Genomic DNA, 144,179 nt, shown 5'->3' with positions numbered 1-144,179 from the left:
TGGTGGTCCGTCTCTTTCTTTCTGTGCCTCATCCACGCACCCTTCCCGAGTTCCGAAACCCAGGCTGGAGCTGGACTCCGGCAAACTGCCTTTTGAAATCCAGGTCTCAATCCAAGTTTCCCACAATGGTGGCAGGGACCAATGTACTTGAGCTGTTGTTTACTGCCTCCTGGGGTGTACATTAGCAGGAAGCTGTATTAAACCTAGAGGAACCAGGAGCTGAATGAGGAACTACATATTTTGTTGTAGGATGTAGGCATCCCAAGTAGTGTCTTAACTGCTCCAACAAGCATTCTCCCTTCATTAATTTTTTTGTTTTCTTTTTATTATTATTTTTAATTCATTAATTACATTGTATTATGTAACACAGTTTCATAGGTACTTGGATTCTCCCCACCCCTCCCCAAACCGTCCCACCATGGTGGATTCCTCCACCTTGTTGCATAACCACAGTTCAAGTTCAGTTGTGATTCCCCCATTGCAAGCATATACCAAACAGAGTCCATCATCTTGTTGTCCAGTCAAGTTCAATGGCTTCTTAGGTATACCCTCTCTGGTCTGAAGACAGAGCCAGCAGAGTATCATCCAGATCAAATAAAAGCTCCAACATACCATCAGCAAAAATTTACATCATTATGGAATTAATTGACATAGTAATGAGTAACCAATATGGTAAAAGTAAATGCGAGAAACCAACATGCACTCTTATGCTCATAGCAGCACAATCAGTAATTGCAAAAACATGGAAGCAACCAAAATGCCCATCAACAGAGGATTGGCTAAGAAAGCTATGGTTCATCTACTCCATGGAATACTACTCAGCTATTAAAAAAAAACAAAATGCAGTTCTTTGTGGCCAAATGGGCCAAACTGGAAACCATAATGCTAAGGGAAATGAGCCAATCCCAAAAGGTTAAATACCACATGTTTGCCTTAATTTAAGATGACACGATGTTATGTATAACATGTTATGTTAGGTTTGTTATATGTTGTGTATAAACTAAAATTGAAGTATAGGTGAGGTGGTCACAGAAGGTGGCTGGGAACTCGCATTTATCTTTAACATATTGGTTACTCATTACTATGTCAATTAATTCCATAATGATGTAAATTTTTGCTGATGGTATGTTGGAGCTTTCAATTGACTGGGATGATACTCTGCTGGCTCTGTCTTCAGACCAGAGAGGGTATACCTAAGAAGCCATTGAACTTGACTGGACAATAAGATGTTGGACTCTATATTTGGTATACGCTTGCAATGGGGGAATCTCAACTGAACTTGAGCTGTGGTTATGCAACAAGGTGGAGGAATCCACCATGGTGGGAGGGTTTGGGGAGGGGTGGGGAGAACCCAAGTATCTATGTAACTGTGTCACATAATACAATGTAATTAATGAAGTTAAATAATAAATAATTAAAAAACAAAAAAGAGTGCACCAAAAAAAAAAAAAGTAAATGCGAGTTCCCAGCCACCTTCTGTGACCACCTCACTTACATTTCAATTTTAGTTTATACACAACATATAACAAACCTAACATAACATGTTATACATAACATCGTGTCATCTTAAATTAAGACAAACATGTGGTATTTAACCTTTTGGGATTGACTCATTTCCCTTAGCATTATGGTTTCCAGTTTGGCCCATTTGGCCACAAAGAACTGCATTTTGTTTTTTTTTAATAGCTGAGTAGTATTCCATGGAGTAGATGAACCATAGCTTTCTTATCCAATCATCTGCTGATGGGCATTTTGGCTGCTTCCATGGTTTTGCAATTACTGATTGTGCTGCTATGAACATAGGAGTGCATGTTGGTTTCTCATAAGACAAGTGTTCTGGATATATTCCTAGGAGTGCTATTGCCGGATCATACGGTATGTTGAATTTGAGTTGTTTGAATGTTCTCCATACTGATTTTCATAGAGGCTGTACCAGCCTGCAGCCCCACCAGCAGTGGAGTAGGGTTCCGTTTTCCCCGCAACCTCGCCAACAAGTGTTGTTGGTGCTTTTATTCATGTGGGCCAGTCTTATTGGAGTTAGGTGGTACCTGATAGATGTTTTAATTTGGATTTCCCTTATTGCCTGGGAACTTGAGCATTTTTCATATGTTTATTTGCCATTTGAGTTTGTTCTTTTGTAAAGTGTTTGCCCATTTCCCGTGCTCATTTCTTGAGTGGCTTGTTTGTTTTGACATTTTGGTTGTTTTGTAGCTCTTTGTATATATTGGAGATTAGCCCTCTATCACCTATGTCATGCGCGAAGATCTTCTCCCATTCTGTGGGTTGCCTTTTTACTTTGTTGATTGTTTCTCTCGCTGTACAGAAGCTTCTTAGTTTGATGAGGTCCCAATTGTTTATTTTGGTCTCAATTTCTACTGCTTTTGGAGTCTTTTTTAGGAAGTGAGGGCCTACCCCTAAGTGTTGCAGTGTGTTTCCAACATTTTCTTCCAAAAGTTTGAAGGTTTCTGGATGTAGGTTTAGATCTGTTATCCATTTAGATATGATCTTAGTGTATGGTGAGAGATGTGGGTCTTTTTGTTTCTACAGGCTATCAACCAGTTGTCCCAACAGCATTTATTGAACAGACCTTCCCATTTGCCTGGATTGTCGTTTGTCTTTTTGTCAAAGATTATTTGGCTGTATTTGTGTGGGTACCCATCTGGTGTTTCTATTCTGCTCCATTGATCTTCTCTATTTTTTTACCAGTACCAGGCTGTTTTGATAACCACTGCCCTATAGTATGTCCAGAGGTCATGGACTGTGATTCCCCCTGCTAACTTCCTGTTCTTGAGAATGGTTCTAGCTATTCGTGGTTTTTTGTGTTTCCAGATGAGCCTTTGAATCATTGTTTCCAGATCTGTGAAGAATGTTTTGGGCGATTTGATTGGGATTGCGTTGAATGTATATATTGCTTTTGGCAGTATAGACATTTTAATGATATTGATTTTACCTATCCAGGAGCATGGGATGTTACTCCATCTTTCGAGGTCTTGTTCAATTTCCTTTGTAAGCAGTTTGTAGTTTTCTTCAAATAGGTCTGCTACATTTTTGGTTAGGTTTATTCCCAGATACTTCATACTTTTCTCAGTTATTTTGAATGGTATCTTGTTGGTTAGGTCTTTTTCCATCTTGGGGCTATTTGCATACACTATGGCTGTTGATTTTTGTTCATTAATTTTGTACCCTGCCACTCTTCCAAACTCTCTTATAAGATCTAGCAGTCTCTGTATTGAGTCTCTTGGGTCTTCTATGTAGAGAATCATGTCATCTGCGTATAGTGAAAGCTTGACTTCTTCGATTTCCATTTGGATTCCTTTGATTTCTTTTTCTTGTCTTATGGCCTCAGCGAGTACCTCGAGGACTATGTTGAAGAGCAGCAGAGAAAGCGGACATCCTTGTCTTGTTCCAGATTTCAGTGGGAAGGGTTCCAGTTTTTCTCCATTCAGTATGATGCTGGTGTTGGGCTTTTCATATATTGCTTTGATTATGTTGTGGATTTTTCCATCTATTCCTACCTTGGTTAGAGTTTTTAGCAGGAAATTGTGTTGGATTTTGTCGAAAGCTTTTTCTGCATCTATTGATACTATCATGTGGTTCTTGTTTTGCAATGGTTGGATGTGGTGTATCACATTTATGGATTTCCGGATGTTGAACCATCCCTGGATTCCTTGATCTGGATGAATGATCTGTCGGATGATTTTTTTGAATTCTATTGGCTAGGATTTTGTTAAGAATCTTACCGTCGATGTTCATCAGAGAAATAGGTCTGTAGTTTTCCTTCTCAGTTGGGTCTCTGTCTGGTTTTGGGATTTAGGTGATATTGGCTTCATAGAATGAGTTTGGAACAGTTGCCTCTTTTTCTATTGTATTGAAGAGTTTGTAGAGGATTGGGGTCAGTTCTGTTCGGAATGTTTTGTAGAATTCTGGAGTGAAGCCATCTGGGCCTGGGCTTTTCTTTGTTGGGAGGTCTTTAATCACTGATTCAATATCTGCTTCAGTTATGGGTTTGTTTAGGTCGTTTGTTGCCTCTGGGCTAAGTTTGGGCAAGTTGTATAAGTCTAAGAACTTTTCCATTTCTTGGTGGTCTTCTAATTTGTTGGAGTGTAGTGCTTTGTAGTAATTTCTAATTGTGTTCTTAATGGTTGCAGTGTCTGTTGTTATGTTGCCTTTTTCATCTTTGATGCTGTTAATTCTTGCTTTCTCTTGTTTTTTCTTTGTCAGTCGGGCCAGTGGGGTGTCTATTTTGTTTATCTTTTCAAAAAACCAGCTTTTTGATTCATTGATTTTGTGTATGGTTTTTTTTTCTATCTGATTAATTTCCTCCCTTGTTTTGATTATTTCTTGTTTCCTGTTGTATGTGGGGCTCTTCTGCTGCTGTTTTTCCAATTCCTGGAGGTGTGTGCTTAGTTCCTGTATTTACGCCTCTCTTGGGCCTTGACATGGGCTCCCATTGCGATGAGTTTACCCCATAGCACTGCTTTGGCAGTGTCCCACAAGTTTTGGAATGTTGTGTCAGAGTTTTCATTGGTTTCCATAAATTTTTTGATCTCATCTTTAATTTCTTCTCTGATCCATTGTTCGTTTAATAACATATTGTTTAACCTCCAAGAGTTTCTGTATTTCCTGGGGCATTTTGAATTGATGATTTCCAATTTCATTCCATGGTGGTCTGAGAGGGTACATGGTATGATTCCTATCTTTTTGAAGTTATTTAGGTTTGCTTTGTGTCCTATCAAGTGGTCAATCCTGGAGAAGGTGCCATGTACTGCTGAAAAAAATGTATAATCTGTGGCCTTGGGGTAAAAAGTTCTATAAATGTCTACCACGTCCAGTTGTTCTATTGTTTGTACGAGCTCTGTTGTTTCTTTGTTGAGTTTTTGTTTTGTTGATCTGTCTGTTGTTAGTGGGGTGTTAAGGTCACCCACTATTATTGTGTGCATATCAATGTCTCCTCTTAAGTCTGTAAGTAATTGCTTCACGTAGCTAGGCGAGTTGGAATTTGGTGCATAGATATTCACAATGGTGTTTACTTCCTGATGTATCAGTCCCCTCACCAATATATAGCGACCTTCCCTGTCTTTTTTGATGTCTGTCAGCTTGAAGTCTTTATCATCTGAAATTAGAATAGCTACCCCAGCCTTTTTTTCTCGTCCATTGGCATGAAATGTCTTTTTCCATCCCTTTACTTTCAGTTTCTTAGAGGCTTTTCTGGTTAGATGTGTCTCTTGTAGGCAACAGATTGATGGGTTCTGTTTCAGAATCCAGTCTGTTAATCTGTGTCTTTTGATTGGTGAATTTAGGCCATTTGTGTTTAGAGATAATATTGAGAGAAATCGATTTTGAGCTGCCATGAGTGTGTGTAAGTGTGCAAGTGTATATTTGCGACTATTAGAATCTCTGCCTGGTTGACTGTCCTCTTATGGATATTAGTGGGGAGGTCTTCCCATTTGCCATCTTTGGTTTTGGTTTTCATTTTTTCTCTCAGGGCTTAGCACCTTCCTGAGGAGGTTGTCTAGGGCCGGTTTCGTGCTAGTGTATTCTTCTAGTTTCTCTTTGCTGTTGAAATATTTAATTTCATTCTCAAATACAAATTAGAGTTTTGCTGGGTACATTATTCTCGGTTGGCAGTTGTTTTGTTTCAGGATTTGAAAGGTTTTACCCCACTCTCTTCTTTCCTGGAGTGTTTCCTCTGAGAGATCTGCTGTGATTCTGATTTGCCTTCCTCTGAAAGTAATCTTGTCCTTTTTTCTTATTTGTCTTAGAATTGTTTCTTTGTATTCACTTGAAGGCAGTTTGAGGACCACATGTCTGGGTGAGGATCGCTTTGGGTCGACTCTGTTGGGGGTTCTCTGACCTTCCTGGATTTGTGCTGGATTTATATTTCCGGTGTTCTGGAAGTTCTCCTCTATTATTTCATTGAACACCCGTTGCAAGCCTATCTCCTTTTCCACTCCCTCTGGAAGGCCTATTATTCTAATATTTGATTTTTTGAGGTTGTCTTTCATTTCCTGTATGGACCTATTGGCTTTCTCCAGATTTGTCTCCAACTGTTTGATGAACTGCTGCCTTTCATTCTGAATGTCTTCCAATTCTGATATTCTGTCCTCTGCTGTGTTCATTCTGTTGGTTAGGCTTTCAATTTTGTGTTCTATATCGAGGATTCCCTTTTTGACTTGATTTATTTCTGCAATGACATGGTTTTCGAATTCCTTGGACTCTTCCCAGCGCTTCTCGCTGTCTCTGATGAATCTCATCACTAGTTTCTTAAATTCCTTCTCTGGTAACTCCTCTATGTCATCATCTTGCATCTCAGGTATTGAGATTAGTTTTTGGTTGTTTTGGGGGGAAATGTTTGATCTTTCTTCTGAGTCATTACCTTTTCTGATACTTCTCCTCATTGTGTTGTTGTTTCTTGCCATTTTGGGATTTTAGCCTCTGACTTGCTTGTCCGGAGCCATTGCCCCGGTGCTGTAGCTTATAGGAAGTGTGACCCAGCTACTGCTGTATGGAGTGTTAGCCTAAGTATAGCTAAGCACAGCAGGGGGTTCCAGCTGCTTGGTGTTTGGAGTTTGCGGACCACAGCCCCGAGCTGGGTCAGGAAACTCTTTGTCCCAGCCCTAGTGCCAGGCCTTCCCCCTGCAGCTCCCACTCAAAGTCGTTGCCTCACTGGAAGCCACACTGCTCCACGCCTCCATCTGGGTTCATTGCCTCTGCTGAGCTGTGTTTTGCCTCTTGGGCTCAGAGCCTCTGGGCCACCTCAGGACACAGGTCTACAGAGTCAGTCCCGCCTCTTGGGCTCGGGGTGGGAGCCGTGTGTAGCTGGGGCCTCTGCGCCACCTCAGGACACAGGTCTACAGAGCCGGTCCCGCCTCTTGGGCTCGGGGCGGGAGCCATGTGTAGCTGGGGCCTCTGCGCCACCTCAGGCCACAGGTCCACAGAGTCTCGTCTTGCCTCTTGGGCTCGAAGCAGGAGCTGGGGCAGTGGCCGCGTGTAGTAGGGGCCTCTGCGCCACCTCAGGCCACAGGTCTAGAGAGCTGGTCCCGCCTCTTGGGCTCGGGGCGGGAGCCATGTGTAGCTGGGTCCTCTGCACCACCTCAGGCCACAGGTCCACTGGGAGAACTTGCCCCGCGGTCCTGCAGAACCGGCTTTGCTTCGGGGTCTCCTGTTGAGCTGAGCACAGCAGGGGATCTGTTCAAGTTCACAATCCTGCCCTGCCCCCTTTACAAGGCTTCCCTTTCTCTTTTTTTTTTTTTTTTTTTTTTGCACTTTCTCAAAGGTGTTCTGCCGTTGGGAGCCAAGCCGTGGGAGTCATGCAGCTGTGCTCCCACCAGCCTGCATCTCTGTCCAGGGAGGCTATGCCGAGTGTTGCCACGCTCCTAATGCTCAGGCTGAGCTCAGCAGCAGTTTCCACTGGAGACTTTTGCAGTTAGTCAACCTTTCGGAGCCGAGTTGGGGATTACTGTAACCCGAACCCAGAGCGCAGCTCCAGTCTCCTCTGCACTCTCTCAAAGTTGCTGACCTACTGGGAGGCAAGTTTCTGGGCAACCCCCTCTGCTTATCTTCGTGGGATGATGCCCCCTTTGTTCAATCCAGTAGCCTCCTTTAGGGTCTCCTGCACTCCAGTGGTCTGTGCCCCTGTGGGTGTGGACGCCTGTCCTTCCAATCGCCTTTGTCCTCCCAGGAACGGCTGAGATTCCGCCGCCTTCCCCCTGGCTGGGATCGCGACTCACCAAAATTCTCACGGCGTGCTGTCTCCTCTTTTTTCCTTTTTATGGTTGTCTCTCCACGCTGTGTAGATCTTCTTACTTCAGCGAACTCCAATGACCTTCCTACACCTATCCCCTCAATTCTGTGTCTCCTGGTTTGTTTCTCTGCTGGATCAGTTCCCCTCTGTCCCCACACTGCCCTACACCAGCTCTCTATGGTCGGCCATCTTCCCATTTATTTTCATTAAATAAACCTTTAATCCCAGTTTCTCTTTCTGCACCTCCAGGGATCACCATAGTTCTTACATTGGGTTTTTTAATCATATCTTTTAATTCTTGGATAGTTTTTTACTTAATCTTAGCTCAGCTTGTAGCTTTGTGTTTGTTCCCCTGTGGTGACAGGAAACATCTTCCAATTCTGATATTCTTTGTTCTGCTTCATTCAGTCTGTTTTTTAGACTCTCCACTGTACTTTTAATTTGCTCCACTCTATTCTTAACTTCTGAAATGTCAGTTTTCATTTGATTCATATCTAGTGTGACAAATTCTTTTAAGTGTTTGCTCTTGTATTATGTACTTCTCATTGTTGGTCAGAAGCTTTGTAATATATTTTCTGAATTCTGTGTCCCCCATTTTGTCAACGTCTTTCTCAGTTGACTCTGACGGTGGTAGAGGTTTTTTCTCCTTTTCCAGGGTGTCTTCATTAACATTCATTGTGCCTCTGCCACTTCTTTTAACTTTTGCCATTGTAATCCTGTTTGGTGGCTTTTTCTCCTTAGTGCAGATTCCCAAGATGTATTAGCTATAGGTCAACAAGTCAGTTTTTATGTACAATCGGTGTGCTGGGTTAGGACGATGCCAACTGTTCCAGATAACTGGTTTATCATTGGTGCTGGTCTTGTCTAAACCCACAAGATGGCACCCAGTCGGGCCCTGCCAGAAAGTCAGTGTTGTTGGCCTTCAGATCCGGGGAACACACAGTTCCTGCAGGGTGTGAAGCTGGTGCTGTCCTCCCCATAGGATCAGCTGGATGTGACCAACTTCAAATGCACCCACTCTGGCATTTGATCCCTGTGGTGTTATCTCCGACCCACTGCCAGTCTGCCCTGTGGAGTCTGCAGCTCCTTTCCATTCATTGCTGGGCCAAAGTATTCATCAGGATTGGCCAGTCCCAGCCTGCCATCACCTCCTGAGCTCCCCATGCCAACCCAGGCTCCCACCTGACTGCTGCAAGGGCTGATCTGTGGCCACCACTGGATCCCTGGTTGTTGCTGGAATTTGGATCACAGCTTACAGGTGGCTGGTAGGTTTTCTGTTCCCTGTAACACCGCTCTGCCATTCTTGCCTCTTCCCTGTGTCCAGGGTGGTCTCCAGGTACCTCCTTGTTGACTGTCTGACCCCTATCTTTTTCTGTATTCTACTCTCTGTTCTTTACCCTAATGATTCTCTGTCATCTTGAACATGTCTGCAGCCGTTGCCTTCAACTTGATTCTCCCCCTACTTGCTTGTAAGCAGATAAAGGTCTCTGAGTATGATATGTCCACTCAAAGTGAATTTACATGGAGAAATAATCAGGAAGTGATTTGAACAAAGACAGTAGATAAATCTTTGGTCAGTTTCTGTGGAAAACAAAGCAGTTATTGATTAAAGTAAAAAAGCAGCGATTAGCTGAAATAAGCTTAATTAATTCAGGAGTTCCTTACTTAACATCAACAATGGTCAAGGGAGTGTTTCAGAACAGAATTGAGGAGAGAATAACTGCAACAATAAGTTGTTGCTGGAGAGCTCACCCATGAAGACAAACAAGTATAACAATGGTTTGATTCTGCATTGATAAGTTCAGTTATATTTCTGCACCATTCAACTATTTAGCTCATCATAAACAACTTTCCTGGAGAAAATGAGGCATGTGTATTGTGTATTCATGTCAATTACTGTCCCAACCTGCAGGACACGATGCTCAAAACCTGAGGGTGGAATGAGAATGCTGGGCTGCTGGCCCAATAAGCACACAGACACACATACTTGGTTAAAGAGAGTGCCAATACCCTTTATTTTATTCCTCATATATACCTTCTTATACCTCATTATGCCTTGTTCTCTAGGGGAGGAGGAGAAGGGAGGGGTTTCCTGGAACTAATTATCTTCATCGAAACAGGGAAGGAACTAATCATCTATATTGAAGCAGGGGAGGAACTAATTATTTGAACAGGAACAAGGGCGGAGGTTCTGTTCTGCTTGCTTTGCTCAGGGTGTTCTTGCCACAATATCCTGCTTGCTGTGGCCCTGCTTGCCCAAGGTAGGTTTTGAAAGGAAGCAGGCTTTCAGGCATGCCAAGTCTAAGGCCCGTAAGTCTGTGGCTCCTAACAAGTTACAGAAAGGAGTCCTCCTTTGTCTAAGTTGTCACTTGCTGCATGAATGGTCCATTAAGAAACTACAGTAGAAGTGCATCGCTTGGAATATAGCAGCTACTTTAATATAAAACAGTTCATTTAAGCAATTGTTCAGTAAATAGGTCTATTATGTTAAAATGTGGTTGTTATTTTTAGCACTCTAAATTCCAGACAAAAATGTAAGTAATGGAGTATAAGTGTTGCTATTTGTACAAGTTCTTCAGATAGTTAAGCATGATATGAGCTTGGGCTTCTTTTTTAAAAATAAGTTGTTAAAGGATACAGAGATGAAAACATTTGCTCCTAGATGAAGTTAACACAGTGATATGATCTACATAACCCCTCTATAAACTACTATGGTATGATAAGTTTCTATTTTTTATGTTTCTAGGTACTTCTATAATCAAATGGAGTGTATTCTTGATTGCCATTTTTGTTTTGCTTTGGATCAGGAATTAAAATGCAAAAATTCAATGTGTAGCTTCTAAGAAATATCTAGCTGATAATCATATAACAAGCACTATTTTTGTTTTTGAAGTAGAATTTTAAAACATTCATTGCTGTTTCATTAGTTCCATTATTTGTAAGTTTTGTTTAATTCTTCAAATAATTTTAGTAAAGACATGGCATGTGAAGAAATAAAGAGTTAATCTGTGCTTCAAACATAAACGTGGCCAGAAAAAGCTCATGAATCCTAAAAAGATCTCAACATCAAGAATTTTGGAGGAAGGGACAATCTTTACATGACAGTGAAAAAAGTGACTACTACCAGGGTTGTGATGAAAAACCGCTGCAGCCATCCATAAGCAGGGACTGGCTCAGAGCTGAATGGTCTGCACACCACACATAGGAACTTACATTGATTACTTATTTTTTTGTATTCATGTATTTAAAAGGCAGAGTGGTATTAGCAAACAAAGAGATGGCATCTTGTTATTTATTTAAGAGGGAAAAAACAGGGTATGCTGCATTCTATAAAACCTAAACATAAAAATATGAGGATGGAGTGGCAGAGGAAAGCAAAGCAGGAAAGAAATCAGAGCAGGAAGAGGCAGAAGGAGAGAATAGACTACGAAAATGGGATTGAAAAGGTCCAGCTGGATTCCCTGGAAGGGATGCAGAATTTTTGCACTATAAGAGACACCTACTAGAGTCAGACATGTTCCATGTAAGGTCTAACCAAAGTCATAAATATCCACAGATTGTTGTGCCCAGATTTTGAGATCCCCAGAAATCACCAGGAGTCTGAAGTTGATGCAAGTACACAAGGATGGTTTATTCAATATTCAAGCTTGGCATGTCCAAGCTTGGGTTCTTGGTTGAGCGTGAGAACCGACCAACTAAGGGCCAACACCCCTTACTGGAATACATCCCCGAATAGCACAATCACAGGGCAGTCCACAATAGATTGAAAAGCAGCAATTCACAATAACCTGCAAGGTGAGGAGGAAATACCACAATATCCTTCCTGTTTCAGCTGGACAGACCATGCCTCCAGCAATTAAGATTAACCACCCACATGTGAGCCACATGTAAGATAACCAGATTTAGGTGGGCCTTGATTCATGAGAATTGGAGCCCATTGGTGCTACAGGTCACATAGGCCATTTGGCCTGCAAATTCACACAGTTTCATAGTAGCAATGAGCCATTGACAAATGGTTGGGACTTTGATCCTGAGGTTCCTCAGACGAGAAGGGAAATCCTGCAAATGAGGAAGCAACTTTAATTATCTCATTTCCTTTTTTAATATTTATTTCATTTCTTCAAAAAGCAGAGTTACAGTGGAGACATTGAGGGACACACCCCCAACACATATTTCCATTCACTGATTCACTCTCCCAATGAGAAACAACTGCCAGCACAGAGCCAATCTGAAGGCAAGGGGCCAGGAGCTTCATCCAACTCTACCATATGGGTGCAAGCATGCAAGATCATTGGCCATCTTCCATTGCTTCTCCAGATATATCAGCAGGGAGTTGACCCATGTTCCTTTCCCTCTAAATGTATTCTAACTGAACTGCTCATCAGTCTCCTTACATTCCCTCCTTTTTGTCTAAGAGAACTCTCTTTGGCAAATGTATTTATCTAGGAAGTCAGAGTTACAGACAGAAAACAACTTTGAAAATGCACCCCATTTGCCTATTCGCTGTCCAGCAACGATGGACTTGGTGCAAGGAGCCTAGAAATAATACGCTAATAATACATGTGACCTACCGACTAGTAATCAATAGCCAAACTTTATTAGTGGCATCAGACTTTATAGACCAAGGGTCATATAGGATAAGGGAGGAGGTATTGCACTTATCTGCAGAACCCATCGATTTTATTAAAGGGCATTCAGGTTCTCTTTATTATTTTTAAATTTTTTTTTTACCTTACATAGTTGATAAGGGTACAAAAGGTCAAGGGCTACAGGAAAGTGGGTAAGACTATTGTTTCCATGCTAATATCATCTCTTTTTTTCTGTAACTGGGGTAAGGGGAGGAAAAAAGGAAGCAGCCCCACCCAGCCTCCTATTCATCCCAGGTCCCTGAGCATCCCAGGACGCTCCAAGGGTCCTGCTTAAGCAGTTTTGATAGTTCAAAAGTTCTGAACTGCTGCCAATTTTGCCATTCCAATCACGATGAAATCTATTCAGAATCTGCTGGCTGACATAGTTTCTTCATGGTTGGGGTTCTGAGATCAGCAGTTCAGTTGAAGGGATCTCCAAAGAAACTTTGTTTGAGGTGATTCCAGACCTGATTCTTGTGTGTTCTTGTCAGTACAGGGTCCGGCACAGTACGTCACCCCAATCAGTTTATGCATATGCTGATCATTGCGATTGCTGAGTCAGTTCTGTTTCCAGCCCTGTCTTCCACATGAACTGATGGTTACTGCAGTCCAGCCCAATCCTGCCCACTTCATACTCGGCTCTCACGCAAACCAATGGGAGCTGCAGCCTATTTGGATCGACTCCCTCTAACCCCTTCCAGGCATGCCCACTACCCTGATTCCCATACTTGTCAGTATGTACAGCAGACTGGTCCGGTCTGTCCCACATCCCATTTAGCTCTCATATATGTCAACGGGCATTGAAGCCTAGTTCAACCAAACCAACCCTACTATGGACGAGCCTCATCTGGGCTGAAATATGTAACGGTAAGAACCGAAATGGATTGAAAGCGAGTGAGGGAGGCTGGCCCATGGATCCACCAATATGCACAAGACCTGACATAGGAAGAAGTTCTGATGAGGAGCTTGGGAAACTCCTCTTTTGGAACACAGTCCCTACAGGTGAGTGCAGGAACCATGATACGGAGCAACCCAGACCAGGCCAGAGAAAGATATCCACTGGCATACATTTGGCATAGGTGGGGAGCAGACCAGGCTGAACAAATTCACATCATCCACTGGCGAATCTGAACACCAGAATGGAGTGTGGGTCAGGCCAGGTTTGGTAGCAATAAAAACCAGTGCACATAATGGAATGCCAAGAAGAGGTGAGCCTTACCAGATGTGGTTATAGCACAAGTGAGAACTAGGGAGGGAGAGGGCAGAGCCAGCAGGGGCAAAGTGGGCTCCACTGCTGGACAACCACTTTCACTAGAGAGCGTGAGTTGGGATGGGGACAGACCAGACGAGGCAGGGCCTGCAACACTTGTGGGCCTCATGTGAGCTAGATCAGGGAAAAACTAGGTTGGGTTGATTGTTCCTACTGGTACAAGCAAAAAATTAGAGTGGGTGAGGGTTGGTTGGTTGGGCTTAGCTGCAGCATCAGCTGGCAGAGGCTGGCACTGGAGACTGGATCTGTCAAATTCAACTCTAGAACCACCTGGAGAGTGCATAATCCAGGCGTGGGAGTGGCCTGGTAGGGAAATAGTTGGCTCCTCCCTCTTGAAATACTACTCCCACTGGAGAGCACAAAAACCAGGATAGGGACGTGGGTGGCTAGACAGAAAGGCACCCGCCAGCATGTATGAAACTCTTTTGTATATCCCACCAAGTGCTCTTATTTATATGCTATCCACTCAGTTCTCATACAAACGATATCTATTTAGTTATACAAAAGATATCAATTCATTTGATCTCATGCAAATGTTACCCAATTACAATCCTGTGCACCTGACCTTCTAGGGTAACAAATTCCTTCTACAAATCCCCCTTCTGTGTTTTGTAAATTAGGCCTGAAAGATGTAGCTAGGGAGAACATGCTCTTGGAAGAGCAGAAAATTGGGAGAAGCAATATTATATATTGTACAAGGATGACTTCACCAGGTACCACTTACCCTAACTGCCTATTATCTCATCTAACTCTTTAACATCCTTTTTCCCAGGAGGATTAACCCCAGTTGCTGTCAGGAATAGGGACCAACAACCACTTGGGCTGCTTCATGCTAAAAAGCGGTGGAGAGAGGGGGCCACAGTAGCCAAGTATTCTCTAGGGAATAGATCTAGAGGTCTCTGGTAGAAGGTATGAAATAACATAATTTCTCCCAAATTAGCATGCTTTTTATTTTAAAAATAAAAGATGCCATGTTTAAATCTTTGTCAGAGCAAACATGGACCCTGAACACCTTAATTTAAGATGTATAAACAACTCAATAAAGGCAACAAAATACATGAAACTTTCCTGATCTGCGTGGATAGTAGCCTAAATCTGAGTGGCGCAGGAACAGTGAAAGGATCAACATTAACATCTATCATATATAACAGGTGAATGCAAATTTAACATCAAAGTTTCTTTGCAGTTACATCTTGTTTAGCATTAACAGTTTTTAATTGGTGAAAGTTTTTTGGGGAGAATCTTAACACATAATATTTTAAACCTTGCAGCTTGTAGTATTCAAGCATGATTTTATAGAACTTCGTGCATTTTAGGATAATCAAAACAGTTTTATAATTCTAACAAGCTATATATTAGCAATTAAAGAATAGAAAAGTCTTAGACAGGTGAGCAGAGAAATCCCCAATAATTTAGCAAGTGAGGGATAACTAAACTCTACATTCTACATGGTAAAGACTAGGAAAGGCCAAATAGGAAGCCTGATCAGTAAGGTACAGGCTGAGTGATTATTGGCTAGCTTACCTTTTATTAGTCTCTCTCCGTCTGAACTAATTTTGGGGTTCCTGAGCAACCCTAATGGTCAGTGTAAGAGAAAGCTTGAAACCAAGGCTGGAACTAGGTAAGGACCAGAGAAAGCTCCTCTTCTGAGTCCAGAAGAAAATTTATAATCCTTTTCTCTCTGAGTTCCACCTGGGGCTCCTGGCTGTAGTTCCAATGTCATCAGGCCCTATGAGGAGGGTACTGGGCTGCTTCCATCCCTTGTGGGAAGTCTAGTAGGCAATGACTGACCTCGGAGTTCTTGGCCTACGAAGGCACTCAAATTCCCTGTGATCTCCTTGGCAACTGGGATACGATTCTCAGTGTCCATCCCACTGCTTCTGCAGGAAAAGCACTTGGGAGGTCTCTGGGACTAGGATACAGATCTCTTATCCTCCTACTCTGCTCTGGGATCCTCTCCTGCTCTGTACACACAACCTCTTTTAAGGGAGAGTCAGAGTTGCTCTTGGATCCCACAGCAAGTTTCTATGCTTTTTTAACGTCTAAGGCAGTTAAGAATCTGTTATCTATAAACCATCTGTTACAATCTTAATAAATTATACTTAAAATCTTCCTCAAACGTTCTAAGAAAGTGGAAGAATCTGGCAGATTATCTAGGATGACAGACCCCATCTTTTGCATTTCCAGTGCTGCCCAAGTCCACAAAACGACTGGTGTAAATGTTACCTCTCTAATTCTGCTTTTCTGAAAGTCCATTGGCTTCAGCATTGAAACTGGAGAAGCTGAAGCTCTCTGTCATGGCAACTCCCAGTTCCACGGTCCTCATGGAAACACCACAGCTCTTTCTCAACAATTACCCATTGCACAATCCCCACATCTTTGTTAAGAGAAGGCATGAAGAGATCCTTAGAACGCCTTTCATGCCTTGCTCTTTTCTTCTGAAACTGAAGGGCACTTGGAAAAGCTCATGTGGATAAATGGAGTGAGAAGACCAGTGTATTTTGGTGCAGGACAACTTTTAAGTCAAGGCACACTTCCCTCACCCACAATATGCTTTTGTCACCATCATTTTGAAGCATGTTATACTTGTGATTGCTTTAGTTTACCTGCCAAGGCAAATCCCTGCCATGGCAGATCCCTGCCAAAGTTCATCCCAAAAGCCACAGAGACTCCAGAACCAAAGAATTTGGGGGTTGGGTTTTCTCCAAGATCTCTCAAACCCTGGAATTTGGACCTGTGGAGTGCTCTGTAGTCAAAACAATCTTTCCATCATTTTTCTGCTCTGGAAGAATCCATATCACATCTTGTCATCTTTACCTAAGAATTTGACCCATTCTTATTCTGATAATTTCAGAAGGGTCTGGCACAATGGCTCAATTGCCTAATTCCCCACCTCCAAGTGCCAGGATCTCATATAAGTGCTGCTTCATGTCCTGGGTACTCCACTTCCCGTCCAGTTCCCTGCTTGTAGTGTGGTGCTCTGGCCAGCAGAGCAAGAAGCGTGGACAGAGGGTGTCCCGTCCAGCAGGACAGTCAATGGGGTCACAGCCACCTAGGAGAGAATGAAGGGACAAGAGACACGAAGAATGGACAGCAAGACAGTAGGTCTGATCAAGCTGTCAGTTTATTGATTTCAACTGAGGGTTTTTATATTCTTCAGTAACTAAGGCTAAGGGAAAGAGAAGCTGGGACGCAAGCCATGGTCTCAAGACCGATTGTTCTTGAGCAGCCACCATATCAACAATAATAACCAACATATCGACAATAGCGTAGGTAATCAGTAACAAGATGTTGGTAAGTACAGCATCAATCACATTCTGAAACAGTTGCTAGGAACAATTGAAGCTAAGCGTGTGATTAGTTTCATAACTTCTTTCCCAAGCATCTAGCCAACCGGGGGTTTTCCACTGTCCCATAGGTCTATATTCAAAATGGCTTCAGTGTGGCTATAGCACATGGTTCCTGACATCTCCACTTTTTTCTATATATCAATGAAAGTGGCGAAAAGAGAAAGGTTCGTAAAGCAAGATAAGCGCTGCCTGTCTTAGGTTCATTCTGAGGGACCCTCAACTCTTACCCGTCTCTGGGCAGCCCTGCCAGTCATCCAGGACTCCCTGTCTTAGGTTGGCAGGGTATCAGAAAGGTGCCCGTCATTGGCTACACGCTTACTAGAAAAGGGGCCATGCAACAGAGGATTGGATAAGAAAGCTATGTTTCATCTACTCCATGGAATACTACTCAGCTATTAAAAAAAACAAAATGCAGTTCTTTGTGGCCAAATGGGCCAAACTGGAAACCATAATGCTAAGGGAAATGAGCCAATCACAAAAGGTTAAATACCACATGTTTGCCTTAATTTAAGATGATATGATGTTATGTATAACATGTTATGTTTTGAATGTTATATGTTGTGTATAAACTAAAACTGAAGTGTAGGTGAGGTGGTCACAGAAGGTGGCTGGGAACTCGCATTTACTTTTAACATATTGGTTACTCATTACTATGTCAATTAATTCCATAATGATGTAAATTTTTGCTGATGGTATGTTGGAGCTTTCAATTGACTGGGATGATACTCTGCTGGCTCTGTCTTCAGACCAGAGAGGGTATGCCTAAGAAGCCATTGAACTTGACTGGACAATAAGATGCTGGACTCTATGTTTGGTATACGCTTGCAATGGGGGAATCTCAACTGAACTTGAGCTGTTGTTATGCAACAAGGTGGAGGAATCCACCATGGTGGGAGGGTTTGGGGAGGGGTGGGAGAACCCAAGTATCTATGTAACTGTGTCACATAATACAATGTAATTAATGAAGTTAAATAATAAATAATTAAAAAAAAAAAAAAAGAAAAGAAAAGGGGCCATGTATTCCCCGGCAACGCTGCCGTAAATGACAGCCCTGTTGGGAAACACTGCTCCAACCGCAAACAGCCACATTACCTTAGACGAACCGGTTAGAAGACTGGAGCCACGCATTACAATGTGGGGATTCACTTCTTGAGGAGTCAGGTTTCTCCGAACACAATCTATCTTCTAGAACTAAGCGGTGATAATATGCTTGAATAGGTTTAGAAGCTAAATTGTCAATTTGCTGCTTTATCAAATTAGTGAGTTTAGTAAATGCCCAGGGACCAAAGGAAACTAAAAGTGATAATCCAACTAGGGGCCCCAATATAGTGGGTAATAAGGTAGTGAGCCAGGGGTATGAAGATAACCAATTTTTATACCAGCTTTCCTCTTTTTCCCTTTCTTGTTTTCATTTTTTAAGGCCTTCACGAATCTTTTACAACACCTGTTTTATCTACATAAAAGCAGCATTCTTCTTTAAGGGTGGTGCATAGGCCTCCTTGCTGCAAGAACAATAGATCTAAGCCTCGGCGATTTTGTAACACTACTTCAGCTAGGGAGGAGAGGGAGTCAGATAAATCATCAATGCCTTGTTGTAAACATTGTATATCCTTATCAATGGTGGAATGTAGCTCGGCATACCGGTTCTGGGAAAGAATGAGAGAGGAAATGCCGGTGCCAGCGCCAACAGCCCCAAGTCCTAACAGAACAGAAATTGTAAGGGCAGTGATAGGCTCACACTTTGAACGGGAGAGGGAAGTGGGATTGGATTCCCACAGTTGTAAAAATTCCTCAGAGGCATAATAGGACAAGCGAGGAACTAACTGGACTAATATACAAAATTCCTTATGAAATGAAAAAACCTGATAGGAAAGGCAAGGGGTGAGACTGCGGGTGCAGGCCCACCAAGCATCACTGGGGGGAAGAAGGTATTGAGAATGGGCTGCTGGAATAATGGTGGAATTACACAAATAAGAGAAGGAATCTAAATGGTGGGATCTATGGGAAGTAGTCAAGCAGAGACCTAAATCAACAACCTGGGTTAAAGACATACCAGACCAATCGCTGCTGCTCCACCTGCAAGAGGAGGAAGAGTAGGAATAATAAAAAACATCAATTAAGGCAATACCTCCATAAAATGGGGGATGGGCATTTGTGCAAAGCCAACAGTCATTCATAAATTCAGGTGAAGACTCATTAACTGTTTAGGCGGTTTGGTTAACCAAGGTCAAAATGAGATTGTTAGGGAGGAGGGCAGGGAGATTAAGATGTAAAGGAGGAGATGGTGAGGGAGGCAGGGAGTGAGAAATGACAGAAGATGGGAGAGGTTGAGGGGTTGGGGAAGAAATGGGGGTCGGATAGGAGGTTGAGGTAAAGGAGGCTTATATGCAATAACATTATTCAGTCCAATATTGGCAGGAGAGTTAGCATTAACAGGTTCTTTTAACAATTTGATAGAAAGTAATACGCCCGTATCTATTCCTGACTTGTACAATCTAAGTCCCCAATCACAGCCTCTCATCCAAGTCTCTTCTTGGTCGGTGTACGCTCTAGGGGTGAACCGGATTTTTAAAGGGGTACACCAGCCTTGTGTGTCGGGATGATTGGGATGGCATGTAGCGATGTCATTATAATAGGAGGAAAGGAAGGTGAGGCCATAGACTGCTGCTGTAGTTGGGTAGCTGAAATTGCATCTGACTGTAATCAGGTCCTTGTTTTCTGAGTCTTTAATCCAGTAAGCAATACCTGTAGTTTAACATCCCCAAGAGGCACAGAAATAATCAGCAGAGCCACCACATTTATGAAGGAGATGACAACCACGATGGCTTCCAGGGCACACATAAAAATCAGTGGCTTGGAGGAGAACTCGTTGTCGAGTATCGGCACATCCAGGGTCAGGCAGTTGGTTAGACAGTTCAGGTGCTACAGAAAGTCCGAGGAAAGTATTAAGTCCCCAAGAGTTGGCAGCCCCAAGAGCAAGCTTACATAAGTCTGGAGTGAGGACTTCTGGCCACCATACATGAGGGGTGATCTGAGATGTTGACCAAACAATATCACGTCGCTCAGATAGCATGACCCAGGTGTAATTCATGGCTGGTGTGGATTATGGAGTTGTGATCTAAGGCTGTTAGCAGTTGTCTGTGCCCATTGGGTCAGAATCCACAGGACCCAGAGGTTGTAAAGGGTCACCATCAACCGCATTTGTAGTAGCAGCAGCATCTGGAAAAGAAGGAGAGAAAGATGTCTCAGAGAGGGGGTTGGCCTCCTTTCTGGACAGCGATGAGTTAACGGCTCTAAGAAGCCGCTCTGGTAGCCAGCGTGGTTCTGCATTTTCCCTGTCATACATGCAGGCAGAGCCTCGTCCCCAGATAAGCACTGGGTCTGGTCCTTTCCATGCTCCTGTGAGGGGATCTTTCCACATAGCTAAGGCATGTGAATCCTGGGTTGTGGAATGCCAATGTCGATCAGCAGCAGATCGATTATTATTATCTAGGGTTAAGAAATTTATAATAAAAAGGGCATGATTCAATCAATTCCTGTGAGTAGGTGTAATAGATAAATCTGTGGAGAGTTCTAACTTCTTAAGCATATTTTCTAAGGTCTGATGTGTCCTTTCAATAATTCCTTGTCCTTGTGGGTTATGAGGAATGCCAGTAATATGTTTAATTTTCAGTTGAGAGCAGAATTGTCGGAATTTAGCTCCTGTATATCCTGGGCCATTATCAGTTTTAATGCTGTTAGGTTTGCCCATAACTGACAGGCTTTGTAGCATGTGGTTAATAACATCCTTGGAAGCTTCTCCAGTTAGTGCTGCAGCATAAATAAAACCACTATAGGTATCCATTGTTACATGGACATTTTTGAGTCTGCCAAAGGATGGGAAATGTGTGATATCCATTTGCCATCTATCATTTGGGATTAAGCCTTGGGGGTTAACTCCAAATGAGGTACTGGAGAAAACTGAGCACAGGAGTTACAACTTTTAACAATTTCTCTAGCCTGTTCTCTAGTGATCTTGAACATCTGACGAAGTGTGAGCGCATTTAAGTGATGTAAGGCATGTGCTCAGTGGGCTTCAGACACGGAGGGATCTATGGTTAGGAAAACTAGCCGTATGGCAGCATCGGCTTGGGCGTTTCCTTCAGCCAAGGGTCCCTTGAGTCCTGTATGAGCTCTCAAATGTCCTATAAAAAAGGAATCTCTTCCTTTTCTAATTAAGGATTGTATCTGAACAAAAAGCTGAAGAGCTGCAGAGGTGGTCTTAATATATGGAACTGTATCTAACAAAGGAACGGAGTGGGCTATATAAGCACTATCTGTATATAAATTAAAAGCAACTGTTGGAAAATCATTTAAAGACCTGAAGCACAGCAAACAATTCAACTAACTGAGCAGACACATAAGGGGATTTTATTGGGAAAGATTGGCCTTGAACGACGTAAGCAGCCGTTCCGCTTGATGAGCCATCTGTAAAAACTGTAATTCCTTTTTTCAGGGGGCTATGACAAGTAACTTTGGGGAAAACAAAGGAATGATTTCTCATAAATTGTATTAAGGAGTCATTTGGATAATGATTATCTATTACACCGGCAAAGGACGCACAGCTAACACCCCAATCATTATTAACTTGGAGTAGCCAGTCTACTTGTTCTGAGGTGTAAGGCACAATTATAATATCTGGGTCTTTTCCAAAATATTGTATGGCTAATTTTCTTGCTTTTAAAATTAAGGCGGCTACGAGGGAAAAATAGGTGGCAAGGACTTTGGCTGGTTTTGACTGTAGGGGCACCCACATTAGGGGGTGTCCTGAAGGGGACTTGTTCATTTCTTTTTGCCAGAAAACTCCTAAAGGGGCATGTGTCGTGGCACACACAATAAAACTTAAGGGAAGAAGGGGATCATATTGGAAAATAACTTGGGAAGAAATGGCATCACTTATTGTCTTAATAGACTCTCTTGCTGCTGATGTAAGGGTGCGAGATGAAAAGGGATGAGGGTCTCCAGTCAGTAAATCATGAAGGGGCAAAAAAATTTCAGGTGCAATTTTTAAGTATGGCCTTAAAAATTGCAAATTGCCTAAAAGGGATTGAAAATCATGGAGGGTTTTTAGGGCAGACAAATCAAGACTAATTTTGGGTGTATAAATTTTTCCTTGATTTAATTGATATCCCAAAAAGTTATAAGGATCTTTGACTTGAACTTTCTCAGGGGCTATCGATAACCCATTGTTCTGAAGAACACACAGCATCTGTTTAAAGCAAGAAAAGGCGGCTGCCTCAGAGGGTGCTGCAATCAAGATATCATCCATATAATGCAGAATATAAATTTCAGGCCACTTTTTTCTTACAGGTTTGAGAGTTTGAGCAACATATTTTTGGGCTAGGGTAGGGCTATTTGCCATACCTTGTGGAAGGACTCGCCACTGATAGCGGTCCATGGGTCCCTGAAAATTTATCTGAGGGAGGCTAAAAGCAAAATGTAGGCAATCATCCGGATGTAAGGGGATGCTAAAGAAACAATCCTTAAGATCAATAACTATCTTAAATAAATTACTGGGTATTGCTATGGGGGCCGGGAGGCCAGGTTGTAAGGCTCCCATAGGCACCATGGCTTTATTAACCATTCTTAAATCTTGTAATAATCTCCACTTTCCAGATTTTTTCTTAATAACGAATATGGGAGTATTCCAGGGGGATGAGGAGGGCTCAATGTGTCCTGCAGTGAGCTGTTCCTGCACCAGCTTCCTAGCTGCAATAAGTTTTTCTTGGTTCAGCGGCCACTGATCAACCCAGACAGGCACACTAGTATTCCATGAGATCTTATCAGCATGTCTGGATGGGGCAGGATGAACAGTGGTCGCTAGGAAAAATTTTGTACGCTCTCATTAGGTGAAACTGAAAAGCCTAAACCTGTTTTATCAGATTTTTGTGTAACCTGTATTGGCTGTTTAATACCTTGAGACTGTTTTCCTAAACCTTGGCCAGGGAGAAAACCTTGTTTAAGCATCTGTTTTGTAATAGCTTCATTAGGGCTACACATGATGACATTCATTTGAGAGAGAATATCTCTCCCCCAAAGATTAACAGGCAATTCTGAAACAACATATGGTGTAACAATACCTGAGTTCCCTTCTGGGTCAGTCCAGGTCAAGGCTTGAGAGCTTACTTGTGGGCAATTAGCCTGCCCTATTCCTTGAATATGAGTGATTGAATTCTTTAAGGGCCAGGCCTTTGGCCAGAACCTTGAAGAAATAACTGTAGCATCAGCGCCAGAATCAAGGAGGCCTGTAAAAACTTTGCCATTTAACCTGAGAGTCAGGGTTGGCCGAGTATGAGGGGAAATTTTATGTGCCCAAAAAACCTCAGCTACACCTGTTTCATTACTCTTTCGGGAAGATTGATAGTAAGGATTGAAAAGTTTCGGGAAAACGGGCAAAATAATTAACTGTGCCAATGGGAAACAGGGGGTGATAACTAAAACGCCTTCAAAGATTCTGGCAAGAACTTTTAATTCTCCAGTAAATGTTGGTTCAATTGGGGTGGGAATAATGTGAAGACCCTTATTAGCCAATGTAAATCGGCCCACTATTAAGCCAAATGTATTAGGGGGAAGAGGGCCAAAAACACCTGTGGGTATAGCTTGTACGCCATCTTCTGGCTTTAATATTGTACTGGAGGAGGAACAGAGGTCCAATCCTGGGCTTTCTTTTGTGGCTTTCCATAATTGGGAAATGCATTTTTTGTCTGAGTTGTCGGCTGTGGTGGGAAGGCAGTTTGGGATGGGATGAACCTCACACCCCCGGGGTTCATCCGAGACCAGGGGGCCGGGAGCTGCCCCCGTCGGGAGTTTCCCGAATAGAAGGGAAAGAGGGGTCGTCCATTCCTATCGGCGCGGGAGCGGCACTCATTAGCCCAATGGCGGCCTTTATGGCAGCGTGGGCATAACATATACGGCCGTTCTTGAGAGCCTCCTTTTTGAGGACAGTCTTTTTGAAGATGGCCAGGCTGCTTGCAGTAATAGCAAATGTTATTGGCGCCTGTTCTTTGCAGGGCTGTGCCTATAGCAAGGCGAGGAGTAGCAGCTCCAGAACAGAGACGGACGTATTCTGCCAGAGTCTTACTACGGTGGTGCTTTAATATATCTTGGCAAATGGTATTAGCGTTTTCAAAAGCAAGTTGTTTAAGAAATGGGCTGTCTAATTCTTGAGGGCCAAATAAGCGCTCTGCTGTCTCTGTCAGGCGGTTAATAAAGGAGCTGTAGGGTTCTTCTGGGTCTTGTATAATTATGGTGAGTTTAGATGATGAACCCGCTTTATCTGGCAATCGCTTCCAAGCTGTAAGACAAACCTGACGGACCTGGGAGAACAACCCAGTAGGGAACTGCATTTGTGCTTCTAAGGTGTTAAAGGGCTCTTTTCCTAAGATTCGTCTAGCTGTCCAATCTCGGGATTCAGGATGTTGACGATTTTTTGCCTCTACTTCTTGGGCTGCATCAGCTGCCTCGGACTTCCATAACACAAAATCTCCTCCAGAAAGGGAGGCTTTAGCTAAGTGCATAAATTCTCTTGGTGTTAGCCAGCCTTCAGTATAGGATTCTAACAGTGCTAGGGTAAAGGGAGCGACTGGACCATAGGTAATAACTGCTGCCTTTAACCTTTCTAAAATTTTTGCATCTAAGGGTTGGTAAACATAAGGCGAATGGGGTAAACGCCCCTGTGCTGGAACTTGAGGTCGTTGATTTCCAGTCTCAATGTCTCTATGGGTATCCGGCTCATGGCCTTCTGACTGATTTTCATCCTCAATGCCGCCCTCACTTCTTTCCTCTATACTTTTAGGTGGGCTTTGTTCTCTTGGAGGAGGGGAAGAATCCCTAGGGACTCTAGCACCGCTACGGAGGGACAAGGGAAAGGCTAAAACTTTTGGATTGGCCTTGACCTCTGGTTTAAGTTTAAGTTCAGTTAATTTATTTTCTAAGACTTGCAACTGTTTTGTGAGCTCAACCTGGTTTTGTTTAGCCTTCACCATTTGGCGCAGAAAAGTGAGTTCATCTGCCATTTCTTGTGGCTCAGAAGCAGCTGGGGGTTGATTATAGGATGGTGGGAGAGAGAACGAAGGCATCTCCCTCTCCCCTGGGGCACTTGGTAGGGAGGTGTGAAATAATCTTGGTGAGTCATGGCACTGATCAATCTCATACTTGGCTGCTTCATTTTCTAAGGCAGCCTCCTCAGGAGAGAGATTATCATGGGGAGAACCGCCAACTGTGGGGAGAGTTGGATAGAGGCGTCGTGATTGGCTATCAATCTGAGAGCGTATAATTTCTGGGGCAGAGTGATCAAGGGGTTTTGCATCTGATTCTGCCTCCATATCTATAATGACAGAGGATGGGTGAGAACCAGGGGAAGGTGAGGGAACGGGTGTAGACAGTTGAGAACGACTCTCTTTAAGAGATCGTTCTCCCTCAAAAGCCAGATCCTGTAAATCTGGATGTTGAGACTTAATCCTTAAAATATCATAAATCAAAGTCCAATAATTAAAAGCCGTAACAGGAATTTTCTCAGGTCCAAAAACTTCATAATAATCTTTAAAACAATCACCTACTCTACACCAAGTTTTCTCATCAATAGAACCGTCCTGGGGATACCAAGGACAAATTTGACCTACAAAATCCAAAAAGGTTTTGAGGTCTTTCTTTTTCACCCTAATTCCTCTTGTCTTGAATGAATCTATGAGACCTTGCAAAAATAGGTCTTGTTGTGATAATGCTTGTCCCATCTTACCTCGGCTCCGTAAGATTTGCGCCGTGAATATTTTCCCACGAGCTCGACTTCCGGCGGGTCAACCGTGAAACTGCTCAACCGGTGTTCCTTTTCGACACCACGAGAGGCCTCTCCATGAATGATGTCACGGCGTTCTCTCTGTCGGTGGTCTGCACACATCCACGTTGGGCGCCAATTTGTCCTGCCCAGCAGGACAGTCAACGGGGTCGCAGCCACCTAAGAGAGAATGAAGGGACAAGAGACACAAAGAATGGACAGCAAGACAGTAGGTCTGATCAAGCTGTCAGTTTATTGATTTCAACTGAGGGTTTTTATATTATTCAGTAACTAAGGCTCAGGGAAAGAGAAACTGGGACACAAGCCATGGTCTCAAGACCGATTGTTCTTGAGCAGCCACCATATCAACAATAGTAACCAGCATATCAACAATAGCATAGGTAATCAGTAACAAGATGTCGGTAAGTACAGCATCAATCACATTCTGAAACAGTTGCTAGGACAATTGAAGCTAAGCGTGTGATTAGTTTCATAACTTCTTTCCCAAGCATCTAGCCAAGCGGGGGTTTCCACTATCCCATGGGTCTATATTCAAAATGGCTTCAGTGTGGCTATAGTGCACGGCTCCCGACACCTAGGCTTGCCCAAATGTCTGCTCTATTTTAGAATGGGGATGAGAACTAGAGTCCTCCAAGTGACATCTCATGGACTTCCTTGCTAATGCATTTTGGTTTCTACCAGTGGAAGGCACTGTAAGAAAAGGCACACCATGGTTTTCTGCTTCAGGCAACCAAAGCTGTGTGGTCAGAAACTTGCTCCTGCAGAAGAAACAGTCGTAACTGATCCTAAGCCATGTCCATGGAGGTTTCCACAATAAAACAGGAGGAGAAACCGTGAGGGGACAAAGAGGACCAAGGAACACCTGTCACTGGATCCACATGGGAAAGGAACTTTGGCATAAGCAGTGTGATGTGCAATGAACAGATGAATGTTTTCAGTCTGGGAGAAAAAGGAAGAATGTAGACAACTGTCACAAAGAACAGGCTGTGGAGCTGCCCTGAATGGCCGCAAGTTCCTTGATGCCCTATGAAGTCTCATCTTGAGACCCCCAGGGACCCAAAGGGATAGCCCATCTCCTCTCTCCAGGGAATTGGGAAGTAGAAGCTGTGCCCTTTCCTCTTGGGTCTTATTTTTGCTCGCATTAGGCAGAAGGATCCACCAAAATTTTACCTAGGGCCTCAGGACAGTCGGTGGAAGTCATTGGCAGATGCACCTCTTGGGAGTCCATCCATGCCAAACATCCCCAGTACAGAGTGTTTCAGGTCCTGAAATGCGTTCTGGCCCCTTAAGGAGCTCTAACCATTATCCAGGCCACTTCACCACTGCAACCTGCTTTGTGAGTTTTATGATAGCAACCAACAGATCTCAAAATATTTTGGCGATACCTCTGGCTTAGGTTTCATTTCAGGAGAACTGGGAATATCCCCTACACACAATCTTTGCTGCTGGTGTCCAGAGACACCTGGCCAGCATGCTTAGAGCTGTGAGCAGAACTGTACTGTCCACAATCTCTTCTCAATACAACAAGCAACACCTGTGAGCTAGGGTCACCATAGCACCCTGTTGGTTTGGGACTAAGGGCAATATTGACCTTGCAGTTACATGCAAGTGTAGGTGAGGTTGCCCCAGCAGGCTGGAGCTGGCCACTGAAAGTTGCTCTGGCTGTGATCCATGTAATAGTGGGCCTATTAGGAGGAGTCTTTTGTCTCTTGTAACTGTGACATGGTAAGCTCTGGGTACTTGATCAGGTTGCTCTCCCAGACATGTGGTTTTGAGCACTGCCCAACAACCTCAGGAACCCTATTGCCGTCAGGATCAGCTCACCATCAAACTCAGTTTAGACAGGTATGTACTCAGTGCCAACACAGACTGATCAGAGATTGCTGGATTTTTCATGATTCTTGCAATATTTTGGATCCACTATGGATTCCTACATAGCCCTCTTCTTGAGACAGACATCTGCTGAGAGCTCCTGATGGTCCTAGTCCCCATCTATGGAGAGTTCTCCTATTCTATGCAGGTCTACCAGTCTTGGCCCCAATCATACTACTATGGCCTGCTGACACATTGCCTCTGCATTGTGCCAGAGAACTCAGATAGTCTACTCCCTGATAACAGGGTCTTGGGCCCCTCCTTGCCTAAATGAGCACACAAATATAAACACACTCCATTTTCTATTCCTCTGGTTGCTGGTCTTCTGGTTGGTACCAGGGCGATTCTACACCATGGGCATAGGACAGTCCCACACTCAGTACTGAGTTCTCAACTCAACAAATTGCTACCATCTTCACACATCTAACTAATGCCGCTAACAGCAACTAGATACCTTGGCCACTGATCATTCTAAAACACAAGGCCTTGGAATACTGCCCCTGGAGGCCTTTGTATATTCCTCCATGATGAATGCTTCTTCTGTGCTCATGAACCAGGGTTTATTTGAGAGGCCTTACAACTTCAAGATAAATGCAATAGAGGATGTAAGTCCATCACAATCCACATGGTGGAGCTCCCTGATAGATTGATTCCCATGGGTATGATCCCTATTGGGCACCTGTTTTTCCTTTAAAAATATTGCTTTGTATTGGAAAGGTAGATTTACAGAGAGAACAAAGATCCTCCATCTACTAGCTTACTCCCCAAATGGCCTCAATGGCCAGAGCTGATTAGGAACCTCCACCAGATCTCCCACGTGGGTGCAGGGTCCCAAGGCCTTGGGCCATCCATCCTCCACTGCACTTCCAAGCCACAGGCAGAGAGCTATATTGACAGTGGAACAGCTGGACATGACCCAGGGCCTATATGGGACACCCCGTGCATTGTAGCAAGGGTTTAACCTCTAAGCCATTCACTGGGTTGGTTTTCCTTCTTTTAGTAGCTGTAGTTGGCACCTACTCATTCAATGCCATTGCCTGCTTTGTCATCTAGTAGATGTCCAAGATCAATTTCCAACAACTTTTTATTTAGTACTGGCTCCAATAAGACACACTTTAGGGCTGTCACAATGGCTCAGTAGCTCAATCTTTGCTTTGTAAGTGCCAGGATCCCATATGGGAACCAGTCCCTGTCCCAACTGCTCCACTTTCCATACAGCTCCCTACTTGTGGCCTGTTAAAGCAGTCGAGGATTGCCCAAAGCCTTGGGACCATGCTCCATGTAGAAGACCCAGAAGAAACTCCAGGCTCCTGGCTTCGGATCAGCTCAGCTAAATTCCAGCCAATGTGGCTGTTTGAGGAGTGAATCATTGGACAGAAGATCTTTCTCTCTGTCTCTCCTACTTTCTGTATATCTGCTTTTCCAATAAAAATTTAAAAAACAATGAAAGAACCAAATTATCAACCATTCATATTAACCCTGTGTGGGAATGGGTAAGCTCACCAATCAAGCATCATAGATTTGTAGACTCGATTACAAACAAAACCCATCTGTTGCCTATAGGAGACACATCTCAGCAACAAAGATTAGCAGTAATTATATTTCATGGATATTGATGTTTTTGTTTTTATTTTCATTTCTTTAAAACGTTTTTTTCTCAGATTTTTCATTGACTCATAGATTATACAGTAACATCATTTTCTTCAAGAAGTTTCTTGATTTTCTTTTTCATTTTTTTCAGCAACACATTAGTCATTCAGTAGCATGTTATTTAACCTCATGGTGGTGTAAAACTCTGTTTTTCTTCCTGTTGTTGATTTTGCTTTGTGGCTTTTCATTTAAGGGGATGTATAATAACTGTGTAATGGAGACTATCATATCCAGATGTGAGGATACAATGCAGTATGCATCTCTACTTCCAGATCAAAGATGGACTCCCAAGGAAACTATTAAGTGTAGCTTAACAGTAGGAAGCTAGACTCGTTATCATTGTCCATGGCCATAATGATGGAGTTATCACTGTTTACGAATGACTATACTATTACATAGAGGAAAATCAGTGAGTGCAGAAACTTGGCCAGGTGCAAAGGGAAATCCCAGAGCCTATGGAACTGCATCATAAATTTTTTTTTAATTAAGGAATTAATACAGAACTACACACAGCTGAAAATCTCTGCAGAATCTGAAAAGACAAAGGTAGACATGACTCTTGGTGAGACCAGTTGTGCTTGAGCACATGACCTGAATCCTTCCTAGTAGATGACATCATGTGCATGGCAATCTCTTTTTATACCCCAAAGGAGGGTTCTGTTCCTGCCAGCTCACTTGGGGGTGTCTTGCTCTAGATCTAGAATAATATTACCCAATATAACCAGTGTTATATCTATACATATATAGATCTAAAAACACTACACTTGGAGTAACTGGCCACCAGATGGTGCTGCTGTTGCTATGGTGCCTATCCATTGGAAGATAATCAACTGTTTTCTGGGGCCTTTTCCCAGGGCCCAAAATATTGTGGAAACCATCAATTCTGCTGCTCGATCCTTCAGCCTCTAGAACATTCAGAATCACATGCTTGGAGCCTATCCCTCATGGTGGTACTAGCATGCAAGCATCTTCGGATATTGGAACTAAGAAATGCCAATGTTTATATTTCTCAAAGCTGGTCTCTGCAGAAAGGGACAGCTTGACAATGTGTAGATTAGGTCCCATCTGCATAGCAGAAGCCAAAATCATATGCCAATAACCAAAAGCCATCTACAGTTTAAGCCTGCCTTCCTCGTGACTATTAGGCCCCAAGAACACAGAGGCAGCAGCAGCTATCAAGCTACAACTAAACTATGAGTAGAATGATTGCTACCCAATCTTGGCAGATCTTAGCCTACTGTTCCGATCCACAAGACTGGATCCTACACCTCCAAGAGCAGGAGCAACCACAAATAACAACTCCCACCACAGCACAAATTCCTGCCTGTGCAGCCATACATAGGTACTAAATTACAGAAAATGGTCCTCTTCCAAGAAGCAAAGTGGTGGGGCTAAGATGCCATGAGGTGAACAGAAAACACAATGAAGAACAAAGTGGGGACAGCCAAATGTTACGCAGCAGTTACGGCCCCGGTGAAAAGGACTGACCTATCTCTCATTCTAGCTCTAGCAGCACATTGCTTCCAAAAGGTACATATAAAGCAACTACCAAGACAAACAACAAAAGGGAGAATTTATTCTCCCCAAACGCAGGCCCAAGGCTCCCAGGCTGAATCACAGTATCTTCATTCTGATTTTTTCTGTTCTCGAGGGAAACAGAAATCATGAGGTTAGCATCAGAAGGACTTTTTAGGTCCCAAAACAGAATTTTGACCAAGGGTTATGCCAAGCAATGATCCTACCTGGTTTTCTTTATTATATTTTCAAGGGCCTCAGGAAATCCTTCTGGAAATGAAAACTGGCTAATTCACCCTTCTTAACAAACTTCATGGAGAGCATTAACAAATCCACAGTGAAAATAATCACATCTCCATTAGGGTTACAACCTGCCTGAACAAGAACAGAAGTGAGATGAAACAGGCAGGGCGTAACAACTGCAGACATGTAACATCAAGATGGACATCCCACCCCTAAAACAAATAACCTGGAAAAACACACTCAAGAGGAAAATAAAATGTCATTTCCTGGTTACAATCTGTCCAGTTTTGTTGAAGTGAAGTGATTAAAAGTCAGTATTACACTTTTAAAGAAGAAAATTCTCACAAACTGTACAAAATTAAATATTTAAAACTTAAATATCTAATTTTCAAAGTTGTAAAACATACCACAAAATTCAGGAGGAACTTGGGGTCTCTATTTTCCACCGTATGTGAATCTGAAAGGTTTGCACATTCCATGCAGCCTTTTCTTTGTAGGTAAATGCACACTGATTTAAAGAATTAATTGGTTAAGAAAAGGATTTGTCTGATCTTTAGTGCGTCCTTTGCAGGAAGTAGAAATAGAAGCCCTGACCACAGGCCTAGGTTTATTTTTATATTTTGCAAATGTACAGCTAATCCCGACTATTATTACTTAATCACTGTTTGTAATGTGCTTTCCAGTCCAACCTATAAGTGTTTAAAAAAAGGGGGAGAGGGTGAGGCAAGCAGGGAGGGCACTGATATTTAACTCAACCCAGCAACTAATCATTGAGCTCTGTTGATTGACATGCATTGCTCTGACTTCGGGGAGCGTAGTGAGAAAGTTAGTGTGAGGGATTTTAAAAAATGCACGAGAGGATCTCACATTCTACAAATTTGGGAGTGAACACCTGTGCTGGAGACAATGGTTGCTTGAGTATGCTCAGGTTGTTACAACAAAACACCACACCTGGGGAGGCTTATAAACAGCAGATTCATTTTTCACAGTTGTGTCAGCTGCAAATTCCCAGGTCAATCCACTAGCAGAATGATGTCTGTTGATGGGGTCACTTTGATGCTCATAGTTGAGGTCGACATACTGTCTTCACCTGTGGAAAGGAGGAAGGCACCTCTCTGGGCCTCTGTTGGAAGGACACAAATCCCATTCAATTGTGATCCAATTATTTCCCAAAAGATGTGTTTTATGACAATATCCAACTCAGGATCAACATACAATATTTAGGGAACATAATGTCCAGTTCTTTACAGTTGGGTTGTGAGTCACAACTGCTATTTGTGTTGCTTGAGGTAAAGTATTAGTAGCTTTCTAGAAAAAAAAAAAAAAGAAATTTCCTACCTATTCTGCAGTGTCAGAACAAGTAAGAAAGCCACTAGTGTTGAAGCCATTAGTCCATTTTCTCCACAAAGATGATGTCATTGCCCTTAACTTTTGGGAAGAGTTCCCATTCACAACAAATATTTCTGAAGGAAGGGTGCAGCTACACCCCTGTGGAGATCTTTCCAGGTGCAATTTACCTCAGTAACCAAAGGGTCTGGAAGAGAGGGTCCCCTGAAGGTACTCCAAGCTCTGATATGCCCTCGCCACCATTCTCTACCACTACAGCCTAACCAATGTTCCTAAAACTGACTTACCTTTAAAAACAGCCTCCTCTTCAGAAGTAACCTGCCACAAAGTGGGAGCTAGAGCACACTCTAGTCCAAGATTAAAATCGTGTGGTGATTCCCAAAGCACAGACAATTACAGCCAAAACAAGCAAAATTGATTATTTTGAGCATGCATACATTGAGCATGCATAGCCCTACATATCTCATACAATACCAAGCAGCTGCTGGACTCTGCCATTGTCCATGCCTGCAATTATGGACATATGACTGTTTATGAAGAACTATACTGTAGTAATAAAATAGGGGAACCTAGTGAGGGGGGGAGGGAACTGGGGAGGAGATAAGGGAAACCCCAGGATCTATGGAACTATATCATAAAATGATTTTAAAAATATTTTTGAAAAACCAACAGCTACAACTCATTAAATAACTGCTTGGGTGTTCCAAGTCTTGATTTGGGGTATACATTTTGCCATTTATCTCAGAAGGTGTTTGATGGTTATACACTTTTCCTAATATCTACTGTGAATTTTTTGAATTGTTCTACAATTCCAGGATAGCTATGAGAAATATTCCTTTCTTTCCAGTTTCATCAGGAATCTTCCATTTTTGGTTACCATAATGAAATACCCAAGGCTAAACTGTTTACTCAGCTCACCATTCTGCAGGTCCCAGGGCATGGTACTGGCTTGGCTTGGCTCTAGAGAGGAGCTCATGAAAAGGATAGAGGAGCCAAGAGACCAGGGAGGTCAGCATACTCCTCCTCCCTAACAACCTGCTCTCAGGAAATAGTACATCCTTATGGGACAGCACTCAGTGCTTGTTAATCCCTCCTGAGGGCAGCACTGCCACAACTTTATCATCTTCTAGACTCCACCATCGAAACATCCATCACTGCTCAATACCATTACTTTGGTCACCATGCTCCCAGGATGCAAACCTTTGGAAACAAACCATTCCCAAACCACAACATGAGGTCACTAGTAGAGTTTCTAGTCTGTTCATGAATTATAAAATAAACTTAAAATTCTTTAGTCTAAACTCCAATTAATTCAACTGAAAGATTTGACAATAACTCCATATGTAATATCAGGTAATTGTTTAGTTCCTCTAAAATGAAATTTTTCTATGTTTAAAATAGGGGTGAAGTCAAGCATTGCACACAGTTACGGAACTACACAAAATGATCCACCTTCTGGTATACTGTGCCTGAAAAAGTTGGATGTGCTTGCACTCCTATTCATTTATTCCTTTCTTGGATTTATAATCCTAAAGTGAGAAAGCTTTCATGGAAGCTGAGCGGTCAAGAGTATTTTCTAGTTCGTGCATGCTAACCACTGCCTTCACTTAAAAACCATGTGCCCAAAGTCACAAATTAGTCACTAAACTCAAATTCCAATTGCTTGCCATTGCAAGAAACAGTACACTCCTAAATTCTCTTTGACTAGACCTCAGAAATTTAACATGGAGCATTCGTCTACATGCTGGGTCCTGGGTTTATAGTTAGGATAAAGGAGACAGGATCTCTCTCTCTCTCTCTCTCTCTCTCTCTCTCTCTCTCTCTCTCTCTCTCCTTCTCACTCACACACACACACACACACAGATGTCAAAATTCAAAGGCTTAAGGGAAATTAATATTAAATACCCTGCTCTCCTCCCCTACCCACACCTAAATTATAAAGACAGGTTAATTCTATTTCAATCAATTCCAAGCAATTGTCCACAACTGCTTTCTTCCTTACTATTTTTGTAAAATTGACTTGTATCTAAATTAATAGAGTGCTGAACAGACTTTTAAAACCTGTTTGTTAAAGTGTAAAATGGAAAATAAGAATAACAAAATATTAAACTAAAAAAAAAGTGTTTGTTGTAAGTGGGCTTAAAGGTCACGTAAGTAAGATAAAACCTCTCTAAAAGGACTGCTCTGCAGAAGCATGCCCAGACTTCAACAGTCTTCCTTCCTTAGAAGTTTATTTCCTCTCTGTATACACAGCTATGATCCATTTGTTTTACGATCACTTGTACTGACTCGGGCTATGAAAATAATTATCGGTTACCATGTCAACCTACAGCGAGACTGAGGCTTGCTAATTCACAAGCACACACAGACACACAGCTCAAGACACTTTGAAGCTGGGGATCTTCATCTTGCAGGTGGTCAAAGTCTCCATTGTTTATTTCAAGGCAGAACTGTGATTCTGAGATTGTAAAGACCAGTGCAAGTTTATGTAGTTGATGATTTCATCTGTCAGCTTGGTGTTTGACCACCTTGTTAAAACTGCTTTTTATTTAGAATGGATCAAGTTCAAGCTCTCATGCTCTAAATTATGCTAAACCATTTCCACAAAGCCATTAACTTTGTATAATTATTAAGCTTTGGGATACTGAGTCAATTCTTATTTCTGTAATTTTATCCTTTGTTTGAGTGTGACCAGTAAGTTTTTAGAGGGATTAAGTCAACAGAAATGAATCTTTTCTGAACAATTCTTTGGCAGCCACATTTCAATGTTCAACTGGAACACTAACTCCTAAAACCTACCTGAGCTTAGAGCATCGTTTAATATGAATCAGTTCAGGTATGTTGTATTTTTACAACTGGGTTGTCACAGTCAACTTCAGAAAAACTTAACAACACATCCCAATTTGCCAAAAAAAAAAAAATCCCTCTCTCTTTATGAGAAACACCAGCAAGTACTTAACAGCGGTTTTTACGGCTGGTTTCTTGCATAGGACAGGCATTTTCAAACTTGGATGAGCCTCAGAACTCTTGGAGGAGAATAAAACACAGATGGCTGTCTGCCAGGTGCCAAGTTTTGATTCAGTGAGTCTTTTTTTTTTTTAGATTTTTTTTTATTACAAAGTCAGATATACAGAGAGGAGGAGAGACAGAGAGGAAGATCTTCCATCCGATGATTCACTCCCCAAGTGAGCTGCAACGGCCGGTGCTGCGCTGATCCAAAGCCGGGAACCTGGAACCTCTTCCGGGTCTCCCACGTGGGTGCAGGGTCCCAATGCATTGGGCCGTCCTCTCCTGCTTTCCCAGGTCACAGGCAGGGAGCTGGATGGGAAGTGGAGCTGCCGGCATTAGAACCAGCCCCCTTATGGGATCCCGGGGCATTCAAGGCGAGGACTTTAGCCACTAGGCCACGCTGCCGGGCCCGGTTCAGTGAGTCTTAAACAGAACATAGGAAATTACATTTTCTACAAGTTGCAAGCTAATGCTGCTTCCCAGGGATTCCTTAGGGATCACTGAAAATTGCATCTGCAGGTGCATAAAGGTGCTCTAAAAAGTACACCTTTGAGGCCATTGTGCTCTGAACTGTACTTTGATGGGATTTTTCATTGCTGCTGCAGTATTATTATCTGTTATTGATCAATTTAGGTTTTCTGTGCTATATTGATGTAATTTGGCTAAGTTGTATGTATCTTAGAATTTCTCCACTTCTGCAACTTATTCCAAGTAGTTGTTTGTACTGTTAGAATTGTGTGTTTGTCAGGTTTCATTTATTTGTTTCCTCTTCCATCTGTGCTTCTCAATTTTCTCTTTTTGCAGTTTTTCTGTCATTCTGAAGTTTGATCTGTTTTGTTTATTGCTGTAAAATACCAGTATTTCATTTCTTTAATATTTTGTATTTTCACAGTTGAGCTACAATGTCCTGCCCCTCCATGTGGGGTAGACTGTGAGGAAGGTCATCCAGACACTTTTGCCATGCTGAGCATCAGGAACACCAGCATGCTGAACATCAGGAACTTGGCTTCATTAAATGTGCTGGACTGGCTCTAGGCATAGAAAGCCTCAAAGTGAAGCTCCCAAGGGCCAAGGTGACAAGATATCCCCAATAGAATAGAAGGCAATGATTGAGCCCTTGTTGTTCACGGTCCTTCCAGGTTGCATGGCCTTGAAGTCCAGCAAACAGTCATGGCTTTGGTGAGCATGGCAGATATAGCTATTGTGAACACAAGGCTAATTATGTTTTTTGATGAAGGAGGCAGGTGTTGGACCAACCAAGGCAAGAAAGGAAGCATAGGATGTGGTTTGCATGCTTGCATGTGAGTGGGGTCGATTAGTAGATAATGTGTTCTCTAGCAGCCTACTGATGATTCAACGACATATACTAGAAGAAGCTCTTTCTTGGATCTGTTATCAAAGTTTAAGAACTAGTAAATTTTGCACCTATGTGTTTCCATTCAACTGCTTCAGGACTTTTGCCCTGAGGTCCTGGTGATTTCTCACAGGATTAATGCAGGTTAGTTTCAGACCACTGAGGTTCCACATTTCCTTTAACCCAATTTTCTTTTTTTTTTTCTTTTTATTATATTTTTGAAAAAATTAGGGTTAAAAGGTTCAGGGTAAAGGGTGATATTGGGGGTTAAGCCCCACCCAGTATCCCACCCACACCAGGTCCCGAATGAGGGGCATGCTTTGAGATTCTTCTTCAAGTGGTTTTGATAGTTCACCAGTTATGAATCGCTGTCTATCTCGCCATCCCAAGCACAATGAGGTCACTGAAGAATCAACTGATTGACATAGTCCATCATGGAGTCTCCGCTTGCTCAGTATTTAGTTGCCAACATATAGTTGAGATGGTTGATCGACTTGTTCTGTGTTGTCTTTTCTTGGTTTGGGTTCTGAGTCCGGTATTTTAATTGGGGACATCCCCAAAGAAATTTTGTCTGAGGTGTTCCCAGTCCAGATTCTTGTATGTATTAGGAAGTACAGGGCCCACACAGTCAATCGCTCTGATCAGCAGGTTGTTGCAATTGTTGGGTTGGTTCTGTTTTCAGCCCCAACTTCTTCTTTTTTTTTTTCATATCTTAGGGGATTTATTCCAGTGGGGAGTGACAGGATAGAGGTAGTGGAAAAAGGGGGAAATGGGAGGGAAGAGGCAGATGGATGCCAGAAGCAGAAGAGAGAGAGCCGCATTGGGGGCCTTTTAGTCTGCATGGTGTGGGGGGGGGCAGGGATTGGGAGGGAATGTGGGTAGGCCCCAGGGGATTGGTGCCTGCAGGTGAATGCCTAGGGATGATTGGTGAGTGGGCAGGGTTGGGGAAGGGGCTGAAAGATTTGGGGTGGTATTCTCAGGTGGAATGCCAGGTTACATCTAATTGGTGGATGGCTGGACTAGTGCACATTTTGTGAGCTGTGAGGAAGAGGAAATTCAGTCCCAACTTCCACTGGAACCAAAGAGTGTTGCAGTCCAGCCTGATTCTACCCAGCACATACTCGGCCCTCACATAAGCCAGTGGGAGCTCTAGCCTAGTCAGAGCGACCCACAATAACCCCCACCAGGCCCGCTCCCTACCCTGGTTTGCCAGTATGTGTAGCAGACTGGTCCAGTCTATCCCATATCCCATTTGGCTCTCATACATGTCCATGGGTATTTAAGCTTAGTTCCATCTAACCAGGTCAACTATCAAGTCCACTCACATGCTGTTGGGCGCCTCTCTGCCTAGCCACCCCAGCCCTTGTCTTAGTTTTCTTGCTCTCCAGTGGGAATGGTAATGGAAGACGGAGGGAGTCCACTATTTCCATCCCAGGCCTCTCTTACTCCCGGATTATGCACTCTCCAGGTGGTTCTGTGGTTTGAGTTGACAGAATTAGACCCCAGTGCCAGCTTCTGCCAGCTGATGCTGTGGCTAAGCCCAAACAACCCTCACCCACTCTAATTTTGTTTGCACCAGTAGCAATAATCAGCCCAACCTGGCTTTTTCTGATCTAGTCCACATGAGATGCACAGGTGTTGTAGCCCTGCCCAGTCTGGTCTGCCCCCATCCCAGCTCATGCTGTTCAGTGGGAGTAGCTTTCCAGCAGAGGAACACTCCCCACCCCTCATATTGCTCCCCTGCTGGCTCTGCGCCTCCCTTCCTGGTTCACATGTGTGCTGGTTGGATGCTGCGGTCACATATGGTACAGGCAACCTCACCTTGGCATTCCCTATTGTGCACTGGTTTTTGTTGTGACCGAACCTGGCTCAACCCACACTCTGTTCTGGTGCTCAGATTCATCATTGGGTGAAGTGAAATGGTTCAGCCTGGTCTTCTCCTGACCCATGCCAAGTGTATGCCAGTGGGAAACTTTACATGGCCTATTCTGGGCTGTTTCCTATCATGCTTGTTGCGCTTACCTGCCAGGTCTGTGTCCTGCCAGAGGAGTTGCCCAGGCTCCTCCATCAGAACCTCTCCCAATGCTAGATTTTGTGCATACCAGGGGCTCCATGAGCCAGCCCTACACAGTTCGCCTCCTGTCCTAGCAGGAACAGTGGCTTTTCCTGACTGGCCTTCAACCCAAACTGGTTCTTGCTATTGGATGTTTCAGCCCAGCCACAGCTCATCCATACCCACATACAGCTCACACCTGGCTCAGTAGTGGTTGAGATCTAGCATAGTTCATCCCCCGTCTCCCTGGCCCTCCAGGACACCAGATGGTGTTGGAGTCTGGCCTGGCTTGGTGCATCCAGTCCCAGTCCACTATATCCTGATCAAAACGTAGCCCCCATTCCAGCCCACCAGCCCCTTGGTGGGAACCTCAATCCAGTTAGGGTGTCCCCCTAGCTCCCCAATCTGGCCTGTTCCCAGCCATAGATCAGGCGCATGCTAGTGCTTGCTCTGACTCAGCTTGGAACAGCGCCTCACCTGTCCTGACCTCTGCTTTAGACACTGTGGCTTAGTGTCCCTGCTCACTAAGACCAGTAGGTGCAAGAGCCTAGCTCATATGACCTGTTCTCTATCCTGGTTTCTAGTTTTGCTTGTAGGCTAAGGTTTGCTCAGTTCTGCTCTGTATATCCTGTTCCATTAGCAACTCACACATTAGCCAGTCATTGGAGCTACTTTGCCCAGCTAGTCCTACCCCCAGATCTGGATCATGTGTCTACCAGCAGGAGCTATGTCTTGCCAGGGGAGTTTCCCAAGTTCCTCCACTTGATCCACTCTCAGACTCACTTCTCATACTTGCCAGTGGGTTTTAGGCCAGTGCCTTGCATAGTCTGGCCTTCCATTTGGCCATGTATGAGCTGGTGAACATTGCAGCACGGCCCACCCCACACCTTATTCAGCATGCACATTTGGGTGCTGCTGCCTTGACCAGTCCAGACTGTTGTGGGTTCCTTTATCTGTGAGTGGTAGCAGGCTCCTTGGTCACACCTAGATTAGTCCATAACCACCCCTACTCTTGAGCTAGCCAGTGGGGCTAGAATTTCCACAGGGTTTGGCCCACATATCCCCCACAGAATCTATCCCGGATGTGGTCTCGAGTAGTAGTTAATGTCATGGCCCTGCCTAATGTGATTGTCTCCTGATCCATCATAATGTCAGGTAATAGGATATGATCCTGCTGCAAAAGCAATGATTCTTAGCTTTTGCATAGACTGGTGTTCAGTGGTCAGCATTGTTCAGTGATTACAAGTTCTTGAAAGGAAAAGATACTCTGTTGTTGGGAATCTTTAGGATTGATTCAAATTTCAGCAGCACACTGGGTTCAACATGGAGCTACCTAAGCAGCAATTCAAAGAATCAAAACCCCAGAGCTCCCAGGCCTAGCATGTGGTGGCTTGAGTCAGGGATCTGAGCATGAAACACCCCTGCCTGAGACCCACCAGCAGCCAACAGGCTGCAGGAAGTTTAAACACCCAGGCCCAAGGTTGCTCCCCTCCCTAATCCCATCCACCACTAAATGAGGGCAGCAGCTAGGCCCCAGGCCTGCCCAGCCCCGAGACTCCTCCCCTAGCTGTGCTCATCCTGAAGGGAGATGCCCCTGGAGCACAGGCAGGCCCAGGGCAAGCTCACCACGTGCACATGGTGGCTGCAGTCTAACCGAATTTTCTGCATACAAATTCCTCTATTGTAATTTAAGCAAAATATGTGGAAGACCATCTGGCTGTCCAAGCCATAGCATTTATTTGATTATTGGTGCATGATGTAGTATCCTATCCCAAATTAAAAAAAAAAAAAAGGAAAAATAGAAGAAATGAAACAGACAGTGACACCATATCAGGTGAAAATGACCAAATTACTACATTAGAAAATGCTTATCCAAAGGTCTGATACCTTCTCTAAGTTTGAAACAATAACACATGTTTGCAAGCAAAATAAATTCTACATTGGAGATAGTAATCAGAACATAACAAGTGTCTTGTTTGATTCAGAAGCTATCAAACTGGGCCCATCAGGGTGGCATAATAGCTAAAGTCCTCACCTTGATCACACTGGTATACCATATGGGTGATAGTTCTAATCCCTTTAGTCCTGCTTCCCATCCAGCTCCCTGCTTGTGGCCTGAGAAAGCAGCTTGTGACCCTGCACCCACATGGGAGACCTGGAAGAGCTCCTGGCTCCAGGCTTCAGATTGGCTAAACTACAGCTGTTGTAGCCACTTGGGGAGTGAACCATTGGATGGAAGATCTTCCTCCCTTTCTCTCCTCCTCTAAGTATATACACCTTTTCAATATAAACAAAAAAATCTTTTTTAAAAAATTAGAGAAACAATCAAACTGTGACTTAAAATATTTTAACAACAGCTTATCACAGATTTAAACAAGAGAAAAATTTTTTTGTTGATTTGGCAATCTTGGTTCAGGAAATAACAATATATTAGTTTTAGCAATAGTTTAAGATCTCTAGGTGCTTTATGAATTATGATCAATTGATTCAAATCACTTCCTATTCTTAGTAACATCAATTTTGCATTTTTTTCAGGCAGTTAACAGACTTGGGAGAGTAGAATATGAATCTGTGGGTTACAAGACAGATTTTAAGCAGGCAGGCTTCAAACACTTGTGCCTAGAAGTATAACACTATATAACCAATTTGAGGCATCTGTTTACACCACTTGGTATTTTAGGAAGCACATGTAGGACTAAATAGAAAGATTCACTTTTAGGATTCTGTGCTTTTTCAAGCAAGATAACAAATGCAAGCAACAACACAAAAGTATTCATTATGCTCTTATAATCTTTGCACATTTATAGCTATAATATTTTGATATAAGTACATTTCTCACCATTTGCCATCTTGACAGTACTTTCAGTATAATCCAAACTCCCTAATTAGTTGTGGCGTGTATAAAAGGAGAGAGAAATCCTTTCACATTTCCTGGAGGCCTTACTGGAAATACCAACATTGAAAAGATTGAAACATATGCATTTTTGGACACCTGTCAAGGATGCCAAGAAGGCTTAAGGTATATGATAGAAATTGGGTCTCTTTTTTTTTTTTAAATTATTTATTATTTAACTTCAGTAATTACATTGTATTATGTGACACAGTTACATAGATACTTGGGTTCTCCCCACCCCTCCCCAAACCCTCCCACCGTGGTGGATTCCTCCACCTTGTTGCATAACCACAGCTCAAGTTCAGTTGAGATTTCCCCATTGCAAGCGTATACCAAACATAGAGTCCAGCATCTTATTGTCCCGTCAAGTTCAACGGCTTCTTAGGTATACCCTCTCTGGTCTGATGACAGAGCCAGCAGAGTATCATCCCAGTCAATTGAAAGCTCCAACATACCATCAGCAAAAATTTACATCATTATGGAATTAATTGACATAGTAATGAGTAACCAATATGTTAAAAGTAAATGCGTGTCTACGGCCATACCACCCTGAACGCGCCCGATCTCGTCTGAAATTGGGTCTCTTAACATGACACGATATAGGTTAAATTATTGGCATAAAGCCATGATTCAAAAAGTAAATACAAAACCTTTACTGATTTTAAACAATGAGAACTTAATGAGAGAGAGAAAGAGAGAACACAGATTGCCTTAATATGAAGACTTGCAGGCAAGAATTAGCACATTTATTCAACTCATTGCCACAACCGATTAGAACCTCATCCTTGAAGGCCCAAAATGACAGCACAGTGCTTGCAGTCTTTGCTTTGCATGGGCCACAATTCCATAAGGATGCCAGTTCAAGTCCCACTACTCATTCAGCTATTCCACTACCCATCCATCTCCCTGCTTGTGGCCTGGAAAAGCAGTAGAGGATGGACCAAAATCTTGTGACTCTGTGCCCATGTAAGTGACAAAGAGGACGTTCCTGGCTCCTGGCTTCAGATCGGCTTGTTTTTTCATCCGTTGTGGTCCCTTGGAAAGTGAATCAGCAGATCCATAATCTTTCTGTATCTCCTCTCTCTATATATTCCTTTCCAATAAAAAAAAGACAAAAAAAAAGCATCCTCTTTGCAGATATGTAACTGCAGGGAGAGCAGTATAGGCTGGTATTTAAGTGCTCCTGCTTTTGATTTTTGATTTAGACTGCATTTTTTCCCACTTGAGTATTTATTTATTTTTAATTTTATCTTCAGTGTTACAGTTTTGTAATTACAGGGCTTGCCATTTCCCTCCGTTTAGCTGTTCTTTTGTGTCTTCCTGGAAACTCGAGTCATTATACTGCCTGAAGGAAATCATTGCAAGTCTACTAGCAAGCTTGATGTAACCATTGCACAGAATAGTTAATGCCACAAGTATAGTGTCAATTTCTATACACCAAGGGCTTAATCACACACGTTGCAACGACTTTTTCCCCGAGGATACATTGAGATATTGAATAGGGTGTAGGCTGAAAAAGATAACTATGCACTGTTGTCGGCTCTGACAAGAACCCTTGTGTCCTGGAAGTAACATGCTACAAGTGAGAAATTGAAGCATGGAGACTTTAACACTGTGTCCATTTCCCTGAGAGGGAACATGATCTGTACCTTGCGTATGAAGGTTGGATTAAGTTATTGCATAAAGGAACCAAGATGGGCCCGTATTTTATATATATATATATATATATATATATATATAATTGATTATATATATTATATATAATATTATATATAATATTATATTATATTATAATATTATATATTATATTATATGTAATTATATTATATATATTATATTATATTATATTATATCATATATATTATATTATAATATTATATTATAGTATAGTATTATATAATATTATATATAATATATATAATATTATATATATATATATATAATTGATTACATTGCATTATGTGACACAGTTTTATAAGCACTGGCACTCCCCCCGCCCCTCCCCAAACCTCCCCCCAACAGTGGATTCCTCCACCTTGTTGAATTACCACAGTTCAAATTCAGTTGAGATTCATTCATTGCAAGCATCTACCAAGCAGAAAGTCCAGCATTTTATTGTCCAGATAAGTTCAACGGTTTTGGGGGGAGACGATCTCTGGTCTGAAGGCAGAGCCAGCAAAGTATCAAGATGGGCCAGTCTTAACATGCACTGGCAGATCTAAGACCCAGGATGGGGTGCTGGCCTGGGGCTTCATTGGGTCACAACAAGAGCCAATTCACATTAGGACCAGGACTGGGGACAGGTTCGGCCTGGTTAGGCTGCAGGGTTCACCAGCTTGAACTGGAGTTGGGCAGTCTAGACTGAGCCAGGTTGCAACACCTACTGGTTAATGAGGTGAAGCAAGCCGTATCAGGCAGGAAAGGTAGTTGCTGGGTCTGTGAGCTGCATGGGTGAGGGGCTTGACATGGACCAGGTGTTGGGTTCAAGAGCCCCACAGTCTGTGGCATACAGAGGGGAGTGAGTCACCTGGCCTGGATCCTTGCCCTGCCTTTACAGTGGGTGGTGGTCTGTGAGCTTCAAGGCTTTCCTCTGGGTGTTATGTTGCTTGGCACTCCCCCCTAGGCCCTCCTGTCTGCATTCTCGGTCCACCTGTGTTGAGGGTGCCAGATCTGTGAGCCCCATGGGTGGTGGTTGAATTGCACACAGATTAACTGGCTCAGATCTGACAGCCAGATAACTGATTCACCTGTGAAAACTGGAAAAGACATTCGTGAACAGCTGTATTAGATCTTATGGATGATATGACATCCCAATGGATTCTACAGAAGACATCTACAGAGGACATCTGTGCCATCCCAGAGGAAGGAGGACAGAACAAATTGGACAACCATGCCGAGCCAAGTGATGACAGCAAATATCTGGGAGAATGGAAACTCTAAAGTTCACTATGTGAGTCAATAAAAATTGAAAGTGTTCCCTCTTCACTGGTAAGATCGACAACATTTCAAAAGTATCAAAACCACCCGGGCACAGCCCTTGGAGTGTGCGGTCATTAGGACCCTGTGGGTTGGTAATTGATGGCTAGGAAGGCTAGTCTCCATGCCTGGGTGTGGGGGTGGTTGAGAAGATGGGTATAACTTTTCCTCTCCTTTTTTTAAAAAAAAATATTTATTATTTAATTTTGATAATCTTTACATAGTGGATTAGGACACAAAGGGATAAGGGCCACAGGAAAGTGGGTATAGGGAGAAGCCCCATCCAGCCTCCCACCCATCCCAGGTCCCTGACATGGGGCATGCGCTGAGGGTCCTGCTCAGGTAGTTTTCATAGTCTAACAGTTCTGAAATGCTGCCAGTCTTTCCATTCCAAGCATGATGAAATCACTCCAGAATCCACTGACTTACACAGTCTGCCTTAGAGTCTGTTAGCCCAGAGTTTCTCTGCCAACACATGACAGGCGTAGATATTGATTTGTTCTGTCCTTTGTCCTTTGTTGTGGTACTAGGTGTCCTCTGCAGGTTCCAAAAGGCTGCCCTATCCTCCATGTGCACTAGGATTTGCTGTACACAGTTCTTTCTGAGCCTCTAAGAGGACTCAGCTTTGATACTAGCATTCCATGTAAGACCATGGAACCTGTACTTTTCTTCACAGTTGGGGTTCTGAGATCAGCACTTCAGTTGAGAGATGCCCAAAGAAATTTTTGTCTGAGGTGATCCCAGGCCTGATTCCTTACTGTGCATGCCAATACAAGCCAGTACAGGGTTCAGTACAGTCCGTCACCCAATCATCATATACATATTTGGTGGTTGCAGTTGCTGTGTCAATTCTGTTTCCAGGCCTATCTTCCACATGAACTTATGGGTTTTGCAGTCCAGCTTGATTCTGCCCACCACACACTCGGCCCTCATGCAAACCAGTAAGAGCTGCAGCTTAGTTGGGGTAACTTCCTATAACTGCCACCAGGCCCTTCCCTGTGCCTGGTTCCCATGCTTGCTGGTATGTACAACAGACTGATCCAGTCTGTCCCATATCCCATTCAGCTCTCCCACATGTCACTAGGCACTAAAGCTTAGTTCAACCCAACCATCCACAGTATCCAGCCCACACATGCTGTCGGGTGCCTCTCTGTCTAGCCACCCCTGCCCCAATCCTGGTTTTCATGCTTTCCAGTGGCGGTGGTAACCCAAGAGGGGGGTACCCACTATTTTGCTACTGGGCCCACTCCCACTCCCAGATCATGCATTCTCCAGGTGGTTCTGCAGTTTAGCTTGACACAATTAGCCCCACGTGCCAGCAACTGCCAGCTGTTGCTGCAGCAAAGCAAACCAACCCTCTCCCACTTTGATTTAAGCTTGCACCAACCATTAGGAGCAGCCAGCCCAGCCTGGCTTTTCCCTGATAAAGCTCACATGAGGCCAACAGGTGTTGTAGCTCTGCCCAGTCTGGTCTACCCCCATTTAAACTCATGCTCTGCAGTGGGAGTGGCTATCCATCAGGGGAGCCCTCCACATTTCACCCACCAGCTTTACTTTTTCCTGCCCCCTTCCCCTGCTGCCCCAGGGTCTTGTGTATTCTGGTTGTGCCCAGTGTCCTGGTCTGGCATGGCATGCATCACCTCAGCTTTTGCCAGCTAGCCCAGCCCAGCTAGCACCTAGTCCAAGCCATAATGTGTACTGCTGTGTGTAGCAACTAGAGCCAGCCCAATCAACACTCTGTTCTGGTGCTTGGATTTGCAAGTGGGTGATGTGAATCTGCCTTGTGTCGTTCACCCCCAACCTGCACCAAAAGTATACTGCTGGGTACCATTCCCTGGACTGGTCTGGGCTATTTTATTTCACTTGCAGGGACTATACCCCAGCAGAGGAGTTTCCTAGGCTTGTCCATCAGAACCACTGCCAATGCCAGATCTCTTACACACCAGTGGGTCCCATAGGCCATCCCTACTCAGCCCACTTTCTAATCTAGCAGGAAAAATGGCCCTTCCTGACCAGCTTTTTTTTAACCAAATCTGTTACCGTAGGGTGATACAGCCCAATCTAGCCTGGTCCACACAGACAGAGCTCATATGGAGCTTAGCAGTGGCAAAAATCTGATCTAGTCTGTCCTACACCTACCCTGGTCCTCACAAACACCAGTGAGTGCTGAGGTCTAGCCCAGTCCAGTGCACCCAGCCCCAGTCCACACTTGTGCCAACATATCCTGCAGCCATATCCAGACCCATTCTCTTTCCAGTCCCGTGCTTACCTATGGGAACCACAACCCAGCCAGATTGCTCTGCAACTAGGTGTGTTCAGCTATACATATTGCACACAGCAGTGGTTGCTTCAACCTAGCTTGACTTGGTCCCTCACCTGTCATGATCTTTCCTGTGGATGCTGTAGACTGGCCTGACCCAGTCTAAAACAAGTCCCACGACTCGCTGGTGGGTGATGGAACCTGGACTTGTCCTGTCTGCTCTCCACTCAGTCTCATGTAATCTGGAATGTGCAACAGCCTAGCTGAGCTTGACCTGTGCTCCAGCCTGGTTTCTGTTCTTGATTGCAAGGTAAGGTCGCCTCGATCCTGACCAGTTGCCTTCCTCCAAAGCCAACCCAAATATGAGCCAACAGTTGGAATTACACTGCACAGGCTGCCTAACACCCAGGCCTGAAACATGTGCTCACCAGTGGGAGTTGTCACCCCCATTAGGTTCTTGAAGTTTCCAGGTTCCCTCACTCAGTCCACTCCCCAACCCAGAGCTCACATGTTCCAGCAGGTGCTATGTCCTTGTGCAGCATAGCTCGCCACTCCATCTTGGCCTTTGTATGATATGGAAGTTATTGCAGTCCAGCCCACCTCACACCCTGTGGTAGGATGCACATGCGGATGCTGCAGCCTGGACCTGCCCAGCCTGCTATCAGCATCAGCACCCAAGTGTTGGTGATCCTAGAGTTGTTGCTAACTCAGCCCATCACCACCCTAACCCTTAAGCTAACAAGCGAGACTTGTGCTTCCACAGGGTCTGGCGCATTTATTCCCCACAGAATCTGCCCCAGGATCTAGTTCTCTCACATGCTGGTTGGTGTCATGACCCTTCCTAATATGGCAGACCCCTGTTGTGACACTCAAACAGGTCCTGGGATTCAACCCTGCCAGACAGGCACTCAGCCATTGCTTTTATGTGGCAGTCAGCGATGTTCTATGTTAACAGCCCATCTCAGGACACCCATATGGACTGGTAAATCAATCTGACAGATCATATGGACTCTCCCCTCCAAACAGCCAGGTCTCAGGCCCCAGCAAATTCGGTGACCCTGTCCCTGGGAGTCACACAGGATTCCTTCCTCACCTACACTCACATTGGCATTATCCATTGATATCTTCAGGCAGCAATTACATACCTCCCAAATCCTAAAGCTCACCACCAGGAAGCCAGGAGGTGGAGCCTGGCAGCCATTGAGCGCAACGGACTCCCAACAGCCAGGACTTATTCACCATGTGGCAACGGTGTTCATAGCTTGAGTTCCAAGCATTGGTTATGACCTGGCTCAGGGACACTCCGCAGCCACCATGCAGCAGAGAGCTCCTTCCACCCAAGCCCCAAGGTTGAAATCTGGCTACTCCTCTTATCTCCCTATCCAGAAACAGGAATGAAAAATAGAAAGATTTAAAATCATGATCAAACTCATTGTTGCCTAACACTTGATCCATTCAGAACTGGTCAATTATGCTAAGAATAATAATAAAAAAAAGACCTAAAATACCTGCATGACTCACGCACTTCGTTTCAACCTGTGGTTACTGAAGCAAGATCTAAACCCCAAATACATACCTCACGCCTCTGTTTTATCTCAACCCCCATTAATCCCATCCTTCTGCCCTATTCCACCTTCCTATGACACAATCACAAGAATCAAATTATGTTAGGAAGCTGTCAAAGACTGGGAACAATTCAGAAGTGCAATTACAAAATATGATACAAATCTAACTGCAAGGTAGGATGGAGAGTGTTCCTAGGGAGGACCTGAGCCAGGAACTGATCAGAAACAACACAGGGTTCACACCTTGGGTTCACATGAAAATGCTGGTGGGAAGCATTTAGGAGTGTACAAACTTTATTCTGCACTTTAAGTAAGGCACTGATTACATGGCACATTGAGCAGAAAAATTTGCCTCTCTTGCACTCAATGCTCAACATTTTGGGGTTTGATAAGGCTTGGACACTAATTACTAAGTAGTGGAAATCATTTCACACAAAAAGGTTTCACACAAAACATTTGATTTACCTCAACACCAGTCATGGTATCCCCTTAAAAATATATTTTATTTGAAGCGCAGAGCTATAATGAGGAGAGAAACAGAAGCAGGGAGATAATTTCCATCCACTGGTTCACATCCCAAACTGGCTGAAAGGCAGTAGCTGAGCTGATGTGAAGCCAGAAGCCATTAGCAAGACCAGAATAGGGTCCGTTAGGATGTGAACCAGTGGTGTCACTCTGGAATGCCAATACCTAAGACAGCTTCCTACTACACCACAGTAGTGCTGGTCCTGGTGTTCTCTCACACTTACACTTCAGAATTAGGACACAGGCTGGCATTTAGTGGAATAGATCAGCCAATGGCAAGCAGCTTACTGTGGAAAACCATGATGCACAAAATCAGTTTGAATCTGAGCAGTAGTGGTGGCAGCAGATACATCAAATCCAAGAGTCTGATGCCGGACAATTCTGATGTCTCTGGGATATATGTCAGCAGGCCCTGAGACCACCGAGGGGTGAAAAGATAGTGTTATTGGACTGAAGAACCACCAAACACACAATGGAGAGGAATGTCCATTTATTGGGACCAACTTACAAGCTTATATACAGTAAAAATGGGGGAAGGCAGAAGGGTGGTCCCAACAGTACTCCCACACAATGACATTGTAACTGTCTAGTAGGCAGGCCTATTTCTCTCAAACCTCTAATCAAGCTACAGGTCACATTTCACACCAAGAACTTGCAACTGTGTTTCAAGCCACATGCAGGTAGGCCAAAACAAGCTAGCACCTGGGCTGAAAGGTATGTCTGGGGGCATGTTCATTACATGTGAATGGAAAACAGGATGTGAATTGCATCTAACTTCTTGGAGTTAACTATGAGATCATTTCTAGCACAACATTCTAAGGACAAGAACTGGGATGCAGATCGCTACTCTAGCTGCATTCCCAGTAAACAGGCCAAGTTGGAGTCTCACCCAAGATTATTCTTAAGGTTTCCCAGGGACATGGTGTGCCATGTGCCTATGTCTTTCTACAGGGACTAAGTAGGGAGAGATCCAGGGCTGATCTCCCATACTAGAGTATTCAAGGAGTGACAGTGGACAAACGGGATCCACATTTGGCAAGGTGTCACAAGATTCTCACTCTTATCAAGATTCATCCTTCATAGCTGGGTCTTTAGCATTAAAATTGTCACATGCATCAGTTGATATTTGTGCTTTCAATTTTAGTCTGAAATACAATGTGGAATTTTGAGATTCTAAAAACTCGTACTACATACAATCTGTAAATGAAAAAGATGGTATTCCAAACAAGTATTATGCACTGAACATTAATTATCAACATGAAAATCTGAAAGCAGAACTCATTCACATTTTACCCCTCACAACAAAGGGAGATCACGTACAAATGGCATCTTATTTTAGCAACACAGCCTGTGTTCTGAAATACACTGACATTCAACCTGTTTACTTTTTTAACACTTGAGACTTTGAAAGTGTTTTTCCACTTCCATTGTACTTTTAGTTCTTTCTGTTTGCAATGTTGCTAACACTTGTTTCATTCACGTTGTAAGCTGACAGAGCATGCCAGTATGTTTATGGTAGCTAACATGTGTTTACATGCTTTAGTGATGAAAATTGATGGTTTCCAAAAGGCTTCTGCACTTTATCTACATTTGGAATGCTTTTCCCATAGGAATTCTGATATGTATGAAACACAACTGCCTGCAAAAGGATTTTCCCCAACAGGACATTCATACTGTTCTTACCCTGTGTGGATTCTCTGATGTGTAATGAGGTGTGACTTTCGAGAGAAAGCTTTTCCACACTCACTACATTCATAAGGTTTAATCCCTGTGTGGATACTCTGATGTCGAATCATGTGTGACTTCAGAGAAAAAGCTTTCCCACACTGACTACATTCATAAGGTTTTACACCTGTGTGGATTCTCTGATGTATGATTAGGGGTGACTTGTGCTTAAATGCTTTTCCACACTGGCTACATTCGTAAGGTTTTTCCCCAGTGTGGATTCTCTGATGTCTGATTAGATACGAATTCAGTTTAAATGCTTTTCCACACTCACTACATTCATAAGGTTTTTCCCCTGTGTGGGTTCTTTTATGCACAATTAGGGATGATTTATTCTTAAATGCTTTTCCACACTCACTACATTCATAAGGTTTTCCCTCTGTGTGAACTATCTGATGTAGGATTACATGTGACCTCTGAGAAAAAGCTTTCCCACACTGGCTACATTCATAAGGTTTTACCCCTGTGTGGATTCTCTGATGTATGATTAGGGATGGCTTCCGCTTAAATGCTTTTCCACACTCACTACATTCATAAGGTCTTTCCCTTGTGTGGATTCTCTGATGAGCGGTTAGATATGACTTCCGCTTAAATGCTTTTCCACATTCACTACATTCATAAGGTTTTATCCCTGTGTGTATGCTCTGATGCAGGATTACATGTGACTGCTGAGAAAAAGCTTTTGCACACTTTCTACATTTATAAGGTTTTTCCCCAGAGTGGATTCCCTGATGTGTGATTAGGGATGAATTCTGCTTTGATACTTGTCCACACTCACTACATTCGTAAGATTTTATCCCTGTGTGGATTCTCTGATGTGTAATGAGGTGTGGCTTCTGAGAAAAACCTTTTCCACACTCACTACATTCATAAGGTTTTTCCCCTGTGTGGATTCTCTGATGTGTAATGAGGTGTGACTTCTGAGAAAAACCTTTTCCACACTCATTGCATTCATAAGGTTTTACTCCTGTGTGGATTCTTTGATGTCGGATTAAGTATGACTTCAGCTTAAATGCTTTTCCACACTCACTACATTCATTAGGTTTTTCCCTGCTGTGGGTTCTCTCATGTACAATTAGACATGACTTCACCTTAAATGCTTTTCCACACTCACTACATTCATAAGGTTTTTCTCCAGTGTGGCTTCTCTGATGGATGATAAGGTATGACTTGTAATGAAAAGCTTTTCCACACTCTGTACATTCATAAGGTTTCCCCCCTGTGTGAATTCTCTTATTCCTACTGAGAGATAATTGCTGGTGAATGGCTTTTACATGCTCATTGCATTCATATGGCTTCTCTGCAGTGTCAAGGATCCTATCTCCCATGAGTCCTGACTTCTGGTCAATGTTTTCTTTACATTCATTGCACCTATAGAAATTTGCTCCTCTGTCCGTTCTATTTTTGGTGGTAATGCAAGATTTATAGTTAAAAGGCTTTTTACAGCAGTCACATATATAGTGATGTTTTGCTGTTTGGGTTATCTGATTGATATCTGCTTTACAAATCAGAGATTTCTCACTCTGGAAATGCTCATGGGATTTCTCTCCTGATTGTGTTTGTTGATGTTTGGCAAAGTCAGGATGGTTATGGAACACTTGCTTTTTAACCTGAACTGTCTCTTTCACATTCACAGGTTGCTTATTAAATGTGTCACTGGTATAAACTTTCTCACTCACAAGGAATATCTTCTTCCTGCTGTAAGTTTTTTCTTTCCCACTGTGTTCAAAAGACTGCTGACAAGTGTGCATCTTATCGTGCTGACTGAGATGTTTCCCACTCTGGAGTTTGGTCTCAGGAAAATTAGAGGCATGTTTTGTCTCAAGTGGCATTTCATCAGGCATCCTGTGGGAAGAAAAGATTTCAAATGAGCTGTGGTGTCTTTCTTCTGTCCTTTCAAAAGGTATCTGATTTATGAGCTCTCTTCTGGGAGGCGCTTTCTCCACCCATTGTCCAAGTCTACCTGGCCACTTAGCAAGTAAAACTTCCATCGAAAACTGTTTTCCTATTTCTGTTTCTATAGTATGATGCAGAAAGAAGCATTGAGTTTTCCTGGTAACATTTGTTCTGGTGTGCACAATATAAGACCTGAACAAAAACTCCACTCTAACCACTGCCTAGCTCTAGCTAAACCTCCGTATGGATCACACTTTTAGAGGGGTGGAGGTAGGAAGTACAGCAGTTTAGCACTTCAGATGCACTACTCATCAACTACCTATTTGCAACTTTTCTTCTTAACTCAATCTTCATATAGGACTCTAGGCTCTGGGTGCTTGTGTTTGGAGAGCTCCTTACAGAAGATTGTTGGCCCCTGGCAAAGGGCAATTTTTTGCATGACTTGAAAAACCCTAGGTGGATTCTGAATGCCAAATGTATCACATGGCACCCAAGTTCTGGGCTCTTTTCTCTCATTTCAGGTTATTTTATCCTCTTTGGAGGAGTGATGAGAATCCTTGCACCCCCTAAACATTTTCTTATGGAACATTGTCCTTGATTTTTTTCTGTTTAACATTATTTGCTTTTTCTGGAAAGTCAGATATGCACACAGGAGGATAGCAAGAGAGGAAGAACTTCCATCCATTGATTCACTCAACCAAGTGACCAATATGGGCGAATCTGAGATGATCCAAAGGCAGGAGCCAGAAACCTCTTCTGGGTGTCACACACAGGTGCAGGGACACAAGGCTTGGTGCTGTCCTCGACTGCAATGCCATGCAACAATCAGGGAGCTGGATGTTAAGTGGGGCTGCCAGGATGTGAATAAGTACCCATACAAGATCAATGCATGTACAAGGCAAGGACTTTAGCTATTAATGTACCAAGCTGTGCCTTGGGTTTGCTTTTTTGAAATGACTTATGTGGGCCCTTTGATGACCTGCTCTATAGATCATAGATGAGTTCAGAAAAGAAAAGTTGCTTTTCTTTGTATAATATCTCAATTAGATCACTCACATGTCTTCCTAAATCTGAGACCTGAACAGCCATAGAACAACAAGGGTACATGTGGAGTCACAAAGTAGAAACCATCTCCTGTCTCTTTGAGAGAAAATCACTGGGAAATGCCTTACACACAGGCTCCTGCCTAGAGAAGGGTCAGGGGACACTTAAAAGCCTAACACACCTGTGAACAATTTTGTTGTCTCTACCTCTCTCCATTCAAGAGGCATACCATCTCCTGGCTCTCTCCAAAGAAACGCAATCTCATTCCATCTGCTTTCTACATTCACCTTGTCATTTTGCAAATAAAACTCTGTCTGTCTATAAATGAAATTAAGAAACAAATTATATTTCTTAAGTTTCATTTCTGTACAATTTCTTTCATATCATGTTTTAATTATGGGCACACCTAATATTAAGCATCTTTGGCAGGGCCCTGTGAGGTAGCCTAGTGTCTAAATTCCTGGTCTTGAACGTACCGGGATCACAAATGGGTATCATTTCATACCCACGCATCTGTGCTTCCCATCTGGCTTTCTGCACGTGGCCTGAGAAAGCAGTCAAGGACAGCCCAAAGCCTTGGGATTCTGCAGCTGTGTCAGAAACCTGGAAGGGGTTCCATGCTCCTTACATCAGCTCTGGCTGTTGTGGCTGCCTGGGAAGTGAATCAATGCATGGAAGATGTTCCTCTCTCACCTCCTCTCTGTACATCTGACATTGCAATAAAAATAAGTAAATCTTAAGGGAAAAAAAACCCCCACATTTCACAAAGCAAATCTCTTTTGGGTTGTTATACAATTTTTGTGATTACAACTTGCCTCAAGATTATTTCTTGACTTTTCTGATTAGCTCCAAGCAGCTCATTCTTTCTGTAGGAATCTGAAATGAGGAAAAGAGTAACCATCTCCATGAATCTCATCTAAATGTTTCTTTTAAAGTACTCAATTAAAGTCAATGAGGTTTATAGACATTCTAGATACAGCACATTTTAATATTAGTGAAATGTGGACATTTATGAGCATAATTAGTGAGCATTACTTCTTGTTTATTAGTTCATTAACATAATACATGTGTTTTTTTCTAAAAAAAATTCAATTACTTGGAATTGTGTATTTTAACTTGATGCAGGATAGGGTTGAAAATGTGGCAAAAAATTCAAAGTAATGCTGGTGTATCTTACATCCCATAACAGCACCAAGTTGTCTTGGCTTGGCTACTCTGCTTCAAATACAACTTCCTGAGAATGTATCTGGCAGGTAGCAGATGGTGATTCAAGTGCTATGGATCACGAAAAGACCAGTAAATATTTCTAGATGCATGCTTACAGGGGGTCAAATTATGAAAGGCATTGCTAGGATAAACCTATGCATGAAGATTGTCTCAGCTGTCCTTTAGCAGGAAGCTTATAAGAAAAAAAAAGAGAGAGTGAGTTCCAGTCAATTTTTAATGAGCTATGTGTCAACTTCTCTGCCCACTAGGTGCTGACCTACCTGGAAGTCTCTGGTTTACAGCTTTGTCCACTGTCTGTGGGACTGAATCTTGCTCCAATTTCAAGATCACATCAGGTTTTGTTAAGCTGTACCCTGTCCATGGAAAATGATTGTAGACTTTGAGAAACACTAATAGTCCTACCAACTACTAAACTTGATAAACTCTCTTTTCACTTGTCAACCATAAAGAAGTATTCTGTCTGGGCATGACAGATTTTTCACTCACCCAAGGACAGCAGATTGCTATAAGTCTCAAGCATCACATCCCTGTACAGGGTCCGCTGAGTGTTGTCCATGTACTGCCATTCCTCCCGGGTAAAGTCCACAGCCACATCTTCAAATGACACCAACACCTATGAAGTACATGTCTCCTCAGTTCTGGATCATTATATACAAAGACTGACAGTGAATTGTATGTATATTTAATTTGCAACTTTTATGGATGCAGTTTAATTTACGATCCACACAGAGTAGCAACAAAACAAGAATAACTTCTCTTGTATTACATTTGCAACTTCAATACTAAAATAGAATATCCCTTATTATTCTCTTAAAGGTTGTTTTCTCTAAATACTCTGAAGCAAAGGAACTGTTGAAGGTGTTGTTAGAATAAACCTGCAAGTGGAAGACATCACTCTCTGTTTGTCCTTATGATTGCCATTATGTTTTTTAATCAAATTAAAATAAACTATCAATTTAACACTGAGCCAAATTATTAACTCAGTGCCTGTAATAGTAAGCTGAGTGCAATTTTTTGTGCTTGTTCAATTTGCACCTTGTATGGATGCAGCTAAATTTATAATCTATATTGCAACAAAGGATACAAGCAAATATCTTGACCTGTATTATTTTTGCAATTTTGAAGCTACAATTGCATTATGATTCTGTATCAGATTGCTTTCTATAACAATTATAGAATGAATTAACTGTGTAATCTTCAGACATACACACACACACTCACACACAGAAACACATGAAATAAATAAGCTGTTAGATTGGATAAGGAAGACATATGCATAAATGTGTAAATATTTCCTAAATCTTATACTGGAAATAAACATATGTAAGTATCTCCTGCCATTATTTTTTAAAATTTTTAGTATGTACATATTAAAACAATTTTTAAATTGTTTGTTTTGTTGTTATGGTATAGAATTTAAATTGCACTAGAATTTTAATTTCTACATAGTGAACTATAGCTTAGTAGGAAACCAAACTATAGCCTCATACAAAACTACTTCCTTGTAACAATAGCTAATATTAGCCAGTCATAATCAACCAGTTGAACAGAACTTATACATATACATACAAAGCAAATGCCATGTTGTAACATTATTTTTCTACAGGTTGGTAAGCCCTTTTACTTTAATCAGTTTTCTGCCTTTTTTCTGGTTATTTATTTACTTATTTCAAAATAAAAAAGAATGAATGTAGCTGATATACATAATTCTAAAAAGCAGAATGATAGAATGAAGAACGACACCACATAGTCATCCAAGGATCCATTCAGCAAAAAGATCACCAAAATAAATGTAAATGTGACAAATGCCAAAACATCTAGCTCTATGAAACAAATACTAATGGATTTAAAGGGAGAAACAGACTCCAATACAATCATAGTGGGGGACCATAATACCCCATTAACATCAATGGACAGATTTTTAAAGAGTCAGAAAAAAAACTAGAACTTAACCAAATTCTAGAGCAAATGGGCTTAGCTGATATCTACTCAACCTTTCATCCTAAAGACACAAAATACATTTTCTTTCCCCATCAGTGCATGGACTCTTTTCCATGACTGACCATGTTATAGGTTACAAAACAAGCCTCAGCAAATTTTGGAAAAATGGAAATTATACCATGCATCTTCTCAGACAATCATGGAGTGAAGCTAGAGACCAAGAAATTAAAACACAAAGAAAGACTGGTAAACACATGGAGACTGAATAATATGTTACTAAATGAGCAATGGGTTGGAAAGGAAATCAAAGAGAGAATAAAAATTGCTTGCAACAAATGAAGGCATCAATACAACATATCAAAACTTATGAGACACAGTCAAGGCTTATATTTAACAGGAAACTTCATCTCAATTAGTGCTTATGTTAAGAAACTATAAAAGCACCAAGTAAATGAGCTAAGCTTACAGTGAAAGAAACTGGAAATGCAACGGCAAAGCAATCCCAAAATTACTATGAAAAAAGGTATAATCAAAATAAGGGAGGAAATAAAGAAAAACAAAGAGAAATGTACATAAGAAAAATGAATCAAAGAGCTGGTTCTTTGAAAATTAAACAAAATAGACACCCTACTAGCCCAACTACTCAAAAACATGAGGGTGAAAATATGAATTGGGCCCGGTGGCATGGCCTAGTGGCTAAACGCACCAGCACCGGTTCTAATCCCGGCATCTCCACTTTCCATCCAGCTCTCTGCTTGTGTCCTGGGAAAGCAGTCGAGGACGGCCCAAGGCTTTGGGACTATGCACCCATGTGGGAGACCTGGAAGAAGTTCCTGGATCCTGCCTTCAGATCAGCATAGCACCAGCTATTTCGCTCACTGGGGGAGTGAATCATCGGACGGAAGATCTTTCTCTCTGCCTCTCCTCCTCTCTGCATATCTGACTTTGCAATAAAAATAAAATAAATCTTTAACAAAACAGAAAATATGAATCAAAGGCACCAGTGATGAGAAAGCAAATATAACAAAAACTGGCACATACAGAGAATTATAAGGAACTATTATCAGCAACTGCATGTGAACAAATCAGATGACTTAGATGGATAAATTTCTGGAGACAAAGAACCCACTAAAATTGAATCAAGAAACAATTAGCAATCTAAATAGGCCTATGACATGCACTGAGATTCAGTTAGTAATAAAAGTCCTCTCAACCGAAAAAAGTGCTGGCCCTGGGCCAGCATGATAGTGTTTAGAAAAAAAAGTTCTGGACCAGATCGCTTCACTGCTGAATTCTATGAAACATTTCAAGAGGAACTTACCCCAGTCCTCCACAAGCTTATCAAAACAGTAGAAGCAATTCTTCCAAACTCTTTCTATGAAGCCAATACCACCTTAATACCAAATCCAGGTAGAGAATCAACAGAAAAAGAGAACTACAGACCAATATCCTTGATGAACATAGATGCAAAGATCCTCAACAGAATTCTAGCCAACAGGATCCAACAGTACATCAGGCAGATCATTCACCCGGACCACATAGAATTCATCTGAGGTGTGTAGGGATGGTGCAACATTCACAAATCAGTTAATGTGATACATCAGATTAATATTTATATTAATCAAATGAAAAGTAACAACCATATGATCCTCTCCATAGATGCAGAGAAAAGCATTTGATAAAAATCCAACAATACTTCATACTGAAAACCCCAAGCAAGACAGGCATAGAAGGAACATTCTACAACACAATCAAACCAATTAACAAAAAACCCAATGCCAGCATCATACTAAATGGAAAAACATAGGAAGACTTTCCACTAAAATCTGGAATGAGACAGGGATGTCTACTGTCACCATACTCGTCAATACAGTATTGTAAGTCCTTGCCAGAGCTATTAGACAAGAATGAGGAATTAGATAATCCACATTGGAAGTGAGTAACTGAAATAGAAGAATGAAAAAACTCAATCAAGAGACTACGGGAACTTGTAAGAGACTTTGGCAGAGTAGCAGAATGCAAAATTAATGAACACAAATTGATGGCACCAGTGTACACAAGTAATTCCATGCATGAGAAAGAAATTATAAGTACATTCACCTTTAAAGTATCAGAGAGGAATCTGAAATACCTAGGAATTAAGGAAATAAATATGTGGAAGACCTCTATGATGAAAGCCATAAAACATTAAAAAAAAAAAAAAAAGAAATAGAAGATATTGAAAACTGGAGAAACTTAACCATGTTCCTGGATTGGCAGGATTAACATAATCAAAATTGCCATATTTAATATAGATCCAACACAATCATAATCAAAATTCCAAAAATATTCTCAGAAATAGAAAACATGATGCAAATGTGCATCTGGAATCAGAAGATACCACAGTTAGCCAAAGTAATCCTGAAGAATAAAAACAAGGTGGAGGAATCACAATTCCAGACTTCAAGACATACGACAAAGTAGTGCTCATCAAAACAGGCTGGGTCTGTTACCAGTGGAACAGAATAGGAACACGAGAAGGGAGCCCACACATGTATAACCAGCTAATGTTTGAGAAGAAAACTGAAAACAATGCAGGCAAAAAGCTTGGTCTCTTCAACAAATGCTGTTGGGCCAACTGGATAGCAACTTGTAGAATTAAGAAGCAAGACCCACACCTGTCACATTATACAAAAATTAGCTCTAAATGGATCAACGCCTTATATCTAAACCCAGAAACAATGAAACCATTTAAAGAAAACAAAGGAAGCACACTCCAAGATTTAGGAACTGGAAAGACTTCTTAGAAAAGATACCCAAAGCAAAGGTAGTCAAAGCCAAAAATGAAAAAATGGGACTACATCAAACCAAAAAGCTTCTGTATAGCCAAGGAAATAAGTACAAAGTGAAGAAGCAACCAACAGAATAGGAGAAAAATTTTGCACACAACACAAGTGATATGGGACTAATATCCAGGATTTGCAAAGAGCTTCAGAAACCATGTACAGTAAAACCAAACAAAAAAACTAACAACAACAACAAAAATACCCTGTTGATGAAATTTGACAAAAGAGAGGAATAGACATTAAGAAAAAAAAAATACCCAGAATCAAATGGCGAACAGACACATGAAAAGCTGCCAAGGCCGCCTAGCCATCATAGAGATAAAAACAAAAATCACACAGAGATACCACCTACTCCAGTGAGATGGCTACATTTAAAACTCTACTAACAACATCTGCTGGCATGGATGTGGGGAGAAAGCTACCCTTCCTTAACTGCTGGTGGGAGTGTAGGCTAGTATAACAACTTGGCAATCATCTTGGAGAGTGCTTGGAGAATTGCAAGTAAACATGGCATATGACCCGGCCATCATGCTCCTAGGAATATATCCAATAGAAATGAAACCTGCATATGAGAAGGGGATCTGTAATCCTCTATTTTTTGGTGTGTACTCATCTTTTTTATTTTTAATTCATTAATTACACTGTATTATGTGACACAGTTTCATAGGTACTTGGATTCTCCCCACCCCTCCCCAAACCCTCCCACCATGGTGGATTCCTCCACCTTGTTGCATAACCACAATTCAAGTTCAGTTGAGATTTCCCCATTGCAAGCATATACCAAACATAGAGTCCAGCATCTTACTGTCCAGTCAAGTTCAACGGCTTCTTAGGTATACCCTCTCTAGTCTGAAGACAGAGCCAGCAGAGTATCATCCCGATCAATTAAAAGCTCCAACATACCAGCAGCAAAAATTTACATCATTATGGAATTAATTGACACAGTAATGAGTAACCAATATGCTAAAAGTAAATGCGAGTTCTTAACCACCTTCTGTGACCACCTCATTTGCATTTCAATTTTAGTTTATACACAACATATAACATACATAACATAACATGTTATACATAACATCATATCCTCTTAAATTAAGGCAAACATGTGGTATTTAACCTTTTGGGATTGGCTCATTTCCCTTAGCATTATGGTTTCCAGTTTGGCCCATTTGGCCACAAAGAACTGCATTTTGTTTTTTTTAATAGCTGAGTAGTATTCCATGGAGTAGATGAACCATAGCTTTCTTATCCAATCCTCTGCTGATAATAGCAAGACATTGCTATAATAGCAAAGACATGGAAATAACCCAGATGCGCATCTAAACAGGAGTAGGTAAGAAACAGTGCTACATCTTCTCCATGGAATAAAGAATGAAATTATACTATTTACAACCACGTGGTCCAACGGGAGACCATTATGCTCAGTGAAATACATCAATCCCAAAAGAACAAATACCAAATGTTCTCTCTAATATAAGAAACCCATCATGCAAAGTCTAACCTCAGTAACCTGTTCAATACTGGTTTTTACTTATTTTTGGCTGCATGCCATGTGTTTTGATTTCAGTTTGATTTCTTCCAAATGCTTCCTTTTCTCTTGTTGAATTCATCACTAGTTCACGGATTACAGGGTGGCATCATTTTACCCAAGAGACTTCTGTGTTTTCTGTTTGTCACCCATGCATTGGTTTTCCAGGGGCAGTTTTTTCATGGCGCTGTAATTTTGTTGTTGCTGCAATTCATACCGGTTGTTGACCTTACTTTTTGGCTCCTCATTCATGGGTCTGTATAGTGATGGAGAAATACAGCTTACCATATTCAGATTTGGGGAAACAATGCAATATACATCACTGCTTCCTAATCAAAGATGGTAGCCAGTGAAACTGTTGGAAATGTGTAGACAATGGGATGCTGGACTGACATTGTCTGTAGCAGCAAAGTTGGGCCACACTTAAATAAGACTGTTGCAATCATGACTCCTTTTGAAGTACTATACTACTGTAGCAACCTGGGGAAAAAAATGTCTGTGGGTGGGAGTTTGGTGGTGGGGAATCCCAGTGTCTAACAAATTGTATCATAAAACTCAAATATGCAAAATAAACTTGAACAAAAATAAATAGAAATATTTAGGGCCTGGCACGGTAGCCTAGTACCTAAAGTCCCTGCTTTGCATGCCCCAGGATTACATATGGGCACTGGTTCATATCCTGCCTGTTCACTTCCCTCCAAGTTCCCAGATGGTGGCCTGGGAAAGCAGTAGAGGGGGCCCAATGCCTTGGAACTCAGCACCTATGTGGGAAACCTGAAAGAAGTTCTTGGCTCTTGATTTAAGTGCAGCTCAGCTCCAGAAGCTCTAGCCATTGTTGCCAATTGGGGAGTAACCAGTAGGTAGAAGATCTTTTTCTCCATCTCTCTATAAATCTGACTTTCCAATCAAAACAAATTAGAAAATAAGTTTATCAAGTTGTACCTTAAGAAGGCATTAAAAGCTAATTTGTAGTTACCAAGAATTCACTCCTATCCATACATTACAGCACATTCAGTGTGGTCTGGTTTTAGGAATTCCTTTTCCAATGTTAAGCATAATTGTGACATTGAAAAAGCTATTAAGCGTCACTAGGTGGTAGAGTTACAGGACAATCTCAATTTTGGTTGTGAATCAGTTGCAAAATAAATGATTTTGTCAACTTAAATACCACCTGGTGGAAGTCACTAACAGTCCACCTACTCGTGACCTGAGCAATGGCTTCCACCTGTGTGCAGAGCATGACCAGTGACATGATTTGGGGGGTCTAAATGGACAGAAACACCTTATAGTAAATTAAAGTGTCATTGTTGGTGGCAGGCCTGTCGAGCACTACCCTGTTGCCATCTTCTTTCCTAGTTCATAAGAGTTGTGCTACCTTTACAACAAATGGACATGCCCTCAGACTGTTCCCAGTGGTTCTTGCAGCTGAGGAACACTGACACCACACCCCCTCAGTGGTCTTGGGACCATCTGCCTAGAACCTCCCCCCCCAAAAGACTCAAAAGCAAAATCAGATTCCAAAATGGAGAAAGAACAGAACAGATATTTCTACGAAGATCACCAAAACCCTAATTAGCACAAGATTGTCAGCATGATTCATCATTAGGTGAATGAAAATAGCAACCACAATGAGATATCACTTCATATCCATTGCAATGTCCTTCAATCAAAAATGTTCACAAAGAAAAATGAAAATTCAGCATTAATGATCTAAGTGGAAAATGATGAAACTAATATTACAAATGGTACTCAAGGACTGCGTATAGTGTTAACCATCTCACAAACTTTAGAATCAGTACAGGGTATCACATGGAAGAAGCAGGGAGCATGTGAGTTTTTCCATGATCTGCCTCTGCTTCTTTTGAAACAAGTCAGTATCTGTGGACTGAACTGTTGCCTGGTGGGCTGAGCTTACCATATCAGGGCAGTTCGTGTCCTGTGTTTTCCACTTCCAATCCAGTTTCCTGCTTTTGCCCCAGACAGCATAAGGATGGCTCAAATCCTTGGGCACCTGCACCCATGTGGCAGATTCAAAGGAGGCTCTTGGCTTTGGATTGGCTTAGCTCTTGCCATTGCTGCCAAGTGGAGAAACTTTGCATTTGAAATGAAAACCATAGAGGAAGCAACAAGGGGCCAGCCCTGTGGTTTAGCAAATAAAGAACTGGCATCCCACTTGGACACTGAATCATATTCTGGATGCTCCACTTCTGACCCAACACCCTGATTACAAGCCTGGAAAGGAAGTGGAGGATGGCTCAAGCACTTGGGTTCCTGTAATCAAGATGGAGACCTGGACAAAACTCCTGGCTCATGGCTTTAAACTTGCTCATCTCTGTTCATTCTGGTTATTTGAGAAGCAAACCAGCACCTGGGAGATGTCTCTCCATCTCTCTCTCTCTTTTAGTTGACAAGCCTTTCAAATTAATAAATCTTTCAAAAAAATAAAAAAACTAAGCCCTTAAGCCCTTTCAATAGTAAAACCATTCTTCAGGAAGTGGCATTGTGGCAAAGCAGCCTAAGCTACCATCTACGTCACTTCCAATCCAGCTCTAAGTCAATGTGAATTGGAAACAGTGGAAGATGACTCAAGCACTTGGGTGGGAGATTCAGATGGACTGACTGGTTCTTCTGTGACATGATCCAGCTCTGACCACTGTGACCACTGGGAGAATCAATCAGCAGAGAGCAGATATGTCTGTCTCTGCTTTTCTCCTTCTCTTTCTGCAAGTCAGTCTTTAAATAAATAGGATGATCAGTAAACCTGCAGTCATTAGCACATTCTTATTTTCCATTTCAATCATGCAATAATAATCATGTCTTGTTACACCATCAGAAAACCTCAACAGAGTTTGTTTTGACAGCTCCAATATCATAATTACAAGAATTTTGCCTTCTTTCACTTATACTTGCCTGTTCATTTTAGTTTAAAAACCATCATAAAGTTCTTAAGATATAATGTAAACCAAGGTGAGAAGTAAACAAACAACTTACTGAAGGTGTGTCTGTGTTCTCCAGCCTTGGAAGCATGAAGCGGACTGCAGGGCTACACCTGCAAGAGAAGGTGGGCAGAGGGAGTGATGAGTTTTTCTTGCTTCCTCGCAGTCTCCTTAGTGATTCCTACTGTGCTAAGCGATGTCAACAACACTACAATAACTGGCAGTGATTAAACTCAAGATATCATTAGGTTAATGCAAACAACTACTACTTATTTTGAAATGTTGGCAACATGGCGCGTAGAATAGAGTGGTAAAATCTTCACCTTGCATGTGTCAGGATCCCATACGGATGCTGATTGATTTCCTGACTGCTACATTTTTATTCCAGCACCCTGCTTGCATCCTGTGAAAGCAGTCAAGGATGGCAAAATACTTTGGGACCCTGCATCCATTTGGGAGACTTGGAAGAAGCTCCTTGCTCCAGCCATGGATTGGCTCTCTCCTAGCTGTTAGGGATACTTGGCAGGTGAACCAGGTGATAGAAGAGTTTTTGCTCTCTCTTCTCTGTAAAAATGACATTCCATGAAAATTAAATACTACTACTACTAATAACAAATATTGTTGTGATTCCCAAGCACTAACTTATTTTTTCAACAATTACTGACCGTATTGTAGAAATTACAAAATACCATGGAAAAGATCATATTATCACTAAAATGCTTGCTACAGAGAAACAATTGGGTGGTAGAAAGTATTTCTTTATTTCTACAGTGAGCTGCATAGGACTACAGGCAAGGACTTGCATTGGAACACACTTGAGGATAATGCTAACATTTGTAGAAGGCAAAGATCTTTCAATCAGAGCAATTTTGTCTACACAATATATGAAAAATGAATATAACATATTTTTTGTGCGACCATGGTATTAGGCTTATGCTTTTGGAAATGCATCATTCCATCTTTCATTTAGTCCCAAGTACTACTTTCCAGGAACAGTGATTTAAAGTAGAATCAGACATAGGAAGACATCCCTCATGTTGACTGTTGAGTAGGATCGTTATGTCTGGGTTTTGTATTGCTTAATTTCTCAAATTTTAGAGCATATATTTTGAAAATTATAAATGTTGACCAGCAAACATGTTAATTTTTATCATTATTTCTACTTCATATGTTTTGTGGATTACCAAATGAAGACCTGCACATGATCATCAAGCATTTTCATAATGGTGTATATATGCATATACAGGTGCTCTGGGTATGTGTGGGTATGGGTATGCATGAACCAATGCTGACAGTGATGATATTTAAAATGAAATTATGAGTAATCATAACACTAGTTTCAAAAAGAAAGTAAACTTCAAAATGGTTGCCTTTGGGTCATATCACTGGGTCCTTCTAACTGCTATAAACAGAAATGAGTGTCCCTAAATTTCTTAGCATGGAGGGTGGATTCCCAATGTGACTCCACTTTGCGACAGTACTCTTTTTGTTTTCTTTTTTTTTTCTCTTAGTTACTTTTATTACATTTTCACATATACAGACAGGAGGAAAGATAGAGAGGAAGATCTTCTGTCCAATGATTCACTCTCCAGGTGACCACAATGGCTGGCAATGAGCACATCCAAAGCCAGGAGCTCAGAGCCTCCTGGGTGCAGGTCCCAAGGCATTGGGCCATCCTTGAAAAAAAAAAAACAACTTTATTTTTTCATTGCAAAGTCAGACATACAGAGAGGAAGATCTTCTGTCCATTGATTCACTCCATAAGCGAGCACAATAGCCAGAGCTGAGCTGATCAAAAGCAAGGAGCCTGGACCCCTTTCTGGGTCTCCCACACAACTCCAAGGTCCCAGGTCCTATCCTTGGCTGCTTTCCCAAAGGCTACTCATGGACAGAGGAAAGACCATGGAGGCTGTGAGTTGGTCAGGGAGAGACTTCAGGAGATACCAAACCTATTCTCATCTTGCTCTGCAATTTTCAATTCATTAGAACCACAAGAAATGAATGACTGTGATTCAGGACACATACTCTATTCTGTTATAGTGACAAAAGCACACGCATCCTTCTAACAATCCTTCCTACAGCAATGAGGAACAATCCGCCACCATCAGAGACATAGAAATCAAAAGTTGTGACTTTCAATGCCCAATACCTAATAACAACAAAATATCAAATAACCAATATAAGTACTAACCTTCAAGTATGTGCTAAAATAAAGAGCCAAGGGAAGGAGTAGTAAAAGGAAACTCAATATAAGGCTTAGTGAAGAAATGAATAAACTCTATTATGCAAAACTGAAGACAACAGAAACATTGATTTTGTTTTAAAAGACAAAATTAACAACCCTTCAAGCTAGCTCCATATTGAACCCACTGTACTGCTGAAATTTGAATCAATCCTAAAGATGCCCAACAACAGAGTAATTTTTTCTTTCAAGAACTTGTAATCAGTGAACAATGCTGACCACTGAACACCAGTCTATGCAAAAGCTAAGAATCATTGCTTGTGCAGCAGGATCATATCCTATTACCTGACATGATGATGGATCAGGAGACGGGTCACATTAGGCAGAGCCTTCACATTAGCTAGTACACAAGAGAACCATATCTGGGAGTAGATTCTGTGGGAGATGTGTGGGCCAAACCCTGTGGAAATTTTAGCCCCACTGGTTAGCTCAAGGGTTGGGATGGTGATGGACTAAGCTAGGTGTGACCAAGGAGCCTGCTACCACTCACAGATAAAGGAACCCACAACAGTCTGGACTGGTCAAGGCAGCAACACCCAAATGTGCATGCTGAATAAGGTGTGGGGTGGGCCAGGCTGCAACATTCACCAGCTCATACATGGTCAAATGGAAGGCCAGATTATGCAAGTCACTGGCCTAAAACCCACTGGCAAGTATGAGAAGTGAGTCTGAGAGTGGATCAAGTGGAGGATCTTGGGAAACTCCCCTGGTGAGTCATACCTCCCACTGGTGAACACATGGTCCAGATCTGGGGGTCAGACTAGCTGGGCAAAGTAGCTCCAATGGCTGGCTAATGTGTGAGTTGCTAATAGAACAGGGAATAAATCGGGGAAGAAATCAGTAAACCTTAGTCTACAAGTAAAATTAGAAACCAGGATGGAGCACAGGTCAAGCCAAGGTAGCCTACTGGTCTGCATGAACAAGGGACACTAAGCCACGGTATCTAAGGCAGGGGTCAGGAAAGCGAGGAACTGAGCCAAGCTGAGTCAGTGCAACCGCTAGCATGTGTGCACGTGATCTATGGCTGGGAACAGGCCAGGTTGAGGAACTAGGGGGACACCCTCTTTGGGTTGATATTTCAACCAAGGGACACGCGGGCTGGAATGGGGGCTGTATTCTCATCAGGTACACTTGTAGTCTGCCTTGACACAAGTGTAGACTGGGACTGGATCCACCAAGCTGGGCCAGACTCCAACACCATCTGGTGTTCTAGAGGACCAGGGTAGATGTGGGATGGACTAGGCTAGGTCTCAGACCCTACTGAGCCAAGAGTGAGCTGTATGTGGGTATAGATGAGCCATGGCTGGGCTGAAACATCCAGCAGCAAGAACCAGATTGGGTTGAAGGCCAGTCAGGCATAGCAACTGTTCCTGCTAGGACAGGAAGTGAACTGAGTAGGGCTGGCTCATGGAGCCCCTTGCATGCACAAAATCTAGCATTGGGAGAGGTTCTGATGGAAGAGCCTGGGCAACTCCTCTGACAAGACACAGACCCTCTAGACAAGCGCAAGAAGCATGACAGGAAACAGCTCAGTATAGAGTATGGAAAGTTTCCCACAGGCATACATTTGGCATGGGTTGGGGGCAGACCAGGCTGAACCAGTTCAAATAACCCAGTGGCGAATCCAAGCACAAGAACAAGTGTGGGGCAAACCATATTTGGCTGCAACAAAAACCAGTGCACAATACAGAATGCCAAGATGAGATTACCTGTAGAGGAAGTGACAGCAGCACCTAACTAGCACTTGTGAGAAGCAGGAAGGAAAGGGGCAGAGATGGCAGGTGCAATATGCGGAGGTGGGGGGTTCCCCTGCTACACAGCTACTCCCACTGGAGAACAAGCTGGGATGGGGGCAGACCAGACTAAGCAGCGCTACAACACCTGTGCACCTCATGTGGACTAGATCAGGCTAAAGCCAGGCTGGGCTGATTGTTCCTACTGGTGCAAACAAAAATTAGAATGGGTGAGGGTTGTTTGGGCTTAGCCACAGCATCAGCTGGCAGAAGCTAGCACTGGGGTCTAATTCTGTCAAGTTAAACCACGAAACCACCTGGAGAATGCATAATCCAGGAGTGGGAGGGGCCTGGGAGGGAAACAGCGGGCTTCTCCCTCTTGGGCTACCACTCCCACTGGAGGGCAGGAAAACTAGGACAGTGGCTGGGGTGGGTAGAGGGAGAGGCAACCAATAACATCCGTCTGGGCTGGATAGTGGAGCTGGTTAGATGGAACTAGGCTTTTTTTAAAAATTTATTTATATTTATTTTTATTACAAAGTCAGATATACAGAGAGGAGGAGAGACAGAGAGGAAGATCTTCCATCTGATGGTTCACTCCCCAAGTGAGCGCAATGGCCTAAGCTGCACCTATCCGAAGCTGGGCCTATCCGAAGCCAGGAACCAGGAATCTCTTCCGGGTCTCCCATGTGGGTCCAGGGTCACAAAGCATTGGGCCATCCCTAACTGCTTTCCCAGTCCACAAGCAGGGAGCTGGATGGGAAGCGGGGCTATGGGGATTAGAACCAGCGCCCATGAGATCCCAGCACTTCCAAGGTGTGGACTTTAGTTGCTAGGCCATGCTGCCATGCTGGGGTCCTTGCAGTGGGTATGGATGACCCGATGGTGTGAAGAGAACAGCTCCCCTATGTGGCAAGGCACGGAGAAGCTTCTAGCTGTTAGGCAAGGCTCGGCAGAAGTCTCTGACCACCTTGACGCTGTTTCACCCTCTGGCTGCATGGACACTCAGGCACCCCACTAAGAATTCTGTACTCTATTGAGGCATTGTTGTTTGCCCCTATGAGACAGTTTTTGCAACCGATGTGAGCTTAAGAGTTAATGTCACTGATAATGTCTTCGTTAGTGGACCTTTGGCAATTTTCACACAGGAGCACAATTAAGCCCATGCCAGTTCTGGACACCTAATTGTGTACTTAACCATTGACCCAGAATTTCGTCCAGACATGTAGCACTCCTTCTGGGAAAGGGCTTGAAAATATCCTAAATATTAATGCAAGTGATGGGAGTGAGGGCTGAAACTGCTATGGCAATAAATATAGTTGTTGTTATCTCAAAGGCTAGCCTGTCTTTGCAATATTTTGGAGCACAAAAAATGAAACTGATTCAGCCGCTTTTATAATTTTAGCTAGAGGAATTAAGGATGCTTCTATTAAAGAAAAATGCTTTTGATCATGGTTTCATTGTTTATGGGGTTGTAGAGTCTGTAGTTGTAGGGGGATTTTACATTTGAAATTTCTGTTTTGGATTTTAGGTTTTTTCCCTTGTAACCTATTTTCCCATTAAATGATGGGTAAATTGTAGAAGTAGAAATGTGGTGGGGATGTACTACTAATTAGCACATAATCACATTTGCACCTTGGCCTTGGTGTCCTGGCTGTTACTCCATGGCTACTGTTGAAGAACAAATAATGGCTTATTTTGAAGAATATGAATACAGTATTTTGCAGAATTATCTTTTGGGACACCTGCTTAGCCTTGAAGTACAGACATTGTGACCAAATGTCTGTACACGCCCCCTTAGTCTTGAATTAAAAATAGAATATTTAGTTGCTTGTGCAGAAACTTGTGAGGTGCCTGAGTAAATAAAAAGGACAGCCTTTTCTTGAGCTGTTGTGAGAACTCACCAAGTGTCAGTGTCTGTGTCTTTCTTTATCGCCGAATCCATGCACCCTTCCCGGGCTCCGAATTCAGCTGGAGCTGGACTCCGGCACTGCCAGGCCCGAACTAGGGTTTATTAGCCATTGACAATCATGAGAACTGTATGTGATGTGGGACAGATGGGACAGGTCTGGTGCATATACTGGCAAACCACGGTAGGGGTAGCCTGGTGTGGGTTATTGTTGGTCGCTCCAACTAGGCTGCAGCTTCCACTGGTTTATGTGAGGGCCAAGTGTGTACTGGCAATATTCAGGCTGAACCGCAACATCCATTGGTTGCAGTGGAAGTCAGGGCTGGAAAATGTTCAAATGTGCCTATGCACTTGAAAATAAGAATGATGGAAAAACTGTTGTCTTCTGCAATGCGTTCTCCTATATGCCTTTAACAACTGTGGCTGCATCAGACTGATTCCAGGTCCCACTGTTTCGCTTGCGTGTCACATATGAATGGCCGATACTCAAGTATTTATGCCACCACCTGCTTCTTCTCAGATGCATTAGTAGGAAGCTGGATTAAAACGGTGGAGTAGGGCCCGGCGGCGTGGCCTGGCAGCTAAAGTCCTCGCCTTGAATGCCCCGGGATCCGACATGGGTGCAGGTTCTAATCCCTGCAGCTCCACTTCCCATCCAGCTCCCTGCTTGTGGCCTGGGAAAGCAGTCGAGCATGGCCCAATGCATTTGGACCCTGCACCAGCGTGGGAGACCTGGAAGAAATTCCTGGTTCCTGACTTCGGATCGGCGTGCACCGGCCCATTGCAGCTCACTTGGGGAGTGAATCATTGGACGGAAGATCTTCCTCTCTGTCTCTCCTCCTCTCTCTGTATATCTGACTTTGTAATAAAAATAAATCTTAAAAAAAAAAAGGGGGGGGGAGTAGAAACCAGTGCTTCAGCCTAGCTGTAGAAGTCCTCACCTTGCACATTCCTGATCCCATACAGACATTGGTTTTTGTCCCGGTGGCCCCTAATTCCATCCAGCTCTCTGCTTGTGGCCTGGGAGAGCAGTCAAGGATGGACCAAAGCCTTGGGTCCCTGCACTCGCATGTAGAACCAGAAGCTCCTGGATCCTGGTTTTGGATCAGCTCAGCATCAACCATGGTGGCCACATCGGGAGTGACTGAGCAAACAGATCATTTCTCTGTATCTCCTCCTCTCTGGTGTCTCAGACTCCGATAAAAATAAATAAATCATAAAAGTAAGACAGAGTTGGGCCCGGCGGTGTGGCCTAGCGACTAAAGTCCTCGCCTTGAAAGCCCCAGGATCCCATATGGGCGCCGGTTCTAATCCCGGCAGCTCCACTTTCCATCCAGCTCCCAGCTTATGGCCTGGGAAAGCAGTCGAGGATAGCCGAAAGCTTTGGAACCCTGCACCCGCATGGGAGACCTGGAAGAGGTTCCTGATTCCCGGCATTGGATTGGCGCACACCGGCCCGTTGCGGCTCTCTTGGGGAGTGACTCACCAGACGGAAGATCTTCCTCTCTGTCTCTCCACCTCTCTGTATATCTGACTTTGTTATAAAATAACTAAAAAAAAAAAAAAAAAGCAAGACAGGGTGAATGTGGCTTGATAGGGTAGTGGTCAAAGTCTTCGCCTTGCACGCGCCTGGATGGAATACGGATAGTAGTTCTAATCCCTGTGGACCTGCTTCCCATCCAGCTCCCTGCTTGTGCCCTGGGAAATCAGTCAGGGACCAAAGAAAGCCTTGGGACCCTGCACCCAAATGAGAGAACTGGAAAAGCTCCTGGACCTGGCTTGGGATTGGCTCAGTTCCAGCTATTGTGGCCACTTGGGAAGTGAACCATCAGATGGAAGATCTTCTCTGTCTCTCCTCCTCACTGTATATCCACCTTTCCAATAAAAATTTTAAAAATCTCTAAAAAAAAAGTAAGATAGGGTGGAGCATGTAAGCTTGAATTTAGTATATTAAAGCAAGATGCATTCATTCTACCTTACCCAAAATATCCTCTTCACAAAGTTTGATTCATTTTAATGCTGCTGTCAAACTATAGGCAAGGAATTCAAAATTGAATCAATATATCTCAGTTGACAACAATGCCTAAAACAAGCAAACAATAAACAAAGAACCCCACATAGTATGAGTGTTCAGCCTAGCAGGTAAGCAACTTCTACCTTACATTGCAATACCTGGTTTCCATTCCTAGTTCTGACCTTGATTCCAGCTTTGTGTTAATGCAGACCTTGGGAAGCAGTGGTGATGGTTTAAGGCACTGGGGTTCTGCTACCCACAGGAAAAATCCTGCATTCAGTTCTCAGCTCCCAGCTTAGCCCTGATTGATACTTTGCAATTGTGGGCATGTCAGAAATAAACCGGTGAATTGGAATTCTGATTTCTCTCACATTCTCTTAAACAAATAAGAGAGAAATCAATCAGAAAGTACAATGTGATTTTGGATGTTGGGTCATTGACAAAAAGGGGTTTAGCACCAAGCAATGGTATAAATATTCATTTACACCATTTTGCCACCATTTTATAAATCTTTCTTCATAATGATACTACAAATAATGAACGAAATTGTTACAGTTTATAAAAACTAAAAGGAATGAAAGTAATCACAGAAAACATAAAACAATTTGGGACTATAGCATACCTGAACTTCTCAAGAAATAGTACAGTGTTATTAAAAATTGGGTTGAGATGATTTGCGAAGAACATGACATACTCTAGGGGAATGACCCAAAGAAAAATTTAGGAGACACATATCCTTCATATCTTAACAAAAGACAGAAAAGAAAGTATCATTCTATAAGATACTTACTTAAAATGAGGAGGTGTGGGCACCTCGGTGTGTGGTGGAGAAACTGCTCGGAGACCCTCACCCTACACTAGACTTGCTGTGTTTGTGTTAGGGATAAACACCAAATTCCATCTTGCTGCTAAAGCACACCCTGGAAGCAAGCAGGAAATTTCTCAAGTATGCAAGTCTTTGAAACTGCTGTCATGGACACAGATTTACTTCCTGGCTCCTGTTTTACCCAGGCCTTGTCACAATCTTGCAGGAATTGAAGGAGTTAGCCATCAAATGGTAAATCACTGTGTCCCCATGACTTTAATTTTTTTTTAAATTATATTTGGCAATCTTAATATAGTTAATTAGGGTAAAAGGATCAAGGGCTACAGGAAAGTGGTTAAGACTATTATTTCCCTATTGTTTCCTTCATGTATCCATGACTTTCACATGAAATACATGAATAAAATTTAAAAAAAAAAAAGATGAGAACAAGAAATAACCTGAAAATAACAACTGAAAATGTTTAGTGCAGCTTTTCACACACACACAATTTAGAGAACCACATAATTCTTCCCACTGATCCTAACTAGAGCAGCACATTATGGGAAGGAAAATCTCACGGAACAGCAAGGGAAGGTACACACCGACTGGCAGGAATCAGGACAAGTTAATGCTGCAGTGTCAGTGCCCAGCCAGTGGTGGCTGCTACTTGGCAAGGTGATCACACAGGCATATTAGTTAACACCAAGTCCTAGAGAATCACAAAAGAAAGAAGTGCACAGGAAGGAAATGTTAGATTCCAATCCTTCTACCCTACCAATACAGCATTAGAATTCATTCACAATTTATAACAAAAGAATATTATCCATATGTAAAGCACTTGCCAGGAATCAGCATATGAGAAGTAAAGGCAAGAAAAACGCTGCCATCAGTAAAAAACGAAAGCAAAGGCCAACATTGTAGTATGATATGTAAAGTTGCCAACTGCAACACCAGCATCCCATATGGAGTCAGCTGTTCCACTTCAACCCAGCTCTCTGCTAATCACCTGGGAAAAGCTGCAGGCTGCAGGAATCAGCTTGGTCAAGGACTGGTCATTTTGGTAATCTGGTGAGAAAGCCAGTGGATAGAAGATTTCTTGTCTCTTTTACCTTGTAACTCTCACTTGAAAATAAGCCAATGCATATCTATACGGTATATTTATTCATTGAAAAGGCAGAGTGAACACGAGATATCTTTTATGTGTTGGTTCACTCCCCATAGTGCAGCACTTGTTGGGCCAGGAAAAAGTAAGGGATTTAGAGTTTATTCTGGGAATGCCACCAGGAAACTGGGACCCCAGCACTCTGGACTCCTTAGGCAGCTTTCCCAGATGTGTTAGGGAGGAGTGGAATTGTAACTGAAGCAGCCAGATCTTGAAATGGTACCCATATGCAGGTAGCACCTTGATTTGCTGTGCTACCACATTACCAAAGAAACAGTGTTTAAGCCATCAAAACCATCAAACCTGCACCTGGCACGGTTCCTTAGCAAGTGAAATCCTTGCACTGTACATGCCGTGAATTCAAATGGTTATTGGTTCTAATCCAGGAGGCCCAACTTCCAATCCACCTCCTTGATGTGGCCTTGGAAACCAGTGTAGAAAGTCCCACAGCCTTGGGTCCCTTCACGGGTGGAGGAGACCAGAAAAAGGCTAGAGGCTCCTGCTTTCAATTGGCTCAGCTCTGGCCATTGCTACTGCTTGATGAGTGAATTAATGGACACAAGATCCTCCCTTCTATCGCCACTCTATGTATATCTGACTTTCCAATAAAAATAAAATAAATTTAAGAAAAATCAAACACTAGAGAAAACCAGGACTTAGTCACCTCTGGGGAAACAGGCAAAAGAGAACAAGACCTGAACTGACAAAGGCTTTTTTCTCATCTAGGCATTCTGATATATAGCTTACAATTTTACTGAAACTTGGCAGAAAATTAAGTGGCAAGAATGTTCTGTTCTTTCTGAGACCACTGAATAAACTCAGGCTCCATGCAACAGAACAAAGATGTAACATCCAAATCAGGGCACATCATTCCTACAGAAGTGGGCAACCTGCACATCAAAGCACAAGGACATGACAGAGAATGAGCTCTGGGAAGCAGCCTGCTTACACTTCACAGGGAGATCCACACTCAGCAGCTTACTCAGGTTCCCAGGCCCTGGGCAGCACTCTCACTGAGGACACAGTGCCCAGAGGGCTCACTGCACTGACTGAGGGAATCCTAAGCAGCCAGCAATATGACAGTGTGTCCTGGGAACTCCTCACAGCCTGCAGTGTCACCTCCAGCTTATAAGTTCTCTTCTGAAACAGCACACTCAAACCAAGTGAAGGCTGTGACCACTGGGATTTTCTCTTAGCACTTCTAACATCACATGTGTTATGCTGCTAAATACCAATTTAACACCAACAACGAATTCCAAAACAACTCAATTCTTCCTTCATCTACAAGTAGTAGAGGCCTCAGAGTCAAGACTCCAACTCTATCTACACACAGGTGCAGGTTAATGTCAGTGGACAGCAGATATTAGCTCTCTCTGATCTTTTGTCCCCTTTAACAAGCTATATAGGAACCACACCCAGACCTATCTCCTAAGCATTGGCTTATCAAGGGTCTGGAGAGGCATGTTATACAAAATCAAGGCTACTGTTTCATCTCAGTAAATCGCCATCATCTTAAGATCCTTGTGCCACGTACTGAGTGCAAAAATAGATGTTTATTGAAACACATATACTCACAAATTGATCCCAGAATTTTACCATTACCAAGATTCTCTCCTCTAACTTAACCAATTTGTTGATGCAAAATGAACCTCTTCCCAGCAGAACGCCATCAGCGGATGCTGCCCCTCAACCTGGGAGCAAAACTGTGAGGAAAACAAGACTGTTGGTTCTAACTGCTGGAGTCTGTGCTCAGCTGCCATCAGCAACAAGAAATCTGCCCCAGACCCTTAGCGGGGCTACACTGAGGACTGAGCTGTGGGAGTGAGATGCAGTTTCTCAACTCAAGGAAGTCAGCTTCAGAGGAAAAAAAGCAACATCAATTTCAAAGAGAGAGAGAGAGAAAACCAGAGCAATGTGAAGGCCAATCTGTCCCTGGGCACTCTCCCCTCCTTACTGCACAATTTGCAAAGATGGGAATCCTAAGATTCAAGGTCAGGGCTACAGAGTGGGACAACAAGGTCCCCCTCCCGGACCCTCCCGCCCTGGGGCCTGAGCAGATGCGCTCACACACTCACCACTTCCCAGCTCCTGAGGAGTCGGGTGTCCTCCAGAGGGCTCCTGCGGGCCAGGGAGTTCACAGGGCAGCACTGGCTCAGCTCCCTGGGCCTCTCTCAGGAGCACAACCAGCCAAGCGGGAATGGCGGCACCTCAACACATCAGCCCGCCTTCTTCTTCAATGTGTCAAGGCCGCGCGTGATTGGGCCGTTTACACAGACAGTCATACTGTGCGCGACCAATGGGAACGGCACTGGGCCTAAGGGTGGACACCTGTGTTTTTCGTCGGGAGGGGGAGAAGGGGCGGGGCTTCACCTCAGGTTTGAGGCAGCCTCCTCTTTTGCAGCATGAGCTTTCCAACAGCAGAGGTCGCTGTCACCTCTCTGATAAGTCCACCTGCTGGCCTCTGATTTCCTCTGTAGTTCAAGGTCCTGTTAGATTCCCCCCAAATGGGTGACATTCCCAAAGCATTTTACAATTCACTTCAGTAAATGCTGGGATTTTTCTTCTTTCTATTGGCTTTCTGAGTTAGTTCATTTGACTTTTTAAAATTCAAACCTGAAGAATATTTGAAAACATAGCATAAAATTATCTTTTCAATGTCATTTCATATTGTTTATTTTATGGTCTGTATTTTCCATTGCAATCTTGTTTCACATTTAGGAATGCAGTTTGGTGCAGCCTCTATGGAAATCAGTATGGAGAACGCAAATGAAAATCTGCATACCATATGATCCAGCAACAGCACTCCTAGGAATATATTCAAAACACCTGTTACACGAGAAACCTACATGCACCCGTATGTTCATAGCAGCACAATCAATAATCACAAAAACTTGGAAGCAGCCGAAATGCCCATCAACAGAAGCCTGGATAAGAAAGCTATGGTTCCTCTACTCCATGGAACACTACTCAGCTATTTAAAAAATGAAATGCAGTTTGTTGTGGCCAAATGGGTACAACTGGAAACAATTATGCTAAGGGAAATGAGCCAATCCCAAAAGGTTAAATACCACATTTTTGCCTTCATTTAAGATGAAATGGTATCAATCTGAAAAACAGTACCTATAAATTGAAATATTATTTTAACCTCTACCAGACTGTATCACATGCAATAATATATTGTGATGTAATCAATGAACCAACAATCAATGTGAGTCAGACTGCTCATGATATACATCAAAGAATTGTAAAACCTAATGCATTTTTAAGACCCTATACTTCTTGGTATTGGGGCAGGAGGACAAAGAAATCTTCCATCTCCTTAGAATCTGTGAGGAAGACGTGAAGTACAACCTATCAGCAACATAACAGTTAACTTAAGACATTAGACACGAATCAGCATTAGACAAGAGTAAAACTACAAAGCACATAGGGGGAATCAAGAGAGATCCTGACAACCTCTTAACTGGAGGACATATGCACAGAGCTGAGGGGCGGGGCACTAGAGTGGAGCAGGTGGACAGGAGGAGGAGGCTTGTATCCCAACCCTGGAGACTGCAAGATCCTCACCAAGGACTATCAGTACTGGCACCAAGGACTACATCCCAACCGCCAAGGAGATCACGGGGAACTGGAGTGCCTTCGGAGGCCAAGAACTCTGAGATCATCCAATCCCATTTGAATCTCCCCACATGGGATGAATGAAGTCCAAATCGTTCCTCACAGGGTCCAATGTCATCGGAACAACAGACAGGAGCCCTGAGCAGTCTGCAGAAACAGAAGAACAGTAAACTCCCTTCAGGACTAGGGACAGGAGCTTTCTCTGGTCCTTACTTAGTTCCAACGTTGGATCCCCACCCTCCCCTGCAAAGACTATCAGGGTCACCCTGAAGGACCCCCCCCCAAAACAAACAAAAAAATAGCAACAAAAAATTAGAATAGAGAGAAAACAACAAGGAAAGCTTAGAAACAGACAGGAAACATTCAGCGTGGATCAACATATACCTTTCTAGGTAGGACACTAAAATAAGTTACTCCTCACTGGGGTATTGAAGATTTCTCTGCACACCCTGCCTAAAACTGTTCTGCACCTCAACTGCTGACACATGTCTTGTTAAAGTTATAAGCCAGTTTAGACTATCCTAAAATCTGCCTAGTTCAGTAAAAATTATGCTTCAATACAACAAATTGCTAAATACAAAAGTGAAAATAGACATGAGAAATCTGAATAGTATCCTATAGCCATTTTAAGGTGGATAGAAGCTGGTTGCATATAAGCTAAAATAGAAATGTCAATGAAGTAGTCACAGGATGTGGTTAAGAACTTGCATTTTCTTTCTTTTTAAAGATTTATTTACTTTTATTACAAAGTCAGATATATAGAGAGGAGGAGAGACAGAGAGGAAGATCTTCCATCCAATGATTCACTCCCCAAGAGAGCGCAACAGCAGATGTTTTGCCTATTCGAAGCCGGGAATCAGGAACCTCTTCCAGGTCTCCCACAAGGGTGCAGGGTCCCAAAGCTTTGTGCCATCCTCGACTGCTTTCTCAGGCCACAAGCAGGGAGCTGGATGGGAAGTGGAGCTGCCGGCATTAGAACCAGTGCCAATATGGAATCCTGGAGCATATAAGGCGAGGACCTTTGCCTCTAGGCCACACCACCAGGCCCAAGAACTTGCATTTTCTAACATACCAGTTACTCAACACCATGTCAATTAACTCCATAATGTTGTAAACTGTTGTTGATGCTACATTATGTCCTTTAATGGGTCGGGATGATATTTTGCCTGCTCTGCTTTTAGACCAGAGATGGTCTCCCCAAGAAACTGTGGAAATGATACGGAAAATAAGATGCTGAACTCTATGCATGGTACATGCTTGTAATGAAAGAAGCAAGACTGGATTTGAACTGTAATACTGCAATAAGGTGGAAAAACCACATGGATGGAGGGTACGGGGAGGGGTTGGGGGAACCTCAGATCCTATGAAATGATGTCATAAAATGAAATGCAATTAAAAAAAAAAAGACCAAAAAAATTCAGAACTGAAGGATACTTGAAAACATAGTATAAATAAATCTTTTCAATTTCAATTATCATACTGTTTATTTTGTGGTCTGTATTAGTATTGCAATGTTGTTCCATATGTATTTCTGATTAGTACGTAAAATCCTGCTTGATTCTCTTATCAGGTTCACTTTGGTTTTCCAATCTGTTGGATTTTACTCTGCACACCTTTGGGTCATTAGTACAAACTGATAGTTCTGCTGCTTAGAACTTAGTCACTATGCAGACAATTTCTTTTCTGTGTTTAATTTTCTGATTACACATCCAGAACAATGTTTTAGAGACAAAGTGAGAAGAAGAAACCTTGTCTAGGTTGACTCAAGGGAAAGAATCTCAGTGTTCTATGTTAGCAATGCTGGTCATTATGCATGCATTGTAGCCTCAGAGTAGGGAAAGTGCCATTGTCTATCACTGGGCGAGCAGTTTCTTCTTATTACTAAAAGTTGAATTTCATTTAAACAATTTTGCAACATTTGAAAGTAATGATTATTTTAAAATTTTGCCTTCCACATGAATTGTTTGATATTGGAGTGTTAACTACCTTGCAACTTCTTAGCACATCCTGGCTTCTGTTGACATATTTTGCATACAATTAATATTTGCTTAAATATGTGTATATGTTTAACTAAAGCTGTTTAAACTTCTTTCTCATTTCATGTCCTGCTCCAAGTGTGTCAAGTGTTATTTGTTAAAGATTGATTTATTTGTATTGGAAACTCACATATACATAGAGGAGGAGAGACAGAGAGGAAAATTTTTCATCCAATTGTTCACTCCACAAGTGGCCGCTATGGCTGGAGCTAAGCAAGTCCAAAGCCAGGAGCCTTCACTGGGACACCCAGGTGGCTGCAGGATCTCAAACTCTTGGCCTTTCCCAATTCAGAATCCTAAATTTCACACTAACACTCAACCTCGCCCTAACCCAAAATCTAGGCTTTGACATGACTACAATCATAAGCCTAGATATCATTATAACCCTGATTCTAACCCTGTACCCAACCATGATATTGATCCCAACCATTTCCCTGAAGTGATCAATCTCTTTTACTCTATGGTGACCCAGTTACAAGACACTGGATTGCGTTAGGGAAAATTCACTGTGACCCGTGACAGGAAATGTCATGAGTCTGCCTATGGAAATCACCTTGACTTGGCTCTGCCACATTACATAAGTTTTTCCACACGCTACCTCTAATGGAGAACTAGGATTAGATCAGCTCCTTGAAGACACACAAGTATTCTCATAGATAGAAAATTGAGATGCTTTCGTAGTGCCCGTGTTGAAAAGTTCCTAGGCTTCACTACATTTTCAACAGATTTGCAAACTCACACTAAAGGGAAACCCAGACCCACCACTCACACTCTGCTGGCTTCCATGGAGTCTGAACATCCTCCCTGCTAGGGTCTGTGGTGAGAATGAACAAAGAAAGCACGGCTTGAACCACTCACCAGCTTTCTCCACCACGCAGAGGAAGCTGTCTGTCACCATGGCTTTTCTATAATGCTGAGGCTACAGGATTCCGGGCTGCTATGACCAGGCAGCTGCTGATTGGACAGCTTGTAGGGTCACACAGCCCTGTGAGGTCTTACAGATGCAGCCAATCAGAATGCTCCCTTGGCATCAAGACAGCCACATGGAGTTAGGTGAGTGAAGCAAGAGTGATGCCCAAGTGTGTGCTGGGCAGAATCAGGCTGGACTGCAATACCCACTGGTTCCAGTGCAAGACATGCCTGGAAACACAACCAACCCAGCAACTGCAACAACCAGCTGATCGGGGTGATGGGCTGTGCTGGGCCCTGGACTTGCTAGTACATACAAGAATCTGGACTGGGAACACCTCAAAGTTTCTTTTGGGATCTCCCCATTCAAACTGCTGCACTCAGAACCCTAACCATGATAAGACAAAGGACAGAACAAGTCAATCAACTACCTCAGCCATGTGTTGGCAGCCATATGTTGGCAGTGAAAAACTGGGCAAACGGAGACTTTAAGATCAACTATGTCAATCACTGTGTGCTTCAACCACCTCATCGTGCTTGGAATGATGAGACTGGAAGAAATTCATGACTGCTGAGCTATCAAAACCACTTGAGAAAACAAACAAACAAAAACCCACTTGAGCAGGACCCTCGGAGCATGCCCCATATCAGGGACCTGGGTCAGGGGGAGACTGGCTGGGGCTTCTCCCTTGATCTCCCTCCCCCTTTACCCTATATACAGTAAACGAAGAGAATGTGGAAATAATAGTCTTACCCACTGTCTTGTAGCCCTTGAACATTTTTACCATAATTAACTATGTAAAGATTGTCAAAAATAGAATTAAAGAAAAAACCAAAAGGAGTTAGGGTTAGCTTGGGGAGTTTGATTTATGTTTGAGCTAGGGATGTACTTAGTAGTAGAAATCGGGTCATCATTTGGTCTAGGGCAATGATCAGGTAAAGTCTAGGGCTTGGCTTAGAGTTACAGACAGGGTTGGCCTCAGGGGAGATTTGTTCAGGAACCGGGCTTGTTCAGGAAGAAGGGAATCTTTAGTGTTGTGTTTAGGTTTGGTGTTACAGTTGGGGCTATGACTATGGTTGGCATTATATTGAGCCTTAATGCTCATATTTCAGTTAGATGGTTTTAAAAACCTTGAGATTATGATTGAGTAGGATTATGGTTAGGTTGAATAGTATAGATGGACAAGGATTAAGGTTAGTATTTGGGACAGGGTTAAATCAAAGCAGAGGTCGACGAGAGTAGCTCTAGGTGTAAGATTAGAATTAGGGCTAGTTTCACAGTAAGAGTTGAGACTAGTATGAGCATGAAGGCTAGAGATTTGCTTGGCATAAGGGTTAGGATTCAAGTTAGCTTTAAGGAAAACTTGTGATATTAGGAATGGGCTAGGATTAAACTTTGGGTGAGTGCTACCATTGTCACTAGGATTAAAATTGGTGTTAGCATTAGGGCTGGGAAGAAGACAAGCCCTCAGGTAGAGATTAAGGTTAGAATTGGAATTAGGAGTAGAGTGATAATGGATATTAGGTTTAGGATGAAGAGTAGTGTTAGTGTTGCAGCTGTGACTTGGTATTACTGTTAGTGTTGGGTTAGGGTTAGGTTCTGGGTTAGGATGAAGAGTAGGATTAGAGTTAGGATTATGGCTATGATTGGTGCTGATGTTATGGTTAATGTTAGGGATAGCTCAATGGTTGTAGAGGAAGGTTAGCATTAGGACTAGGGCAAAGGTCAGTGTAAGGATTTAGAGCTATGATTTGAGTTAGGACGCAGACTACAGGTGGTATTAAACTCAGTGTGAGGGTACAGGTTAGAGCTAAGGTTAATGGTAGAGGTTAGGACAGGAAGAAGAATGCTTGGCATATGCTTGCTAAGAGGGAATCTCAACTGAACTTGAATTATGGTTACGCAACAGGGTGGTGGAACCCACCATAGGGGAGGGTGTGGGGAAGTGGGGGGAGAATTCCAGTTCCTATGAAATTACAACACAATGTAATTAATGAATAAATTTAATAAAAAAAAAAAAAAGAAAGAGAAAAAAAAAACCCCAGGGACAAATACAAGAGCTAAATGGGATGTGGGACAGACTGGACTAGTCTGCTATACACACAGGCAAACCAGGATAGGGGGAGGGCCTAGAGGGTGTTATTGTGGGTCACCCTGACTAGGTTGAAGCCCCCTCTGGCTGATGTAAGTGCCAAGTACATGCTAGGCAGAACCAACGTGGTCTGCAACACACTGGTTCCAGTGCAACTCCAGTCCGAAAACAAAACCAGCCCAGGAATTGCAACTACAAGCTGATTGTGGCGATGAACAGCTGGACTCAGAACCCTAGCCAAGAAAAGACAGAGGACAGAACGGGTCAATCAACCATCTCAGATATATGTTGGCAGCAAAAACTGGGCGAATGAAGACTCTATGATGGACAGTGTCAACCAGTGAACTCTGCAACGACTCATCAAGCTGGGAGTGGCGAAACTGGCAGTGATTCATAACTAGAGAAATATTAAAACCACTAGGGGTTGATCGCAGCTAAATAGTCTGCCCAAGAAGCTGTTCAATCCATCTGGACAATGAATAGCTGGACTATGTGCTTGGTAACTGTTTGCAAGGGAAGAATCTTGATTGAATTTGAACTGTAATGCTGCAATGAGGTGGGGGGGGTCCACGGTGGGGGACGGGAATGGGGAGGGGGTGGGGGGAATCCCAGAGCTTATGAAACTATCACATAATGCAAAATAATTAATAAAACATTGGATAATTCAAAAAAAAAAAGAAAAAAAAAGGACAGGAAAAAGACTATGTTCTATCATTCATTTAGTTTTGGGGTTAGAGCTATCATTAGAGCTAAGTCTGTGCTTAGTGTTAGAGCAGGATTAGAGTTTGTGCCAGGGCATGATTATTATTAAACAGAGTTAGGGTTAGAAGTTGAGTTTGAGTTAGGGTTGTGATGAGAGTTACAATAGGACTACAGTTGGTTATAGATTTAAGGTTAGGACAAGGACAAGGGTTAGGATTAGGGTTAGGATTAGACGAGATTTAGATTCAGGGCTAGACTTAGAAGTAGGAATTTGATTGGGGTTAGCGACTGGGCTATGGTGAGTGCTCACATTAGGGCTACTTGACAGTTAATATTAGGGTTGTGCCTAACCCAATGTATAGACAGTAACAATCTCAAGAACTAACCCTAGCCCTAACTCTAACCACAACCTTAAACTTGATCCTAATCATAAATCTCATTCTAGCCCGGACTCAAAACCAGGTACCAACCTTAGCATGACCTTGAATCCTAACCTGGACTTGACTTTTGATAGCTGTAATCAGCAGACAAGCTATCGGCCTAATCCTAAACCTGATATTGACCCTAAGCATAAATGCAAGCTAAGTAGCCATAACTCTTTTGTTTTTAGGAATGATTACTTTTTATTGGAAAGTAAGATATACAGCACTTACCTAACCCATATTTCAAAGCCTAGCATGAATACTTACAACCTAGAACACACCCGAAGCCAGACAGGATGATCTCCAACCCTTGGCATCATCCTAACCCTCATGCTGATACTAGCACTAGCTCTAGCTCCAACATAATTGTGATCCTAATTCTAAATCCAACCAAGCCATAATCCTAACACTGACTCTAACCCTGACACAGATTTAGCCATCACTGTAATACTAAGCCTTGCCCTAGTACTGAAACTTACCCTAGCTGTATTTGTAAGCCTAATCCGAATGATAACTGGAATCATCACCCTCATTATAACATAAATCCTAAATCCAACTGTAGCCAAAATCTTAATCATAAATGTAACACTAGATTTTGACCAAACCTTAATCCAAGAAGAACTTTAGCATTAGCATTAGGCCACATCCCAACATTAACTCTAGCTCTAAGCATAATAATTCTAGCATTGACTCTAACCTCACCATAATACTCAAATTCACACAAAACAACATCTCAATCCTAAATACAGACACAGCTTTAACCTTAACATTAATTGTAACCACGACTCTGTTCTAATGCCACACAGTTCTAACACTAATCCTAATAACCCTCAATCTAGCAATAATGAAAACTAAGTTTGAACCTGATATATAACCCAAAGTCTACATTTACCATGAATCAAAACTATCTATACCTAATACTAATCTATCCCTAATATTAATTATCCTTAATACTACTACTGATGCAAATCCTCTTCACGCAGCATACAAAACTAGCTCTGTATCTAATGTTGTTTGTAACTTTAACATTAACCCTAACTATAGGGCTAACCAAAATACAAAACTCAAACCTCACAGTAACTTCAATACCCAATCTAACCATTAGCATTAGCCCTAGCAATAGCCCTAGCCCTAGCCCTAGCCCTAACCCTAACTGCATCTAACCTTAATCCTAGCTCTATTCCTAATGATAACCCACATCAAAGGCCTAAATTGAACCATAACACTAAAATTTGCCCTAACCATAAATCTAGGCTTTGACCTAATCACTACCATATCCTAGATATAATGATAACCCTGATCCTAACGCTACACTGTACCACAACATTAGAACAAACCACATCTCTGAAGGGTCAACTTTTACACTATGATGAGCCTATTTCATGAAACTGTATTCTAGCAGGGAAAACTCACTGAGAGCTATACCCGGAAAAGGCATGAGATCTGCCTACAGAAATCAGCTAGACTTGGCTCTTGTACATTCCAAATACTTTTCTAAACATTACCATTAGTGGATGACTAGGATCAATTTGGCTCCTTGAAGAGATATAAACATTCTCATCAATGGAAAAGTGAAATGCTTTGATAGTACCAGGGTTGAAAAAGCCTTAGGCTTCACTACATTTTCAGCCCAGCCCCACAAACCCATGCTCTGCTGAAATTCATGGAGTTTGAATGTGCTCCATTTCATGGCCTTTGGTGAAGAAAGACCAGAGAAAGCAGAGCTTGAGCCAAACACCAGCTTTCTCCACCACCCAGAGGAGGCTGTCTGTCACCATGGCTTTTCTAGAATGCTGAGGCTGCAGGATTCTGGACTGTTATGACAAAGCAGCTGCCGATTCGACACCTTGTATGGCCATGGATCCCTATGAGATAAAAAAGATGCAGCCAATCAGAATGCTCCCTGTCACCAGGACAGCCACATGGACTTATGTGAGTGAAGCAAGAGTGAGGGCCAAGGCCAGAGCTCACTTTCAGAGCTTTGATAATTCACTTGGTCATAGCCCTCCAAAGTTATTTAAAACATTATCTTTTGATGACAAATATAGTAAAACAAGTGATGGGGAAGATGACTAATTGGAAAATAATTGAAATAATCAAAATATATAGAAATGAACAAAATGGAAGTCCAGGAAAATCTGAGCAGTGGCCCAGCATGTGTCACCCAGCCTTGTGGCTGTGGGCTTGGGGTACACATGCTGGCCCTGACTTCCTACTGGGCATCCTAGCTCCCCATGCAGTGATGCTATGTAGGTTGAGGGTCCTGGGCTTGTTGGCAGCCAATGCACAAACTGGCACCAGGCTCTACCTGCCAGTCACCCAATGACAAGTTCTGGGCTCTTGGGGGCATGGAATTACTGCCCAGCCACATCCATGGATAAGGTCACAGTACCTGTAGGGTGAGGAATAAATGTATCCTGAGTGACACCCAATGACAGGGCCACTATACTTGTAGGAAAGCGAGGGGATCGAGATTTTGTGGTTTGGAAGGAAGAGACCTGAAGATATTTTTGGGGTCAGACTGATGCTTCAGTCCTCATGGAAGTCCAAGGTTGGGCTTATTAGCATGGAACATGGCTGACCACCACATGCCAACACACATATAAGCTCTGTCTAGGGACCTGTCTGGCAAGACTAGATCCCGGTAGCTGACAGTGAGTGTTGGATCAGGAGATGGTTCACATTAGACTGGGCCATGAAGCCAAACAGCACAAAAATTAACCAATTCCCAAGGTGGATTTGTGGGGATGTGTTTGCCCAAAACTATGGAACTACAAGTCCTGCTGGTTAACTTGAGAGTTGGGATGGTGATGGGCTGACCATGGCACTCATCAATACTGACTGGCACTGGGGCTAGGAGCAAGCAGACAGGTGCACATTACTGCACCAGCTTGAGAACCCTGGGATGGTTCGGAGGCTGGGTGTGGCTTCTCCCCTTTTCTCTCCCCTCTCCCCGGATAAAGGAAGGAAGAAAGAATGTCAAAACAATGATCACACCCACTTTCCTCTAGCCCTGACCCTTCACACCCTAATCAAACATGTAAAAAAGTACCCAAAAATAAATTTTATGCAATAAAAAATTAACATAATACAAGGCATTAATCCAAAATATTTACCCAATTGTCCTTGACTCTTGTAGAGATCATTTGCTTTCATCACTCAGAGAAGGAATAGATTTTCCTCAGGTATAGTGATAGCAATATACTTCTTTTTTTTTTTTTTTATCCATTTTATTGTATTGTTGTTGACAATCTTTACATAGTTAACTATAGTTGAAGGAAAAACAAGAAAAAGGAAAAAAAAGGTTCAGGGGGATAGGGAGGTGGGTAATGCTATTATGTCAATATTGTTTCCATCATGTATCTGAGGTAGAGTGGGACACTGAGGGAGAAGCCCCACCTGGTTTCCCGCCCACCCCAAGTCCCGGATGTGGGGCAAGCTCTGAGATATGTGCTCAAGTGGTGTTAATAGTTCTCCAGTTATGAGTCACTGCCAGTTTCGCTCGATGAGGTGGTCCACTGATTGATATGGTCCATCATGAAGTCTCCATTTGTCCCATATTTCGCTGCCAACATGTAGCTGAGATGAATGATTGTCCTATTCTGTCTTCTGTCTTTTCTTGGTTAGAATTCTGAGTCCAGCAGTTCAAGTGGGGAGATCTCCAAAGATACTTTGAGGTATTCCCAGATTAGTTTCTTGTATGTTCTAGCAAGCACAGGGCCCGGCACAGTCCATCACCCCGATCAGCTGGTGGTTGCAATTGCTGTGTTGGTTCTGTTTTCAGTCCCGAGTTGCACTGGAACCAATGGGTGTTGCAGTCCATCTGGTTCGGCCCTTACATCAACCAGTGGGAGCTGCAGCCTAGTTGGGGCGACCCACAATAACCCCCACCAGACCACCCCCAGCAATATACTTCTTAAGAACCTAATTTACAGCTTCTGTTAGGAGTAGAAACAAGAATGAAAAATAAGTGGACATGCTATGTGAACTCCTATTGCAACACACACCTGCTTGTGAGTGTCCAAAATTTCTCTGAGACAAAAGCCAGAAGCACCTGCTGATTCTATGAGGAGAGTATCCTTCTTGGATTAGGAATAAAGAAACTTACACTAATATCCTGTTATATGTCATCGGCAGTCTATATTCACTCTGATATCTTACATGTGACCATTTTCCACAAGAGGAAAAATTACCTAAAGCCAACACTGAGTTTTTGCCTCTAATTCAGAGCAGTGTTACCAGAGCCCAGAGCACGAGTACCCAAAATAATGACAGAAGTCACTGCCTCACCAAGCTGATGCCCTTTCTGAGTTTGGGGGAGGCCCCGAGTATGCTTGTGGCTTCCATGGCTCTGTCCCTCACTCTGACCACAGCTGTGGTGTTGGGAGTCTTTGTGAAGCACCAAGACATGCCCATCAGCAAGGCCAATAACAAGACACTCAGCTACATCGTGCTTCTTGCCCTGCTCTTCTGCTTCCTTTGCTTCTCATTCTGCATTGGTTGGTCCAACACCTGCCTCCTTCATCAACAAGCAAAATTAGCCTTGTGTTCACAGTAGGTGTATCTGTCATGCTCACCAAAACCATGACTGTTTGCTGGACTTCAAGGCCATGTAACTTGGAAGGACCATGAGCAATGAGGGCTCAATCATTGCCTTCTATTCTGTTGGGGATATCTTGTCACCTTGTTGCTTGGGAGCTTCACTTTGAGGCTTTCTTTGCCCGGAACCAGTCCAGCCCATTTAATGAAACCAAGTTCCTGATATTCAGCATGGCAGAAGTATCTGGGTAACCTTCCTCCCAGTCTACCCCACATGGAGGTGCGGGTTATGATAGCTGAACTGTAAAGATGCAAAATATCAAAGAAATGAAATACTGGTGTTGTACAGCACTACATAAAATAGATCACACTTTAGAATAAATGAGAAAAACTGGAAAAAGAGAAAACTGAAAACTGCAGATGGAAGAGGAAACAATTAAATGAAAACTGAGAGACATACAATTCTAACCAGTACAAACAGCTATATGGAATAAGTTGCAGAAGTGGAGAAATTCTAAGATACATACAACTTACCCAAATCACATCAATATAACCCAGAAAATCTAAATTGATCAATAACAGATAATAACACTGCAACAGCAATGAAAAACCCCATCAAAGTACAGTTCAGAGCACAATGGCTTCAAAGCTGGATTTTGCAGAGAATTAGATGAAATAACTCTGGCCCAGTGCAGTGGCCTAGCGGCTAATGTCTCCACCTTGAACACAACAGCATGCTATATTGGCACCAGTTCTTCCCCTGGCAGTCCAACCTCCCATCCAGCTCCCTGATTGTGGCCTGGGAAAGCAGTTGAGGATAGCCCAAACCTTGGAACCCTGTACCGGATTTCATAAGATTGAACAACATCAACTAGGGATGTTAAAAACTTTAAACAAAATGGATGATAAGGAACTTACCTCAAAATTACCACATCTGTATATAAAAAGCCAACAGCCCACACTATAGTGAATGAGGAAAATGTACAACATTTTCTGCAAGAAGACTAGCATGGTTAAGAAATCAATATCATTAATCAACTCTTAATCAGTACAGTATTTTAGTTGTAGCAAGCGCAATCAGGAAAGGAAAAAGTAATAAAGAACACCAGCTTTATAAGAGGAAGAACTCAAAATTTTCATGTTTTTAACATCAAACATCAAAAAATTCTACTGAAAGTCAGTTGGAACTGATAAATCTGTGGATGGTGTAGTAATACAGTAAGTGAAGATTCTGTGACACAGCGTAATATTTGATGCCAGTTCTGCCTTGGCTGTTCCAAACAAGCTCCCTGCAAATGACCCAGGACAGCAAAGATGAATGATATAAATGTTCGGTCTCCTGCTAATCATGTGAGAGACCCAGAAGAAGCTCCTAGCTCCTGGCTTTAGCTCAATCCAGCCCAGCCTCAGCCCCAGCCATTGTTGCCATCTAAAGAATTATCTAATGAATGGAGGAATATCTTTCTCTGTTTCTCTTCCTCTGTTAACTCTGACTTTAAAGTTAATACATCTTTTAAAGGAGAATTGATAAGTTGATTCAGCAAATTTTCAGGACACAAAATCAAAATTTAAGATGTAGGTTCTTATATGCCAATAATTATCTTTTTATGGGGAAATTAAGAAAGAATGTCATTCATAATATCTTCAAAATATATAGGAATAATTTAGAGCATACAAATGATTGAAAATAGTTAAACTCCAATGATAGGCATCATTAAGGATGGAGAGATACTTCTTGTTCATGGATTAAGAAAAATATTGTAGTTAAAATGCACAAGCTAGCTATTATCAATGAAATAGCAATCATGCAGGAAGGAAGGAAGGAACAAAATGAGAAAGAAAGTAAGGAAAAACCACAGTGAGCAGGGCCTGGCGCTATAGCGTAATTGTTAAAGTCCTCGCCTTGCACACACCACGATCCCATATAGTTACCAGTTCCAATCCCAGCAGCCATGCTTGTCATCCAGCTCCTTGCTGGGAAAGCAGTTAAGGACTGCCAAAATTCTTGAGACCCTGCACCTGCATGGGAGACCTGGAAGAGCTCCCGGCTCATGGCTTCGGATTGGCTTAGCTCCGGCGCTTGTGCTCACTTGGGGAGTGAACCATCAGACAGAAGATCTTCCTCTCTGTCTCTCCTCCTCTCTGTATATACACCTTTCCAATAAAAATAAATAAACTTAAAAAAAAAAACCACAGTAAGCAGAGTAATTCTTAGGAAGAAATCAAAATGATTGCATTACAACAACTCAGGGAGATAATTCTTACCTCCTTAACAATCTCAGTATAATCATTTCACATAACACATTAGCTGATGTAACTGAGTATGGTGGTACTTTTTCCTGTATACACATGTTGACTTTTTTTTTTTTTTTTTGTACTCCACTAAAGTGTATGATGCTGCAAGTGTATCAAACATTTTAGGAACTCAGAAACTTAAAAAAAGAAAAAAAAAAACACTGATAAAGTAATGCTGACTCTAGAACCCAATGTCTGTAAGCACTCTAATATTTATGATTACTCCACTGATGATCATGATGTTTTCTGAATATATAAATGATGGGTGATGCCAGTGGGACAAATTACATCCTGAATATACCCTTATAATAATCGTGGTCTACTATTGGCAACAAGAAAGGTCTTCTGTAATATATGAAATCTAAACTTAGATACTAAAATTATTGTATGAACAGTATATTCTGCACAGCCACAAGCGATGGCATGGATAAAATGTGAAAATAATGTGCACAAAAAATATGCAGTCAGCAAACATTGCAGAGGTTGGGAATCAGTTTGCACAATATATCTCTAATATGTGAATCAAAGGAGCCACGAGATGTGTTAATGTTACTTAGGGCGAGAGAACAGTCAAGGGATAGGAATACCCTGAAAATCAGAAATGAGGATAGTAAATTTTTAAAGATACATTAAATTTTTATCATAAAGTCAGATATACAGAGAAAAGGAGAGACAGAGAGGAAAATCTTCCATCCACTATTTCACTCCCCAAGTGGCAAAACAGTCAGAGCTACACAGATCCAAAGCCAGGAGATCAGAGCCTCTTATGGGTCTCCCACACATGTTCAGGATCCCAAGGCTTTGGGCCTACTTTTGTGGCTTTCTCAGGCCACAAACAGAGAGCAGGATGGGAAGTAAAGCTACAATGACTGGAAATGGTGCCCATATGCGATCCTGATGTGTGCATCACTAAGACATGCCTCACAATGAGTAGCTGGGCATAAGCACATGAACCCACATCTATGAGAGGCTGATGTGGTAGCACAGTGGACATTGCAACCCCCTTGGATATGAGGCTTCCATTGCAGGGCCAAAAGACCCAAGATGCTCTGTTTTCATTCATTCTCCACTCCATACACCGGGGAGAGCAGCAGGAATAAGCCCAAGCGCAGAGGACCCTGTCACCCACTTGGGGGACCAGACAGACATCCAGATTCTTGGCTCAACTCTGCCCCAGACCAAAAATGACATCTCATAAGGGGTAGGCCATTGAATGCAATATCTCACACTCACCTAGTTTCTTGTCACTGTTGCACTGCTTTTCATATAAATTAACACTAGAGAGAGAGAGAAACAGAGAGAGAACACAAGTAAGCCCTAAACTGTAGAGGATGTTATTTTTCCAAAGCTATATTGAATCCAAGAAATAACACGATTATATTTTCCAGCACAATCAAGCCACAGCCACTAATGCTGCATTTTCATACAGTCAGTTTGTCACACCCAGAAGGATGTCATAGGAACTTTCACTGCATTGCACGTACAGGGTATGTCCCTGGCACAGATAACTCAGAAAGGTTTGTGCATGCATATAAGATCTATAAGCATTCTTTACAAAATACTTTTAAATAGCACCCATGACACAGCGTACCACATGTGTGAAAAGTATGAAGAGAGTTCCAAAAGAAAAATAGTTGTAGAAGTCTGACATGCATAAGACTGTAACTCAGCTACCACAGGTTGTGTCAAGCTCCAGCTTACAGTGAGATAGCAAGCCCGTGGACAGATGAGTTGGACCAATAAGAAGGTGACCACACAACAATTTGGAGGGCTGTAACCAAGTGAATCACTAAAGCTCTGAACCTGAGCCAAACTGATCCTAGTTCCCCATTAAAGGCAGTGTTTGGGAAAGCATATGGAATGTACAAGAGCCAAGTCCAACTGCCTTCCATAGGAAGATCACTTGCCATTTCTTGACACGGCTCTCAGTGAGTTCTCTCTACTAGAATACAGTGTCATGAAATAGACTCACCATAGTCTAATAGATGTCACTTCAATGGACTCTTCCTATGTACCTGAAAGTTGTTATCCACTGACAAAAATGGCTACAAGAAGATCTAGTCTTTTACTTCAATAGGGAGAATGTTTTCTGTGGTAATAGTTAACTCTGGCTTTCACTTTTATGAGCCAGGTCAGTCTTTGTCTTTCAATTTGATATCTGCCTGAGAAGGCTGATACTCATTTCATATTCTCAGAGAGAGCAATATCCTCCCAGGACATGCATTGCTAGTACACAAAATGCTATCTGGTTTTGAGTTTCATTTTGATTCTCTTTAGAGTCACTTAGAGAGACTATTGCTGTTGCAAAATCCCACAAATGTATCCTGGAGCAGCTATGGAAATTACATTTGCATCAATGGAAACAGGACCCAAGAGAACAGTTTTGCACAGAATTGTGGGTGTCCATGTATAAAGTGAGCCATGTAGTCAGTGAAGACAAACTGTGGAAGACATAGATATGTCAGAAGCTTTTGTTTACCTTGGATTCATTGAGTAGAAGTGTCTCAGCAGCGGCTGCAGCAAGATGTGGGCATCAGCAACAGAAGGGACATTCAACTACAGAAAGGAATGTTTGCCACTGTTTCCAACTTTGAGACAGAAAGCAGCAGCATTGAAGAACAAAAGAAAGACCATAGAGACATTTTATTTCAGTTCTGGAAGTCAGCATCTTCAGTAACACAGTTCAATATACTTTGAGACGATCTGAGACTTTCTACAGTTGTGTACACCTATATTTCCACAGTGTCCAACTGTAGGTGTAAAGGTGGGACTGTACCACTGCCATGAGATGGGTGTGAATGGGGAGTGAGGAAAGGAAGGGAAAGGAGGACTCCCTAGACCTACAGACTGCCTCATAGAAAACGTGGCTTGAATTTTTCTTTTCCTGAATTTAGGATTATTTCAGGGCAGTAGTCATCTAAGAAGTCTTTCCCTGCTCCAGGAACAGAGAAAGAGATTAAGGGAATAGAATGGAAAGCCTAGAGGTGAGCCTACACATGTATAGGCAACTAATCTCAGCCAAGAGAACTGAAAATATCTAAAGTGATAAGCATTTTAAATAGCATGGACAACTGACTGTTGGCCCAGAACCAAAGTTGAGGAACTTAAAAACTTGTAACCTGTATGTCACATAGGCATGAGGAAGGAGGGTTTGAAGCACGATATAGTTTATCTGCTAGCAGCAAAGGATGGTCCATTGGTCAATATATGCTCTAGCAGGCACCTCTCTGAGATCTGAACCCAAAAGGAGGATTGGGAAGTTCGTGCAACCATGCATTTCTATACCTACAGTGGAATGACATTTGTGTTGTGTAATCTGAACTGACAGTGTTAAACCTGCAAGGCTTCACACCCATTTTACTGTCTTCCCAGAATGTGTAACATCCTTGAGCCTTTGAAAAATAGCATGATAAACAAACAATGGAATGTAGGAGCCCATATTGGTGCCTATCTAATTCTGGTGGCTCCACTTCCCATACAACCTCCTGCTTGTGTCCTGAAAAAGAAGTTGAGGATGGCCCAAAGCTTTTGGACCCTGCTCCCACATGGTAGAACTGGATGAGGCTCCTGGATCCTAGCTTCAAATCAGCTCAGCTCTGCCCTTTGTAGCTGATTAGGGAGAGAATCCATGGACAGGAGATCTTCCTCTCTGTCTCTCCTTTTCTCTGTATATCTGAGTTTCCAATAAAAATCAATTAAAAAAAAAAAGCAATGGGATGAATGAATTCCCACAATTAGACATAAAATAACCTTTATCCAGATAGTCATAAATAAGCCTAGAATATATAGCCCAGATCACACAGGATTACTGAGAAGGTTTCCCTAATATTGGATGCAAACTGGGTTGCCTCTCCTCATGACCACACTCCATGCTTCAGTGCAAATGTGGACAAAGAAACAATCAACAAACAGAAAACATAAGACCTGAGATTCCACTATGAAGCAACTGCAGATAAAACAATCAATTCATCAATCAATCAACCAAGAAGTCAAAGCATATTCTACAAAATCCATGCCAACCTTCCACAAATTGGCAAGAGGGCCAGACACAATGAATGGAAAGCAAGAATCTAAGCATCTCTTTTGAACCAAAAACAAATAAGTAAGTTCTTCAATTAATTCCCACACCCATACAGAAAATACATTGAATAGAACAATACTTTTAAAACTTAACTTTGTTAATCAAATCCAGATTGTCACATATAACCCTACAACATACAACACGAGGAACAGAGCATTATTGAAAATGGTCCCACTGGGATTGGATATAAAAAGCCTGCATGCTATCCTGAGCAGGCTCCGGTTTACAATGAAAATGTGGTCATGGAAACAACCAACACACAGAAAACACAAGGTATAAGCCTCTAGTTGGAGCATAAATATATAAATAAACACTGCAAAAAATACCCTACATAATCCAAACTCTAAATTACCCAATTCTCATGGTGGCTGGATCCAAGGGAGGAAGAATAACAATTCACACAATGATACAAAGGCATCAAGAACAAATACAAAATGCTATTCCATCAAAAAAGGAGGGGCGGGCAGGAGGTGAGTCTAGGGAGGGTGACTACCTAAAAAAGAAATGCATCAAAAAAATGTATGTATGTAAGATTTGTAAGCATTCTTTCCAACATATTTATAAATAGCACGCATGACAAAACATAACACATGGGTAGAGAGTGTGAAGAGAAGTTCCAAAAGAGTGTGTGGGTGAATGGTTATGAAAGTTTAACGTGTGTAGGATTATAACAACTGCCAAGGATTGTGTCAAGCTCCAGATCACAGTGAGGTAGCAGGCCCATGGACAGATGACTTGGACCTACAAGAAGGTGACCGCACAACAACTTTGGAGGGCCATGACCAAGTGAATTATCAAAGCTCTGAAGGTGAGTTCTGGTCTCAGCCCTCACTATTCACTCACATAACTCTGTGAGGCTGTACTGGTGACAGGGAGCATTCTGATTGGCTGCATCTTTTTGACCCTATAGGGCTGCATGGACACACAAGCTGTCCAATCAAAAGCTGTCTGGTCATAGCAGCCCAAAATCCTGCAGCATCAGCATTCTAGAAAAACCATGGTGATAGACAGCCTCCTCTGCCTAGTGGAGAAAGCTGGTGAGTGGCTCAAGCTCTGCTTTCTTTCATCTTTCTTCTCCACCAGCCCTGGCAGGGAGACATTCAGACTCCGTGGAAGCCAGCAGAGCATGAGTGTGTGGGACTGGGTTTTCCTTGAGTGTTCATTTGCAAATCCACTGAAAATGTAGTGAAGCCTAGGGCCTTTTCAACACAGGTACTATGAAAGCATTTCATTTTTCTATTGATGAGAATACATGTGTCTCTTCAAGGAGCCAATCTAATCCTAGTTCTCCATTAGAGATAGTGTGTGGAAAAACTATATATTGTAGAAGAGCCAAGTTAAGCTGATTTCTGTAGGCAGATCTCATGCCATTTCCTGTCATGGCTCTCAGTGAGTTTTCCCTGCTTGAATACAGTTTCATGAAACAGGTTCAGCATAGTGTAAAACATGTCTCTTCAGGGACATGGTTACTTTTAACGTTGTGGTTCAGTGTAGGGTTAGGATCAGGGTTATCATTATATCTAGGGATATAGTAGTGATTATGTCAAAACCTAGATTTATGGTTAGGGCAAATTTTAGTGTTATGGTTCCATTTAGGTCTATGATTTGGCTTATCATTAGGAATAGAACTAGAATTAAGTTTAGATGTAATTAGGGTTAGGACTAGGGCTAAAGGTTAGGTTTAGTAGTGAGGTTACAGTTAAGATTGAGATTGGAGCTATATTCAGCCTTATGGTTAGTGTTAGGTTTAAACTTACAAATAGGATTAAGTACACAGCTAGGTTTTGTATGTTTCATGAAGTAGGATTTGCATCAGGATTAGTATTAGGGATAGATTAGTGTTTGGATTAATGCTAGATATAGTGTTTGGGTTATAGTTGAGGTTCAAACTTAGTTTTCACTAATGTTAGGATTGAGGTAAGGACTGTATGGCGTTAGAATAGAGTTGGGGTTACAATTAATGTTAGGATTAAAGCTGTGGCTACATTGAGAATTAAGAAGTTTTTAATGTTAATTTTAGTATTACAGCAAGGTTAGAGTCAATGCTAGAATTATTATGCTTAGAGCTAGAGTTCATGTTAGGGTGTGGGCTAATTCTAATACTAAGTTCTTCTTGGACTAAGGTTTGGTCAAAATCTAGTGTTAAGTTTATGATTAAGATTTTGGCTATAGTTGGATTTAGGATTCATGTTATAATGAGGGTGATGATTCCAGTTATCATTAGGGTTAGGTTTAGAAATACAGCTGCATTAAGGTTCAATATTAGGGCTAAGCTTAGCATTACATGATGGCTAAATCTGTGTCACGGTTACAGTCAGTGTTAGGATTACGGTTTAGTTGGGTTTAGGATTAGGATCACATTTATGTTGGAGTTAGAGCAAGAGTTAGTATCAGCATGAGGTTAGGAAGGAGATTTAACGTTAGGATTAAGTTTAAGATTGGGGTTAGAATTAGGGCTGGGAGGGCCCGGCGGCGTGGCCTCGTGGCTAAAGTCCTCGCCTTGAATGCCCTGGGATCCCATATGGGTGCCGGTTCTAATCCCGGCAGCTCCACTTCCCATCCAGCTCCCTGCTTGTGGCCTGGGAAAGCAGTTGAGGACGGCCCAATGCATTGGGACCCTGCACCCGCGTGGGAGACCTGGAAGAGATTCCTGGTTCCCGGCTTCGGATCTGCGCGTATCGGCCCGTTGTGGCTCACTTGGGGAGTGAAACATCGGATGGAAGATCTTCCTCTCTGTCTCTCCTCCTCTCTGTATATCTGGCTTTCCAATAATAAAATCTTAAAAAAAAAAAAAAAAAAGAATTAGGGCTGGGATTATTTCTTGAGGTTTTAAAGTTCTTCTGAATAGGGTTAGGGGCATGGTCATAGCAAGGATTAGAGCTATGGTTAGTATCTGCGTGAGAATTATGCTGGGTCCAGTACAATAGCCCAGCAGTTAAAGTTCTTGCCTTATACGTGTCGAGATCACATATGGGTTCCAGTTCTCATCACAGGAGCCCCACTTCCCATGCAGCTCATAGTTTGTGGCCTGGCAAGGCAGTCTAAGATGGCCCAAAGCTTTGGGACTCTGCCCATGTCTTGTAAGAGGCTCCTGGCTCCTGGCTTCAGATTGGTGTGGCTCCGGCCATTGTGACATCTAGCCCTTTAGTTACACTACAAGTCTCCTTAAATGTAACTGTAATAAATCGCTTCTCGGCCTTTTGGCTAAGATCAAGTGTAAATGTAACTGTAATCCTAACAACTTGCCAATCAAATCTCTAGCCTTATTTCTAATACTAGTGTTCTCGTACTATAAAACTAGCCTAATCAATCTTAACCTAACGCAAATACCTGTCATAGACCTATGCTTTTTCTTAACCCTGTGCCAAATACTAACCCTAATTCTTGCCTATCCACACTACTAGCCCTAACGATAATCCTTGCCAAATCCTATATCCAGAATTTTAATACAATCTGAGATGTGACATTAAACTAAACATAATGCCAAGCATAGTCATAGCCCCAACAGTAACACCAGATTTAAAGGCAACACTAAAGATTCTCTTAATCATGAACCTAGCCCTATTCCTGAAAAAAACCTTCCCTAAAGACAACCCTGTGTGCAACGCTAAGCCAAGCTCTATGCTTTAGATAACAATACCCCTATACCAAATACCCTACTAAGAGCATCCATACTTTCAACACAAATCAAACTCCTAAGGCTAACCCTAATTCTTACAATAATCACAGCCATAGCCATAACCATATATGTAACCATAACCATAATTATCACTGTAGTTTTACCTCTAGTCCTAATTCTTCCGGGAAACCAGCTGCAGCCAATTTCAGAGCTCAGGAAGGGTGCATGAATTGGCAGGAAAGAAGACAAGGAGAGACACAGACCACTACAGTGTGATGCTCATAATAGACAACTCAGAATAGTTGCCTTCTTTATTTTATAGGAAGCATCACACTTTTACACAACATCCAATTGTGTTATTTCCACCCTCTGATTCAAGAATAATTACCAAAATAATTATGAAAAATTATCATTTTGCTTTATGAAAACATTCTCAGCAAGCCATTGCTCATTCCAACCTGCACTCACCTGGCTGAGGCCAAGAACTCCACGGTTGGCAGGACATGCGGTTACAGAGTGACATGTGATTTACGTATATGCAAAGCCAATTTTCTCTAAACTTATACTAATTTTACCTAAAAATCAAGAATACAAAATTTAAAAGAAAGTTTATAAAGTAATTTGCGAGAACATATAACATAGATGCTTATTAAATGTTAACTTAGTCATACACTAGTTAATCATTACCTTCATCTAGTACTGATGCAATTGTTGCTTTCTTTTTTTTCTTCATCATTGCTGTTCTTTTGTTAAAGGTCAGTGAGAAGGGTCAGCTCAACTCAGCCTTGCAATGAACAGGGGGTCTTTACAGGAAACCTCTTTTATCTTGTTAAGCTATTTTCTTTTCCTAAACATACATGCCAATTTAGGATATATTTCAAACCATTTTCCACTAGGAAATCACAACATTTGTCTCTCTTTAGATGATGTTTTATATACAATTTGCTTTAAATGGTGGGAAGTCAAAATGTGTCATTCCATATAACACAGCAGTTTGAAGCTGAGCAGCAAATAACATCTTTGTACCTCCAGGACTGCCATCTGATTGTAAGATATTACAAAAACATTTCTTAAGGAGAACACTACACATCCTAGGGTAAGCTTGAGGAAAAAAGTGAGTACATGCTAAGAGGTTTGGGAAGAATATAGGCTCAATTGCACCACTGTATGCTTTTAGCTGTGTGTCAAGACAGTTTTTACCATCACTTGATTGATAAAGTCAGTTTCAGGGGTTATACCAGCGACAGACATCATGACACATTTGTAGGAAAATAAAACACCCTCTAGAAAATTCCATGAAATATCAGATAAGTGGTCAAGTGTCCATACAATGGGTTGAGGCAGCAATGAGGCGATTAGAGAGACATTCTGCCAGGCCTTGACATGCAACCAGAAACTCCTCACAGCCTTGTTAACTGTGGAGCCAGACTTCGTACACGTTTGTGCCATCTGCCCCAACTGCATGTTTCTAGCATGCTTCCAGTGTTGAAGACAAACTTCTGTCAAGCCATGGAATTAAGACCCAATTTGGTTTGCATTTGCAGCACAGCTTTCACTCCTGTTCTCACACACATCTTATCTGAATGCCATGCATCCCAGCAGCATTCCTTTTCCCAAAGTTTCAAGCTGTTACATGAAGTCTGCTCAACAACCACATTGTTTCTGAAGTTATTTCCAAGAGTAGAGTTCTTCTGAAACTAGAATAGGAATGTTTCACCTTCTGCTATGCAATGTTCACCCATAGCTTTCAGTCCACATTCATAATCTGCAGTCATCTTACAAATGTGAGAAAGGACAGACCCTTAATTTGACTGAAACTTTTCTTGAAAGGAAGTGTATGCTAAGAAAAGTAGTTTGTAGCACATTTCATAGGAGCATGAAACATTTGTTTTTCTGGGAATTCAACACATTAATCACAACTAACTTGTTCAAGGGCATTTCACTACCCATACTACTTTTCTTTTTTAAATGAAGATGTATATTATTTTCATTGCAAACTCAGAAATACAGACAGTAGAAGAGACAGAGAGGATGTTCACCTGCCCAATGATTCACTCCCCAAGTGATTGCAATCGCTGGAGGTGAGCCAATCGAAAGCCAAGAGCCAGGACCCTCTTCAGGGTATCCCACATGGGTGGAGGGCACCAATGCTTTGCGCTGTCCTCGACTGCTTTCCCAGGTCACAAGCAGGGAGCTGGATGGGATGCAGGGTTGCCAGCATTAGGACCTGTGTCTATATGTGATCTCAACACAAGGTGAGAATTTTAGGTACTGGACCACAGCACTGGACCCCATGCCACATTCATCATTCTCATGCAACAGTTGAAGTACGTGTTGTCGCTGATGTTAGTTCAAGGAATCAAATTAGTCTTTCCATTTGATAGTGACTGTCACATTCTATTTCTTCTGTGAGATCAGCAACTGTCGCCTGTTACCAGGACTCAATTTATATTAGGTACACCAAAGCAAACATAAGGAGAATGAGTTCTGGAGTAAGCAGAACTCCTCTGCTGTGGACAAGCTTATATCAAGTCCTGGAATCAATATGCTATTTGATATGCATTCACAATGTATATTTGATATCAATTGACAAAATATAATCACATTCTCTTAGAATACAAAAATGGTATGAATGCTATGCATGTGAGAAAATATCCCTGTCCCAAATATTCAAACTCAGTGTAAGGGGAATTGGTTAAAGGTGCATATTGTTTCTGAGGTTATTTCTATGAACAGAGTTCTGGCAGTAAAAAAGGATGCTATGCCTTCTGGAATCTTGTTCCCACCAACATTGTGTTTTACAAGTGCATAATATGTCATCAGCTCATAAGATATAGTGCTATTAAAAATGTGAATTATCTAGGAAACAGAGTTTCTAACTAATTCAGTAGGAACTTACCTCTTTGGTTTCACTGTGAATATGAAAGACAAAACTTTCATGCAAGGTTTGCTTAAGACTTGCTTGCCTGCCATGGGTCAGGTACCTTGGCTAAACAGGATGTTCATCTACCTTCCAGTGGCAGAATCCATATAGGCACTTGTTCATGTCCCAGCTGCTCCATGTCTGATCTGACTCCTTGCTTATGGCCCAGAATAGCAGTAGACAATGGCCTATTTTTTTTTTTTTTACTTTTCTGAAGTGGGTTCTCTTTTTTAAAGATGCATTGGCTTTTTTTGTAAAGTCAGATATCCAAAGAACAGGAGAGACAGAGAGGAAGATCTTCTGAGCACCAATTCGCTCCCCACGTGGCCACAATGGCCAGAGTTGAGCTGATCCAAAGCCAGGAGCCCAGAGTTTCTTCTGGGTCTCCCATGAGAGTGGAGGCTCCCAAGGCTTTGGATGGTCCAAGCTTTTGATACCCTGTGCCTACACAGGAGACCCAAGTAAGCGCTGGCTTCAGTTCAGTTCAGTTCTGCTCATGGTGGCCTCTCCTGAATATTGTGTTGTCTTTGTGTTGATATCCTATTCAAACACTATTCTCTGTGTATTCACAAGGAAGGTTTCATTGCTCTCATTATGTGACTCTTTTAAAGGATGACCACAGTCCTTGGGACCCTGCACCCACATAGTAAACCTGGAATAGCTCCTGGCTCCTGACTTTCAATGGCTCTGCCCCAGCTATTAAGGCCTTTAGAGAGTGACTCAAGAGATGGAAGATGTTCTGCTGTGTGTCTCAGTCATTTTTTAAAATATATATATATATTTATTTTTTGGAAAGGCAAATATACATAGAGGAGAAGGAACAGAGAGGAAGATCTTGTGTCCAATGATTCACTCCCTAAGCTGCTGCAATGACTGGAACTGACCCAAACCAAAACCAGAAGCCGGGAGAATCTTCTGGGTCTCCCATGTGGGTGTATGGCCCCAAAGCTTCGGGCCGCCATCCACTGCTTTCCCAGGCCTCATGCAAGGAGCTGGATGGGAAGCACAGCTGCCTGCATTAGACTGGCACCCATATAGATCCCTCAAATTGCAAGGCAAGGCCTATAACAACTGCACTATTGTGCCGGGCCCTAAATGATGCATTTTTAAATGAGGCATTTTTAAAATGACACCATTTAAGGATGAACATGCGTCTCATTCACATTACGTGTTGAAATAGCAGGTCACCTTTAGTCCTAGGAAGAAGATTAGAGATGCACAATACCAGATGTAACCACAACCTCATGGGGCTGAAGACATGAGGAGGCAGACAAGGCTTGTCAGCATAGGGTCTGAAACCCAGGAGGGAGTACAGAGGGTAATACATAAAATAGCACGATAAGTAGAGATCTACTCAAGTCCATTTAAACCACAGCCATAATGATAATCCACTATTGTGGCAATTAATTAACATCATTAATAAAAATGTGGGCCTGGACCAACGTCTCAGTGGCTAAATCCTCATGTTGTACATGCTGGGATCACATATGGGTGCCAGCCCATGTCCTTGTGGCTCCACTTTCTGTCCTTGTGGCTCCACTTCACATCTAGCTCCCTGCTTGTGGCCTCAGGAAGCGGTAGAGAATTGCCAAAAGCCATGGGACCCTGCACCAGAATGGGAGAAAAGCCAGGCTGTACAGCTTATTCCTGAGGTGCAAGCATAAATTAGAGTGGGTGAGGGTTGTTTGGGCTTAGCCACAGTATCAACTGGCAGAAGGTGGCACTGGGGGCTAATTCTGTCAAGTCAAACCACAGAACCACCCGAAGAGTGCATAAACCAGGATAGAGAGAGACCTGGGAGGGAAATAGTGGGCTCCTCCCTCTTGGGTTGCTATTCCCGCTGGAGGGCACGAAAAGTAGGACGGGGAGTGGGGTGGCTAGACAGAGGCACTCAACAACATCCGTGAGGGCTGAATAGTTGAGGTGGTTAGATGGAACTAAGCTTTAATACCCATTGACTTGTACTAGAGCCAAATGGGATGTGAGACAGACTGTACTACTCTGCTATACATACTGGCAAACCAGGGGAGGGGGCGGGCCTGGTGGGGGATATTGTGGGTCGCTCTGACTAGGCTGCAGCTCCCACTGGTTGATGTGAGGTTGAGTATGTGCCGGACTGCAACACCCATTGGTTCCAGTGGAAGCTGGGACTGAAAACAAAACCAACCCAACAATTGCAGCCACAAGCTGATCGTGGTGATGGACTGTGCCGGACCCTGTACTTGCTAGAACATACAAGAATCTGGTCTGGGAATACCTCAAAGTTTCTTTGGGGATCTCCCTAATCGAATTGCTGGACTAAGAACCCTAGCCAAGAAAAGAAAGAAGAAAGAATAAGTCAATCAACCACCTCAGCTCTATGTTGGCAGCGAAATACTGGGCAAATGGAGACTCTATGATGGACTATGTCAATCAGTGTATTCTTCAACGATCTCATCGTGCTTGGAGTGGCAAGACTGGCAGTGATTCATAACTGGTGAACTATCAAAACCACTTGAGCAAGTATCTCAGAGCAGGCCCACATCCGGGACTTGTGGTGGGTGGGAAACTGGGTGGGGCTTCTCACTCAATATCCCACTTTACCTCAGATACAAGAAGGAAACAATACGGAAATAATAGTCTTACCCACTTCCCCATAGCCCTTGAACAGTCTCAACGTAATTAACTATGTAAAGATTGTCCAAAATATAGTTTAAAAAATTGCCCCATATGTAAAACACTTGCCAGGAATCAGCATATGAGAAGTAAAAAGCAAGAAAAACACTGCCATCAGCACAAAAACAAAAGCAAAGGCCAGCATTGTGGCATAATATGTAAGACTGCCAACTGCAACACCAGCATCCCATATGGAGTCAGCTGTTCCGCTTCAACCCAGCTCTCTTTTTATCAGCTGGCAAAAGCTGCAGGCTGCAGGACTCAGCTTGGTCCAGGACTGGTCATTTTGGCCATTGGGGAGTGAGCCAGTGATTAGAAGATTTCTGTCTCTTTTATCTTGTAACTCTCACTTGAAAATAAGCCAATGCATATATATATGGTATATTTATTTATTGGAAAGGCAGGGCGAACACGAGATATCTTTTATGTGTTGGTTCACTCCCTATAATGCAGCACTTGTTGGGCCAGGCAAAACCAAGGAAATTATTTTTTTAACATATATTTTTATTGCATTTCCTTTTTTTAAAATTAATTACATTGCATTATGTGATACATTTTTTTATGCACTGGGATTCCCCCTGCCACTCCCAGAACCCTCCCCCAAAGTGGATTGCTCCACTTAAAAGCAAGGGAATTAGAGCTTCTTTAGGGGTTCTACCAGCAGGCTGGGACCCCAGCACTCTGGACTCCTTAGGCTGCTTTCCCAGATGTATTAGGGAGGAGTAGAATTGTAACTGAAGCAGCCAGATCTTGAAATGGTACCCATATGCAGGTAGCACCTTGATTTGCTGTGCTAACACATTACCAAAGAAACAATGTTTAAGCCATCAAAACCATCAAGCCTGCACCTGGCATGGTTCCCTCGCAAGTGAAATCCTTGCACTGCACATGCCGTGAATTCATATGGTTATCCGGGTGGCCCAATTTCCAATCCAGCTCCTTGCTTGTGGCCTTGGAAACTAGTGTAGGAAGTCCCAAAGCCTCCGCCATGTGTTGGTAGCCATATGTTGGCAGTGAAAAACTGGGCAAACGCAGAGTCAAAGTGGACTATGTAAATCAGTGTGTTCTTCAACGACCTCATCATGCTTGGAGTGGCAAGACTGGCAGCAATTCATGACAGTTGAACTATCAAACCACTTAAGCAGGACACTCAGAGCATGCCCTACGTCAGTGATATAGGGTGGGTGGGTGGGAGACTGGGTGGGGCTTCTCCCTTTCTCTCCCTCTTCATCTACCTCAGATACATGGGGAAAAAATGTGGAAATAATAGTCGTACCCACTTTCCTGTTGCCCTTGAAGCTTTTAAACTATGTAACAATAATCAAATCTAGAATAATAATATTAATAAAGAAAGAGTTAGGCCCAAGGCCGTAGCTCAGGTCCTGGTCTTTGATTAGTCACTTGGTCACAGCTCTCCAAAGTTTTGTGAGGTCACCCTCTTGTTGGTCCATCTCATCTGTTCTTGGGCCTGCTATCTTACTGTGATCTGGAGCATGGCATAACTTGTGACAGCTGAGTTACAATCCTATGCATATCAAACTCCACATGTTGTGCTTTTGGAACTTCTCTATACTCTCCAATGTATCAAATTATGTTATGGGTGTCATTTATAAATATGTTGTAAATAATTCTTACGGATCTTACATTCATACACAAAAGCTTCTGACTTACTTGTGTCCCATGTACATATCATCTGTGTGTAGTACAGTAGAATTTCCTATGATATCGTGTGTCAGACCTGTCAGGATGAAAATGCAGCATCAGTTACTGTGGTTTGTTATTTGGGATATAATTGTGTTATTTCTTGAATTGAATATAGTTTTGTAAAAATGTATCCTCTATACTTTAGGGTTTATTTGTGTTTTCTCTATATTTCTCAATCTCTAGTGTTAATTTAATTGAAAAGCAGTGCAATAGTGAAAGGAGACTAGGTGATTGTGAGATTTTTGCATTCAGTTTCTCACTCCTGAAGGGAATATCAAGTTTAAAGACTGGGGCACAATCAAGGCAAGAGCCTTGTGTCCCCCAAGTGGGTGATAGGTTCTTCTGCATTTGGGTTTCCTCCTGCTGCTCTCCCTGGTGTATGGAGATCAGAATGGTTGAAAACTGAGCAGCTTGGGCCCGGCAGCATGGCATTGCAGCTAAAGTCCTTGCCTTGAATGCCCCGGGATCCCATATAGGCGCCGGTTCTAATCCCAGTAACACCACTTCCCACCCAGCTCCCTGCTTGTGGCCAGGGAAAGCAGTCGAGGATGGCCCAATGCATTGGGACCCTGCACCTGCGTGGGAGACCCATAAGAGATTCCTGGTTTCTGGCTTCAGATCGGCACAGCACTGGCCATTGCGGCTCACTTGGGGAGTGAATCATCGGACGGAAGATCTTCCTCTCTGTCTCTCCTCCTCTCTGTATATCTGACTTTGTAATAAAATAATAAATAAATCTTAAAAAAAAAAAAAAGAAAGAAAACAGAGCAGCTTGTGTCTTGGGGCCTTGCCATGGAAGCCTGGTTTCCAATAGGATTGCTATGTCCACTGTGCTACCACATCAGCCTCTCATAGATGTTGGTTCATGTGTTTATGCCCAAGTACTCATTGCGAGGTATTTCCTAATGATTCCATCAAGCAAGCCTGGAAGATGCCTTGCCCACATTGAATGCACTGCTAGGTCTCCACATGGGTGTCAGAGGCCCTAATCCTGGGGCCATAATCAGCTTCTCTCAGACATACTAGCCCACAGCTGGAGGGGTAGCAGAGAAGGTGGAACTTAGCTGAACACTTTAATGGTAGACATGCTGTTGTCACCAGTGGTGGCATGGCTGATGGAGTCCTGCTGGCTGGGGACACTGTGCCCATGCACTGAGGGGAAAGGAAGACTAACCTTGACCCACGGTTGGTCTACATCATGGCACATCCCTCCCTGGAAGGTGAATCTGCTTAGTGCCTACTCACTTATGAGGCTGGTGCATAGGAGAAGACCATGATGCATGGCTAGTGCCACTGAGATACCCTCTGAGTGGAACGTGCACTCTCAGCTCTTGTTGTTCTGGCGCATCCCAGGATCCCCTCACATGTGCAACCCCAAGGGTTTTCGACACATTGGAAATCTAAAGTGTCCTACCCAACCAGACCCTCACCTCCCCCTCTGAAAAATAACTAGCATGACACATTTTGTGTTTTCACAGAGTGTAATGGAGCACAAGTAGTGCTTAGAGAGCTTTGCAGAGTGCGATGGACCAGCACTAAAATACATGCATACATCATGGATAGTTCCACACCACTGAGCTTCTCCTTCTCATCTAGGAAACCAACCCTCCGTGTGGTCTCCCCACAGCAGTCTCTTTGTCCCTCATGATCCTCCGTGCCTTCAGGGCTTCCTCCAGCCTCTTTCTCGCCCTCTTTTCATTCCAAGCCTGTCACTGGATGTCTCCAGGAGTCATCTGCTGGCTGGAGAAGGACTGGAAGAGACTCAAATTCACTAGTGGAACAACCATGGGCCCATCTGTGCCTGAACCAGGGTTGTGCCTTGGCCTGCTATAGTGAAACCCAACAGCAGTGAACAACAGTGATGTTCCTTGGATTCTGGGTGTTTGCATGTGGAAGACATTGGCAAAATCCATATTTCTCAGCAGAGGGAGCATGAAAAACCACAGCACTGACTGTGAACGATAATGTTATCTTAGGTGTTCCAATCACATCTTCATCTTTCAATAGTTTTTAAAAGTAAATACACATTGCAAAAATATTTAATGTACCCTGATAAAAAATTTTTTGGAGAGTATTACAACTTTTGCACTGCGGATTTTTATAGGTTTCCACTTCCTCTGTTTTAGCATCTGTCACAATGAAACAGTGCCTCCCAGAGTTGGCATTGTTAGTTCAGGGATTTGTGCCATATTTGGCTGCCATCGTCCATGTGTTCCAATGATTACTGAGCAAAAATGAGAACAGATCATTCCACACAGAACAGACTGTTAGTGTTTGGCTGCTTGTGTGAATGTGTAAGTGTATTGATTTTATAAATTTGTAGCTTTGTGTTAATGTGTGTGTGTTTGAGTGTTTGGTGAGTGTTGACTGTTTGAGTGTGTGTGTGATCATTTATGTGCCTCAAGAGTTTTCTGGTTAGCAGGCCCTGAGACCACAGTGGGGAGAAGTGATGGTGTTCTTTGACCCCAGAACTTCCCTAAACAAACTGTTTAGGGATGTACCTTTTTTGTGGAAGAAGTTACAAGCTTACATAGACATGTAAAGGAGGCATGGAGAAGGGAGATCCCAACAGTACTCACACCCTGCAATAACAATTGTTACTGGATAGTAGGCATGTCTATCTCTCTGGACCCTTCAATCATGTCATAGTTCACATTCTATATGCAGGGCTGGAAGCTGTGCCTCAGGCCATGGACAGATGCATTGAAACTAACAAGTACACACACATATGGCAGCACCTGGGCTGGAAGACACACCTTGGAGCAAACTCTGGAGGAAACTTACCACATGTAGCTAACAAACAGAATAGGTGTTACATTTAACTTTCTTAGTTGTTTACCAGGGAAATCTTAGCACAGCTCATCCAAGGGCAAAGAAGAGTGACTTGGAGTACAGCCCACAGCGCTCACTGATTGCCAGGTGAACAAGCCAGGCTGACATATTGGTTAGCCAAGGTCATTGCCAGTGGGTCCTCTGGGACACGCTATGGCTATGGTATCCCATATGGGCTCAGCAGGCAGAGATCCATGGACTATCTCCCACATATGTGAAGAAGAGTGCATTGAGTTTAAGTGTGTTATTTATTCCAAGAACCAAAATTAGGCACAAGCTGTAATTTCAAGTGAAAAATAACACAGCATGAGAAAACTTAGTGACATCTGCTATGTTGTAAAGACATTAAGTGATGAGCAAAAGACATTAAGTGTCATCTCCACAAGAACAATAGAGCAGCAAGGGTAAGCATTTTTTGGAATAAATGAATGTATACAATCATCAAATCATTTCTTCACAGCCATGCAGGTGTATAATTTGAAGTTATCAATTTCAACATGAAAATACATATCAGAGCTATCTGTTGCTTTCTCTAAAATGTGGAGAAATTTAAATGTGATCACAGGAAATGAGTAAGTATTATTGTTGTTGCATTTAATTATTTCACTGAAATCACAGACACCCAAAGCCTGGTTGTTGAAACTTTTTTAGGAATTATTTATTTTTATTAGGGAGGCAGATTTATAAACAGAAGAAGATAAGATTATCCATCTGCTTGTTCACTCCCCAGACAGAGCTTAAGTGAGTCAAAGCTAGGAGCAAGAGGTCTAGGGTCATGGGTTCCAAGGCTTTGGGAAATGATTTACTGTTTTCCAAAACTGGGGGCTAATTCTGTCAAGTTAAACCACAGAATCACCTAGAGAGTGCAAAGTCCTGGAGTAGGAGTGGACTGGGGGGTATAGGCATAAGCTGATTGGGGTGACAGACTGTGCTAGACACTGTACTGGCAAGCACACACAAGAATCAGGTCTGGGACACCACATAAGGTTTTCTGAAGATCCCGCCAACTGAACCACTGATCTCAGAAGCCAAACCATGATACTAGGTCAGACAGTAGCTTCTGAAGAGATTCATCACGCTTGTCGTGGCAAGATTGGCAACAATTCAGAACTGTTGAACTACCAAAACTGCACGAGCGGGACCCTTGGAACATGCCACATGTCGGGGACCTGGGATTGGTGGGGCTTATCACTGTATCTCTTTCCTTACCCGGGATACAGAAAAAGTAAGTATTAATGTGGAAACAATGGTTTACCCACTTTTCTGTTGCTCTTGACCATTTGTGTCCTAATCAACTATGTAAAGATTACCAAAATAAAAGAATGGAAAAAAAAGAGGAATTCCAAAATATTAAATAAATCTAACTGCAAGCTAGGCTCTTTGAGAACTGTTCCTAGAGAGGGCCTGTGCCAGGAGCAGATTAGCAACAACAGAGTGTTCACAGCTCACATGACAATGCTGGTGGGAAGCATTTAGGAGCTATAAACTTTACATTCTGCACTTTAAATAAGGCATTGATTAAATGGCACATTCTTAGAAAAAGTTGCTCATCGTTTTGGGACTTGATGGGGCCTTGACTCTAAATAGTAAGTAGTGGACATGGTTGAGCTTTTCACAAATGAGATACATGTCAATAGCTTTCACATAAAACATTTGGTTTACCTCAACACCACTCATGGTATCCACTTAAAAGAAAGATTTTAGTCATAATGAGGAGAGAAATAGAGGCAGGGAGATATCTTCCATCCATTGGTTCACATCCCAAATGGCTGAATGGCAGTAGCTGAGCTGATGTGAAGCCAGAAGCCATGAGCAACATCAGAAGAGGATGTGCTAGGGTGTAAACCAGTGGTGTCCATTTGGGATGCCAGCTTCTCAGACAGCTTACTTACTGTGCCACAGTAGTGCTGGGCCTGGTGCTCACGCACTCTTACAGTTCAGACTTCAAGCACAGGCTGCTATCTAGTGGAGTAGCTCATCCAATGCAAAGAAACTGCCTGTGGGTAGCCATGATGCAAAAAATCAGTTTAAATCTGAGCAGTAGTGGAGGCAGCTGCTGCATAAAACTTCAAGAGTTTCATGCCAGACATTTCTGATATATCTTGGATATATAATGAAGAGTCACGGGTTTCCTGACCAGAAGGTCCTGAGACCACTGAAGGGTAAAGTGATGCTGTTCTTTGGCTAAAGAACGATAAGAGACAAACTTCTGTGGGATGTCCATTTATTGGGAAGAACTTACAAGCTTATATAGAGTAGAAAGGGGGGAAGGAAGAAGGGTGGTCGCAACAGTACTCCCACACAATGACATTGTAACTGGCTAGTAGGCATGCCCATCTCTCTCAAGCCTCTAATCAAGCCTAGGGTCACATTTTGCATGCAGGTCTGGAAGCTGTGTTTCAGGCCACATGCAGGTAGGTCAAGACAAGAAAGCACCTGGGCTAAAAGGTATGCCTTGGGGACATGTTCATTACATGTCACTGGAAAACAGGATGAGGATTGCATTTAACTTCTTAGATTTGGTTTACCAGGTAAATTGTAGCAAAGCTCCTCCAAGGACATGGACTGGGGTGCAGCCCACCACTCTGATGGCATGGCAAGTGAACAGGCCATGTTGAAGTCTCAGGTAGCCAAGATTACTCTCAGGGGTTCCTCCAGGGACACAGTGTGCCATGTGCCTATGCCTTTCCACAGGGACTAAGTATACAGAGATCTAGGGTTGATCTCACACACTAGAGTATCAAGCAAAGACAGTGGCAAAACAGCATCCATATTTGGCCAGATGTCACAAGACAATCTTCATTCATGTCAAGATTCATCCTTCAGTAGGGGATCTATCAATTACAGATATCATGGTATTAGGCTTATACTTTGGCAAACTCATCATTTCATGTTTCATTTATTCCCAAGTACGACTTTCCAGGAACAGTGATTTAAAGTAGATACAGACATGGAAAAACATCCCTCATATTGATTGTTGAGTAGGATTTCTATGTTTGGGTTTTACACTGCTTAATTTCTCAAATTGTAGAGTGTATACTTTGAAAATTTCAAATGTTCATTAGCATATGTTAATTTTTATTATCCTTTCTACATTATATGTTTTGTGGATTACCCAATGATGACCTCTATATGATCATCAAGCATTTTCATAATGGTGTATCTATTGATACACAGGTGTTCTGGGTGTGTGTGGGTATGGGTATGCATGAACCAATGCTGACAGAGACAATACTTAAAATGGAACTACGAATAATCATAACACTAGTTTCAAAAACCAAATCCCTTTCAGAGTTGGTTGTCATTGGGTCAGATCACTGGGTCCTTCTAGCTGCTACAGTCAGAAAAGGTCAGCCTAAATTTCACAGCATAGAGGGTGCATCCCCAATGTAACAGTACATTAAGACAGTACTTTTTTTCTTCAACAATTACTTTTTTTGTTGTTTTTATTGCAAAGTTACATATACAGAGAGGAAGATCTTCTCTCCATTGATTCACTTCCCAAGCAACAACAATGGCCAGAGCTGAGATGATGCAAAGCAAGGAGCCTGGACCCTCTTCTGGGTCTCCCTCAAGGTCTGGGGTCCCAAGGCCTGTCCTCCACTGTTTTCCCAAGCCACAAGCAGGGAGTTGAATGGGAAGTGGGGCAGCCGAGATTAGAACCAGCACCCATATAGGATACTGGCGAGCACAAGGTGAGGCTGAGTCCAAGAAACAGTGCTTTAAGAGGTAAATTACTGGCCCTAGCACAATAGCCTAGTGGCTTTAGTCTTCACCTTGCATTTGCTGGGATGTCATATGTGCACCGTTTTTTTCCCAAACGCTCTGCTTCCAATTCAGCTCCATGTTTGTGCCGGGAAAAAAGAGTCGTGGATGATCCAAAGCCAGTGAACCCCGCATACATGTGGGAGACCTGGAAGAAGCTCCTGGCTCTTAGCTTTGGATCCACTCAGGTCTGGCCATTTCATCCACTGCAGAGTGAACAGTGCATGAAAGATCCTCTTCTATTATCCCTGCTCTCTACATATGATATTACAATAAGAATTAATAATTTTTGAAAATTTTAAATAACATAATTACTAGAAAATATAGTCACTGTGAATAAAATTTAACATTATGTAAGTTCAGGCCCAGAGTGATGGCGTAGTGGTTAAGGCGCTTGCTTTGAATGAACCTGGATCCCATGTGGACGCCGGTTTTAATGCCGGCAGCTCAAATTGCCATCCAGCTTCCTCCTAGGGGCCTGACAAAGCAGTTGAAGATAGTCAAGAGCATTGGGACCCTGCACCTGCTTTGGAGATCTGGAAAGATGTTCCTGGCTCCTGGCTTCAGATCGGCCATTGCAGCCACCTGGGGAGTGAATCATCGAACAGAAGATCTTCCACTCTGTCATTCCTCTTCTGTGTATATATCTGACTTTGTAAGAAAAATAAATAAATCTTTAAAAAAAATTATTTCAGTTCCTTTAAGGATACACAGGAACAGAGGAAAGACCACGGAGGCTCTGAGTTGGCCATGGAGTGACCTCAGGAGAAATCAAACCTACTCTCACTTTGCTCTGCCACTTTCAATCATTAGAACCACAAGAAATGAATGACTGTGATTCAGGACATATACTCTATTCTGTTATGGTGACTAAAGCACATGCTTCATTCTAACTATCCTTCCTACAGCAAGGAGAAAGAACCCACCACAATCAGAGACATAGAAATCAAAGGTTATTGCGTGGGAGACCCGGAAGAGGTTCCTGGTTCCTGGCTTTGGATTGGTGCACCACCAGGTGTTGCGGTCACTTGGGGAGTGAGTCATCAGACAGAAGATCTTCCCCTCTGTCTCTCCTCCTCCTCTCTGTATATCTGACTTTGTAATAAAAATAAATAAATCTTAAAAAAAAATCAAAGGCTATGACTGTAGATGCCCAAAACCTCAACAACAACAACAACAGAATCAAATAACCAACCTAAGTACTAACCTTCAAGCACTTCCCAAAATAAAGAGCCAAATGAAGGAGCAGTAAAAGGTAACTCAATATAAAATTAGTGAAGAAATGAATGAACTCTATTCAGCATAAATGAAGACAAAGGAAACAATGACTTTTTAAAAGAAAAAACTGATAAACCCTTACATAGATGAAGAGAAAAGTAAAGTACATAACATTAAAAAGAAAAAGGAATTTACAAAAATTGCTCTCACGCATGGACAATGGCCCAAGGCTGTCTGTGACAGAGTGGGTTCAGCCATTGTTAGGTGAGACCATTCCCTGTAGATTCCACCTCAAGTCCTGGCTGCTTCCTTTCTGATCCAGCTCCCTGACAGTGCACCTGGGAATGCAGAGCATGCCTCAACTGCTTGAGTCCTTGTACTGATGTGGGGGAACTGAAGAAGCCACTGACTCCTGGCTTCCACCTGGTCTTGCTTTAGCCATTGTGGTCACTTGGACAGGGATAAGCAGATGGAAGATCTCTCTAACTCTCCCTCTTTCTCTATAACTCTGCCTTCCATATACATAAAACAGATCATTGACAAAAAAAATGGCAATGGATCACTAGGGACTACTAACACAGAGTACTAACACAGACTACTAACACAGAGTAAACCTATTAGAAATGATTCATTTTTGCATATGTACTAGCCTATTTAACTAAATCAGGAAGACATTAAAATCTCATCAGGAGGGCCCAGCTTGGTAGCTCAGCACCTAAAGTCCTTGCCTTGAACGTGCTGGGATCCCATATGGGCTCCGGGTCTAATACCAGCAGCCCTGCTTCCCATCCATCTCCATGTTTGTGGTCTAGTAAAGCAAGATAAGAACAGCCCAATTTTTTTTTATAAAGATTTATTTACTTTATTACAAAGTCAAATATACAGAGAGGAGGAGAGACAGAGAGGAAGATCTTCCGTCCGATGATTCACTCCCCAAGTGAGCCGCAATGGGCCATGTGCGCCAATCAGAAGCCAGGAGCAAGAAACCTCTTCCGGGTCTCCCATGCGGGTGCAGGGTCCCAATGCATTGGGCCATCCTCGACTGCTTTCCCAGGGCACAACCAGAGAGTTGGATGGGAAGTGGAGCAGCCGGGATTAGAACCGGCACCCATATGGGATCCCGGGGCGTTCAAAGTGGGGACTTTAGCTGCTAGGTCACGCCACCAGGCCCCAAGAACAGCCCAAATTTTTGGACCCTGCACTGGTCTGGGAAACCTGGAAGGGACTTTGGGCCCCTTACTTTTGAAGGGCTCAGCTTCAGACTTTGTGATCCCTTGGGGAGTGATTCAATGGATGGAAGCTCTTCCTCTCTGTCTCTCCACCTCTCTATATATTTGACGTTGCCATAAAAAATAAATTAAGCAAAAAAAATCCTATGAGGGGCCCAGGACAGTAATTCAGTGGCTGAAGTCCCTGTCTTGCATGCAACAGGATACCAGCTGGTCACCTGTTCATGACTGGGATGCTCCACATTCAGATCCACCTCCCTGAATGGGGACTGGGGAAGCATTAAAGAGTGGTTCAGGATGTTGTGATACCATATTGGCAAGGAGACCTAGAAGTTTCTGGCTTCAGGTCAGTTTTGCTCTGGCTATTGTGGCCATTTGAGGTGTGAATCACTGGTTGGAAGATCTTTTTCTCTGTCGGTCCATCTCTCTGCACATCTGCATTTCTAATAAAAATAATGAAATCTGAAAAAATGCTTGAGGGCCCAGCATGATAGACTAATGGATATATTGTATGTAACAAGATACCAAATGGGCACTGGTTTTAATCCCTCCTGCTGCACTTCCCATCCAGCCCCAGCCTGTGACTTGGGAAAGCAGTGGAGGATGACCCTAAGCCTTGGGACCCTGCACCTATGTGAGGGACCAAAAAAAACCTCCTTTCTCCTGCCTTTGGATTGGCTCTGTTCCAGCAGATGTGATCACTAAGGCTACTTGAGGAGTAATCCACTGGATGGAAGATCTTTCCTTATGTATGTCTTTGACTCTCTGTATCTGCCTTTCCAATAATATCAATAAATACTTTTTTTAAAATCTGATAAAACCAATAGTAAGCAGCAACATTGAGTCAAGAATAAAAACTGCAAACAGAAGGTCAATACCAGGTGTCTTCACTGCTCAATTTTACCAAAGTAACACCAATGTTTCTAGAATGATTGTTAACAATTGGAAAGGGAGAAAATAATTCCAAACTTATCCTGGGCCTAACAATATTTAGATTTCAAAACTAGACTGAATCAGCAGTCGGGAGATCTTATCCTACATCTGACTGTGTTTTCAATTGAAAAACACAATGGAGTGGCTCAGTAAAAATATAATCTCCATTGCAGCACAACTGGTCTTCTGTAGATTTATTTGTTAATGCTTCTTCTGAAATAACCTTTCACATCCCAGAAATCTAATAAAACATATCCTACCCTGCTACACCTAATAAAAATAAAGATAAACAAAAGGAAGAAATTCAAAAGCACAGAAATAGGAATGAAGATACAATTCTTTTTGCTTCACATGTTGTTTCCCCGGGTTTTATTAACAGTGAAACCTAATGAATGCATTAGAAACAATAAAATATTGTATTTGCTGCAAGAAAGATGAATCCGGTTATGATAAGACTTAGAATGCTGATTATTCCAGGTTTGGAAGAAGGAGTCCAGGGACAGAAAGGAGGTGGAACAGCTAGCAAAGAGAAGGAACAAGATCCAGGGTTCCATCCCAGGGTGTGGGTGACTACACTTCACAATATGATAAGCTTATGCAGGAAGCTGGAACGGAGGACCCCGTGGGCTGTCAAAACAAAGCCTGCTATATATGTACTCAAATACTGGACTGTACCTGATGTTAGCATTCAAGCACAAGCCGATCAAAATTCACTAGAGTTTTTGAAAATAAGAATCAACCCTTGAAACTAACAGTGAACCATCTGAAACAATCAAACATTTCCAATCTACACAGTATTTTATATACTTATTGATTTTAAATTGATAACTGTATTTTTTAAAACATATTTATTTACTTATTGGAAATTCTGATTTACAGAGAGAAGGAGAGACAGAGAGAAAGATCTTTCACCCACTGGTTCACTACCCAATTGGACGAAAGAACCTGAACTGAAATGATCTGAAGCCAGGGATGAGGAGGCAAGAGCTTCTTCAGGGTCTTGCATGCAGATGCAAGGTCCCAGCCCTTTTGGCTCTCCTCTACTGTTTTCCCAGGTCACAGGCAGGGAGCAGGATAAAAATTGGAGCAGCCAGGACAAATGAACCAGCAAACATATAGGATCCTGCCTCACGCAAGATAAAGACCTTAGCCACTATGCTACCATGCCAGGCCCTTTGTGATTTGTTCAAAACAAGTAAGCATTGGCTTAAATGTGAAGCTCACAGAAGAGTCAAACAGAAAGACTGAGATCTTCCCTCCACTTGTTTACTCCCCTATTTCCACAATAATTAGCAAAGTCCAGCAAAAACCAGGAGCCTGGAATTCCATTCAGATCCTTCACAAGACTGCAGGTGTCCTAGGAATTGAGATGTTTTATGTTATCTTCCAAGCACTGTAGCAGGAGCTAGATTAGAGAGTGAATATCAGAGTATAAATGGTCCTTACATGGAATGCTGGCATTGCATGCAGCAATGTAGTATGTTATCTTACAATAATCAACCCAAGGATTATTTAAATACTCAAAACCTAGAGTTTGCATGGTAGTCTGACAGCTAAATTCCTCACACCCAGAGGGATCCCATACAGGCACCAGTTCTAATCTTGGCTGCACCACTTCCCATCCAGCTCCCTTCTTGTGGCCTGGGAAAGCAGTGGAGGACAGCCCAATACCTTGGCACTCTGCACCCACATGGGAGACCAGGAAGACACTCCCAGACACTGGCTTCAGATTGGCTGAGCTCTGGCTGTGCTCCACGTGTTAAGACCACTGGATGAGTAAACTAGCAGGTAGAAGATCTTTCTGTATCTGCTTCTCTCTGTATATCTGCCTTTCCAACAAAAATGAATAAATCTTTAAAATAGGTAGATAAGTAAGCAGTAAATAAACAAATAAATATATATGTAAAAAGACAAGTACAACATTGTAATTAAACCACAGGGTTGCTTGCTTCATTGAACCCCTTGCACTTCTTCTTTGTGATTTGCAGTAAAGTTACCTGGCATTTTGTACATGCTACTGCTGGAAAGCTAACCTTGAACCTACATAGAAAGAGTTACACTGCTTTTGTTCAAATGTGCCTATGCATTTGAAAGGAACAATGATGGAAAAGCAGGTGTTTTGTGCTTTTTTTTCAATGCCTTTAACAGCTGTAGCTGTGGCTGTGTCAAACTGACTCTAGGTCAAACCATTCCGCTGAAGTGTCACATGTGGATGGGAGACACTCAAGTACTTATGCCACCACCAGCTGCTTCTCAGATGCTTTAGTAGGAAGCTGGATTAAGAGGGTGGAGCAGAGACCTGTGCTGTAGCCTAGTGGCTAAAGTCCTCACCTTGCACATGCCCCTGACCCTACATGGGCACTGGTTCATATCCTGGTGGCCCCATTTTTCATTCAGCTCCCTGCTTGTGGCCTGGAAGGAAGTTGAGGGTGGCCCAAAGCCCTGGGACGCTGCACTCACATGGAATATTCAGAATAAGCTCCTGGCTCCTGCCTCAGCACTAAATATGATGGCCACTTGGGGAGTGACTAAGCTGATGAATCATCTGATTCTCCTGCTGTCTTTGTCTCTGACTTTCGAATAAAAATAAATAAACCTTAAAAATAAGACAGGGAGTAGTCATACTTGAAACAAGTGCACTGAAATAAGATGCATTCATTACACCTTATCCAAACCCTCCTGCTCACAAGATTTGAAACATTTTAATTATGGGCAAGACATGCAAAACTGAATCAATGTACATAGTTGACAACAATGAAAAAACAAACAACAAACAAGCAAACAAACAAACAAAAAAACAATACTTGATGAGTGTTCAGCCTAGCAGGTAAGGAACTTCTACCTTACACTGCAGTACTTGGGTTCCATTCCTACTTCTGACCTTGATTCCAGCTTTGTGTTAATGCAGACCTTGGGAAGCAGCGCTGATGGCTTAAGGCACTGGGGTTCTGCTACCCACAGGAAAAATCCTGCATTCAGTTCTCAGCTCCCAGCTTAGCCCTGATTGATACTTTGCAGCTGTGGACAAGTCAGAAATAAACCAGTGAACTGGGATTCTGACTTCTCTCATGTCCTCCCAAACAAATATAGAGAAATCAATCAAAAAGTACAATGTGATTTTAAATGTTGGGTCATTGGAAAAAAGGGGTTTAACACCATGCGATGGTACAAACATTCACTCTTACCATTTCCCTACCATTTAATATATAAATCTTTGTTCAAAAGCATACTACCAACATTGAACAAAATTGTTACAGTTTACAGTAAGTAAAAGGAATGACAGGAATTACACACAGAAAATGTAAAACAGTTTGGGACTATAACATACCTGAACTTCTCAAGAAATAGTACAGTGTTATTTAAAATTGGATTTAGTTTTGAAAAAGAACATGACATACTCTAGAGAAACTAAACAAACCAAAATTTAAGAGACATATATCCTTCACATCTTAACAAAAGACAGAAAATGCCATCCTATAACAGGCTCAGCTTAAACAAGGTGATATGGGTACCTTGGGGTGGTGGAGAAACCGTTAGGAGACACTCATCCTACACTGGACCTCCTGTGTTTATGTTAAGTCTAAACACCAAATTTCATATTGCTGCTAACGCACACCCTGGAAGCAAGCAGGGACATTCTCAAGTATGCAAGGTTTTGCAACTGCTGTCATGGACACAAATTTACTTCCTGGCTCCTATTTTACCCAGGCCTTGAAACAACTTGCAGAAATTGCAGGAGTTAGCCATCAGATGGTAAATCACTGTGTCTCCATGACTTTTTACATGAAATACAAGAATAAAAGTTTTTTTTAAAAAAAAAATGAGAACAAGAAATAATTTGAAAATAACAACTGAAAATGTGCAGCTTTTCACATACAATTTAGAGGACCACATGCTTCTTCCCACTGATCCTAAATAGAGAAGCACATTATGGGAAGGAAAGTCTCACAGAACAGCAAGGGAAGGTACACACAGACTGGCAGGAATCAGGACAAGTTAATGCTGCAGTGTCAGTGCCCAGCCAATGGTGGCTGCTACTTGGCAAGAAGATTACACAGGCATATTAGTTAACAGCAAATGAAGAAAAGAGACTCAAACCAAGTCCTAGAGAATCACAAAAGAAAGAACTACACAGGAAGGAAATGATATATTCCAATCTTTCTACCCTACCAATACCTCATACGCTATCACAATTCATCCACAATTTGTAACATTATACAATTGCCCCATATGTAAAACACTTGCCAGGAATCAGCATATGAGAATTAAAAGCAAGAAAAACACTGCCATTCTACAGAAACTAAAGCAAATGAAAGCATTGTGGTATAACATGTAAAGCTGCCAACTGTATCACCAGCATCCCATATGGAGTCAGATGTTCCATTTCAACCCAGCTCTGGATTAATCTCCTGAGAAAATCAGTGAGAGATCATCCAAGTGCCTGGAACTTGATTAGCCAGTTGGAAGTACTGGAGGAAGCTGCAGGCTCCAGGACTCAGCTTGGTCAAGGACTGGTCATCTTGTCCATTGGGGAGTGAGCCAGTGGACAGAAGATCTCTGTCTCCTTTACTTTGTGCCTCATTTGAAAATAAGCCAATGAAAAGCATTTGAACTGAACTCATATCTAATCATACATCAGAGAGTCCACACAGGGGAAATACCTTATGAATGCAGTGAGTGTTGAAAAGGTTTTTCTCAGAAGCCATGCTTCATTACACATCAGAGAATCCACGCAGGATAAGAACAATATGAATATCCTGTTGGGGAAAATGCTTTTGCAGGCAATCAGATTTCATTACACATCAGAATTCACATGGGAAAAACATTAAAAACATAGGTAATGTGCAGAATCCTTTTGGAAAACGTCAATTTTCATTACTCAAGCATGTAAACACATGTTAGCTACCATAAACCTGCTGGCATGCTATATCAGCTTACAGCATGAAAGAAACAAGCTTTAGCAACATTGCAACAGAAAGTACTAAAAGTAAAATGGACTAGGAATAACATTAGAAGTCTCAGCAACTCTTTAAAAAGTAAACATGATGATTGGGCTCGGCAGGGTGGCCTAGTGGCTAAGGTCCTCGCCTTGATCCCATATGGCCGCTGGTTCTAATCCCGGCAGCTCCACTTCCTCTCTATCTCTCCTCCTCTCAGTATATCTGACTTTGTAATAAAAATAAAATAAATCTTTAAAAAAAAAAAAGTAAACATGATGAATGTCAGTGTATTTCAGAACACAGGCCATGTGTTGCAAAAATAAGATGCAATTTGTATGTAATCTGCTTTATTGTGAGGGGTAAAGTGTGAATGAGTACTGCTTTCAGATTTTCATGGGGATAATAAATGTTCAATGCATTAAAAAAAATAAGCCAATGCATATTTTTTTCTTAAACATTTATTTTCTTTTTGTTGGCAAGTCAGATATAAAAAGAGGAGAGACACAGAGAAAGATCTTCCATCCGATGATTCACTCCCCAAGTGAGTGCACTGGCTGGGTCTATGCTAATCTGTAGCCAGGATCCATGTACTTCTGCCAGGTCTCCCACATGGGTGTAGAGTCCCAAGGTCTTGGGCTGTCCTGGACTACCTTTCCAAGCCACAAGCAGGGAGCTGGAGGGGAAGTGGAGCTGCTGGGATTAGAACCGGCACCCTTATGAGATCCTGGCATGTTCAATGGGAGGATTTTAGTTGACAGGTCACAAGTTGTGGCCAATGGATGCATATTTATAAAGTATATTTATTTATTGGAAAGACAGAGAGAGAACAAGGTATCTTCCATTTACTGATACACTTCCTTTATCACAGCACTTGTTGGGCCAGGGAAAAGCAAGGGAGTTAGAGCTTATTCTTGATGTCCCACCAAAAGCAGGGACCCCAGCACTCTGGACTCCTTAGGCTCCTTTTCCAGATGTATTAGTGAAGAGCAGAATTGTTTTTTTCCTTGCATCACTCTCTTCTTTTTTTTTATTTATTTTTATTTTTTTTACTTCTACCTTCTTTTTTTTTTTTTTTTTTTTTTTAGAATAGATAGAGAACAACAAGGAAAGCTTAGAACCAGACAGGAAACGGTCAGCTGGGATGCACTTATACCTCACTGGGTGGGACACAAAGATTAGTTACTCCTAACTGGGGTATGGAAGATTTCTCTGCACACCCCTCCTAAACATGCTCACCTAAACTGTTGACATATATCCTGTTAGAATTATAGAGTTAGACCACCTGAAACACAGCCAGGTTCAGCAAAATCATGCTTCAATGCTATAAACTGCTAAAGACTAAACATAAAATAAGCATGAGACAGCTGAATAGCAATCTAAGCCATTTTAAGGTATATAGAATACGGCTGAATGTAAACCAAAATTGAAATGTCTATGAAGAAGTCACAGGTTGTGGTTGAGAACCTGCATTTTCCTATTAACATATTGGTTAATCAATACCATGTCAATTAATGCCATAATGTTGTAAATGGTTGGAAATATTATGTTGGGACTTTTAATTGAGTGGAATGATACTCTGCCGGCTCTACCTTCAGACCAGAGATGGTCTCACCAAGAAACCATTGAACTTGCCAGGACAATAAGATGCTGGACTTTATGCTTGGTAAATACCTCCAATGAAAGAATGTCAACTGAATTTGAACTATGGAAATGCAACAAGGTGGAGCAATCCACCATGGGGGGAGGGTTTTGGGAGGGGCAGGGGGAATCCCAGTGCATAAAAAATGGTATCACATAATGCAATGTAATTAGTTTTTTAAAAAAGGAAATGCAATAAAAATATGTTAAAATTTTTTTTAAAAAGGGAAGAGCAGAATTGTAATTGAAGCAGCCAGATCTTGAAATGGTGCCCATATGCAGGTAGCAGCTTGATTTGCTATGCTACCACATTATCAGAGAAACAAATTTTAGGCAATCAAAAACAGCAAACATTTGACTGGAATGCTAGCCTAACAACTAAAGCACATGCGTTGCACATACCGTGATTCATATGGGCACTGGTTCAAATCCCAATGGCCCAGCTTCCCATCCAGCTCCCTTCCTGTGGCCTGGTATAGCAGCAGAGGATACCCCAAAGCCTTAGGACACTGCATTTGCATGATGGACCTAGAAAAGGCTCAAGGCTTCTGCTTTCAATTGGTTCAGCTCCGGCCATTGCTACAGCTTGGGGAGTGAATTAGTGAACACAAGATACCGCCTTCTATTTCCACTCTTTCTGTATATCTGACTTTCCAATAAAAATAAAATAAATCTTAACAAAAAAAAAAATCAAACACTACACAAAACCAGGACTTAGTCACCTCTGGGGACAGAGGTAAAAGAGTCCAATGCCTGAACTGACAAAGGCTTTTTCTCACCGAGGAATTCAGTTATTGAGCTTACAGTTTTACTCAAACTTGGCAGAAAATAAAGTGGCAAGAATTTCCTATTCTTTCTGAGACCATTGAATAAACTCAGGCTCCATGCAACAGAACAAAGATGTAACATCCAAATCAGGGCACATCATTCCTATAGAAGTGGGCAAACTGTACATCAAAGCACAAGGACATGACAGAGAATGAGCTCTGGGAAGCAGCCTGCTTACACTTCACAGGGAGATCCACACTCAGCAGCTTACTCAGGTTCCCAGGCCCTGGGGATCACTCTCACTGAGGACACAGTGCTCAGAGGGCTCACTGCACTGATTGAGGGAATCTTAACCAGCCAGCAATGTGACAGTGTGGTCTGGGAACTCCTCACAGCCTGCAGTGTCACCTCCAGCATCTTGGTTCCCTTCTGAAACAGTACACTCAAACCAAGTGAAGCTTGTGACCACCGGGATTTTCTCTTAGCACTTCTAACATCAGATGTGTTATGCTGCTAAATACCAATTTAACACCAACAACGAATTCCAAAACAACTCAATTCTTCCTTCATCTACAAGTAGTAGAGGCCTCAAAGTCAAGGCTCAAACTCTATTCACATGTGCAGGATAATGTTAGTGGACAGCAGGTGTTAGCTTTCTTTGATCTTTTGTCCCCTTTAAGATGTTATTTAGGAACAACACAAAGACCTATCTCCTAAGCATTAGCTGACCTTGGTTCTGTAGGGGCATGTTATATACAATCAGGGCTACACTTTCGTCTCAGTAAATTGCCATCCTCTTAAGATCCTTGTGCCATACTGGACAGTTGAGCTGGTGAGGTGGAACAAGGTTGTTAATACACATTGACATGTATGAGAGCAGAAGGGGATATGGGACAGGCTGGACTAGTCTACCACACATACTGTCAAACCAGGGCAGGGGTGGGCCTGGTGGGGTTTCTTGTGGATCACTCCAACTAGGCTGCAGATCTCACTGGATTATGCGAGGGCCGAGTATGTGCTGGGCAGAACCAGGCTGGATTGCAACACCTATTGGTTCCAGTGGAAGACATGGATGCAAACTCAACCAACCCAGTAACAGCAACCACCAGCTCAGAGCAATGGACTGTGCTGGGTCCTGTGCTTGCTAGTACATACAAGAACCTGGTCTTGGAACACCTCACACAAACTTTCTTTGGGGATCCCCCCAATCGAGCTTCTGGACTCAGAATCCTATCCATGAAAGGCACAGGACAGAACAAGTCAATCAACCACCTCAGCTATATGTTGGCAGTGAAAAACTGAGCAAATGGAGACTCTTTGATGGACTATGTCAATCAGTGGATTCTTCAATGACCTCATCATGGTTGGAGTGGTGAGAGTGGCAGCAATTCAGAACTATTGAACAATTCAAACCACTTGATAAAAAACAAACAAACAAACAAACAAACAAAAAACACTTGAGCAGGACCCTCGGAGCATGCCCCACATCAGGGACGTGGGGTGGGTAGGAGATAGACAGGGCTTCTCCCTTAAAATCCCCTTTCACATCAGATATATTAAGGAAAGAATACGGAACTAATTGTCTTACCTATCTTCCTGTAGTGTTTGAGCTTTTTAGCCCTAATTATGACAAGATTGTCAAAAAATAAATTTTAAAAAAGACCCTTGTGCCATATACTGAGCACAAAAACAATATTTTTTTGTTCAACCAAATACACTCAAAAATTGAAAAGTGCTCTGGCTACCAGAATTGCTCCTTCATTAAGATTCTTTCTGTGTACAAAATCTCCTCTGACTTAACCAGTTTGCTGATGCACAATGAAACTTATGGATACCCCAAGCACATTGTCCTAGCATTTACTCAGTCCTTTGCAAAGGTTTACTCCCTAGCTATGCAAGGCTGAGAAAACCAAGAGTTCAATCATTTCTGCACTGACCCTTTAAATATCAGCTTTGAATTAGGTGATACTAATATGTCACCAAGAAATGGAACTGTGGATAAGGCAAAGAAAGTGTTAATGCTCCAATGCATTAGTTCTATAAAGTGGAGCAAACATAATAGATGATCTCATTTTAGGGCATCAGATGCCACTCTCAACAGCAACCTTGTTCTGCTACATTTTAGGGGGATGGAGTGAGCCAGGATATATTGGTCATGTTGGATTGCTACAAAGAATTTTGAAACTCAGCAAAACAAAAAGAGAAGGATATATTGAGGACCATGTCAATTTGCCAGAGGGACCCCAAACTGAGGACATTCTGATAAAATGTCTGCACTTAAATTAGGTAAGAGGAGATGTGCTCATGCTTTCTAAGCTTAATTCAGTTTTGTATATTCACTGTACAGAGATAAGGGTAGACCTATTCATCCACTGCAGCAGACATGCCTGAGACAAGGCTGAAGCTGCAAGACTGAAAGTCAATCAGGTTTTTCTCACAGGGACTCACAGCCCAAGCCACTGTCTGCTGCCTCCCAGCCTGGCCATTGGCTGCACACTGCATTTATACAGAACTGAAACCCAGGCATTGTGATGGAGACACAGAAGTCCAATGTCATCTTAACCACTGTCACTCTCACACACACAGGGCAGTGATTCCTTCCTGTGCTGTGTCAGGTGGCCATGCACTGCTTTCCTCTCATGCCAGCTGCTCACAGAACACAGTCCTTTTCAAGAGCTCATGCTGATTTTTGGCGGGTGGGGAAAATTCAACTTACTAAAGTTGAACGAGGTTTATCTTGGGGGAGAGAGTGATAGTGTTGTGTATTTTCAGGGCAGACCACTGCACTTGGCATTGTGGAAGAGCTCTGGACATTGAGGGATTTATTACATGCCTTATTGCACTCTGTTGAACATGCCTTATCCCCTCTAAAATTCATGGGGACATCTAGTCCCAATCATGAGAACTTAAGCAGTGGGGACAGGCGGCACCATATCAGAAGCCATCAGGAGACATCAGTTCAGGGAACTGGTGCCCTCATGGTTTAGAGCTCGTGGTCTGCTACAAAAGCCCCTTGAAGTTCGTCCCTGCTGCACTGCCTTGTCTACAAGGTTGCTGGGCCACCCGAGGCCTCTGCCAGCAGAACGCCATCAGCGGATGCTGCCCCTCAACCTGGGAGCAAAACTGTGAGGAAAACAAGACTGTTGGTTCTAACTGCTGGAGTCTGTGCTCAACTGCAACAAGAAATCTGCCCCAGACCCTTAGAGGGGCTACACTGAAAACTGAGCTGTGGGCTTGAGATGTTGTTTCTCAACTCACGGAAATCAGGTCAAATGAAAAAAGCAACCTCAATTTCAGAGAGAGAGAGAGAGAGAGAGAATCGGACCAACATGAAGGTCAAGCTGTCCCTGGGCACTCTCCCCTCCTTACTGCACAATTTGCAAAGATGGGAGTCCTAAGGTTCAAGGTCAGGGTTGCAGAGTGGGACAACAAGGTCCCCCTCCCATACCCTCCCCTGCAGCCCTGGGGCCTGAGGAGATGAGCTCACACACTCACCACTTCCCAGCTCCTGAGGAGTTGGGTGTCCTCCAGAGGGCTCCTGCGGGGCAGGGAGTTCACAGAGCAGCTCTGGCTCAGCTCCCTGGGCCTCTCAGGAGCACAACCAGCCAAGCAGCAATAGCAGCACCTCAACAGGTCAGCCTGCCTTCTTTTTCCCCAAGGTTTCAAGGCCGCGCGTGATTGGGCCGTTTTCACAGACACGTCAGAGCAGGAACAGTCAATGAGACTGGACTGCTTTCCCAGGCCACAGGCAAGGAGCTGGATGGGATCAGATCCACCGTCCATATGGGATCCCAGTGAGTTCAAGGATGGGACTTTAACCACGACGCTATCCTGACGGGTCCCATTTGACTTATTTAAATTACAAAACTGAAAGATATTTGAAAATAGGATATAAATTAATCTTTTCAATGTCGTTTCTCTTACCGATGTTTATTTTGTGGTTTGTATTTTGTATTGCAATGTTGTTCCATATCTGTTTCTGATTAGTACATAAAAACCTTGCTTGATTCTTTCATCAGGTTCACTTTAGTTTTTCAATCTGTTGGATTACCTCTGCACATTTTAGAGTCATTAGTACAGACTGATAGTTCTGCTGCTTAGAAGCTGGCCATCATGCACACAATTTCCTTTCTGTGTTTAATTTCCTGATTACACATCCAGAACAATGCTGAGGAGACAAAGTGAGAAGAAGAAACCTTGTCTAGGTTGACTCAAGGGAAAGACTCTCAGTGATACATATTACCAATGCTGGTCATTACACATGCATTGTAGCCTCAGTTAGAGTAGGGAAGTTGCCATTTTCTGTCATTCAGCTAGAAGCTTCTTTTTATCACTAGAAGCTGAATTTTATCTAAACAACTTTTTTTAAACAATTTTCTTTTCTTTTTTTATTCTCCTTTTTTTATTTTTAATTCATTAATTACACTGTATTATGTGACACAGTTTCATAGGTACTTGGGTTCTCCCCACCCCTTCCCAAACCCTCCGACCATGGTGAATTCCTCCACCTTATTGCATAACCACAGTTCAAGTTCAGTTGAGATTCCCCCATTGCAAGCATATGCCAAACACAGAGTCCAGCATCTTATTGTCCAGTCAAGTTCAACGGCTTCTTAGGTATACCCTCTCTGGTCTGAAGACAGAGCCAGCAGAGTATCATCCCGATCAATTAAAAGCTCCAGCATACAACTTTTTAAAACATTTGATATTAATGGACTTTTTAAAATTTTGCCTTCCACATGAATTCCTTACTTGATTAATTTTGGAGTGTTAACCACTTTGCATCTTCTTTGCATATTCTGATTGTTATTGATTTCATCTATTGTCACAGTTCACTTACTAATGTTTGCTCAAAATATTTGTGTATATTTTCATAAAGTATTTAAAACTCATTTTTTCTCACATCCTCATGCAATTGTGTCATCCATGTAATGCTGAACTCACAAGAAATGCAAACATGTTTCTTGGGTTTTGTTTGTTTTTCTACATTTTGAGCATCTTGGAAATGAATGAGTATTTTTCTTCCTAGAGTGGAATGTTCTGCATGTCTGGGCCTGCAGTTCTGATGGTAAATTTTATTCATTGGTTGATTTGATTTTTCAAAATCTGCTTCAATGTAGATTATGTTTTCTGTTACTAAATATGTGCATCTTGGTGAACTGATTTGAAAATTTAGTCTCTTTTGCTTCCTGCATTAAAACATGCTATTTCTAAGTATTTCTAACATTCTTCTTACAAAGTCTAAAAGCTTACAAATTTTATGAAGGATGATATTTACATTTCTGAATGGGAATGTTTCTGTTGCATTTCTCCTTTTTAATGATTTTTACTGATATTTATTTATTGAAAGGTTTATTTGGGCCCAACGGCATGGCCTAGCGGCAAGACCTCACTTTGAACGCCCCGGGATCCCATATGGGTGCCGGTTCCAATCCTGGCTGCTCCACTTCCCATCCAACTCCCTGCTTGTGACCTGGGAAAGCAGTCGAGGACGGCCCAAAGCTTTGGGACCCTGCACCCGTGTGGGAGACCTGGAAGAGGTTCCTGGTCCCAGAATTGGATTGGCGCGTACCGGCCTGTTGCGGCTCACTTGGGGAGTGAAACATCACATGGAAGATATTCCCCTCTGTCTCTCCTCCTCTCTGTATATCCGGCTTTCCAATGACAATAAAATCTTTAAAAAAAAAAAAAAAGAAAGAAAGGTTTATTTATTTTTGTTTTAAACACAGGCAGATAGAGAGAAAGATAACAGAAAGATCTTCCATCTGCTGTTTTATTCCCCAAGTGGTACTTCAGTGTCAGGAGCCGTGCACTATAGCCACACTGAAGCCATTTTGAATATAGACCTATGGGACAGTGGAAACCCCCGGTTGGCTAGATGCTTGGGAAAGGAATTATGAAACTAATCACACGCTTAGCTTCAATTGTTCCTAGCAACTGTTTCAGAATGTGATTGATGCTGTACTTACCAACATCTTGTTACTGATTACCTATGCTATTGTTAATATGCTGGTTACTATTGTTGATATGGTGGCTGCTTAAGAACAATCGGTTTTGAGACCATGGCTTGCGTCCCAGCTTCTCTTTCCTTGAGCCTTAGTTACTGAATAATATAAAAACCCTCAGTTGAAATCAATAAACTGACAGCTTGATCAGACCTACTGTCTTGCTGTCCATTCTTCGTGTCTCTTGTCCCTTCATTCTCTCCTAGGTTGGCTGCGACCCCGTTGACTGTCCTGCTGGACAGGACAAGTTGGCGCCCAACGTGGATGTGTGCAGACCACCGACAGAGAGAACGCCGTGCCATCATTCATGGAGAGGCCTCTCGTGGTGTCGAAAAGGAACACCGGTTGAGCAGTTTCACAGTTGACCCGTTTCACGGTTGACCCGCCGGAAGTCGAGCTCGTGGGAAATATTCACGGCGCAAATCTTACGGAGCCAAGGTAAGATGGGACAAGCATTATCATAACATGACCTATTCTTGCAAGGTCTTATAGATTCATTCAAGACACAAGGAATTAGGGTGAAAAAGAAAGACCTCAAAACCTTTTTGGATTTTGTTGGTCTGATTTGTTCCTGCATCCCCAGGACGGTTCTATTGATGAGAAAACTTGGTGTAGAGTAGGTGATTGTTTTAAAGATTATTATGAGGTTTTTTGACCTGAGAAAATTCCTGTTACTGCTTTTAATTATTGGACTTTGGTTTATGATATTTTAAAGATTGAGTCTCAACATCCAGATTTACAGGATCTGGCTTTTGAGGGAGAATGATCTCTTAAAGAAAGTCACTCTCGGCTGTCCACACCTATCCCCTCACCTTCCCCCGGTTCTCGACCATCTTCTGTCATTATAGATATTGAGACAGAGTCCAGTGCCAAGCCCCTTGATCAATCTGCCCCAGAAACTATACGCTCTCAGACTAATAGTCAATCATGACACCTCTCACCCACCTCCACCTTATGCTTCAGAAGCAGCAGCTCCTTCAGCCCCTGCCTCATTACTAGAAGAGGAGCCTGTAATAGAACCCCGTAAGAGTGAGGCTTCAGCTCTCCCCAAGAAGAGTGTAATATGCTGCCCTGTTATTCAGACCCCTGCACGAGGGAGTGGACACCACGCCGCAAACATCAACCACTGCAGTTTAAAGATCTAAAAAATATTAAGCAAGCAGTGAAAGATTATGGTACTCAGGCACCTTTTACCCTTGCTCTTATTGAGTCCTTTTCAGGCATGCATCTCCCACTTCTTTACCCAACCCCTTGGCTGAGAGAGGCAGGGTAAGATAAGCCATTTAAGGTTTATTAAAAAAAAAAGAGAGAGAGAAAAGAAAGAAAAAGAAAAAGAAAAGAAAAATATGTTCTGTAACTTGACGTAACAAAAGCAATCTGATAGAGTGTTCCAAATCCACTGTTAAATTAACTTAAAGCATGAGATGAACCTATGTGTGCTTGTTTTATAAAATATCTCCAGGTTAAAGTATTTTGAAGAAGAGTCTGGAAGTTGTAACAGGTTTGAGAGTTATATGTCTCTGTTTTGACATGTTTGGTGTTTGTGCTTATGTTTGTTTTGTCAATATTCTTGGTGTTCTATTATTTTTGTCCGGACAAAACTAAATTTTGTTTTAATACTCTTTTTCCAGTTGTGTCTTTGTCTTGAATTGTTAAGTTGTTGTTCTTGTTCTGAATTGGGTATGTGTGTGACTGACAGACGAGATGGGATGGACCATGACTAACCCTTTTTCTCTCTCCTGGTAAATAATTTTAGAGAGGTCTAACAAATTTAACAGGACCTGGCCAGACCAGACTCCCCACCTCCACTGGGAAAAAATTCGTGTATAATTTTCTTGCTGTTTGGTCTTCAGCTTATAGTGTTGTCCTGGCATTGATTAAGTCTAACATACAGTATTCAACATGTTCAGTTAAATGCTAAAGGTACTTTTGTTTAACTCATTTAGACTTCTAAATTCTTCAGAGTTCTAAACCAAGTCTCATGACTTTGAGAGTTTTAGTAGGATCCCTGGAACTCTCAAAGATTGAGACAAAATTTAAATAATGTACTTGTCATTTAAAATAATTTGGATTATAATCTCACAATATTACAAAATTATGCTAAATTTATTGCATCATATATGCTATTAAAATAGAAGAGCATTTATGTTTATTGGTAAAAATATTTCCTACTCATGAAATTGATCCAGATTGTAAATTACTTGTGTTCTTACTTACAAGGAAATATGTGAGATTTTGCCTTGCAGGAGAACAATGGATTCTTTAAAGATGTATAGTAAAATTGGTCATAAGGTGTATCTTTTCTGAATGTTTGCCTTTAAAACAATGTAATTGAAGCCTGATTCCTTGTGAAAAACAACAGTGTTTTAACATCTTCTTTTAAGTAATTTTCATCTTATTGATAACTAAACCTGTTAATTAACTTCAGTAAATTCCAAGGTAGTCTCTCAAGACAACAGCTAAATTTAAGTTTTTCCAGCTCTCTTGACTTCAATAAAACAGAAGTTTAGGGGAAGTTCCAGGCCCATCAGCCATAAAACAAGGAAGGGGCATGCTTGGCGTCTGCCCTTTAAAGAATTTGGGAATTTGACTTTGTCCCTGTTGTGGTGATTCTTATTTGCCTTCATTTTAAAAGGGAAAAATTTCCAAATCAGCTAGAAGAAGACTGAAAAAACTTCTCTTTCCCGGTTTTGAGAGGATTTGTGCTAAAATATGTTTCCATGAATTATGAGAAATGATTGAAAATTGCTTAAAGCCATTGTTTTTAAAAGTTGGTATCTTTTTATTAAGAAAATGTCTTAAGAAAAGTTGAGGAATGAATCTTGTAAGCTTTACATATAATTGGCTATAATTTTAAAGATACTATTACAACATTGTGTAAGTCTTTAACATTAATACCTAATTCATGCTGATGTTAGAATTGATATCTGTATTCAAAAAAAGTTTTTGAATTGTGTATACATAGAGATGCTAGCAAATATCTAAAAATAAAAATATCTCCAATTTTGAAAGCTGTTAAGAAATTGAAGTATTAAAAAAAAATTGAAACATTGAACTTTAGGTAGTCTCTGTTTAATGGGTGGCTTTGTCAATTGTCTATCCAGCTTCAGTAAGCTCTATTCTTGTTCCAACCTTTGAGTTTGTTACAGTTTTTAAACAGTTAAGAGATGATTTTATGCATTAATTCCCATGTTTAAGGTTATATTTCCCTTTTGGTGACTGACTAAGGACATACACATTTTGCCTTTCAGTTAGACAATCCCTTGTGTTCTGTATATTGTCTTTGTCAAATTCTCAGATTTAAAAGAACTGTGTTTAAAGGTATTTTCTGGTATGTATTTACTTTGAAATGTTTGGGTGATCATTTATAAGTGATAAAAAAAAAATTTTTTTTTGATCTGTTGCCGTTTGAATCAATCTGACTAAATGAATGGATATTATAGTGAGGAATCTTTGATCAGATACTTTAAGGCCTCTTGGCATATTTAATAGGTTTAACTCTTCTGGTTCTGGGATTTCTAAATAGGCCCCTGACAGTCTCAAAGTCAGAAGAATGTGTTTCAAAAGTTGTATCTTTCTGCTAATGAAGTTAATTGTGGAACAAATAATTGATTAAATCTAAAAAAAAAATGGGAGGAGGGGATTACAGAAAAGACATTGGGGAACCTTGCCAGTGGGGAGCCAGGACTAGATGCAACCCTGCCAGGAAGGCTAGGTCTAAAAAGTACAAGAGTGGGCAAAATCCTACAGGTGTTATCACAGCGTCAAACATAGATACTTTGTTTTCTAGGGTTCCAGCAAGCCTGTTGTATCCATTAAAGCTAAAGTTTAATTGTAAACTATAGGTGTGGTTTATTCAGATTACTAAAGGCAAAATATAACTCTAAACAATTGGTAACTTTAACACACGAGAATTCTCAAGTAGCTGTTACAAAAGCTGTTTTGTTTCATATGTGTTACCTGATATGCATGTACATGTTTATGAATGAGAATTGCTAAGCTAAATCCTTTTTAAAAATTATATATAGATGCATAATTAGGCTCTTAGAGAGTCATATCTGTTACTATTTTCTCAGGACCTACAAGATCTGTTCAGCTCAATAGTTCTACATGATTTTAAATGGACTTACTGCTAACGTACAGTTTCAAGATTGGCCATGGGAGCCCAAATCCTCATAAGCTAGATGGAAAATATATGGGTGTATGTATGCAAGTGTTTAATGATAACTCAGATGACAGAGAATGTTAAAATGCTCCAACATGGGAAACAGCTCTTACAGCAGACTCATAGACTGACAATTTTAAGAAGCACTCAGTGGCCTCAGAATCAGCCCAAAAGGCATTCTGATCTGACAGGAGAGCCAGCAAGAGAGCAAGCATATCAGGTGTGGAATGCCAGGACGCTGTTGCTAAGAGTGTCCCTCCGTGAAGGGCCTCAGTGGCCCACGCCCCAGTGCAAAGAAGCAACCACCGAGGATGGTTGTGCTCTTCTCTCAATGGAGGAGAGAACTTCCACTTTGTGTGTTGCCAGGTCTAACGGGGTTGTTGTTGATTCAAGAGGCTTCCACAGCCTAAGCATTGCATGTCTGGAGCCTCAGGTGATCACTGACGTCACATATAAGAGTGCTAATTTGTTAAATCCACTAGAGTCACTGTGTACACTGGCTTCCCATGCAGGACCATATATTCAGAGTCATAGTAAAATTAATAGTACACCTTGCTGTATTTTAGTATAAAGATTTATCATCTCAGTTTTGGTTATGTCTGAATATTTAACTCTTTTGCTCTAAGAAGTCAGTTTGCATTTACCTGTCCTGTGATGGTCTTATATCCTGATGCTGTATGCTAATCTTTGCATTGCTACTGTGCCTTCTGATTGATCTAGGTTAGCAATTTCATGCAGCTAAAAGAAGGTTCATGTGTTCCATTGATCTCATCGAATATGTTCCAAAATTTGAGACTTAAAGGAGTTAATTTAGACAGATGTAAATCTAGTCCACAGTCTTAAATTAAAGTTTACTCTGACAAAGATTGAAACCTAACAATTCTTTTACATCTAAGTTCTGAAGCTCAAGTATTCGAACTGATAACCGAACTCACAATCTGCTAGGCTGGGAAAGTTAACTATGTTATGTCTTGTTATTTAGACTTCAAGAAAGAGAAACCTTTCAAGTGCCAGCATGTACATCGAACACCTAATGACTTCTGCCTTCTATCAGGAACCACTAGATGGATCCCCTACAGCTGCTGTTACCCAACAGCGCCCCCCTCTCAGCAGGAAGTAGTTAAGAACAGATGATGGAGTCCCTATTCCCTAAAAGCAGCTGGGGTCCATTTCTCTGTTTGGAAATGTAGGAGCTACATGGGATAATGGGCAGTTAGGGTCTCCGGTTCCTGGTAAAACTGTCTTGTGTACATGTAACAATGTTAGTGTTATGAGGTTCTTGAATGTTAGTATTTTTAACAATACTTGTATATTGTTAAGTATGTCTTTTTGAATTTCACCAGTCAGCTACTCCCCAATATACCATCATATATGTGTCACTCCAGTAAAAGTCCACAATATTTTGGCCAGAGTGATAAAAATCAATCAATACCTCCAGGGACAATGGTTTAGCGCCTTCCTAAATTTCACCAGTTAGCCACCAGTATAATTAAAGTAAATAAGAACCAAGTTCCACCCATGTCAGGAGAAGTTATTCTAAATGGCATTAAACTGGCAACCTGCATGTTCAAGGACTGGAGCAGGATGATGGCCTTAGAAACCTCGATGGTTGCTGCACTAGTAGTTGCCATGCTCTTCCTGTACTGCACGCACAAACAGCAGACTTGGGAGCAAGTTGTCATTGGACAAGCCATGATGGCACTGGTTGTGGAAAATCCTAGCACTCAAGTTTGGCTGAGCATGATGTGTTAATAGGTGATCAGAGACGGATAAGATCTGATGGGACTCCCCAAGTGATAACCCCCCACATCATGCCATGCGGCTCGTCTTCTAACCGGTTCGTCTAAGGTAATGTGGCCGTTTACGGTTGGAGCAGTGTTTCCCAACAGGGCTGTCATTTATGGCAGCATTCCCGGGGAATATATGCTCCAGCTATGAACTGTTACATGGCCTCTTTTCTAGTAAGCGTGTAGCCAATGACGGGCACCTTTCTGATACCCCGCCAACCTAAGACAGGGAGCCCTGGATGACTGGCAGGGCTGCCCAGAGACGGGTAAGAGCTGAGGGTCCCTCAGAATGAACCTAAGACAGGCAGCGCTTATCTTGCTTCACGAACCTTTCTCTTTTCGCCGCTTTCATTGATATATAGAAAAAAGGGGGAGATGTCAGGAGCCATGCACTATAGCCACACTGAAGCCATTTTGAATATAGACCTATGGGACAGTGGAAACCCCCGGTTGGCTAGATGCTTGGGAAAGGAATTATGAAACTAATCACACACTTAGCTTCAATTGTTCCTAGCAACTGTTTCAGAATGTGATTGATGCTGTACTTACCAACATCTTGTTACTGATTACCTATGCTATTGTTAATATGCTGGTTACTATTGTTGATATGGTGGCTGCTTAAGAACAATCGGTCTTGAGACCATGGCTTGCGTCCCAGCTTCTCTTTCCTTGAGCCTTAGTTACTGAATAATATAAAAACCCTCAGTTGAAATCAATAAACTGACAGCTTGATCAGACCTACTGTCTTGCTGTCCATTCTTTGTGTCTCTTGTCCCTTCATTCTCTCCTAGGTTGGCTGCGACCCCGTTGACTGTCCTGCTGGACAGGACACTTCAGCCAGAGTTGAGCTGCTCCAAAGCCAGGAGGCTCTTCTGGGTCTCCCAAGATGGTAGAGCTTTCCAAGACTTTGAGCCATTCTCTACTGCTTTTCTAGGCCACAAGCAGGGAGCTACTTGGGAAGTGGATTCACAAGGACATGAACTGGAACACATACATGATCCTGACATGCTCAAAATGAGCATTTAGCCATTGAGCCATAGTTCCAGTCCCCTAATTTTGATAAATGTTGTTAATGAATTGCCACAATGGTGGATCTAAGTATACAATATACCTGCATCTACAAATGGACTCAGATAGATCCCAACCTACTGTGCCGGTTTATCTGGTGTGTTCTATACTCCCAGCCAAGTTTCAGAAACCTAGCAGAGCCTACCAAGGTCAGGATTCAGGAGCATATTCCAGGTATACTATGTGAGTGTAGTGTCCCAAGGACCAGAGCCATCCTTCTAAAGAGTTACATAACAACAGCAATGAAACCTACGCTGTAAACACCCAAAACTAGTTTCTGAAACCCTTGTCTTGATAGAATACCAGCAAAAACAAAACACAACATTCAAATTAGTTTTAGGACAAAGCTGTGGTAAGCAACTTGAAAAAAACGATCTTTTTATTTTAATTTCAGAAGGCAGCTTTACAGAGAGAAGGAGAGGCCACCATCAGCAGAGCTGAACTGAACTGAGGTCAGAGACTATGTGGGTGCAGGGTATCACAAACTTGGGCCACCCTCCACTGCTTTCCTAGGCCATAAGCAGTGGGTCAGATCAGACCTGGAGCAAGTGGGACATGAACAAGTGCATATATCGGATGCTGCACTTGTAAAGTGCAGAAAGGTAGACGAATAGCCTGCTGAGACAAGGTACCTGACCTATGTCAAGCAAATCTTGTGTGAAAATAGTTAAGTTCCTACTGAACTACTTAGAAGTTCTTTTCTTGAGATAAATTCACTATTTTCAAAAATATTTTGTCTTATGACCTGATGACATGTAATGCACAAATAAATAAAAAGATTGGTAGAAACAACATTCCAGAAGGCATAGCATCCTTTTCTACTGCCAGAACTCGGTTCATAGAAAAAACTTCAGAAACAATATGTACCTTGAACCAATTGCCCTTACACTGAGTTTGAATATTTCGCACAGGGATATTTGCTCAGATGCATTGCATGCATATAATCTTTGTGTTCTAAGAAATGTAAACATATGCTGTTAATGCATATCAAATAGCATATGGATTACAGGGCTTGACATAAGCTTGTCCACAGAGAAGGAGTTCTGCTTACTCCAGAACTCATGCTCCTTATGTTTGTTTTGGTGTACCTAATATAAATTGAGTCCAGGTAACAGACAACAGTCGCTGATATCACAGAAGAAATAGAATGTGACAGTCACTATCAAATGGAAAGACTAATTTGATTCCTTTGATTACAGGGCTTGATATAAGCTTGTTCACAGCAGAGGAGTTCTGGTTTCTCCAGAACTCATTCTCCTTAGGTTTGCTTTGGAGAATCTAATGTAAATTGAGTCCTGGTAACAGGCAACAGTCACTATTCTCACAGAACAAACAGAATGTGACAGGCGCTAGCAAATCGAAAGACTAATTTGATTCCTTGACAACACGTATTTCAACTGTTGCATGAGAATGATGAAAGCAGCATGGGACCCGGTGAGGTGTCTAGCAGCTAAAGTTCTCGCCTTAATCTGCCAGGATCATATATGGGTGCCAGGTATAATCTCGGCACCCTCTTCCCATCAAACTCCCTACTTGTAATGTGGGAAAAGCAGTCAAGGACATCCCAAAGCCTTGGTGTCCTGCACCCATGAGGGAGACCTGGAAGAGACCCCTGGTTCCTGGCTTGGATTGGCTCAGCTCAGGCCATTGCAGCAACTTGGGGAGGGAATCACTGGCAGATGATCTTCAACCCTATCTCTCCTCCTCTATATTTCTGACTGTGGAATGAAAATAAATCTTACAAAAAAAAAAAAAAGAAACTAACAAGGGTACTGAAATGTTCCTTCAACAAATCAATTGTGGTCATCCCATGTTGAGTTTCCAGAAAAACAAATGTCTTATGCTCCTAGTAAATATGCTACGAGCTACTCTTAGCATACACTTATTTCAATAAAAACTTCAATAAAATTAAGGGTCTGTCCTTTCTCACATTTGCAAGATGAATGCAACATTCCTATCCTAGTTTCAGAAGAACTCTACTCCTGGAAATAACTTCAGAAACAATGCAGTTGCTGAACAGATTTCATGTACCAGCTTGAAACTTTGGGAAAAGGAATGCTGCTGGGATGCATGGCATTCAGATAAGATGTGTGTGAGAACAGGAGTGAAAGCTGTGCTGCAAATGCATGTCAAATTGAATCTTAATTCCATGGCTTGATAGAACTTTGTCATCAACACTGGAAGCATGCTAGAAACATGCAGTTGGGGAAGATGGCACAAAGGTGTAAGAAGTATGGCTCCACAGTTAACAAGGCTGTGAGGAGTTGCTGGTTGCATGGCAAGGCCTGGCAGAATGTCTCTCTAATCACTTCATTGCTGCCTCAACTCATTGTATGGACACTTGATCACCTCTCTGATATTTTATGGAATTTTCTTCAGGGTGTTATTATTTTTCTACAAATAGGACATGACATCTGTAGCAGGTATATAGCCTGAAACTGACTTTATCATCAAGTGATGGGAAAAAGGGTCTCATGCAGCTTAAGACAATGACACACAGCTAAAAGCATACAGTGGTGCAATTGAGCCTATATTGTTCCCAAACCTCTTAGCATGTACCCAGCTTTGTTCTGGAGTTTACCCTAGGATGTGTAATGTTCTCCTAAAGAAATGGCTTGACAGGCCCAGCGGCGTGGCCTAGTGGCTAAAATCCTTGCCTTGAAAGCCCCGGGATCCCATATGCACACTGGTTGTAATCCTGGCAGCAACACTTCCCATCCAGCTCCCTGCTTGTGGCCTGGGAGAGCAGTTGAAGCTGGTCTAAAGCCTTAGGAACATGCACCCATGTGGTAGATCTGCAAGAGACACTGGGCTCCTGGCTTCAGACTGGCTCAGCTCCAGCTGTCGTGGCCACTTGTGGAGTGAATCATTGGACAGAGGATCTTCCTCTCTATCTCTCCTCATGTATGTGTATCTAACATTGCAATAAAAATAAATAAATGTTTAAAAAAAGAAGAAATGGCTTGATAATATCTTACGAACTGATAGCAATCCTGGAGGCACAAAGATTTTATTTACTGCACAGTCTCAAACTGCTGTATTACATGGAATGATGCATTTTGACTTCCCACCACGTAAAGCAAAATGTGTATGAGACATCATCTAAGAGAGACCAATGTTGGGAGTCCCTAGTGGAAAATGGTTTGAAATATCTGCCCTCTATGGGACTTATATTTAGGAGCAGAAAATAACTTAAAAAGACAAAAAGAAGTTTCTTGCCAAGGCCCTCTGTTCACGGAAAGGCTGAGCTGCCCTCATCCTTCTCACTACCTTTCACAATGACAAAGAAAAAATGAACTGCATCAGTACTAGGTGAAGGTGATGCTAACTAGTGTATGACCGATTATAAGATAATAAGAATCTATGGTATCTGCCTTCATAAATTCCTTTATCAGCTTTCCTTTAAATATTGTATTCTTGGGCCCGGCGGCGTGGCCTAGCTGCTAAAGTCCTCGCCTTGAAAGCCCCAGGATTCCATATGGGCGCCGGTTCTAATCCCGGAAGCTCCACTTCCCATCCAGCTCCCTGCTTGTGGCCTGGGAAAGCAGTCAAGGACGGCCCAAAGCTTTGGGACCCTGCACCCGCGTGGGAGATCTGGAAGAGGTTCCTGGTCCAGGCATCGGATTGGCGTGTACCGGCCTGTTGCAGCTCACTTGGGGAGTGAAACATCGGATGGAAGACCTTCCTCTCTGTCTCTCCTCCTCTCTGTCTCTTCTCCTCTCTGTATATCCGGCTTTCCAATAATAATAAACTCTTTTAAAAAAATATTGTATTCTTGATCTTTAGGTAATATTAGTATAAGTTTAGAGAAAATTGACTTTGTGTATATGTAAATCGCCTGTCACTATGTAACCACATAAAGCAGTTGAAGATGGCCCAAATCCTTGGGACCCTGCACCTGCGTGAGAGACCTAGAGGAGGTTCCTGGCTCCTGGCTTAGGATCGGCGAAGCACTGGCCATTGCAGTCACCTGGAGAGTGAATCTTCACTACAAAATTGTTTTTGTAATCATTCTTTTAATCAAAGGGTGGAAATAAAATAATTGGATGTTTTATAAAACCTTATGATGCTTCCTATGAAATAAAGAAGGCAACTGTCCTAAGTTGTCTCTAATGAGCATCACATTGTAGTGGTCTGTGTCTCTCCTTGTCTTCTTTCCTGCCAATTCATGCACCCTTCCTGAGCTCTGAAATTGGCTGCAGCTGGTCTCCAGCAAGAAGTAGGACTAGGGTTACAATTATGGTAATGGTAATGGTTGTGGTTACATATAAGGCTATGGTTTTGCTTATTGAAAGAGTTAGGAGTTTGATTTGTGTTTGAGCTAGGGATTCTCTTAGTAGTAGAAATAGGGTCACCATTCAGTCTAGGGGTATTCTTAGGTGAAGTATAGACCTCGGCTTTGAGTTATACACAGGGTTGACCATAGGGCAGGGTTGTTTTAGGTTTAGGGCTAGGTTGAAGATTAATGGAATCTTTAGTGTTGTGTATAGGTCTGGGGTTTCAATTGGGGCTATGACAAGTTGGCATTATATTTAGCTTTAACACTCATGTTTCAGTTATATTTTCTTTTTTATTTTGTGAATAGAATTTTCTAGGTTTATGATTAGGGCTGGTAATATGGATGGGCAAGAATTAGGGTTAGTATTTGGCACAGGGTTAAGTCAAAGCAGAGGTCGACAAGAGTAGTGCTAGGTGTATGATTAGAAGTAGGGCTAGTTTCACAGTAAGAGTTGAGACTAGTATTAGCATGAAGGTTAGAGATTTGATTGGCAATAGTGTTAGAATTAAAGTTAGCTTTAAAGAAAACTGTAGTGTTAGGAATGGGCTAGTATTAAACTTTGGGTGAGTGCTACCATTGTCACTAGGATTAAGATTGGTGTTAGCATTAGGGCTGGGATGAAGACAAGCGCTCAGGTAGAGATTAAGGTTAGAATTAGAATTAGGAGTAGAGTGACAATGGATATTAGGTTTAGGGTTACGGTTATTAGTGTTAGGTCTGTGACTTGGTATTACTCTTAGGTAGGGTAGGGTAGGTTTGTTTTTCAGTTAGGAGGAAAAGTAAGACTACAGTTACAACTTTGACTATGATCGGTGCTCATGTTATGGTTAACGTGAAGGACAGCTCAACGGTTATAGAGATAGGCTAACATTACAACTAGAGCAAAAGTTAGTAAAAGGATTACACCTATGTATCTACCGTTAATCCAAATACTAATCTATCCTTAATAATAACCATAATGCAAATCCTACTTCATGCCACATACAAAACCTAAGTCTGGACCTAATCTTATTTGTAAGTTGAAACCTAGCCCTAACCATTGCAATAACCATAACTCAAGTCTCAAAACCTAACAGTAACCTCACCACTAGTCCTAACCTTTAGCATTAGACCTAGCCCTCACCTTAATTCCACCAAATCATAATCCTAATTCCATTCCTATTAGTAACCCAAATCAGAAGCCTCAATTGAACCTTAACACTTAACCTCACCATAACCCAAAATCTAGGCTTTGACATCACTGCAACCATAAACCTATATATCATTCTAACCCTGATTCCAACCTTGGACGCAACCATGCTATTGATCCCAACCATCTCCCTGAAGTGATCTTTTTTACGCTATGGTGAGCCAGGTACATGGCACAGGACTGCATTAGGGAAAATCCACTGAGAGCCATGACAGGAAATGTCATAGAGTCTGCCTATGGAAATCAGCATGACTTGATCTTCTACATTACATAGCTTTTTCCCACACACTACTCTAATGGAGAACTAGGATTAGATCAGCTCCTTGAAGACACACAAGTATTCTCATCGATGGAAAAATGAAATGCTTTCATAGTTCCGTGTTGAAAAGGTTCTAGACTTCACTACATTTTCAGTGGATTTGTTAACTCACACTCAAGGGAAATCCCAAACCCACACACTCACACTCTGCTGGCTTCCATGGAGTCTGAACGTCCTCCCTGCTAGGGCCTGTGGTGAGAAGGAACAAAGAAAGCACAGCTTGAACCACTCACCATCTTTCTCCACCACGCAGAGGAGGCTGTCTGTCACCATGGCTTTTCTAGAATGCTGAGGCTACAGGATTCTGGGCTGCTATGACCAGGCAGCTGCTGATTGGACAGTTTGTAGAGCCACACAACCCTGTGAGCTCTTAGAGATGCAGCCAATCAGAATGCTCCCTGTCATCAGGACAGCCACAGAGAGTTAAGTGAATAAAGTAAGAGTTATGCCTGAGTGTGTGCTGGGCAGAATCAGGCTGGATTGCAACACCCATTGGTTCCAGTGCAAGACAGGGCCTGGAAACACAACCAACCCAGCAACTGCAACAACCAGCTGATCGGGGTGATGGGCTGTGCCAGGCCCTGGACTTGCTAGTATATACAAGAATCTGGACTGGGAACACCTCAGACAAAGTTGCTTTTGGGATCTCCCCATTCAAACTGCTGGATTCAAAACCCTAACCATGAAAAGGCAGAGAACAGAACAAGTCAATCAACCACCTCTGCCATATGTTGGCAGCCATGTGTTGGCAGTGAAAGCCTGGGCAAACACAGACTCTAAGATGGACTGTGTCAATCAGTGTATTCTTCAACGACCTATGGTGCTTGGAGTGGTGAGATTGGCAGCAATTCATGACTGCTGAACTAGCAAAACCATTTGAACAAAAACAAACAAACAAACAAAAACCACATGAGCAGGACCCTTGCAGCATGCTCTACCTGAGGTGGGTGGGAGAGTTTACTTTGCTTCTATTTGGGAGCCTCTTGGCCAGGGTCATTTACTTCTTCCTCCAGGCAGCAGTGAATGAGCTTGAGAGCCTTTACATGAGGGGAAATTAGCCATATTATGGGAATCCCTTATAATTCCAAGGGCAAGCTATGAAATTGAGATTCCATCAAAATATAAAACTCAATTACAAAAACAAAAAGAAGGTTTAATCACATCAGCAGTTAGGCCTGGCAGATATATTAAATGTTTTTCCAAAAAAAAAAAATTGGTATGCTCTTATTTAGAAAATGTCTTATTTTGGAATCTTTGATCAAACCCTTTAAGGCTTCTTGACAGTTTTAGCACGTGTAACTCTTCCTGATGTTGGGATTTCCAGATTGGCCCTGGGAGTCTCAAAATCAAAAGTATGTGTGTCAAAGGCTATATTTTTTGGTAAAGATAATAATTTATTCAGCTGTTTGGATTGCAAACAAAGTAATGCTGAATTGTAAGTTAATATAAGATGACATTAATATAAATGCCCTAAAGATTATGTCAAGTGAAAAGGAGGTGCTTTCTCCCTCAGGCAAGGGAACAGCAACTAACAGACCAAAGAAAGGCACCTGGTAGATGAACAAATTGATTATTGCTGAACTCCCACTTATTGCTGATGTATAAATTCCTCAAGTCCTTCTTCCTAATCCCTAAGAGACCATCTGGTTGTGGTGATATCAATCACAATGGGAGGCCCCTAGGTCTAAAAAGTACAAGAGTGTGTAAAGTCCTACAGGTGGTTTCACAGTGCAATGTGAAATATAAATGTCTCTATTGTTTAATGTTTGATAATTCTAAGCATAGATATTTTGTTCTCTAGTTTCCAGCAGACCTATGGTATCCATTAAAGCTAAAGTTTAATAGTAAACTTTATTTATATGGTTTTTCAGATTACTAACAGCAAAATGTAATGCTAAACAGTTGGGAACTTTAAAACATTTAAGAGAATTTTCAAGTAGCTGTTACAAAAGCTGTTTTGTTTTTATCTTGTTGGAACACTATAAACTGCTGGGTTATTGTAAATGAAAACTAGCTCAAATCTTTTGCCATCTGCAATGTGACTAATAGGTCCTGTAACAGAATATTTTCAGTGCTGTGCTTTATGTTCTAGACTAGATGTCTTTCTGGAACTTTTAGAGCTTGCCAAACCAGTTTGACTCTTGAGCCTATGGAAAATTCTTAATGGTAGCAGCGATGATTTTTGTGTTTTAATCATATTGTTTCAAAAATAATATATCAGGAACAGATGCATTGCCACAGAGTTGTTTAACCTATTCCCGAGAGTCAAGTTAGAATTAGTGACTGCTATCACCTTGGTTGCCCTAATGAACCTAGGTTTCAGATGTTACAAACTGCTATTGACCTTGATATACAGAGGATAGAACTATCTGTAAAT

At 42.2% G+C, this 144,179-nt stretch overlaps 2 protein-coding genes across 2 annotated transcripts; both read right to left on the bottom strand.

Annotated features, from left to right (window-relative positions):
- Nucleotides 1-50,766: 50,766 nt before the first annotated feature.
- Nucleotides 50,767-52,251, bottom strand: LOC131478016 (zinc finger protein 84-like). Its single transcript, XM_058655121.1, has one exon. The coding sequence runs from the start codon at nt 52,138-52,140 to the stop codon at nt 50,767-50,769; it is 1,374 nt and encodes a 457-aa protein (XP_058511104.1). The 5' UTR covers nt 52,141-52,251.
- A 2,288-nt stretch (nt 52,252-54,539) lies between these two features.
- Nucleotides 54,540-142,051, bottom strand: LOC101522689 (zinc finger protein 334-like). The gene is made up of 5 exons (XM_058655115.1): nt 142,036-142,051; nt 64,262-64,319; nt 55,466-55,592; nt 55,240-55,332; nt 54,540-54,628 (listed from the first exon to the last, which is right to left on the bottom strand). Exons 2-5 carry the CDS (start codon nt 64,295-64,297, stop codon nt 54,540-54,542), a joined length of 345 nt encoding a protein of 114 aa, XP_058511098.1. The 5' UTR covers nt 64,298-64,319; nt 142,036-142,051.
- Nucleotides 142,052-144,179: the final 2,128 nt, after the last annotated feature.

The sequence above is a fragment of the Ochotona princeps genome, chromosome 26 (assembly GCF_030435755.1).
Source record: "Ochotona princeps isolate mOchPri1 chromosome 26, mOchPri1.hap1, whole genome shotgun sequence".
In the NCBI taxonomy this organism is placed as follows: domain Eukaryota; kingdom Metazoa; phylum Chordata; class Mammalia; order Lagomorpha; family Ochotonidae; genus Ochotona; species Ochotona princeps.
The sequence above is the reverse complement of the archived record's forward strand: the minus strand, read 5'-3'. Positions and strand labels throughout refer to the sequence as shown.

Bases quoted from the DNA above. Each gene is read 5' to 3' on its own strand.
- LOC101522689 (XM_058655115.1), bottom strand. From the start codon at position 64,297: ATGCTTCCAAGGCTGGAGAACACAGACACACCTTCA. The intron at 55,333-55,465 runs GTGAGTGAAAAA...TTCCATGGACAG, and splicing joins TAGCAATCTGCTGTCCTTGG to GGTACAGCTTAACAAAACCT. The intron at 54,629-55,239 runs GTAGGTCAGCAC...TCCTCATTTCAG, and splicing joins TGTAAACCAGAGACTTCCAG to ATTCCTACAGAAAGAATGAG.
- LOC131478016 (XM_058655121.1), bottom strand. From the start codon at position 52,140: ATGGGAGATAGGATCCTTGACACTGCAGAGAAGCCATATGAATGCAAT.